We start from the raw sequence: 128,985 nt of genomic DNA, 5'->3' as shown, positions 1-128,985 counted from the left end.
GAATGCTGAAAATGAACTGAGAGTTGAAGGGGAAGGGGGAGGGGGGAAAAGGGGTGGTGGTGATGGTGGAGGGCACTTATGGGGAAGAGCACGGGGTGTTGTATGGAAAACAACTTGACAATAAAATATTGAAAAAAAAAACAATGCTCATGCTTGAAACTTATGTCTTTCCTACCTGTTTAACTTGTTTTCTAAAATACAGCATATTTATTTCAAAAGTCAAACCATAGCAAAGTGAAAAGGAACACGACAGCTGTGATAGAATGAAAATATGCAGTGGAATAAGGGGTCAAAGGCTGGCCTGAAAATAGACACGGTGTCATCAGGTGGTGGACTGACCACTACGTTCTCTCTGTTCCACAATTAAATGAAGTTTCATGTAGTTATTTTGCCAAAAGTCATAAAAGGATATCATTTCTGTGAGATGTGATCTCTAGATCATGGTCGCTTTACGCTAGCTCTATCAACATTTGGGCCTGGATAGTTCTTCAGTGAGGGCAGTGTGGATTAGGCACTGGGCGCTGGGAGATGTTTAACAATATCCTTGGCCTTGGCCCACTAGATGCCATTAGCAACCCTATTCCCAAAAATGATTCCAGACGTGGCTAAGTGCTCCCCCCGCTCCCGGGGGGATGAAATTCTCTCTCCTCACCACTCCTTCACCTAACTTGAGAAGCACTGCTTCAGATCAACCATTTTGATATTTAGGATACATTTCTGACAATATGTTACAGAAGGTTTACGTCATGTCATTTATTATTCATGTTCGTTTAGTGTTTTCCTATAAGTAGCTTGGGGTCAAGAAAATGCATCCTAATCCGTATAATAAAAATTCTCATCAACTATGTTCCTGTGTTCTTAAAGTTCTTTTGAAACTGTGAACCTGCGTTTAAACCTATGTTTCTGCAGTTCACACAAAGAAGAAAAGTGCACTGTGTCTAGGCCATAAAAAGTGTAATATGGCCAAATACAGCATACACTAGCATTATAAAGCGTATCTCAAATATTTGCAGCATTTCATGGCAACAAAAGCTGCTGTAGAGTAAGTGGGTCAGAATTACCGTCAGGGAAGCGAACCCAAAATACTTTTGGATTATTATAGGCCAGGCCAGCGGAAGCAAAGCTCGTTAGATTTGAGAGGCAGTCCTTGGAGACAGTTAAAATATCCCCAGTCAGACTGCATTTGCAACCAACATAGCCCTGAGTTAACCAAGTGGGCACCTGGGAAGACTGAGATACTCTGAGAACAAACCTGATTGTGTAGGTGATGCTAGCAGAAGCTGCAGGTCTGTTCTTGCCCAGCTCCACGAGTTTAGTAGGCAAGCAACAAAAGAAACAAGCAAACAAACAAACAAAGACAAACTTCAAATTTCAGTCCAAAAAGTATCAGGCTTTATTGAACATAAAAGTAACTCAGGGGAATGTAAACCTTGAATAATGGACAGACTGTGATAGCAAGTGAATTAAGGAGCCCAGAGTGGCCTTCCAGTTACCTTGGCAACCAGAGAAGCAAGCAGAAGGCCTCAATGAGTTTTAAAACCCACACACACTACACCTGAAACTAATATTGCTCTGTATATTAACCAACGGGAATTAAAACAAAAACCAAGAACAAAACAAAACAAAAACAAGAGAAAGGACAAAAACCATATAACTATGTCAATAGATGCAGTCAAGGCATTTGGCAAAGTACAACATCCGTTCATGATAAAAATCCTCAACCATGAAGCAGTGAAAAGAGAAATTAAGAAAACAATCCCACTTACAATTGCACCAGAAAGAATAAAATACCGAGGAATAAAGTTAACCAAGAAAGTGAAAGATGTGTACTCTGAAAACTATAAAACACTAAGGACAGAAGTTGAAGGTGACTCAGAGAGTTTTTTTCATGAATCAAAATTTTGGAGATCAAAGTACACTTTGAGCTATGGAAATACATGGTGCCATTTTACTAATAAAATGGAATAATAAAAGTAAACAAATAAATAGATAAATAAAATGCCCATACATGCACACTTGAGGCTCACAAATACCTGAATAATAATGATAATAGTCCTCCCGAGTGATAAAGTGCAGATAACTCCCTTCAGTTTTGCAACTCCAAAACCAGTTATTTTACCCTTGATGCTTTGATAAGAACTTCCCATGTGTAGCAAAGGCCGGAGTGCACTGTGGGAAAGTTTGCAGTGCAGGGGAGGGGAGAACTGGCCTCATTCCAGAGTCATCTAAATGTTCCACCACGGTCACATTCCAAGCTCCTGAGAAGATGGCAGAGGGAAGGTTACTTTACCAAAGATCAGAAACATGGGCACGCGGTGCGTGTGAATTCAAGCTATGTGACACACGTGTTGCTCTTACATTCCGGCTGCCTCCAAAGCTGGCTGGGAGAGGCGGGTCACCGTGAGCTGGAGCAGCACTGGAGAACCTGAGCTGTTCTGATCCCCACATCCTTACGGTGTTGACTCTCTTCCACCTGAATCACGATCACATCTCATTTGCGATGGAGGCCTGGAAACGCTTCTTTTCTAAATGACATTTGTTTTCATGCTGCGTTACTCTTTTTTACTAATTGCTTTTGGGCACAGCCTATTTTGTAACCATTTACTCCAAAGCCAAACATTACAAATGGTTATAATCATGCACATCAAAAGGTCGGAAGAGTGAGTTGAGAAACATACAGGAGTTAGAGAGAGGAAGAGAGAGAGAGAGAAGAGATCAGATAAAACCATCAAATAATTTCTGTGTATCAAAGAGGAGAGAAAAGCTACTTCCTAAAGGTTTGGGGGAGGGGAGTTCCCACACTAAAGAGAACCCTGTACGCATCGTTCTTACTTCTTAAAAGAGATTCTGAAAGTACAGGCATTAAACGTAGCGTTAAAACTACGTACAGGTTCTTTTCCTCAGAAGTAAATTACATTGTTTTATTACTACAATATGCAGTTCTAGAGGCAAGTAATTATTTTTAGTGGCTGGGAAGAAATTAGCTCCACAAATGAGGAGCAGTTTAAAAAAAATAAGAATCATAATACAGCCAAGAGAACTGTTTCTCTGGGCGTCCATGTAGAATTAAATTCTAAAACATGCCTAAGCCCGCAGAACCAGAGGGCAAAGTTTGCCCTCCTGTCCGTTCTTACCAAAATTACCCTTCACACACAACATTTCCCCCTTCCTCCTGCTCCAAGCACTTCAGGTATCTCCAGGATAAAACACTGTAAACAGATGCCTGTGGCCAAAAGCACAAAGTTTTCCAGATAAATTTTTCTGCGCTCACACAAATGGACCCAAAAGGGTGCAGGAATGTACACTTTTAATCTAACAGCTACCGTCTTTGAAATCTCAGATTATGCATAACCTATTTTGTGATAAAATCCTAATCTGGTCACTTAAAAAAAACAGAGACATATACCATCACCATTCTACCTTAAATATGTAATATCTCGGAGTGCCTGGGTGGCTCAGTCGCTTGGGCATCCATCTGACTTCAGCTCAGGTCATGACTTTGCAGTTTGTGAGTTCGAGCCCCACATCAAGCACTGTGCAGACAACTCAGAGCCTGGAGCCTGTATCAGTTTCTGTCTTTTTCTCTCTCTGCCCCTTCCCTGCTCATACTCTCTCTCTCTCTGTCTCTCTCTGTCTCTCTCTGTCTCTCTCTGTCTCTCTCTCTCTCTCTCTCTCTCTCTCTTCCTGTGTCTCACAAAAATAAATAAAATGTATAAAAAATTACTTAAAAAATATTAACCCTACCTGAAGGTCTTCAAGTACTAATTTGTCTCCTTTCTGAAAATTCTTCTTCATGTTGTTATTTCTCTGACATTTCATATATTATTGTTAGAATTCCTATTGTGGGTAAACGGTATCTGTAAATAATATGTGCAGGATTTCTTAATAAGTTTTCACAACTATTTATATGGATACTTATTTTAAGACACTGTTTGAAAGTTTGGGTGATAATTTGATGAATCACAACTATTAGATAACTGAAGAGAATAAATACATATAAGTCTTCCCTTTGTGTTTGATTAAAAAATATTAAGATTTCATTCATGCTGTCTTCTTATATTAAATTTCTTGGGGGTCATCAGATCTCGATGCTAACAGGGCAGAGGAAAGAGATAGAGAAGAACCAGATACTGAAAACATATGGTGTCCATCTTGCAAGCATAAGGCTCCCTGGTATTATTGTGACACTCTGTGTGCGCAGGAAAGCTGGAGCAAGCCAGTAGGCAATCTGCTGTCTAGTCAGAGGAGTGCCAGAAGCAGGTGGTGCCGACCTAACCTTTTCCTTCCACCTTAGCAAATACTCTTAGCAAACCCTGCGCTCGTCACCCTCGTGTGGCTTTAAAACATTGACTAGATGAAAAACAAGCATTTGAAAAATGACAGTTCATAGGGAGTCATGAGGCCAGAAACTGCTGTTGTTTTTTCCCTGTTTTACAGTTTTATAATTTATGTAATTTAAAAAATTTTTAAATGCACATATTTTGAATGTTTACTTGTCTGAGTTCTGATAACTGATGTATACACCAACATAACACCACCGCCACAAGATATAACAAACAGTCCAGTTCCTCCAGAAATTGTCTTCCTGACCCTTTTCCAGTCAAACCCCACTGGACTGATTTCTGTCACCATAGGTCATTTTTGCCCATCCTTGAAGTAATACGCCATATTCATTCTTTTGTATCTGGCTTTTCTGCTCAATGTTATGTTTTTGAGATTCATTCCTGCTGTTGCAGATCTCACTAGACCATTCTTTTTCATTGCTGAATAATATTTCATTATATGAATGTACTACAATTTGTTCATCGATTTATCTGAATATAGATACTCAACTTCCAGGTTTTCACAGATCATTCTTACATAAGAATGTGATATATATTTTTAGGCACATATATTTTTATACCACTTGGATAAATACCTAGGAATGGAATCCTAGTATATAAATGTTTAAACTTTAACAAACTGGCAAGCCATACTCCAAAAAAGCTATAATGTTTTATGCTACTGACAAGAATGTGTATCTAAATTGCTCCACATTCTTGTTAATATTTGGTGCTGTCAGTCATCTAATCATTCCCATGGGTATGAAGTGCTGTCTCATTATATTTGAATTGCATCTTCCCCATGACTTATGATGCTGAGTATCTTCTCGTGTGCTCATTGGCTTCGTTCTTACGTGGGATGGCTCATTCTTACACTTTCTTTTGCCAAGTGTGTGTTCAAGTTTCTTCCCATGTTTTATTAGGCTGTTTAACTTTTTACTGGTGACTTGCAAAAGCTCTTTATACAGTCTTGATATTGTTTATTCATGAAATAAAAATGATAAGACTATTTTTCCCAGTCTGTTGCTTGCCTACTCCTTTTGTGTTCATGAACAGAAATTTTTAAGTTTGATGAGCTCCAAATATTCTTTTATAGGTTATATCTTTTAAAGTCTGTCTAATAAATTTTTGTATGCCCTAGGATGGCAAAGATATTCTTACTTGTTTTCTTCTAGGACATTTTTTATTATAGTTTTTATATTTAAGTTCATGTAAAGGAGGCAAAACTTTACCTCTACCCTCTGAGGTCTCTAGCTAGTTCTGAGAGTTACATTGACATGAGACAGATTAATAGGACCAAAGCAGCATACAGATTTTTACATATATGTGGGAGCCCCATAGAAAAAATGAAGACCCAGAGAAGTGGTCAAGCCTAAGTATTTATACACAAGGTTGAACAAAGAGAGACAATGCATGTAATAAAAAGTAAAAATATAAGAAGAAAGGAAGATAAGAATGATTTTAACAAGGTGTTTCTACAGATTTCTCTTGGCCTCAAGCCCTTGTATCTGGTGATAAGAATACTTCTTTCCTCCTGGTATAGAATTCACATGGGAATTTCACTTCTTACTTTCAGAAAGAAGAGGGAAGGTTGGATATGGCCCTTCTTGCACCTGCTGTTTTTCCAGTGATGTTAGCTCAAAATAATCCGTATGCCAACATGGCATATTTTGAGGTGGCATAGTCTGCTATCCTTGGTTTATGATCCATCATCAAATAATATTTTGTATTGAGTGAGGTTAGATCAACAAACATTTTTGAAATGGATATCCAGTTGTTTCTGCATCATGTTTAAAAGAATTTTCTCTCCCTCATTATGGACCTGATTTGCCACTTTGGTCAGGTAACAAATATTTGTGTATATATATATATCATATATTTGTGTGTGTATATGTGTACCACATGTTTGTATACATATGTGTATGTATATATGTGACACATTTATATATATCACATATATGTGATATAATTTGTGTATATATCACATATTTGTGTATGTTCCTAGTCTGGATTTTTAAATTCTGTTCCTTCAATCCATTTGTCTACTATTATGCCAATACCACATTGACTTGATCATGGTGACATTGTATTAAGTCCTGAAATCAAGTAGTGTAAACTCATCAACTTTGTTCTTCTTTATCAATATTGTTTTGGCTTCTCCAAGTCCTTTGCATTTTTAGACTAACTTGTAATTTCTTCAAAAAAGGCTGCTTATATTTTTATTGAAATTGTGTCATATCTATAAATAACCTGGGGGATGATGGACGTCTTAGCAATATTGAGCTTTCCAATTCATGAATATGGTATTTATTTAGGTTCATTATAATTTTATTCAGTAATTTTTTTAAGTTTATCTATTTGAGAGAGAGAGAGCTCCTGCATGCACAGGGGAGGGGCAGAGAGAACCTCAAGTGGGTCTCATCCTGTCAGCACAGAGCCCAGACACAGGGTTCAGTCTCATGATTGAGATTGTGGTCTGAGTTAGTTGCTTGGGGTGCCTAGTGGCAGTCGATTAAGTGTCTGACTCTTGGTTTTGCTCTAGGTCATGATCTCAAGATTTCATGAGTTCAAGTTCAGCATCAGACTCTATATTGGCAGTGTGGAGCCTACTTGGGATTCTCTCTCTCTCTCTCTCTCTGCCCCTTCCCTATTCATGCTGTCTCTGTCTCTCTCAAAAATAAATAAACTTTAAAAAAATTAAAAAGTTAGTTGCTCAACTGACTGACTGAGACACCCAGGCTCCCTGAAATTTCTTTCACTGATCTTTTGTAATTTGCTTATCTTTTGTTAGATGTGTTTCTAGATACATAAGGTATTTTGAGATTATTTAAATAATATTTGAAAATTTTATTTTGTAGCTTTTAATAGTACAATGTGATAATAATACAGTACAATTGATTTTTGAATATGGAGCCTATGTCTTAAGACTTTGTGAAATTCTCCTATTAGTTTTAATTATTATTATTATGTATGTGTGGATTCCATGGAGCTTTATACACATACAATTATGTCATCAGTGAAATATGACAGTTTCACTTGTTCCTTTTTAATATTTATGTCTCTCTGTCTCTCCTTTCTGGGTTTGTTGCAGTAACTAGGACCTCTAGTACAATGTGGAATAGAAGTGGTGACAGCCATTCAAATATTCATCAATGTATTTTTCTTTCTGGTGCTCTTTCTTCTTTCCTGCATATCCTGGTTTTCACATGGCATAATTTCTCTTCATTTCAAAAAATTTCTTTAAATATTTTTTGTGGTCCAGATCTGCTGCAGACAAATTCAACCAGGTTTCTCTCTGAAACTACCTTAATTTCATCTTCATTTTTGAAGAATATGAATTACAGGTAAATAACTTTTTATTTTAGCATCAGATGTTGTTCTTTTTTTCTTCTAGCCATCATTGTGATGAGAAGGCAGCCATTATGCTCATCATTGCTCTTCTCACTGTTTGTTGCTATCTCTTTTATTTTTCTATTTTAAAAACTTGTAAACATATGACTTAGGTGGATATTTCTTTGTATATAGTCCACTTAGAGTTTTTGTACTTCTTTGATGTCTTTCACTAACTTTGGAAAATTCTCATTATATTCTCAGATACTGCTTTTGGCTCACTCCTTCTCCCCTCACCTAGGACAGCAATAACACAGATGTTAAATCATCAAATCACAGATCTCTGGTACTCAACTTCATTATTTTCATCATTGGGTTTCTTTTCTCTGTGTTTCATTTTGGATAATTTCTACTGACCCATTTTTAAACTCTGCAGTTCTAAATCAAGAGACTATAGATGCTGGTGAGGTGTGGAGAGACGGGCACCCTCCTACACTGTTGGTGGGAATGTAAACTGGTGCAGCTGCTCTGGAAAACAGTGTGGAGGTTCCTCAAAAAACTATCCATAGAACTCCCCTATAACCCAGCAATAGCACTGCTAGGGATTTACCCAAGCAATACAGAAGTGCTGATGCATAGGAGCACATGTACCCCAATGTTCATAGCAGCAATGTCAACAACAGCCAAAACATGGAAAGAGCCTAAATATCCATCACCTGATGAATGAATCAAGAAGATTTGGTATATATATACACTATATGGCAATGAGAAAGAATGAAATCTGGCCATTTGTAGAAAAGTGGATGGACCTTGAGGGTGTCATGCTAAGCAAAATAAGTCAGGCGGAGAATGACAGATACCATATGTTTGCACTCATAGGTCTAACAGGAGAACAGGAGAAACCTAATGGAGGACCAGGGGGAGGGGAAGAGGGAAAGAGGGTTGGAGAGAGAGAGGGACGCAAAACTTGAGAGACTACTGAATGCTGAAAATGAACTGAAGGTTGAAGGGGAAGGGGGAGGTGGGAAAAGAGGTGGTGGTGATGGAGGAGGGCACTTGTGGGGAAGAGCACTGGGTGTTGTATGGAAACCAATTTGACAATACACTATTTTTAAAAAAATAAACTCTGCAGTTCTTTTCTATGCCCTCTCTAGTTGTCAATAAACTCATTGTATACATTCTTTACTTCTATTATATATTTGATTTCTAACATTTCAATTTGATTTTTTTTAATGTCCATATCTCTAATAAAAATTTCCATCTGTTCACACATGTCATCCATCCTTTCCACCTATTGATCATAGTTTCCTTAAAGTCCCTGTCTGGTAATTTCAACACCTGAAACATCTCAGTATTTGTTTCTATTGACTGTGTCCTCTCTTTAACATGTATTGTATCTTCTTCTTTTACCACTTGAATCAAAACGTATTTATTGTATTCTGTACACAATGTGTAAAAGAACAGTAAATATTAACGTACAGCATTATTTTCCCACAGAAGAATCATACCCTTTCTTTTGTCAGAGCATAAATTTGGTGTGATGAGTCAATCTAATCTATAATCAAGCTATGCTTGAACATTTTTATAGGTTTGGTTAGACTGACTTCAAATTATTTGAGACTGGGACCAGGAATTTCCCTTCAGCTGTGCTTGGGAATCTCAGCACCAGAGATACTCTGGAGATTTCTTTGTAATTTTCATCCAGCCTCCAGCTATCTGAACCATGGGCCATCTTTTCTTTGATTTATAGCCTTATTACTAGACTTTTGAGTCATTGGAAAATTCTCTTGCATTTGTGCCAGAATTTCTGAATTTTAACCTTGGACCTACCAATGACTGATTGTATGACTTGGGTGAACTTACTGAAATTTTCCATCTCATTGCTAAAATAGAATAAGAATCATTATTCCCATGTATATTAAGGAGTGCTTTAACATTGAAGAGCTAGTATGCATATAAAAGAAGCCCAATGAGTTCTGGTTGAATGAATGTGAAAGTCAAAATCAAATCTGCTGTAGAAAAACAAATAACTATTCTTTTTAGATTGATTTCTATCATTAATATCCTGAATCCAATAGTGTTGAATCAATTGCTAAATCAGCAAGTATGTTCATTTTTCTACTATGGGCCTATCTCCTTGCAAACAAGAAAGTATTAAGTCAGTCTGAGTTACTAGAAGGGATGGTGGGACCATGTGATCCAACTAAAGACTATCTGGATTCCTGAAATTATGTTATTATTTGTGATTTTTTTGTGATCTCCAAAACTTTAGAAAATACATTGCAGAAACATGCTGAAAAACACACAACATGGATATTCACAGCCCTGCAAGAAAGACATAAATAAGAAGAGAAGAAAGAGAGATTACTATAGAGTTAATAGTCAGCATTATTTTATCAACCATCTGCAATGCCTTCCCATTCATTACTCTAGGGCTTGAGCTATATGGAGAAGCACAGAGAGTTTCTGCAGTCTCTATCTGTAACTGCACTTTAAATAAGAAGTTTGCATTGTTGAAATTAGCCCATATCCACTGCCAAAAGTACATGATCTAGTGGCTAACATGTAATGATACTATTTCTGAAAACTGTGTTGTAATTAAATGTCACAGTCTTGCATATATTTTAGACAACTCAGCACGGAAGTCAAGTCAGGTCACTGATAGAAAGTTATTGGTCAATGATCCCATTAAGCAAGTTAAAGGATGCTCTATATTCAAAATGACTTCATCTTCTCTAAGGATAAAACCACCACATGATCCCAAAGGATATCTCCTTGTCCTCATGAGAACTCCATTAAAAATTAATATCTCAACCAATTACAATAAACTGTAAGGAGATTTCACATTTATTGTGGTGAAACTTTATTGTAATGAGAACATTGCTAGGAAAAAATATCCCCAAATAGCAGGGTATAAGGTCAAAAAAATAATTGAAAGAACCTTCTCTTCACCTTATTGTCTCACAATAAGACCTAAGAAAATATTTTTGATCTAAGATTGCTTGTGGCATGTAATTTACCATGCCCATATTTGTAAAAGCTTGAAGGGCAAATAAACTCTCGATTTGAAGTAGTTCCTCTGAACTTGAGGAAAATAATTTTACCTTCATAAGCTCTTCTTATAAGAATGATTTGTTATTTAGGATAGACATAGTATGCCTTTATTGTCACTCCCTTATTCCAAAACACACAAAGTAAGAACAAAAAAGTAAAAGTATAGAAAATATTTTCTAAAGTATTAAAAATAGAATCAATGAACCACAAGGTTTTGGAACTTCTGAGACATAGCATATACAATCAGATCTTCAGCAGAAGAACAACCGGAGGAAATGATAGGCTGTAACACAGGTAAGAGAAGCCTCCTGTGGAAGTTTGAAAGTCTCTAAGCCCAGTGTCAATGTCGCAAGAAGTAGGGGAAAACCCTGGGCATTTAAAAGGGGGTTTAATTGGAGAGCTGATTTGGAGCAGCAGACTGGCGAATTTCTCCCCTTCTCCTTCTTTTGTGCTCTATTGGCTTTAACAACTGGCTGAAAAAGGGTATTGGGGTTGGAAAAGTCTTGCAGCGGTCAAGTAGTCACTCACTTCTGGGAGTGAGGGAAAGTCACAATTCGAAGACAAGCTTCCATGCCACATGCTTCCTCCTCATACATTAGAGGCAGGTTGTAGAAATACAAAGGGCATGTGAGTGGCGATTCTCAAAATCAAAGCTACAGGAAGCCAAGAAACACTAAACATTTTAAGAAAGTCAATAATATAGAAACTAAGCCATAACAAAAAGACCTCCCACTCCCTCAGGAAAGAGTTAACAGAAAGATTCAGAATAAGTATAAATATACTTAGAAAGATTTGAAAGAACATTGCATCTGTGAAATATATTTCCTGGAGCTCTTAGAATAAAAACAAGACAGACATGAATATCTAAATAGGTATGCAACAATAGCGGTATAATACATACTATATAGTGAAATATTATACTGGGTGGAAAAACTGGGCTGAAACATTCTCACACAGAGCAGAACATACGGATAAAAGGAGGGGGAGAATAAGTGCAGAAGTAAGTAATATGGAAAATTCCAAAATCCCCAAATGTAGATTATAGGAATTACAGGATGAGCGAAAAGACAAAATGCAGAGAATATGATCAAATAAATACAAAGCAGAAAATTCTCAGATCTGAACAAAGGATGAATCTTCAAATGAAAAGTGCTAAACTAGACTTTAAAAGAGCCAATGGCATAATGCCTCATTGTGACATTTCAGAATTTCAAGGATTAACAAAATCCTAAATATTCTTAAAGAAAAAAAGAGCAAAACAGGACACTTAAAAAATCAGCCATTGAGCATACCTTCTCATGAGCATAATTCAATACTGGGAGACAGGGGGGCACCTGGGTGCCTCAGGTGGTTAAGCATCTGACTTCAGGTCTGGACATGATCTCTCAGTTTGTGAGTTGAGCCCTGCATTGGGCTTTCTGCTGTCAGTGCAGAGCCCGCTCCAGAAACTCTGCCTTCTCCTTATACTCTCTCTCTCAAAAATAAATAAGCATTTTTAAAACATTACTGGAAGATAAGGATTACTATTTTCCAAATTAAAGGGAAGAATCGTTTCAAACCTATAATCCTATATTTGGCCAAACTGGCATAAAGTGAAATAATAGAAATAAATACTCAGAAAATCAAAGCCTCAGAGTGTTTATCAAGGTAAGCAATCCCTGAAAAAATTAATTGAGGATACACACGAACAAATAAGGAATGAATACCAAAAGACAGCATGGTGTAGTCCCAAATATACAAGAGTAAAGCACATTCCTAGTAATACCTAAATAATTGTTGATAAGCAGTGCAAAATCCAAAGCATGATAAACACTTGGAGCAAACAGTTCAGTTAAATTGAATGTAAAAGGTGCTGGAGTTAGTGAGGAAAAAAATGGAAATGAAGTTTCTCACTCTTTTAGGGGGTAGATACAGGTACTTTTAGTCCTGAATATCAAATACAAAAATATAACTTGAAAAAGTGTGTTCAAGTTGTAAGAGAGTATCGGAGGAATAGACGTTATAGCTTCTAAATCATAGTGTAAAAATAAATGGATCTTGGAAAAAAGACTAATTTATAAGTATCATGCTTTCAATCTTCCTCTTGTACCTTTGAGGTTAATGCCAAATGTAGTCATTTCTGCCAAGAATGCACTACCTATGCTGAAATGTGTTCTAGTTATTTGTCTATTAGTACATCATTTTACAATAAATGCTACATCATGTCACGATGCCAAAAACTCCCTGACAACTAACAACTCTGCGAAACGGAAAGGGGATTATTCAATGTACCCAGGACTGGCTGGCATCTTCAACTTTCTTCAAACCGACTACGTTTAATCCACTTCACTGCCATCCCCTCGAGAAATATCTTTTAAAAACCTCCTATTCCAGGGGCACCTGGGTGGCTCAGTTGGTTAATCATCTGACTTAGGCTCAGGTCACCATCTCACGATTCATGGGTTCGAGCCCCGCATCGGGTTCTGTGCTGACAGCTCAGAGCCTGAAGTCTGTTCCAGATTCTGTGTCTCCCTCTCTCTCTCTTTGCTCATCCCCTGCTCGATCTCTGCTCTCTCTGTCCCAAAAATAAGTAAACTAGGGGCGCCTGGGTGGCTCAGTCAGTTAAGCGTCTGGCTTCGGCTCAGGTCAGATCTCACGGTTTGTGGGTTCGAGCCCCAAGTCAGGCTCTGTGCTGACAGCTAGTTCAGAGCCTGGAGCCTGTTTCAGATTCTGTATCTCCCTCTCTCTGACCCTCCCCTGCTCGTGCTGTCTCTCTCTGTCTCTCAAAAATAAATAAAAAGCACTATAAAAAAAATAAGTAAACTATTAAAAAAAAAAAACCAACTCCTGTTCCAGTCATTGTTAGAGTATTGGGCTCTAGCACCTCAGCTTGACTTTGCAAAGGTCGGGTTCATGCATTCTGGTGTAAACGCCAATCGTAGATACGAGCAAAAGAAATTCAGAAATGGAAAATCACAGATAATTGCATCACATCATAAAATGCAGCCACTTTCAAAACTAGCCTGTCTCTTCCTACTTGGTCCAAAGAAGGATCCTGAGAAAGATGGGGTAAAGGTGGATTTGAAGGAAAAACCAAATCCCTGGCGTAGCCAGAGATATTTTTCATTTAAGCACATCATACCTGGGTCTCTTTTTTTTGACACAGTGACACACTTGAAGGTCATGTTTTTAAAGTTTTGAGAGGTGGTTGCTACTGCACAGATGTGTATTTTGAAGTTATCATTAGACTATTATTTGATATTTTAGTAAATTTAACTTATTGGCTACGTGTTCACAGATATCATTCATTCATACACTGTGCATAGTAAAATTAAATTAAAACATTATAATTTTTGTATAATTTGCATCATGTTTTATCTAATCTGTGTGGGGTAAACACAAAAGCTCCCAGTGGACTTAATCTCATAACTCTCAGGAATCAGTAGCCGACTGCTAGACTCTAATGTGTTGATGAAATCTGCCTAATATTTAGTTCTAGCTATTCCCTTATAGGGCTTGAAATTAAATAAAGCAGACGATACAGACTTTGTAAGACTGAGCACATACTCAGCTTAGTCAAACAGCACAGAAGATAGAAATCCTCTCTCATAGAAGATTCCTCAGCTATCGAATCCTGTCGTAACCCACTTCTTGGAGATGAAGAGGGAAGATTAGAAATGCCATTATTGACCCTTCAGCAGAGCCCCGCTCATATGCCCAAGCACTCCTCTGCAATAGTAACAAACAATTTCTTCAGAGAGTAAAAGCGTCTATGTGGGTGGGAACGACTAAGTGAATGTGGGGACTTGGGTGAGCACTTCCCACTTGAAAGCCATGGCGGCTGGGGGTGCAGCATGATACCTTTCATGGTACCAAACTTGGAGACCTCTTGCTGTGTGAGGAAGTAAAACAGAAACTCTACACTTAATAGCACTGCAAAAATGCTTGAAACACCTTGCTATTTTGGTTTTTAGGGGGTTTGTTGGTTTGGTTTGGGGTGTGGATATTTTAATAAAGCAGAAAAATTATGTAAGGCCCACAAACGTGTCAAAGTAGACCAGCAGTACACAGTCAACATTTGCTTTTTAACAGTTCTCTGACAGAGACATGATCAGTTTACTTTGAGAAAAAAATAAATACTTTTGGAAGTCTTTACATTGGAGAGTCTTTTGTCTTAACCACTGGCTCTGCCATGTATACACACACACACACATGCGCGCACACACACACAAAACACAATATTGCTTCGCTGACATCTATTTGTACCTCCAATCCATATCGCACAAATGGTGATGGTTACTCTAAAAATAGCAATTATTTAGATCTTCCTTGTGCAAGATACTATTCTAAGGGCTTTCAGCATATCCCCTCAATCTTCAGAACAGCTGTATTATGATCCCTATTTTTTATACAATAAAACTAAGGCACAGAAAGGTTATGTCGCTTATTCAAGTTCACACAACTAGTAAGTGGAAAGCCAAACCTTCAACTCCAAAGACAGGTCTACAATCTTCTACTCTACTATCTCACTGAGCTAAACTGCTTCTCAGCAAGAGCATGAGAAGACGGAAAGACATACTCCATAATCTAGTCCTTAAGTAGTAGACAAGAATTAAGACCACCATTTTGGGAGACAGTTCAATGCCACAAAAACAGCCATAATGTGGATTTTTACCTTGTGTCTTGACAGACTATGAATTCCACAGTACTGAAACATATCTGGACGGGATTCACATTATTTTTGCTGAGTTGCACCATTAAAACAGGTCCTCAGAATAAGGTGGGTCAGTTCCAAGATCCATTTAAATTCTGATATATTCATTTGATTAAATCCATAAAATTGTATTTTTCCTGATGGAAAATTAGCTGATTAATTTAAAAGATCTCTTCTATCTCCCCCATCATCTTCTCTTCATAACCAACTGTACCTTGGTGATGGAGTATGGAGCATGGACATTTAAAGAACCCGGATCCTTTCCCTGGCTCTTCTACTTCATAATGTGGGCTGAGTCACATAACCATTTTCCGCCTTGGCTTTATCATCTGTAAGTCATAAGGATTCCTTCCAGATCTAAAACCCTGATATTCCAGCTCACTGCATACTGTGTGGACATTTCCATAAATGTCACAGGCATTTGAATAGAATAAAAAAATTTTCTTGAGAATAAGGATCATGCCCGTCTTAGTCACCATTGCATAATGCAGAACTTAGCACCCAGTAGGTGGTCTTTAAATATGTGTTGAATATTTGGAAATGTAAAAATATTTCACATATATTAGAAACAAAAACAAAAATAAAAACCAAGGGTTTAAAAAAAAAGGCTTTGTATTTAGAACACTAAATGGGGAAGAGCCAGAAATATTTAGTTTATAATTTATACATTTTCTGAGAAAGATCTGATAGGGTTCATGACATGCTATCTCCAAATTTGGCACCTTTATATGTTGGATATCTTAAGTGACAGTGTTGGAGAAAATGCTAGGAGGAAGTTCACTCTTACCTGTCCCCTTCCTCTGACCCTTCTTCCTTGAAAGAGGTCATAAAACTACCATGTGAAAAGTACCAAGTATCAGGGTGCTGGGTGGCTCAGTTGGTTGAGCGTCTGACTTCAGCTCAGGTCATGATCTCATGGTTCATGAGTTCGAGTCCTGCATCAGGCTCTGTGCCTACAGCTAGCTCAGAGCCTGGAGACTGTCTTCAGATTCTGTGTCTCCCTCTTTCTCTGACCCTCCCCTGCTCACACTGTCTCTCTCTTTCTCAAAAATAAATACATTATTTTTAAAAATTAAAAAAAAAAGAAAGTTACCTTCCATGTACCAGGAAGAAGGAAGACATTCTTATCACCAAAGACACCAAAGAATCTGTACAAACTTGTTAGACTAACCCCTAACTTCTTAGTTACTTCTTCACCATTTACTACTCCAAGCCCCCTCTGTTTTATTGGTTGTTCACAAATTTAGTGTTCCTTTGTCTAAAACGTTTAAAAGTTTTCTGCTCCAGTCACTTCCTTGGCTTTTCAATATTTTGTGAAGGTGCCGTGTACATGCAAATTTTAGTAAAATGCTTATGCTTTTCATGTTCATCTTACCTCTGTGAATTTAATTTTCAGACAGTCAGGGACTCTGAGATGGTTGAGAAAAACTTTTTCTCCCCAACAGGTTTAAGAATGAGTCTTTCCTCAGAGGTTTAACTTTAAAAAGCTTGTGAATACCTTTCTTCTCCTGTAGTTTTAATTTACTTCATTATAGCCTGAGAGTTGCCAATAAATGCATCCCATACACATAAGAAAATTGTTGTTACATCACCATCGCTCCGCTTCCAACCCAGGTTCCCACAATACAAGAGAAAACTAGAATGTTCTCTAGACATAGGCATTGTCTTTTCAACAAGCTTCATGTCTCACCACTACCTATGTTTTACAGACAGGTCACCCAATTTGATTTGTCAACATTAAACTTGGACACACACAGACACACACACACACACACACACACACACACACACACACTTAACATTGTCTTGAAGATCCAAGATGACCACTGATAGGCTGCTAAGAAATCTTCAAAGGTGTTCCACAAAGTTTCTAGGTCAAATCTGAACAACCACCACTTAGTGTCAGGTATTTTGCATTTGAAATTGTGAAATTGAGTGCTTCCACTTTTCTCCACATTTTGTCTAATAAAATTGCTGTTGCCAGTAAAAGTTCATTCAAGTTCAGTCAAATTAGTTTTAGGAAAATAGAAAAAGAGGACTGTATGTTTATTTTATGCTGTTGTATTTATGAATTGTTCCTTAATAAATGAAAACTTATGTTTGTGAAGTTCTATCTACTGATGAGGTAATTCTGATAGGATTAAGAGAGAATAATGGGATAACTTCTTTAAAATCAATAAACATTGTTTGGCTATAAGGTATTGCCTGCTATGTTACATTTCCATGTTAGATGAAAACTTTTTCATTAAATTATTGTTAAAGTTCCATTCAGTTGACTTGGGTTAAAAACTAGAATTTGGAGAGGGGCTGGGTGGCTCAGTCAGTTGAGCATTCAACTTCAGCTCAGGTCATGATCTCACAATTCATGAGTTCGAGCCCAACAATGGGCTTTGTGCTGACAGCTCAGAGCTTGAAACCTGCTTCAGATTCTGTCTTTCTCTCTCTCTGCCAACCCCCTCACCTCGCTCATGCTTTCTCTCTCTCTCTCTCAAAAATAAACATTAAAAAAATAAAAATTAGAATTTTCTATATCGTGATGTTTATTTTACTGTTATCGTGTACTTATTATCCTAAAATAACAAAGCTTGATAATTTTCCCTCAAATTCATTAGGAAATCTTGTTTCTACTTTTATAATATATTTAGAAGAGGAAAGCTTCTTCCACTTGCACTTCTGACTATCTTAATCCAAGTAAGAACCATTTCTCTTCTGGATTACTGTATTAATCTCCTAGACCTTCTCCCTGCTTCTACTCTTGATTTCTCCTATATTTATTTTCACCAGAGCAGATCAGGTAATCTTGTTAAATATAAGCCAGGCCGGATTATAATTCTGCTCAAACCCTTCAAGTGATTACTTATTTCACCCAGGAAAAAAAGACAAAGTCTGTACAATAACCGTATGATTCTGTATGATCAACCACACACACACACACACACACATGTACACATGCACTTGTCCACCTTACTCACTTCCCTCTAGTCACATTGGTCTCCTGGCAGTTCTTTGATCAGATTGGACTTACCCTTGCCTTCTAATTTTTGTGCTAATGACACTCAATGTCTGAATTGCTTTTCCCCCAGACCATATGATTAAATCTCTCACCTCCTTCAGTTTGTGCTCAAATGGAACGTTCTTAAGTTCTTTCTATCCTATTTGCAACGATATCTGACCCTGAAACATGGACTTCCTAGTCCACATATCCTGCTCTTTCTTTTCTCTATAGCACTAGGATTTTCCAAATTGTAAATATGGAAAGACATGAGGGTATTTATTATGGCTTTTGCTAATTTCCTGTCTCTTCTCCCCTACTAGAATGTAACCTCAGTGAGGGTCGGATCTGTTTATATTTTGTTTATTAATGTGTTTCATGCCTATGTTTGGAAAATTATAGTTACATCATAAATATTTGTTGAATGGATGAATGAATTTCAAATTCTAACTATTAATTAAATAAAATTTCCTCAAAAAACAAAACTCCAGAGGTACATTGATGTCATTGGTTTTGTCATTTAACAAGGTCTCAGGGACCTACGTCTCTGAGATTTCCTTGGTCTTTCCCTCATTTTGGTTGCTTCATAGTTGCAGTATGGCTGTTGCTATTCCAGGCATTTATCTGTGGTCAAGGCAGGAAGAATGAGAGAGCAAAACAAATAGTTCTCCCTAAGAGAACAAAAGCTTTCTTTCCCTTAATCTCTCCTATAGATTTCTACTAGCTTAAATCTCACTAGGGCACAGGCTGAAGTTCAGTGGTAGAGAACTTGAGAAAAGGGAACAGGATTTCTAGAATTGATTTAGACTAATCATGAATCTCCAACTTTAGATAAGAACATAGCCAGAGGATTCATTACGATGTGCTTAAGGGGAAGAGATACTGGGGAGGTCACTAAGAGGTTGTTACAGCCCAGCTCACTTGAAATCTGCAATCTACTTGCTGAGTCTGAAATTAACACAGAGGATAACAGTATATAAAAGAAGACACAAGTGTTTATTTCATTGAAGTTCAGAGAAACAAAACAATTTATATGAGTTGAAAATGAATAAAGGTATCATAAGAAGGAGTTCTCAGGGTTTGTCCTTGGATTGGAGAAGCCATATCAGAAAGATATGAGGTTGACAGTAGGGATGGAGTTGGGGCATGAAGTCAGAACATCAACTCCATTGTAAACAGTGACAATAAATATATAATTATATATATTTAAATAAATAAAATGCAGTAAAACCTTGGATTGTAACTTGTTCCATGAGTGTTTTGCAAGATGAGCAAACATTTCTAATAAATTTTAACTTGATAAATGAGCAATGTCTTACAATACAAGTAGTATGTGACGCCAAATGTCTCTCTCTCTCTCTCTCTCTCTCTCTCTCTGGAATTGTGGGTGATCACCTCCCATGCTCAGGTGCTCCATCTCAGGCTGCAGTGTTGGGCAGAAATCAGTGATTTTTCAGAATGTTGCATGGTGCCCACAACTGGCACTTGTGTACTTTTTGTCACTTCAAAGCACCTATAGACTGTCCTTTGCTTTTCCATACAAGAGTAAGCTTTGGAATGCCTTGCTTCACTCTGATTATGCTGCCTGCAGTTAAAGACCCTTTCCTCTGCTGCCTTATTGTCAATTACATTAAATATAGTATATGACAAGGGTTTATTAATACTGTATTATAGGCAATATCTGTGCAAGTGTATACAATGGCTCCCATGTAGAAAAAGATTCCATTGGGGCGCCTGGGTGACTCAGTTGGTTGAGCGTCCGGCTTCGGCTCAGGTCTTGATCTCATGGTTCATGGGTTCGAGCCCCACGTTGGGCTCTGTGCTGACAGCTAGCTCAGAGCCTGGAACCTGTCTTCAGATTCTGTGTCTCCCTCTCTCTCTGACCCTTCCCTGCTCACATTGTCTCTCTGTGTCTCAAAAATAAATAAAACATTAAAAAAATTTAAAAAAAACAAGAAAAATTCCATTGAACCAATAGAGAGCGATAATGCTATTAGTGACAGTGAAAGTCGTCCTTCCCAATAACCTTCCTCTCTCTTGTCTCCCTCACACTAGCCATGAAGGTTTTCAAAGGCAAGTGCAGGTTAATTTGCTTATTATTATCTATATTTTGTTTATTTTATTATTTTATATCATTTTACAGTGTTGTAATCATTTTTATATCAATATTTTTGGGTTGTGGAATGAATCATCTGAGTTTCCATTATTTCTTACGGGGTAATTAGCTTTGGTATACAAGTGCTTTGGATTACAAACATGTTTCCAGAATGAATCATACTCCCAAACCAAGGTTTTGCTGTATGAATATTAAATACTAAAGTAGTTAAATTTTCGAAATCAATAAAAATTAAATTAAATATTTAAAATAAACAATTTATATTTACCCATATAATAAATATAAGTATATAAATAAAATATATAAATATATAAAATATGTAAGTATTTATTTAAAAATAAATAGATACAATTATGGCAAAGTGTATGCTCATTTTTATAAAAACATGCTGTAAAACAAAAACAAAAACAAACAACAACAAAAAAATCACACCTCAAAGGAAACAAACCATATGGCACTCACTTAATATTGCCTGAAAGGCTTCGGGGCTTTTAGAAACATAGTTGATCACCAGTGATCTAATCAAATGATTTCATTTTAATCATGAAGATACTGAAGCCCAGAATATTTCTGGATTTTCTCTAAGATCACATGGTAGCCTTTATGGCCAAAACAGGACTGCAACAAGATCTTTCTATTACATCATTACATTTCCTGAATTTAATTTTAGCATGAATATCCTCTCTTGGAAAACATCACCAAATAGCCATTTGTTATCAACAAATAACAAGATCTTATTATTCACATCCTGGTATTACTGTGTCCAACTCTAGCTGAGTTGCTAGTAAATAACAAAAATTTGTTCGAGATTTAGATAGGTCGTTGTAAAGAGTGCTTAGGTGTGTATCAACAAACTCAGGGGGAAAATTGGATAAGAAAAGGTCAGCGTTTACACCACTGAGTGTTGCTTTCACTGTTGACTGGACATCTGTTAAATCTAGAGCCTTGTATTCCAGAAAAATGTTCAATTATCAAAAGGGCATTCACTCACCAGCTACACGTTGTTAAGATTTTCTAATATTTAAAAGTCATAAAGGTTACCATACTTAAAAAGATATTATTGAATGTTACTGTTCCTTCACAGAAATTGATCCTTTTACTATTTATTCAACTATTTTTTCAATTGAAGTCACTGAGGAGAACTGTACTGCAAATATTTAAATGGCTTTTGTGAGAGACAGAGTGTTTCTGCCCAACAGGATGGGGAGCCCCACTGGCATAGTCTGAAAACAAATATTCAGAATAAAGAGCCCGATTTTACATCCAGAACACCAGCCTCAAGCAGTTCCATGGTCAAGTCTCTCTAAGTTCACATTGTGAACTCAAGACATCGAAAAGGCCCATTTTAAACTTAACAACGAGAAAAAGCACTAAGACATTGGTGAGGAGAAAGCAGGGGAAAACCCAAAGTCTGAAGCATTAGGAAATGAAGTCACAACCCAGTTTTCCTCCCCTACATCAGGCAAACGGTTGACTTTGGAGCCAACAATGACCCACTTACAGTTATTTAGAGTGTCAAGTGCCACCTGGTTTCATGTCACTGAACACTTAACAAAGCACAGGAAGAGAGAGGCTAACATATTGGGGGAAAGGTACATATCAAATTACTTTCTCAAATCTCAATCTTTCCCAAACAAATGTAAATACTTAGATGCACCTGAATCATTCATTTTGCAAACCCAACAGAGCCTTTCCTGGGCAAGTCGGACACATTAAGGCAACAATAACTCCTGCTTTGCTCAACTGATCTTTAAGATTGAGCTCACAAAACTGCTCTTGCAGAAATCTCCCTTGCCTCCTTTCACCTGCAGAATTAAAAAGTTTCTCTTCGTGACAGTGCCAGAGAATGACAGCAGATTTTCTAGGCCAGAGAAAATCCAGGAGAGGGAAGAGCTACAAGGTCTGAGGTAGGACTGCATATCAGTGTCCTTAAGTATGATGATAATTTTCAGATTGAGCTAATCGTCCACCAATGACCAAGTTTGCCTGTGACTGTGGCTCGTCATCACATCCCCCCTGCCCATTTAGCCTTCATGAGGTTACACATGTACAGCTAAAGGATTTGGGTCTTCTTCAATTGTATTTACACATTCACTTGTTCACTCGTTTAATTTCTTACTCACTCTTCCTTCCCTCATTTATCCACCCCACAAACTCTTATGAGTAAAACAGGCTGGCATGATGTTAACTGATGTTGGAAATGCAAAAGACGAAATAGTTTACACACCTAGGCAGTACGTATGTGAAAACAGAGATGGTGGTGCAGACTGAAATTTTGTCTAGGGGACTTGAGAAGTTTCCACTGGGTCACTGACTTTGAGAAGTGGTGGTGAGAAAAGAAGGAATTAACCAGGAGGAAAAGGCATTCCAAGCAGGAGGAATGATAATTGTAAGGACAAGTTAGCACAGGTCTTGCTCATGCTCGGGGAAGGGTGGTAAATTTCAGTATGCCAGGTTAGTAGGACACACAGGCAGGGATGAAAGGGAAGATATAAAAAGTGACCAGGAAGTTGAAAGAAATAAACCAGTAAGGTAAGTCACTGTCCAAACTGCTTCTCCACCTCGTATTTTCTCAGCCCAATGTGAAATGGCTTCACTTCACTACTCTTGTGACACTGTTTGTCAAGGTCACTGATGACCTTCTTATAACTGAATACATGTGTAATTTTCTAGTCTCATTTTTCTTATCACCTAGGCTACTGATGTACCAAAGGCTGGGCAGTGAGAATAGAGACCATCTTGGGTATAGGCAATAAAGGGGTATATTTTCTATAAGGAATTTAGAAAGAGTAAGACCTTAAGAGTTTGTCATTTCTTATTATCACAATGCACGAGCAATTCCAAACAATGTAAGTATAAAATACTCTTTCCCAAAACTCTTTTGGTGATTCAAGATCTGTGTAATTGCTATTGTTGTAACTTTAAGAATATATATTATTAATATACATGTGTATTATATTTTTAAAATTTATTTATTTAAGAGAAAGTGTGCTCAGTGCATGAGAGCAAGGCAGGGGCAGAAGGGTGAGAGAGAGAGAACCCCAAGCAGGTTCTGCCCTGCCAGTGTGGAGCCCAATGTAGGGCTCCATTCCATGAATTGTGAGATCAAGACGTGAGCAGAAATCAAGAGCCAAATGTTTAACCTACTGAGCCACCCAGCCGCCCCATTACACATGTATATTATAATATGGTGTAGATATGCAAAATTAAAATAAGCACACTTTTATTAATTATCCTTTAACAAATATCATATTCTACCTGAAAGTTAATTTCAGGAGTCTGCAGTTATCCAGTTTACCTCAGACACATAGGAACTCAGCTACATATATTTATTTCAAGAATAAATCCATAATGATTCCAAATCATTTAGGCTTGCTTTGGGCATGGTTTGTGTCTCCAAACATACGGTGTACATATTCCCATGTTTAATTAGTAGTTTCAAAATAAGCCATCACAAAAGAGACATTGTAAAAACAAAGACACAGAAATGGAGTTATTTTAATTCTGTCATTTTATGTCACCACATCTTAGGAGTTTTTACCCGGCTGGCTCAGTTGGTAGAACATGCACTCTGGATCTCAATATTGTGAATTCAAGCCCCACATTGGGTGTAGAGGTAACTTTTAAAAAAGGAAATCTTTAAAATAAAATAAAATTGAAAACAGAAGCACAGAGTTATGAACTTTGAGGTACTATTTGCTTGGTAAGTACAAATTTTAATCCATCTATGAAATACTTTAGTGAGACTGAATAGTACATTTAAATTACAATCTATTCTTTTAAAATTGTGCTCATTTTAAACTTAAAGAACAAATCAATAAAATAAAGATGATTACAATCTTATGTGATGATGACTAAAAATGAGTTCACCATATGAAACAGGGACTCTGCCCTAGTATTAAATACACTGGGTACTGATCAAGGCGACATTCAGCACTTGTGACCGTGACATCCTCCTTCAAAGACTCCTCTCTTTTGGCCTCTCCCAGTTTTTCTCCTACCTAGTAGTTTCTTTTGCAGAATTCTCTTCTGCTCATTGCTTAAAACATCACATTTCTCAGGTTCTTCCCAGCTGCTCATCTCTTCTTAACCTGCAAGTTTCCCTGAGCATTCTCTTTTACTCCAGTAGCTTTAGTTACCAACTGCATGCTGACAACTCCCAAATCTATAACCTCTGGCCTGAATCTCCCTCCTGAAATAATTCATTCATCCAACCCTTTGCTGAACACATTTCCTTGAACATAGCTATATAATGCATTTGTCCAAAACTGAGTCCATGAACTTCACCTGCTGCTCGGTTTAGCCTTTTCCCATTTAAGCCCACATCTACTCAATCACCAAGGCTAACAAACGTCTCTCCTAAGAATCTGTTGGATCAGCCCCTTATCTGCTTCCTCACTGTCACCACCATTACCTAGGTCTCTATCACCTCTCCCTGGAATAGCTCGGACAGCCATCTTGCACCTTGTCGACACAGAGCTCTTAAGGGTAAGTTGGATCATGTCATTAACCTGCTTAAGGTCATTTAATGACCTTCAGAGTGTTTATTTACAAGATCCATCTGAAGGGGTCTCATTGGCCCTTAAGAGTTTCATCTCTCAGCACTGTGATCCCATTTTAGTATTCTAATATATTTCAAGTTATCTCCTACCTCCAAGCTACTACTCCTGGTGTTTCCATCTTCCAAGCTCCAAGGAAAATATTATTTCCTCTGCAAAACCTGATGACCAGTCAAGTGTGAGTTAGATGCTTTTCTCTTGTGCCATATCAGGGCACCAAGCGGTAACTGCAGTTTCTCTCTCCTGTTAGTTTTTAAGATAAGTAGACTTCAGATTCCTTAAGAGCAGACACAAGATCTGTCTCATTGCTCATTGTTTTCCTAGCAGCTTACACAGTGATGTTAGAGAGTGGGCACTAATAAATGTTTTGTTAAATGAATAAATATATGTACGAACCATTTTTCCTCAAGAATTTCTCTACACCATAGATCATGGTTGCTTTGTCTATGGCTTACAGCATCAAATGTTCCCTTTTGACTTATTTCATTCCTAGAAAATGTTTCCTATGCTTTATTATTTATAATCACATTAATGATTTATTCCAGAATATATTGTAGTATAAAAAATGATACATGCTAAATGAAATCTGGCAGCGTCCCCCCCACCTCAGGACGGAAATGTGGACAAGTAAATACATTTAAAATCCACCATGTGGGGATGGACAACAAAGCTTCTGGCCAACGTGAGAACTGTCCTTTCAATTTTAAATCCACGTACCAACAGAGATGGTCTCTTGGTTCTGAGCTTCTAGGGGGAATGTGTAGAAAGAATCTTTTCTGATTTCAAGTTAAGAGATACACAGACACTACTGAAGTCAAGGCACTCATAAAGAAAAAGACGATGCTTTCATCACTGAAGAGGCCCAACTGAAGTCTAATGCCAAGGAAGAGGAAGAGAGGGGCGCCATCCTGTTCCCCAGCTGGCACAACCTTCCCTTCATGTTTGTATCAAAAGCAGCGGCTGCCTCCTGGTCTGGTGTTTACATAAAGATGAGAGGCAACTGGGTAGTCTGGCTCCATGCTGGCCCAAGGCAGGGCTGACAGCAGCAGGTAACCGGCACCTGGACGGGGCTCCCCACGGGCCATCAGGGGTTCTAATCAGCTTCTCTTAGCCGGCAGATTTTGAACAGTGGGTATGTTCCAAATGTGTCAGGGCATATTTTTCAAACATCACTGCGGATTCATTTGTTATGTCTTGCCTTTTTTTAGACCTTGACAATAAAGGGACATTTTTAACCAAGGAAGGGAAAGAGAAGCTAGTGCACACTGATGTTTTATGACATGCTAGGATCCACAGTGAGATTAACCTATTTCTTTGAGATCTTTGGGGCCCTATTATCTGTGACTCCTTGTTATTTTCCTTTCCACGACTACAATTATATCTCCAAAGGGGGAGGATTCAAACTATGCTTTCAGGTTTATGTGCTCTGAAATCTGATATATTTCAAAGTGTGTCCCTCAAGGTGGACTTTGAGAAAACACAGGGCTCTGTACTCTGCTCCAGGTGTGTGTGTGTGTGTGTGTGTGTGTGTGTGTGTAACCTAGAATATATATACCTCAAACACAAGAATCTTATCTTTGCTTTATTACTCTCCACAGGACAGTAAATACTTAACAAATTTTCACACACACATGAAAAAGACAAAGATCTCGAATGTATTTTGGGCATGTTTCCTGGAGCCTGCACCTACTCTAGGAAGATATTTGGGGAACATTAAAATGGATTTCTTTGTATGTCATTTATTTCCTATGCAGCAGTAGGTGATACATAAATCTTGTAGGGCTGTTGTTACAAATCACCACAAACTTGGTGACTTCAAACAACAGTAACTTATTTCCTCACTGTTCTGGAGATCAGAAGTTCAAAATCAGTTTCACTTGGCCAAAATGAAGGTGTTATCAAGGCTACAGTCCCTTCAGAGACTCTAGGGAAGAATCTGTTCCTTGTTTCTTCCAGCTTCTGGGGGCTGCTTGCACGCATTGATCTGTGGCTGCATCATGCCAGTCTTTGCCTCCATGGTCATATTGCCTTCTCTTCTTCTGTGTCAGATGTCACCTATAGGTACTCTTTCTTGGGTGGCTCAGTCAGTTAAGCGTCCACTTCAGCTCAGATCATGAACTCCTGGTTTGTGGTTTTGAGTCCCACTACTGGCTCTGAGCTTCCAACTTGGGGCCTGCTTGGGATTCTTTCTCTCCTCTCTTCCTCCTCCCCTACTCAAGCTTGGTCTCTCAAAATCAATCAATCAATCAATTAATAAAGGATTCATTAAAAAAAAGGAACTCAGGATTATATTTAATGCCCATCTGGATGATTTGTGGTAATCTTTTCATCTCCAAATCATAAATCTAGTCACAAGGAGCTTCTGTAAGGAAGAGAAGTTTCTGGGGATGGAGTGGTAAAGGAGTATCCAGTTCAGGGTGCTTTTCATAAATAAAGGATATCTAGAAGGTGGGTGCTAGTAAGTCAGAAATTGTCAGCAAATCTTGTAAACAAACAAACAAAAAAGGCATCTATTTAATTTAAGGATTCAAGAACAAGTAAATGAATTTGTAATGGCCTAAACCAAAACTGTCTTTTGAATTAAGATTGCTTTAATATGTGTTTCGAGTCAAATGGAATATACCATTTTGGAAAGAGAAGAAAAGCTTTAATCATATAAACAAACTGAAATAATAAGATCAGAAAGTGTGTATGAATATACAGTCATGTGACACCATAAATGAGCGTCTCTCTGTTGTTACACTGAGCCCAGGTGAAAAGAACTTACCCTCCATCATTCTGAGTCACGTTCAAACTCCTGCTGCTTTCCATACAGTTACCCTGTAGAAGCTTGTGTTGCCACCTGAACCCTGCCTTTTGAATTAATAAATATCGTGTGATCCCTTAAGTCTAGTTAGTGGTCGCTTCTTATCTATTGTCTGGAATCTGGGGAGGGGAGGTAAACATTAACATATAATCAAATTAAATTTAGTGATCAAAAGATAATTGTTCTATGATCTCACAAATTGAAAAAAGCTGGTATTACTGAATGCTCATCAATATTTCTGATTCATTTTCTTCTAGGTACATGATGTAATACATTTCCTACACCCATGAAGTTAAGCTGACCAAACTTTTGTTTAATTTAGTGGGAGGTGTTAGATCTTTTAAAAGTCAGTACTCAGCTCACCTTGTTCTTTAGCACAGCAACTACTGAAGGCGCCACCAGCCTCTGTCCCACAAAAAGAGCCTTGTGCCAACTCAAGTCAGACATGTAGCAAGAATATGAAATAAACTTTTGTGTTTTTCAGTCACTGAGAGTTTAGGTTGTGTGATACTGCAACGTAACTTAGCCTACCCAACTGATATATCCAGTGAAATTGGTGGACTTGGAATTGATGGGGAAGCACTTCTGGAGCACAAGAATGGTGGGAAATTTGAATTATCAGATGGTAAGCTCTACCTCTGAAAACACATACCAAAAACAAAAGATAGAAAACATGTGCACACAAAAACCTGTGCACTGGTGTTTATAGCAGCTTTATTCATAATTATTAAAACTTTGGAAGCAACCAAGACGCCCTTCAATAGGTGAATGGATAAACAAGTGGAAACACATACATACAATGGAATGTTATTTAGCAATAAAAGGAAAAGAGCTATTAAGCTGCAAAAAGACACAAAAAAACTTAAATGCATATTGCTAAGTGAAAGAGCCAATCCAAAAAGGCTATATACTCCATGATTCCAACTTTATGACATTCTGGAGAAGGCAAATTTATGAAGACAATAAAGTAGTCATTGGTTGCCAGGGGTTGGGGAGAAATGGGGATGGAAACCAAGGTGGATGAGAGGGGTGAACAGGTGAAGCATAGGGAATTTTTAAGGCAGTGAAACTATTCTGTGTGACATTATAGTGGGTACATGTCATTACACATTTGTTAATTCCACAGAAGGTGTAATACAAAGAGTGGACCCCAATGCAAACTATGAACTTTAGTGAATAATGCATCAATATTATTTGATCAGTTATAAAAGTGTGCCACACTAATGCAAGGTATTAATAATAAGGGAAATTGAGTGAAGGAGTGGTGGTATGGTTGTATGTGGTATAGGGAATGTTTGTACTTTCTGCTCAATTCTGTAAACCTGAAACTGCTCAAAAAACCAACTAAAAAAAGAAGAAACAAGAAAAACTAAGAATAATTTTACTGATTTAAATTCCAAAGAGGCACTTAAACTATTATAAACTGAATATGTAAGTGATGGCAGGTTATTGCCTTGAGTTTGGTCCTGGGTTCAACTATGGAACATTTGCTGGCCAAGAAGCGATGAATCTGAATATTATCCTGTCAGGACATGAAAAAAAGTCATTCTTGAAGTGTGAATAGATTTAGGTAAACTATGTCAATGAGAATGAGGAAGAGAGTCTTTCAAAATAGTATGTGCCAGAAATGTGCCATCTTAGGGATAGAAATAATGCTGCAGCACAATGTTGCTTAAGCAGGTGACCATGGAGGACTTTGACTTTGAAAACATTTATTTGGTCACTAGACAGAATATACGTAGGAAGGATCCACTTTGAAAGTGGAAGCACAAGGAGCTCTGCAAACCCACGCCCCCGCAAAACAGCATAACAGAAGAATTTTTTTTTTAATTGCTCTGAAAATTTTCCTAAGGGCCTAGAACAAATGAAGAAGACATTTATGAAAGAAAATCTCTGTTATATCTTGGTAAGAACAGTGAGAGTCTATGACACATGAGCCAGGAGTGAGAGTCTAAGACATGTGAGCCATGAACAATGACAGTCTAATGACATTTGAGCTATCACCTGCTCCTTTTCCTCTTCCACAGTTTAATGGAAACTCCATTCAAGGTGGGTGTGGCTGAGAAGGTGAGGGCCCCTCTCCCCAGCTCCAAGTTAAAGGTTTATTTCGTTGGAAGGGCCGGGTCACCAGCATTTCTCGCCTTCTGCAAAGCTCTGGGTTACAGAAGCGAAATTTCAGGTCATTATCAAAAGTCAAGGGCTGTCTTCCTCTACCCAGCTTCCACTATAAGGGCAGACAAGTCTACCCTTAGTGTGGCAGGCCAAGAATAGTTGGCTTTGGTTGCCCCAAACCTGGCTCTATCGTAGGGTTAGAGGTGAACTGAGAAGGCAAGAGACTATCACCTCCACCCAGCACCCTGCTTGTAAATCTGGAGTGGTAACAGAGAAGCAAGCCACTATCTCTGTTCTAGCAATGGAACAATGGATCAGAAATTTTGCCTAGGGGAGGAGGCAAGCCAAAAGGACAGAGAGTTCTGAAAGTCTCCCTTCATTTAGAACAGAGTTGAGGAAGTTCAAGCCTAATGTGCTCTTGAAAATAATGAGGATCTTGGTGGTATGCAATTGATTGGAGGCTGGTAGCTTCATGAGAACAGGAAGCTAAACCATAGGCCAGCTATTTACCAGAACCAGGGAAAAGACTGCTAGAAGAGCCCTCCTGGGAACAGAACAAATCTCAAAGACTGGCCTCAAAAACTACTCTTGCAAAAGGACCCAAATTTAATTAGATCAGACAATGGAACTATTTATGCCCCAGGACATTGTCAAAAACAATAGAGCAAGGATCAGGCAATTAGTGGAGCCTAACAGCTGGGTGTGACACCAAAAGAAGTAGACAGTTTAACAGATCAGGAAAGAGGCAGCCAGAGAGCCTTGCTACAGCCATCATCCTAGGGTGCCCATGTTGAAAGAAATTAAAGACCAGCAATATATGAAAACAATCCATGTTCCATGGATTGAATGAATTAATCTTGTTAAAATAAGAATACTCCCCAAACTAATCTATACATTCAATACAATCCCCATTAAAATCCACCAATCAGTTTTGCAGAAATTGATAGTCTTATTCTAAAATTTGAATACATAAATTCACAAAGCCAACAATAACCAAAACAATCTTGAAAAAGAACAAATTTGGAGAACTCACACTTTCTGGTTTCAAAACTGACTACAAAGCTACAGTAATCAAGATGGTGTGGCACAGGCATAGAATAATCATATAAATCAGTGGAACAGAATTTAGAGTCCAGAAATAAACTCACGCATTTACAGCCAATAAACTTTATACTGTCAGGGTGCATGTGTGGCAATATCAAAACCAAATTTTTGCTGGTTGTGCATTTTCTTTTTGAAGAATGACTAAAACAACAGAACAGAGCAGTTATTCATAACAGCTAAAATTGAAAACTCAAATTATTGTTAACTGATGAGTTGGTAAGTAAAATGTAGCATACATACAATGGGAAATTATCCAGTCATAAAAAATATTGAAGCACTGATACCCTACAACATGGACATAAACCTTGGAAATATTAAGCTAAGTGAAAGAAGCCATTTACAAAAGATTATAGATGATTCCATTTATATGAAATGTCCAGAATATATAAATATACAGAGACAGAAACTAAATCAGTGGTTATCAAATAGGAAAAAGTGGAGTTTATTTTGGGAGTGAGGAAAATGTTCCCAGAGATCATAGTGACTCAATTAATATATTAAAAATCATTGAATTATATATGTGGGTAAATTGTATCACCACAAACCTATTGTAATTTAAGGAGAGAGGGAAGAGAATCCTGCTTGAGTGAGTTCACTTGGTGATGATCAGAAGTACTGTACAATCATATTCACCTACTGGGATCAATGTCATTATTATTTTAGAAAGTTGCTCTTTGACTATTCCAAGACCCTTGGCTTCTCAGAACCTTCCTCAGATTATTATCATTTACAATTTGGAGCAAAAGAGAGTAATGGACTATAACTTTAGTGTGACCACTTCATCTTTAATTCTAGTTTGCTAATCCTTAAGGTCATTTGGACATATAACAAACATAAATTCAACTAAGACCTTATTTCTCTTCTTGGGGCCGGGGACAGGAAATGTAGCTTTTCTGAAAAAGATGTGATAACTAAAAATTAAAATGTTTATTACATTAATTTTATATATAAGAAATATTAATTTATATATAAGAAAATAAGGAAATTAAATCATCCTGCTCAATTCCACATGTATAAAATGAGCTTCTGCTTTCATATCAATTTAACACAACTTTACTCAGAACCTAACTAATTACCGAATGTGTTTTACTCTTCTAATACTCTTAAAACTTGGCTATTGGGTCTTGTAGCAAAGTTGCTGCCATCAGAGCCCTCTGATGAATGAATATTCATTCTAGTGGACCAGTTCATATGTGGCACTGATTTCTTGCATTTCCACACCACAGGGGCCCAGATTTCCTTGAGAATCTAGAACAGCCTAATGTAATTCCATCTCCTACTCTGGGGAAGGTCTTCTCATCAAGGAGTTAGTTGTGGCACACTCATCAAGACAGCATGTTCTGCTTGAGTTTGATTTTGGAAAGTTCAGACAAAGTAGCCCTCTGAAACATAAACATGTTCATGATTGTCAGGAGAGGCCATGAATTCTTGCCCAAGGCCTGTCTCAGCACAGTGGTGTTTGGAAGAGTTGATAGTTTCTTTGCTAAAAGACCAGACTTCTAATATGCTCACGCCAATTGTAGGAAAATATGGTACAACAGGTAATTAGACTTTTACTGGCAAAACCTCCAAAGTTTCCATCCTTTCAAGAACCAGGAACTTCGCAGCCCATTAAATTTCTGTAGATTAGAGAAGGCAGGAGGAGGCGGCCTGGATTGGACTACAGAGATCACTAGCTCTAGAGCTAGAGGAGGCTGGCCAATGTCTCAGGGAAATGGATGTGCCCCTGCCACATAAATGAGTTTGTTCATGTCCCAGACCAGAGAGGTGAGGCAGCCTTTCATTTTTTGTGTGTGAAGAGATCACCTTCTGTTCATTTTCTGACTGGGCATAATTTATTGAGTAACTGCCTTCTATTAGGATTTGGACTTGCTACTGAATGTAAAATTTAGAAGACACATTTCTTGCCTTTAGGAGGAATACAAGGTAAGCTGTTAACTACTCTAATGAGTGCAGTAAGGGAGGTTTACACAAAGCATTATGGGATTATGGAGGGCTCAACATGTTCAGCCCTAGAGGAATCCCAGAGGGCTTCTTTGAGGCAATTATTTGTTGTTTTTAAAACAAAAGTTTACAAGGCTGGGATTGGGAATCAGAGGGAAAAGGAGGGAAGTATTTTAGGCAGACAATATTATATGACTGAAGGCACTGAGGCCAAGAAGGCAGATGTGCTCAGGAAATAGTGAATTCTTCTTGGGAAGGTATGAACATTGTAAAGTTTGGTGATGCACAGGAAGGTGTTAGATGGTGGGAGAAATGAGCAAAAAAATGTGAAAATCCAGGCAGAGACAGAAGTCAAAGAGCACACTACTAGATGTAGCAAGGCTAGCTGGCATATCCGAGGTGCTAACAGTCTTACAAGGATTTGCAGCTTGCTTAACGAAAAGATTAGCTATACTGGCTGCCACAGGCAACCCATTCAGTTGCAAGAGAAAGCGGTGGTTTTCTAATTATAGAAAATCATCTAACTATTGTATCCTTAAATTACCATTTCATATTAATTAGCTAAGGGAAAATGCAATCTCAGACAGTGTACTGGCACTTCGGCTTGCCTTTGTGGTCCTGTTGGTGGTTTTCAGAAAATACAGGCTATGACATCCACACGTGTTAGGCCATTTCCTTCCCAGAAGGGATTCCACAGGTGAATGCTGTTATCAGCAAAAATGAGTGAAACACAGTCCAAAATGATTATAAACTCTTCTCAAAGTTTAGAGCACCTACCGGGGAAGCTTGGTAAAAGCAAAAATTGGAAAACAGGATTTGTCTAGGTATTTGTGTCAACAAAATGTTATAAAGACTGCTTGGAATGCTTCAAAAATCCTCTTCCTCTGACTGCAGAAGTACACAATTTTTTAGAAGCACACTTTTAAAATTAGAGTTTTTAAAATATTTTCCATTAGACACTCAAAGAGGACATCTTACGTGCAGCACCATTTCCCCAGGGCGGACATTTATAAGATTTGAATTTTATTTCCAATTGTTCTGCTACAACTCAAGAGTACACTTTTTTTTTTTTTTTTTGAGCAGGAGTTTTTGACTTACCCATGACGATGGCATCTTTAAAATGTTGTAAATAGTACTGGACCAGTTAGAGAAATGTAGAAATAAGATAATGCTAAATAATACCAACTGATTTCTCCACCAACCCTCACAAGGTGCCCAGTGTCAGAAGGCACTGATGCCAAGAAGGCAGATGCCTTCTATACTCCTCTATGATTCATGGAATAAACAAGTGACATGCTTAATAACAAACATTTAAAACCCATTTTTAGTAACCAACTAAGTCACAGTTTAGTGATACCAGTAGTAGAAAAAAAGTTTATTAAAGACTCTCCACATTTAAATCACGGGCAGTGTCTTGTAGTCAAGACCTAACTGGTTCTCTTTTTAAAAATCCTTTGGGGCTCCTGGCTGGTTCAGTCAGAAGAATATGCGACCCTTGATCTCAGGGTCATGAACTCAAGCCTCACGTTGGATTTAGAGACAACTTAAATAAATAAATAGGTAAACTTGAAAAAATAATCCCTTACTAGGCAATTACTCTATGCACCTGTTGTGTTTTCACAATGTAAATCAATAGATAAAATATGGTCGTGCACGTATGACTCTAAAGATGGTGTCTAAGAATGTTACAGCAAGTGTTAACTTCAAATATTTTAATAATGTAGGATAGTTGAATGTATTTCTGCTACTGGGTTGTGTTTTAGATAAGGTTTATAAACCTGTTAGGAGAGTAGCTGCAAAATTTTCACCATTGTAATAGACTTATTTTAGTGCCAGGAAATAGAAACTCACTTTGGGAAAATGCCCTCTTCCTAAATTATCATTAATAACATATTTGTAAAATAAAAGTTCTCAAGCAATCAGTTCAAAAGTTTTTTTCCTAAAAAAAAAAAACAATGGTCTCTATCACTTATTACATATGTATTTCACTTATCATTGCCAACCACTCATTACCTATACACATATATTTATATATGGATGCATGTGTACCCACATTATATACACACTCATTTTTGAAATGTGATTAAAGACCTTTTTAAATTTAAAATAAACATAACACTCATTGAAAATTGGATAAAAACCTCTAATAAAATCTTATTTTAAAACAAATATTCATCAAGTCTTTATGTTTGAACATTGTACAAATTCTTTCCCACTTTTAAAATCTACAGTGATCATTCGGTTACACACCAAGTAACAGAGCTGAGGCTAGGTAGGCTGACTGACTATCTTTTTGAGCAATGCTTTAATTGCTCTGCTTCTAGATACAGTAACTTGCTGGCCACCTTCTTTTTTCTCCCCCCTTACTTTTTCTGAGAAGGGCAAGGCATCCACGAAGACTTTTATTTTCATGCCCAGAGACTTTTATATTTATGGAAAATCTAAAACCAGACAAAGCCCACAAAATAACAGTCATTTCAAACGGAAGACAATGCATTTTTTCTCATTTATTCAAATTCACTGCAGGAAGTAAACACTAAAAGATTAAAAAACAAAACAAAAAAATTCACACTGCAGTATGTACAGTTTCATGACATCACATGAAGAAATTAAATTTTTAATAAAAATGACAAATTATATTACTAAGCAGATTGCATCAAAATTGGTTGTGTAAACCCCAGAATTCGTATCATGAGTGGTGATGTGCCTGCATTCCAGTATACTGGAACACTCCTGGTATAATGTGACATTTCCAACGGGATTAAAAAATTCATGAAAGTAGTTGTGTGAACTTTTTATGTTGAAAAGTGGTTGACTTGATTTTTAAAAGTTTTAAGACCCTTGGATTCAGAGCACATTCTTTCACAAAGCTTAAACCACAGAAGTCATGTCCAGAAATGGAATACTGTCCTGTTGGGACGGACATCTGATCTGACTCGTTAAGACATTTTGCCAAATGCACAGACGCACAGGGTCCCCCATGCACTTTTCATGCAGCAGGTAATCACAACTTAAATAAAAGGTTTATTTTATACATTTGTCCAGACTTGCAACTGTATACACACATGCACAATTTTTAAACCTGTCTGATTATATTTACACTTATACATGGAATATACAGAAACCAAAGAGATTAAAAGGCTTTTCTGTTGCATTAGAACAATACAAAATATGTATTTTTCATTAAGGAAATCACTATTTACATCACCTTTAAAAACTGATTTTAACATCTTCATGTAACAAGTCAATATATATATATACATATTATATATATATATATATATATAAAATATATATTCTCACCAGTTTACTCTTCTGTAAGATGTACCAGAGAATAAACAGGTAATGCTACCTTACTGATGTCAATGAGAGCTGTAGTACCCTTTCACAAATGACTTCATTAGGAAGAAATTGTCTAGATATCTAAAATAGTCCTTGAAAATGTGTGTATGTTCATCCTTGTATCTACATATGCATAAACAAAGTGAAGATGGATGTATGCCCTTTCTCACTGCTCTTCTTTAAAATCACCCTAAACTCAAATTGGGGACATTCTCCAGTAAACCAGAACACCATCCTTGTGGTCATGTTTAGCTACGTATTACATATCCTCATTCCTTTAACTGTTAATAACGATAACAACAAAACAACCAACCAACCAAAGAAAGAAACAAAAATGTAGCGACGCTGGCCCTGGATGTTGTTTTCCCTGACCTAAATTTTGCTCCTTTGTAAAAGCCTCTTTTCCCCTAATCAAAGGAGAATACCAACAAGTTTTCTAACATACCTTTAAGGCTCCCGACTTCTCATAATGGCAGGAAAAAAAAAAAACCCCGACTTGCTTAAAAGCTCATGTATATAGTGTAGACAATAAGATTGTCACAGAGTAAATACGGGATGGAGTAGAATATATTCACTGGCCAGTGGGACTTCCATTTCAGAATAAGCACATGCCTTCATCTCTCCGTGACGTAGCATACTATTCACTCCTGACTATTGTTTTATAATATATCCAGTAACTATTTACAAATCATTTTGAGAAAAAATAATCATTTAAGGTTTTAGATCATATTAGGAAATAACACCCATTTTTAATATAAAAATCTTAGAAACAACTTCAAGTAGAACAGCTTCAAATAGATTTCCTTCTAATTAATAGTTGATCATATAACGATTTTTTGATAGGTCAGTAGCAAACCCGGTTCACTTTTAAAAACAAAAATATCTGGTGAATGAATTGTGGACTGTAAAAACTGCACTTAAACACATATGGACTCATTTCAAGATCAAAACCCCATGTGGCTCAATAATAAGTTCTTCCAAGATAACATCCGTGTTAACGTGCAATTACTTTTCTAAAATAACAGATCCAATGGAGTGATTGTGTATGACTCTGTCATGTCAATGACTTTTCTACTTTTCTGTTTAGTCAATCTGAGTTTAGCGCTTTTCTTGGGCTTGAAATAAGTATTTTCACCTTCGTCAGCAATGTTCTTAGGACATGATTTTAATAGAAATAATGGATGTATTCAGGAGAAGTGTCCAAACCATCCTGGAATCACCTGAGTTTGGGAAGTGGCCTGTTACTCCATCCCTAAGGCTAATTAAGTAGATGTTACTTATTAGAACATGTAATCACAGATTTTCCTGAGATGTTGAGCCAGATATGAAAGTTGTCCCCTCCACCCAATTTTTTTTATCATAAAAAGTATTCTGAACCCGATTTCCAAAGACATACGGTTATATATGAACTACAATACTGCAAATTTTGGGTTTAGATATAACTGTACTGGGGAAAATATAGGCATCAAATAGTTGCTTTTCTTGTGGTTTTTTTTGTTTTTTGTTTTTTTTACAATCCTGTGTTCTGAGAAAAGTCGTAAGCAATGGTTCTCAAACGTGAGCGTGCAGAAGAAACATCTAGGGAGTGTGTTAAGATGCAGAGGGAAGGTTCCCAGGTCCACCTAGCAGAGGGTCACGCTCTGTAGATCTGAGATGCTGTATAGGAATCTGCATTTTAAAACAAATGCTCCAGATGATTCTAATGCAGGTGGTCTGAGTCCATCTTTTAAGAAACCCCGGTCATAAGACTCACAGGTACCACAGAAATGGTGAGAAGTTAGTTTTACAAGAGATGGTGAAAATTGTCCAAAGAAAAGCCATTTCGCTTCTGTTAAAAACAACTTCTTAAGTATTCAACTATTCAGGAAACCACCTGAAGATAAATGTTAACTTCCTAATTCTGTAAAAGGAGGAATATTAATTTAGTAAAGTAGTTAAAATACAAAAATGGAAATCTGCCTTTTTTTTTTAAGGATCTATCAAACTTCCATCAATTGTAATCAATTTTTACTAAGTAGCACAAGGTTTAAAGAAATAGATATTGAAAAGGACTGGGCTGGGGCAGACACATTAGGAACCACAAAACCCCTTCCAAGAGTTAAAAATAAATTTTTTTTAGCAAAAGTGAAAAATGTAAGCATTTTTTTTCTAATTTATTTTTGAATCGAATAATGAGAAGTGAATTAGTTTAATTCAATAATTAACATTAAAGAGTTATTTAACAATTTGGACTTAAAAACACATGTGTTATGTAGACTGACTTCTGCAAAGCAAAGTAAAGTACCCTAATAAAGGCAGTAAAATGCATTAATCCACCATGGATGGAGAGTTACATTTTCCTTTATGCCTATCATCTGTGATTATAAAAGAATTTCATTCAGAGGCTACTCACAGTTGGTGTCCGATGCATACAGAGTGTTAAACAACCGATTACTAGCTCAGTAGTTTCCTCAGGACATCTAACATAAAGCAAAAAAGTAGTATGCATATTTAAACATCATCAGTAACCAATACTTTTCAAAATGAAAAAAGTTTCAATTATACCATGCTTTTCTCAAATCATGCTCTTATTTATACAGATCTCAAGTTCATACTAATTAATTTTAAAAAGACCCAAAGCTGGATGGCAGGTACATTTTATTCTGATTCTTTTTTTATTGTTAGCACGTTTCCCAGAAGTCCATAAACTTCTCCATTTGCGCTGTGTGGGCGAGAGGCATTACTTCCCATATGGCTATTGTAAGGGCTTCTGAGATTGAAGAAAGAAGCTTTAGTTTCTGCAGCAGGAAGTAACTCTTCTTTGATTGTAACCTGTGAGACGCTTTCAGCAGATGAGGGCTCCCTCCAAATGTCCTTGTCCTGTGTTTCTCGACTGGTAACCGAACTGCCTCCCTTCTGAAGCATGTAATACAGTATCGGGTTAGTTTTGGTCAGTCTGGGACAGTCCTTTTCATACTCATTCTTTTCCGCATCTGTGATTACCCACTTAATGGGTCCCTTCTCACTGGTCACGGAACACCCATTCGAAAGCCCAGATTCTGGTCTAGACCCTGCACAGCCCAAGTGCTCAGGAAAAGGAGGACTTATGGGAGTTTTTACTCCCCCTGGGTATGGAAATGTCCTGCTGTCCATGCAGCTGCTGGGCTGGGTGGGGCTGTACATCAGTCCATTTAAAGAAGAAAGGCTGAATTCAGGCTTGCTGTTGGTCACATTATTTTTGTGTCCTTTCTTTTTACTCTCGACGACAGAGTTACTCCTGTGCTGGGACAAATCTCTTACGCAGTTTTCTGAGAGAAGCAGCTGCTTGAGAACATTGAAGCTTTTGCTCTCTCTGGCCCAACTCCTGTGCTCACCGTCGCTGGCTGAACCATGACTGGTAGGATATTTAAATTCAAGATCATTTTTGTGAAATTTCAGCTCTTGCTGGTTTAGCAAGGACCCATACAACACTTCTGGAGCACTGTGACTGTTTGCGGCATCGACTACGTTATTTTTCATCTTTTTAAACGGATTTTCTAAAGGCTCAGTATAAAGCTTCCTTTTCTTAGGAACCATGCAAAGATTCTTTGATTCTAGAAGTGTCAGTTCACTATTTCTGTGACTATTGTCCAGGTTGTCTGTCAGGTAACTCTCTTGATTCTGTCTTAGCAGTCGACTTAACAGACCATTCTTTGAGAAAGAAAAACCCTGAGGTGAAACGGGCTCCGATTTAAAGTCCTCGGACACTGGTAAGGCAGCTGCGCTTCTCTGCGCCGGAGGAGCCGTACCTAAGAACGGGGCACCCTTGGCGTCGTGGCTCAAGTGCACATTTGTATTATGAATGTGTAAGTCATCACAAGGCTCAGATTTTATTTTTACCATCAGTATTTGTTCATTTAAAGCTCTATCTGTGTGTTCCTGAGTGCTTTCATCTCTTAAAGGAACTTTCTCTTTCTTTTCACTCTTCCCTTTGTTGGGGTTTCCAAGGAGCAACTGGAGGACTGTGCGCCTTTCAAGCAGATTTTCTATTTCAGAACCAGAAAGTCCTGATTCAGGACCTGTTGCTGGACTGCTGAATGCCTTATTTTCTTCAACCGCATTTGTTTTATTTGAGAGCAGAGGACTATTTAATCTATCAACCATGCCCATAGGTTTATCTGTGTTTACACTTAGCAGCTGTTTACTAGGCCTCTGCTCTTCCCCTGTGGAAGACTGTATCCCACACTGAGCCAAATTTTGTAACAGTTTACTGGCACTGAAAGTTGCAGAGTTTTGTGTACCTTCATTTTGGACTGGTTTCTCTCCTTGCGATTCTTTGCTTTTTGTAAGGTCCATCAAGTGGTTAGATGCAGTATTTGCTGGCCTTTCAGGTTGAGAGCCGCAGGCATATGGTGGGGAATTCCACTTGATGACCAGAGAGTGCTGGGAAAGGTTGATGGGAGACTCTGCTTTGGATGATCCCAGTAATGGAGGAGTGCTCACTGGGGTAGTCCTGTGTGTACTGGGGCTTTCTATCACAGAAGTCCTCGTGTAATTCTGTGATCCGAACTTTGCCACATCACTGTGTACTTCCTGAGGGCTGTTGTTTCTTTCTACGTTTTCCTCATTCTTATGGCCAAGTAGCAACTGAAGAAGGGTTACTTTCTGGTGTGAATTTAGCTTAGAATTCTTTGAGGTATCTTGATCTTCTTTGAGATCGACACTGGGGACTTTGGGGTCCCAAGTGTTTAGCAAAGACTGAGTTAAATTATCAAGAGAAACAGGCTGGTCAGGTTCTGGTTTCTCAATTCGATGTTTGCAAGACAAGTCTATGGGAACACAGTTGGAATAAGAACTTTCATCGCCACTGCTATCATCTGTAAAACTAGGATTGTTATCTGAGTACTCGTCAATGGTTGTAGGTGTACTGCTTTCCTCAAAAATGCTTCCTCTTTCACTGTGACTGTGTCCGTTCATTGGCTTTGGTATGGTCTGGCTTTTAAGAAGATGTAAAAGCAAACTATTATTAGCAGCTTGTTTTATACTGTTTCTTTCCAGTGAGTTCTTATAGCCCACATTTTTTGGGGAAGAGGGAACCCCCATTGGATTCTGAAATGTTGTATTCTTGCCAGCCATTAGTTTGCTTGATGATGTTCTTGCCTGACCATTGAGATGGCTTGACATTCCTTTCGAGAGCTGGAAGCTGCCAACATCCTTCTGGCCATTTTCCTGCAATCTGGCCATAGCAGCAAGCCTTTCACTTGCCGCTTGATTTGCATTTTGTGTTTTTAAAGCGTGTTCTCGAGAGTACTGCTGCAAATGGGCTTCACTTGAGAGCAGTAATGCTAACTGGCTACAAGCAACACTAGGTTTGGGGGACGTGGCAGGACTAGCCCTTTTTTCCACCATGCTTGCAACTGCCTGCAATCTTGCAGCACATGACAAGGGTTCACTCATGACCTTTGTCCCACTTTGTCCAACATGATGCGGTGACTCTGCGAACCGATCTCTGATGAGGTTTTTAGTTACATCAGGAAGATTGGTATCAGGCTTTTGATCTTTAGCTTTACTTTTCTTCAACAAAGTTTTTAAGTGACTTGATGCAACACCGTAGCACCTTAAATCTTTTTCCACTTTTAAGGAATCATGACTGAGGGCATAGCCTTGCTCCTTGAGGCTCTGCCTAATTTGTTGCGACAGAGCAACAGTCTGCAGCCTAGAGCTGAATGACTGAAGCAAAGAGGCCAGTAATGTGCTATCTTGTTTGCCTTTAGGCACACTGTCAACCATGCCAGCTAGCAAAGCTTCCTTCTTCACGTTTAAATTTACGATGGAATCAGACAGCCTCTTCCGCTTCGCTGCATTCCAGTCCTCAGATGACTGCAAGAGTCTGGCTTTTTTGAGATGCAGCATGCCAGATCCCTGATATGAATGTGTATTGAGAACGGGCCCATTACTTTGACAGGTGGGAAATGCATTGCCAGAAATGTTAAAGTTCTGATCTTCTTCATTATGCCCAGCAGACTTTTTGTCAATGGCAGTACCTGAACCCTCTGCTGCCTGATGCATTAGTAATCCTTCTAGGTAAGTTAGAACAATAGAATCCTGGTGCACATCAGAGCCAAGCTCTTCTCCATGAGTCATGTTCAATAGAAGTGTTCACAAGGGCTTGGTTTCTAGTCACGTTGAAGAATGGTTTTCTGTGGGGGAGTGAGATGTAACTTTAATAAGTGAGCGTCAGTTTATCACCTTCCATAGTAATCAGACAGAGATGCACTGTTTCATTCCAACCAGGATTTCTTCTGGCAAAGACAAGATAAATGGTGGGCAAACTCCACAGCGGTACGACCGCAGAGCAGATCAACTCCTAAGCAAGAAGAACTCCTTAATACGTAGATCTACAGAAGCAAGCAGACAGAATCCTTAGCGAACGTATGCTCCTTCTTCATCTTGTGTCCAATTAAATGCAAATATCAGTGTTCTAAAAAAATAAATAGATAAAAAAAGTTAGGAAGGGACAGAGCTAGAATTATGCTTTGATACATATAAGCAAAAGAATCGAATATGTGTAACTTTCTATATATGTGTATCTGTGTATAAACATAATACGTATACATATATATGCATTACAGTCAATTCTTTAGTAATAAAGAAATGGCACTTCTTTGCCATTCCTATCAAACTGCAAATCTCCACTGGAAAGCCTATAAATTAACCCATATTATTAAAATAATCAAATCCTTTAAAGAAAACACTTTGATGGTTTCTGAATTTTCACGAGCACTTTCTACAAAGAAATATGAATGCTAAGTCTCTTATAGTAATATAGCTCTGTAACGGAGCTAGAATTTGCTCTCTGGCATGACTGGGAGCTTATGAAGGAACAAAAGCACAAGTCAAGGAGGAAAAATGAAAAAAAAAAAAGATGAACATGACATGACCTCTCTGATGAGCTGGATGTGGGGTTGAGGGCTGCAGAAGATTCACTTCTGACATCCTCGAAATGTCACACACTCCACAAGTGATCTGCAGAATTGCTGTTTTCAAAGAAATGGAAGCACTAACGCATACAAGTATTTTGTGGGCCTGTGCAAAGTGTGACAGTCTTAGTCATATTCATAAACATGTAAGTATAATCTTTGCAAACTTATTCACCCATAATTACCATGACTTATTAAAACCAGAAGAGATGGATTCTCTAGATGCTCATCAAATCCATCAGAGGTTTAATATATTTGTTTTGAAATCTCTGCTCATTTGCTTTATGTAGAAATTTCAACGTGAGGTCCATTCCAAGCAGAACACAGGTTGTGGGTAAACTTGTAACTCCCACATGTCTAGGGTGTTCCTAATATGAGGTACTTTTCTCCCCACCCACGCTTTTTGTTTTTGTGTGGCTTCGCTATTACTAAGTATAAATTAAAATATTATATATGATTTGAAACAATTCTGTAAGATTTTAAACTAAAAATCATTAATTTAGAAAAAAATGTGAAGGCACTTGTACCTATTTTTTAAGTTTAGAAACTGTGGTTACTATAATATGTATAAATGTAACATGGGTATACAATAGGCTATCACATCATCCTGTTGAAAAGTGGGCAGGAAACAAATTTAGAATAGATTTGAAGGGAAGATGACTAACTTCTTCGAGAAAATTCTAAGTCAATGTGGTTATTTTTCATTAATTTCTTTGAAAAGAAATTCTATAAACAGCACCATTACATGAAACAGCGAGGAAAGAACTTCTTATCCTGCTTTTTAATAAGATGAATCTATAAATGAGACTATATTTCCTGTGACACTGCTCTAGGCGACACTTAGCCACAACACCTACCAGCCTTCTAGCAAAAAATAAAATGCCAAAGATATTAGGAATTCTGAGACTACTTAGGCCTGAATTCACTTATACCCTATTAAAAACTCTTCTGGGAATCAAGTGAGCCAAAGTTCTTCAGAAAACTTCCTTCTCCTTCCTTTAAATAACTGAAGCAGGAGAAACTGCTGCATTTTGTTAATATTTTAAGTCAATTTATAAATAACAAAGAATGAAGAAATAATGTAAACCAACTTCATTAAAAATTTAAATAAGAATTTGCACATAGTTAACCCATTCTGAATTCCGTATCTTCCTGGTTTTGAAAGACAACATATCCATAATGGGCAACTGACAGCTTGTCGACTGTCATTCATACATGGATTTGGAAATATCTTCTAAATATCAATTGCAGATTTCAAATACATGTCTAAGAAGTGGGCATTATCACTTCTGGGTCTTCTTTTTGTACCTGTATAAATCAAAGAGTGTTACTTTGGAAAACTTCGATAGCTCATAATTATGCTGAAGAGAGGAAAGAATTTTCCTTACTGCATAAACTGCAAAATATATATTTTTTATTCTTAGATTTACTAACACCAATTATAATGATTAATCAATGGATTATCTCATTTCTATGCCATCTATTTTCTTTCAATCTCTTTTATTATATACCAGCCTTCAATATCTGTCCACTTATGAACCATTTTCATATAAATTTAAATGTGCCAACATGATAAAAGAAGAAAGAATACTGCCATACATCCTTTGAGCAAAACAGGGCAGTTGAGGTTCTTGTCACAAAATAGTGAGTGATGAAGTCCTTCTTACTGAGTAGCTGACTAGATGAAATCCCGTATTTCCTTTTTGTCCTTAGAATACATTGTTATGGGAACAATGTGAGACGACGGATGTATTAAGTAACTTTACAATGAAAATCATTTTGTAACATATGTGCAAATCATCACATTGCACACCTTAAACTTTCACAATGTTATATGTCAATTACATTTCAATAAACCTGGGAAAATAAGAACTATATTGTTCACTCATTGATTCTTGCGTTTGAGAAAATTCATTTCGGATGTTGTCATCTGAAGAAAACAGTGTTACTTCTACAATCAATGTCACCATAATCATTCGTGTCTAGAGTACAACTATCGTTCTCTTTGCAGTCATCCTCGGATTCACCTAATTGAAGTATCTTCCTATGCCAACTTTCTTCTCTTTGACATTACAGATGGGAAAGGAAAATACTGAATTCTCTATTATATTTCCTAAAAACTTAGGATAGGAAGACTACAAAGATAGTGTCTCCAGACTTTTCTTTTAAAACATTCATGAGAAATGATATAGAATTAATGGGCTATGGAATAAGGAAACTGAAGATGATACAGTGATGGCTTATTTCATTATTGCATCATTCTTCCAGGCACTTCCATTATTTTCCCTTGGCTTATTATTTTAGTCTTTATTTGGCACAGCTGGAAATAATGAATTAATTCTCCAGATCAGAAAATGGAAAAATATACATAGATATATGAAAATTAAGATCACTAAGGTTCCATAATGTATCTCTGATTTATCTTGACCATATGCATATTTGGGTCAAGATAAATCATTTCTCCAAATGATCTAAGTTTTAATACACAGACTAGTTTAGTTAAATATCTAGTAAAATGCTTTAATTCAGAAAGTATTTTTTAAAAAGCTATTATTTTTAAGTACCTAAAAATATGAAATTATGTTGAAGTCTAACGTTTTTATTTAAGATTTTAATCAATAGGACAGTTGTAACTAACGTGCACATTAACCATTCCCAAATGGGTGTTATACTGATTCTCTGAAGTAAACTATTTTCATTGCAATGTGTTTTGCACTATTTGCACTTTCTATTTCTACCAATCAAAAGAAAATATGAATTTTTAAACACTTTTTAAAATGGCAAAATAAAATTTTACTTGGATAAAAAGAAGGATGAATCTAATAGAATTCTTATATGTGGGACTACTTTTAGTTGACAATAAATAAATAGTAAGAAAGGTCTTCCCTCAACTATTTTTAAGGAAAGGGTTCAGTATCTTACTTGTCATCAAACTCTCCATTAAAAACATATTTCAATGACTAAACATCTATGAAGTTACTTTGTATGGTGTTTAAATTATGTCTAGTGAACACCTCATGACTTCCAATTGTTTCCATGAAATCTCTTCTAATTTATTTTCCATTAGCAAGTAATACCAGTTTGAGTGTTGTTTAATTTAAAAGTATTTCTCCAATGCCACTCTAATGAGCATTTTAATTTCTGGCTCTGGTTCCTCAAAATGTAAAATTAACTGAAAGGCTACTTACTTGTGATGTTTAGGAATAACTTATCCTACTGGATGACATTACCTAAATTCTACTGTAGATTATTTTAAGGATGCTTTTTGCACAAAAGGCTATGAAAAATACTATGTTTCATTAGAATTAGAAGAAAAATATCAAAGTATTAAGAAACTTCCAAAGTCTTAATTATTGAACCTTGTATTAAAACAATATAAATTGACGTAAATAATTCAGAAAAGTCTTGGTGTTCTCTAAGGTAAGACTTTGAAAAAGAGTTTTAAAAGTTGAAAGGAAACAAAAATCCAAGAAAAATTTATCAAGGGGATGTAACACCAAACATTTCATCCAAATGTATGAGATTAAGCTTTTTAAACCAATGGCCAATGAAAAGTTGTAATACATAACACCCAACACTTAATTTCACAGAACAAGAAAAAGAAAAGGTAACATTTCAGATAAGGGTTATGAGGCTTCCTTAAAAAGTCAAGATTACAGTGAATCCCCTATTTTGAATAAAAAGTTATTTTTAACCAAGTCAACAAAACTGTAACTGAAAAAGGAAACATTACCAATACTGATGCCACAGAAATGAAAACAATCATAAGAGGTTACTATGAACAACTATACTCCCAACAAACTAGAAAACTTATAGAAATGGAAAAATTCCTAGAAACATATAACTTCCCAAGACTGAATCAGGAAAAAATAGAAAATCTGAATAGACCAATTACTAGTATGGAGATAGAATTAATTAGTGCTAAAAGATCTCCCAATGAAGAAAAGCCCAGGACCAGAATTTCACTGAACATTTGAAAAATTAACACCAATCCTTATCAAACCTTTCCAAAAAAATCAAGGATGAGGGAAGACTACCAAACTCATTTTATGAGGTCAGCATCACCCTGATACCAAAGCCAGAAAAAGGATACTACTAGAAAAACAAAAACAAAAAAATCCTACAATGATGAATTATATATGATGAATATAGATACAAAATTTTCCCATAAGATACCAGTAAACCAAATTCAGCAGCATATTAGAAGAATCATTTACCATGATCGAGTGGGACTAATCCCAGACGTGCTTGGATGATTCAACACCAGGAAATCAATCAATGTGATACATCACATTAATGGAATGAAATTGTCATGACCATCTCACTGGATGCAGAAAAAGCATTTGACAAAATTCAACATCTACTCATGATTAAAATTCTTAACAAATTAGGCATAGAAAGAAACATCTCAACATAGTGAAGGCCATTAAATGACAAGCCCACAGCTAACAGCAGTTCAATGGTGAAAACTTAAAAGATTTTGCATTAAAATCAGGAACAAGACAAGGGTGTCTAATTTTGACACTCCTGCTTAACTGGTGTTAGTCCTAGGTAGAGCAATTGGGCAAGAAAAAGAAATGAAAAGTATCAAAATTAAAAAGAAGTAAAAATTGTCTCTATTTGCAGGTGAAATGATTATCCTGAAAACTCAACCACGCAAAAAACTGTTAGATGTAATCAATGAAAGTTTTGTAAAAATTGGAAGATATAATATTAACAAAAATCAGTAGCATTTCTATACACTAGCAATGAGTTTTCTGTAAAAGAAACTGATCGTACTTACAATAGCATCAAAAAAAATACTTAGAAATAAGTTTAATGAAGGAAGTAAGTGATCTCTCTGAAAACTACAAGACACTCATGAAAGAATAAAAAGAAGACACAAATGAATGGAAAGGTATCCTGTGTTCACGGACTGGAACAATTAATACTGCTAAAATGTCAATGCTACCCAAACACCATCAATTCAACGCAATTCCTATCAAGATTCCAATGGCATCTTTTATTCTTTAAATTGAAGAATAAAAAATACTTCTAAAATATTATATGAAACCACAAAAGACAACAAGTAGCCAAAAAAAAAAAAAAATCCTAGGAAAGAACAAAGCAGGAGGCATCACACTTTCTGAGTTCAAGCTATACTATAACGCTATAGTCATCAACATAGCATTTATTAGTATAAAAATGAACAGACCAATGAGACAGATCAAAGAGCCTGGAAATAAACTCAAGCACATACAATCAACTAATATTTTGACAAAGGAGCCAAGAATACTGAATGGAGAAAAAGACAGCCTTTCCAATTAATGGTATGGGGATAATTGGATATTCACATGTAAAAGAATAAAACTGGACTCCTATTTTACCACTCCCCAAATTAACTCAAAATGGGTTAAAGGCTTAACTATATGGTCTGAAATCATGAACTTCCTAGAAGAAAACAGGAATAAAGCTCCTGACTTGGGTCATGGTAATGATTTTTAGGATATGACACCTAGCAATAAGATAAAGCACAAGCAATAGAATAAAAAATAAACAAGGGCAACTGGGGGGTTCAGTCTGTTAAGTGTCTGACTTCGGCTCAAGTCATGATCTCACGGTTTGTGGGTTCGAGCCCCACGTCAGGCCCTGTGCTGACCACATGGAGTCTGGAGCCTGCTTTGGGTTCTGTGTCTCCCTCTCTCTGCCCCTCCTCTGGCCACACTCTGTCTCTCTCTCTCAAAAATAAACCAACATTAAAAAAATTTTTTTAAATAAATAAAATGGGAAAAAGAAAAGCTGGGTTTTGAAAATAATTAAGAAAAAAAAAAGAAACATTCAATTGTTGCCATTTCAAGCCAGGAACAATAGGGCATGGCAAGAAAGGCAGACTGAAATTTCATTTATTATATTTCTGATTGATTAAAAAAAAGGGAATAAATATTAATGTCCTTTGATAGAATTTGAATTCTGAGATAATTTTCTTTGTAGTATTAACTTCGTGAAAAGATGGATGTGTGGTTGTACATTTGATGGATGCCAAGAAAATAAAATTATCTCAAGCCATTTTGCTCAATGGAAGGGTATAGGTTCTCCTAACCTTTTTCAATAGGTCTTCAAAGTCTTCAAACATACGAGCATCTTGCCCTCTCCCAGGGGTTCTCAATTTAGAGGTAAACAGTCTTCAATGATTGGTAACAGAAGTCACTGACACTGTCGAGTAAAAACAGCCGCCCCAGATTGCGCTCCATTGCAACCTGAGGGACTTACATATTTTTGCCCAAGGCCAAATTTGCTCCTAACTTCCAGGTCCATCAGCTTTAACTTGCTGTCAGCTGCTTCCATAGGAGTAAAACAGTGTCATTCAACATTCCCTATTAAAAGAGACTCACTAGGACACGCTGGTGCTTGACTGACTCAAGTGTTCAATACAAAGACATAGGTATCTGAGAATCTCTTCAACCCTAACATTTTATTTCTAGGATTCCAAGTAATTTATCAAATTGTAATTGATAAAAAGGATAAGCATGTTAACCAGAAAGATGATAACCATAAACTTGTGGAAGCAGTCCTGACCAATATGTGTCATAGTCTTTTCAGTGAATTCTAGGGGAAGGAAATGATTTTGAAACAGCTATACAGCCAGCCTATCCAATGGCCCCAAATTATTTTATTACTTTCTTTAAGGGGACCACAGAATTTCAAACAGATGTGTACTTGAAAGCTAAATACGAGCTTATATCCCAACTGGAGCTTTTGCATATCTCATAAGGACTACATACTGAATAAAACACAATAGTAAAGACTTAGGATCCTTGGTAACAGATAAATGCATATGAGAGAGAGGACAATTATTGTCCTGGTGACAGAAACAAATATCCCCTATAACTGATATAGCAAAGGAAAAAAGAGCTTCTTTGTTCTGAATTATGAGGTTTATATTTATAAATCAGATTCGATAAAAGCCACTATTTTACTCTGCCTCTACAGTTCATTAAGAAAATTAATTTTAAGTCAAAATTAAGATGAAAGAGTTGGAGATTTTAAGTGAAAAAAGGCTCACAGAATCACAGGACAAAGAGCTTAACTGTCAATTTCTATTCCAAAAATGTAGTATTTTCCTGGATGCTATGTCACATTTTCTTAAAAACACAGAAAACTAGATTATGGTTACCTAAAATCGACTCTAACTACAACTATTAAAAATCCAGAAGATAAATATTATATGATAAATACATATTTACTTAACATTAATATTAATGTCTGTCACTGACTCCTACTATTTCTTGAAGAAACACAAGTTTCTTGAAGAAACACAAAATAATCACTAACAAATTATTTTGGTAGCACATAAATATGAAAATAAAAAGAGTTTAAGTATAAAGCAAAGAGAGGGTATAGGTTCTCCTAACCTTTTTCAATAGGTCTTCAAAGTAACTGGTTCTATCAGTTTCCAAAAGCGTATTTTCCAATCCATATCAAAATATAAAATACAACGGAAAATGGTGGTTTCTTCTGGAATTGAGTGTTTACAGTATGTGTGTGTGTGTGTATGTGTATGTGTGTGAACACATACATACATACATACATAATGTACATAGATACGGGAACATTCTTTAAGATTGGAGTATAAATTCTATTAAATTCAACTACAGTCTCCTCATCCCTGAAATACATCTGACATACAGATACAAACACAAGGTCAAGGTCACAGATCAGTAAGAAAGATTACCAACAGAACTGATATAACAGCTGGCAATTGATCAAAGCTCCTGGGGTTTTTAGTACACTTACTAGATACTGCATTTACTCACAGGGTACACTCTGTTTTAAAAATGTTTCCCATCTTTGAAGATTAGATCTTCATGTACCTTTTGTTATAAAGTGTCTTCTGCTAAAATGTTGCACTGATCACAGAAGAAACTTGTGTGTGTGTGTTTCAGGATCATAAGTGTTCATGTGTGTGTATGTACATGTATATGTATGCTTGCATATTAATTTGATACTACTGATGTTTGCCATGTGACAATTTGAAATTAATTTAACTTGCAGTTTTCTGAATCTGCCCATGTTCCCCCACACCTCCATGTCTTTGTACCAGCTGAAGGAAATTAACTGTATATTCCTCAATATCTTCGGTCACTTCTTCCTAAATATAGAGATTTAACTGCTAAAAACTGGTTCAACCAGGAAAATCTTACAATTTAACCATAGTCATCCATGATAGTTTAAATTATACATATAAGAAGAAAGTTTTGTTATCAACAATAGCAACAAAAGTGATTCTTAATGAAATTATATTATTGAACAGTGCAATTATCTAACAAAACCATACCTTTTGGTTTAGCTGTTCAAATAAGGTACTGAATTGAACTTAAATTATATTTATGAACCAAAAATTATGTGATAAATGTTCTTACTAAAAGTGTTCCAGTCAAAAAAATCATCATTTTTAAGGACACATCCGGCTGTTGGGGTAAATTTATAATAAAGCTTTCTTTGTTAAATCAAGCATCACCTGCTATGGCTTTATATAATTTGCCAATCAAAATATATGCACATGTAAATGTTCTCAATCATCAGATTTTCATTCTGCAAAATATTTTTGATAATTAAATAGGCTTAAATGAAACTACCAGAATTGTACTATACTAAGGAAGACTGGGGTTTCTAGGTAACAAAGTAAGAAGAAAGAAATATGTGTCAAATTAAATACCAAAAAAGTGGACCTTCCCCTACCAGGCAGAAACAGAGCCTGGCTATAGAAAAACTACTCATAGTGGATACTAATTTGTATATCAAAATTTGATCACAAAATCTATTGACATTTTCTTTTAAAAGAAAGAATTCCTTATAAAATACACTATTAAATCTATTTGCAGGAACCACTTTTTAATCAATTAATCAGTTAATCAATTAACATTCTTCTTTGTGTGCTGCCTGGTAAAAGTGCTACTTTGCTATAAATGGTCCATGAACTCTGACTTGATTTTCCAGAAATGGAAAACATCATGATATCATTCTTGCTTGTATTGGCCCAGAACACAAAGCTTTCCAGACTGAAGGTTTTAGTCAGCTTGAGGCAGAAAAACATCACTACAGACACAACCTATGGGCAGACAGACATAATGACGGTATCTGTAAAGAGAAGAAGTCAATAAACTTGATAGGGTCCCACCCCAGGGGATTAATACACAAAAGACAAGAACATGTACAATGCACCCGGAGAATTTCTATGTCTTTAAATATTAAAGGGTAACATTAAAATATGTTCTTCAACTAGGAAGACAAAGCTACTGGCATACCATCATCCATCAATAGGCTATTTATTTTAAGTGGTTTCATTTTTATTGAAGAAACTGCCACCCATAGTGTCCCCTGACCTCTCTTTTGCTCATCTGTACACATAAGCAAATGTTGGCAGGAATAATCTCAGTAACTATAGGCAGTAGCTGCCAATTTGAGCCCCAGCGTTGCTGCTGTCCAAGTCTCTGGTGTGTTCAGTCCACACAGCCGGGACAGCCCAGCCCTTGCCAGGGCACCTGACAGTCAGACACAGACACAGACTGAGGTGAGGGTGTGGGTAGTAAAGATGCTTTAGCAGAGGCTCCTATGAGCCAAGAAGAACAGCAGTAACATAAGTCAGGGCTTTTCTGACCTCACTTACTGAACAGAAACATTTCAGAATAACTTTCACTTGAGCGGTTAAGATCATTAAAAACAACCACTACTATCTACCATTAGCTTTACTCAATAAAATTAAAACAGTTTTACAATAAAAAAATAATTACATACTCTAGCTTTATGAGGGCCTCAATCTACCATGTGTATACTTTTTTTTTAGAGAGAAATATGTGGAATGACATATACTATATCCATCACTTCTATGCTTAGTAGTTTGTTCAACTCGAACATCAATTACTGAAATCCTTAGATCAATATTTCCTACTGTTTATATTTTGCTTTGTTGTTTTGGTCCTTAATATACTTTTGATTATAGCATTTCTATAAAATGAATAATTTGTTTTACATTTAAATTCTTATCATTGCATTTGATTAAGACCTATGAGTGGGAGCAATAATGTACAAAAAGTAAAGAACATTCTGCTCAGTGCCCTTTTCCCCATTCACCCACACAGTCCCTATAATCATCATTTGGTGGAACATATCAGACAGAAAAATGCATCATATAACGCATTTCTGAATCGAATAAGTCCCAATTGTCTACAACCAAGCTAGAGGATTAAGACATGCTTTTACTCTTCCCCGGACAGCCGCCCCTCAACTCCACAGGCGGACAACGGTGTGTCATCTCCAGAACTCCACGGTGCTCAGGAGATCTTCCAATCATCTCATCAGAACACTGTATTGAGGTTTGGTTATGCCTAGCCCTCAACGGGAGGGTAAGCTCCTGACAGACAAGGACTATGTCTTTTCACCCTTGTGTGTCAGTACCTGGCAGCGGTAGCATTCCCAATGGAACATGCAACAAGTCAACCTCTTAGAGTCTGAGTATGTAAAGTGAGGGATATGCAATCATAATTCTACAGGATCTTAAGATTTAAGATGAAATGAGAAAGCTATTTATAAATGTTTGATTTTGAATTCAAGATATCCTTTTTTTTTGCCTTCTACTCTGAATATAAACTAACAAAAAATCATAAAATTAAAGAGCAATAAAATATTTTTCTGTGTTTGGAAGACAGTGTGACCAGCATTCTGTTAGAAAAACACAACATTTAAACATTTTAGAGATAAATACATATCTAGAGGATTTTAGTTTTCATAAGTTCTTCATTTTCAACATCTGTTGACATAAAAAAATTGATTATAATCATTGAATTTCCTTTAATTAGTGTCTCCCCAGTCAAGGTTTATAAGATCTAATATGTTCACAGACTATATCTAGAATGGGTAAATGTTTCAGAATACTGATATCATACAACTTTTTACCATTTTTCCTTCTCAAACTACTCATCCTATAGAAAATTGAATCTAACCTATTTAACATTACAACATAACTTTGTTAAATTTTCCTGTGATGGACATGCTTAAGAAATGAAGTTCATACACAGAAAGATTTATTTCCCCAAACCAGACAAATCAAATTTATCCTAAAAAATAGTTACGGTAATATGGGGAAAGAAAAGCCTTATGAAATAACTTTGTACTGTATCGACCACAATTGAGAAACTGTTTCTCTACACCCATTTTAAAAACCAATCACTGCGCCAAATATCATCATAAAGAACTTGAACCCTTTAAATTATGTGATAAAGATTAAAGCAAAGTGGTCAAAATGATTCTCAGGATAATCTTTTTCATGGGAACATGAAGCGCTTTAAGTGTGTGCTTTCACTGTGTCTGGCTAAATAAAACCAATATCCTATCATGAAGTAACTCAATTAGAGTATGTAAAAGTAACCAAGTAGCTTTTTAAGGACTTGAATCTGAAAAACTAAAAGCCAGTCAATAAAAACTAATATTATCCAAGTAGGTCTTGAACACTAATGTAGGAATAGTCAGTTTCATTGCTATGCTTTTTCCTTCCTTTCTCCCCACCTCCATTCCTTCCTTCCTCCCTTCCTCTCTCCCCCTCTCTCTCTTTTATGTTGATTTATTTTGAGAGAAAAAGGGATAGAGAGTGAGAAGAAGAGGGGTAGAGAGAGAGGGAGAGAGAATCCCAAGCAGGCTCTGCAATGTCAGCACAGAGCCTAATGCGGCGCTCGAACTCATGAACTGTGAGATCATGACCTTAGCCGAAACCAAGAGTTGGATGCTTAACCAACTGAGCCACCCAGGTGCCCCTGCTGTGCCTTTTCTACTCTTCACTCTATCTGCAATGTTTCTGTTAGTAGCAATAGGAAATTAAGACATTTGCCCCTGTGAATAATGCTGAAGAAGGGGTCGCTTCTCACCACGGGGCATGGTGTTAAACCTAAATGTTTCTCAGGTTTGAGGAGACAAAGAAGTCATGAAGGTACAAAAAATATCTAACTTTGACATATATGGGTAAGATTTTGAAAACCAGAGTTTTCTAAAATGTATAGTAAGTCACTCTTTAATCTATATTAAAAACAAAACATATCATAAGCTATTTAGTCATTTCTTTTAACGATACTGAACCTTGTAATCAAATTTCCTTGACATTCATTATAATTTTTTTTTCCTGGCACTTTATTCACTTGGACCAAGCTTAACTGACAAACATCATAGGAAAACAAATTTATAGAACTTGCATAAAATTGGCAGAGGAGCTAATGCTTAGAAAGAGAAAGCTATTTTCCTATAATGATCCTACCACCGGCTATCAGACTCCTAACAGTATGTCTTGCAAACTGCTTCTACAAACACAACCGGATCATAGAATTTAAAGGTTAAAAGAGAGGTGAAAGGTCATCTGCCTAACCGACCATTCCCACAGAATGCAGAAACCCCTTTATAACCTATTTGCTAACTCTGGTTGTCTAGTTGGTATGTTTTGTTTTGTTTGGTGTGTTTTATCCTGAAAACCTCAAGTGACCATGGACTGCCATCCAACATGGTATCTTTTGGAATCAGAATGCTCTGGGTTCAATTTCTGATTCTTCCAACTGTTCTTAACCAAATAGTTGGCAAACTGTTTGACCTTTAGCAAGTAAGTTAACTACTCTTCAAAGTTTTACTTATAAATATATAAAAACCAATACCTCTGTCACAGAGCCTCTGTGAGGGAAAACTGTGGCAATGTTCATACGGTGCTCAGCACAGCGCCTGGGCACAAAGCAGGCACTCAGTAAAGGTTATCCATTATTCAGAGAACTCCCTCCCCATTTGCACAATGTGCTCCCATCAAATGCCTCCCTGCGCTGGGCTATAATCTGTCTCCTTTTAGTCTGATGGCTGGGCCTTGAGAGGCCTCAGAAAACCAGGCTAATCCTTCAATTATCCTTCAGACACTAGAACATAGCTGCCATATTCCACTGACTAAGTCTATCACCTTGTTAAGGTCTAGATAAGATAGTTAAATTCCGTTGTTGACAGGGGGCTAACAAAGGGCAAACAAGAGAAGACAAATGTGCCAGGCCTCCAGGCTGCGGCGGATGATGCAAAGATGCGATTCTTCACAAATTCCTGACTGGCCAGAGCAGGGTATGAAAAGCTCCTGGGAGATACCTGCCACCAACTGTTGACTCCTACCGAGTGTACTGTACACTAAAAAGGCCCTGCTTTCCCCACTGCTCTAAGCCATACGTCCTCCTTGAATGAAATACCAAGATGTATTTTCTTTGTTTCTCCTCATGGGGTTGGTTAATATTATATTATACTCACTCACATTTTAACAAAAAAAGGTAGTAAAGCTAAGAGGAATTGAATGATTGGTTCAACTGCCCGTTAAGTAGCCCATTCAAACCCAGCAGTAGCTCTTTTCAGGTCGTGCCTTGCCCAGTACTGAGTTAAAGTGCCACAGAGAAAAGGACAAAGGAGAATTTGGAAACATCTGGGAAGGCGAATGCTCTTACTGCACTCTTCGAACTTTGGGTTACTTTTTCTACTTCAAAATCTTACCTCGGTTGTCCTAAGTCTCTTGTTTTTCTTAGAAAGGCCACAGAGCACACTGGTTCAGAGAGCAGTCTGTGGACTCCTGACTGTAATTCATCAGGAAGTGACTCTGGTCTGGTGATTCTGGGGCTCAGTTTCTTTAGCTCTAAAATAGGAATCATAGTATCTACCTCATAAAGCTGTTGTCTTAAATGAAATATGTATGTAAAACTTAGTAAAACATCTGGTATTTTCCAAGCATGTGATTAATGTTAACTATTCTACTAGTCATGGCCATGGCACCAGACTTTTGCAAATAGGGGGGAAAAAAACTCCCCAGCTCATTTGCCAGTCACTATACATAAAGCTCTTTGAGAATTGCAGCTCTCTTTTCCAGTTGTAATCCCAGACCCGATAGTTTAGAGGCACTCAAAATTATCTACTGAATGCTTTAATATTTTCTCCAAATGTCCCAGAAAACTAAAAAAACAAAAAACTTTGTATCTGTAAAATACTTAATAACATAGTTAATTAATTCTCTAATTTTGTAATTTTATAATACACTTTCCATAAACTAAAGAGTAATTTTAGGTACAAAAGATGCCTATCATTTCTTTCTTCCATAGACCTTTTTTCTTAAGGAATCTGTTCCCGGTCCACTAGCCACAGGGAAGTGTGGGAATGTCGGGAACCTGACTACACTGCATCAATTCCTTTCTTCCTTTGGGATCTAAAATTCAACGAGATGGAAAACCCTCATTTTGGGTTGCTTAATGAGGCCACATTGCAGAGATTAGAATACCGAGGACTCAGTATGCTGAAAGGAAAGAATGAAGTAGGCACATACAGAGAAGCAAAGATGAAGAGGGAAGAGGCAGTAAGGAGCTGCTGAATGTTTTCCAGTTTCAAAGAGGTGCAAGGCACCCATCCCTGGGTTCCTGAGGAGCCTCCTGGTGGCTCTAGGAATGAATACCCCGTGCCTGAGCTGTGCTAAGTGGACTTCTGTTCTGCTCCATCACAGCATCCTTAAGATAATATAGTAATACTATGTAACACAAACCAACTCTTTAACCAGAGTCTTAAAGACCTCTACAAATATCAACACTCACCCTTGCTTTTCCTACAGTGCCTCCACTTCATGAATGGTCTCAGGGAAACACGGATCTCCAGTTTTCAAATGGGGAAATCTAATGACACAGGGAGGCAAGTAAGTTGTCCAAGGTCATACTTAGAGTTTGTAGGGGCAGCGCTGATTAGAGAATTTCAAATTTCTTATTCCCATGAGCTTGAACTAACCAATAAACCAGCTGCCTCCCTTGACGGAACTAAAGTATGCCAATTATCCAAACTGTGTAGGAAACATTGACCAAAACAGGGGTTAATTAGACATTGGTTGTTTTAATTCCATAATCAGCTCTTTCCCTGAGCTACCCTGGGAGTGAATAACGTATCTTTTGCAGGAATGGGAAGGAGGCCAGCACAGGCCATCTGGCTGAACATGTCCTTTCGTCAAGTTATCCCTGCAGCTGTGTGAAACTTACCGATGTTAAAGAACTTTACGGTTTAATTTGCTTTATCATTTCCCCTCTACTCTATGAAATTTAAAAGTAGATAAATCTTTAGTTTCCTATTAGCCAAGCAGTTTAACTGGCTTTGAAGTCACTGAATTTACATGAACATATATGTTATGTGTGGGAGGGTGGGGGCGAAGGGGACAGAAATATTCTGATGTTAAAAATGATTTCTTGTATTCAAAATGAGAGCAGTTCATTTACACCACCAGCACTAGAAAAGAAATAAACTCGTTCTTTTCACATGAAAAGTAAAACAGAATATTGGTTTCCTTTCAATCAAGAAAAAAAGGCACCATGAAAGAGTACAGGTGTCCTATTTCCTTGTCCAAGCCCCTCCCTTCTTCTACTTTGTAATTTTGCTAAGAAGACAAAAAAATCTGGACTACTGAGTTCAAGAGCAGTTCCTAAGACCTCCGAGTCAGACTCACATCCACCAAGTGGGCTCAAATAATGACTGCACCACCACCAGCCTGAGGCACTAGTCAAGAGGTGCTCCAGTTCTTGAGCATGTATTTTTCCCCTCACATTCCTTCTTTCTTCCTGAATCCTTCCACCCTTCCTTTCCTCGCAAAACGTTTACTCTCTCTCTTTTTTAATTCTCATTAATTCTACCTGTTTTACTTATGAATACTGCTGGTATTCGGAACTACAAAGGCTCCTGGTATTGATTGGAAAACCACAATCTCTATGCTGGGAATTGTCTCTGAGTGGGAGAGGGCGATTATTAATATTAATAATGCATGTATTAATGCCTAAGTGTGGCTCAGACTAAGGTTGTCCAATTCCTAGATGATGAACCTTGAGCAGGGTTTCAGGCCTTGAGAATACATGTTAGAAAGAAAGGCAAGCTTAGAGGGAATGTCTTTATCCAGTATACAATCCAGGTACTTTCTCTTAATTTGAAGGGTAAGGGTCCATGCCATGAAGCTACATTAGGAATCAGACAAGAAGGGAAAAATCTTAAGGGAGACACTTGTAATCAAGCTGTATGTGCGAGAGCATGTGGAAAATAAATTCTTAAAGTAGAACCAAGCAGTAAGGATGGGTAGATGGGTTATACTGAAGTTTGCAAGCAAATAAGGACCAGAAGGTTCTTGCTCAGAGGGCTAGACACAAAATATTAGAAAAAGCGATCTAGATTTAGCTAACCTCTACCAGCTCTAGAAAAATATGCCCCTATTTCTAAAAGGAAATGGTATGGCATCGAACAGCGAGCCGAGTCAGACTATTAAAGTGCCTGCAGCAAACTTCATTAGTGAAGCTGAGAAGGAAGTAGGGTTACCCTGGGTCAGGCAAGGCCAGGTTGTACCACAGGGCTCTAACTGTTTCTCCTGTTTCGTTTGCTGCTGTCAACTACCTGTCTCTAATTCTTCACTAAACTTTGGTGGCTCCTGATCCTAGATGATAGCCTTGGCCCAAAATGTCCTGACAATAATTGCCCAAAGGACGAGTCAGGAATTACGACCACTCCACGGTGAGATAAACAAAGAAAGAATCTTAAGGTTCCGCTGCAATAGTTCTCCAACTACTTCTCGCTCCCTTCCTTCCTGCATATCATGTATAATGCCTCTTCCTACTACCAGAACCTGGGCAGAATCGACAGAGGGAAGATATAGAAGTTGGCCATCTGGACCGCCTCCTGGAACTCTGTGGCTTCAACAAATACTGAAGGGAAAAAAAAGTGACCTTGTGTTATATTATCTCTTTGTGCCTCACTTTACTCACTCAAAAGCAGAAGGATCTACAAGTTCCTCTTTAAGATTCTATCGCATCTCCCCAGGCTCTAGTTATTTTAGCTCCTTAAAGTCTTTCTTGAGAATGTTCTTAGTGCAGGTAAGCCAAATCACTCTGCCTTTCTTTCTCTTCTCCACCTTTTAGAACCGAAGCGCGTTTCAGGGGTTAAGTGTGTATTCCCACTATAGATGGAATAAAACGCCTTCTTCGTCTTCCTTCCTACTCACACAAGGGGCACTTGTATAAGTGCCACTCCAGTTTGTTTGCACTTGATCGTTAGAGGTAAGTATCATGGACAGCAAAAGGAAATAAAAATACTTGCATAAATGATAACGAATGTTCAAAAAGTGACTAGAATAAAAAATCAATATACTTCTCTTGGACAAGGAAGAAATCAGAGAAAACGTGGTATCAATTGCTCCATTTACTTTCCCCACAACATACTCAATCCCGGCATGTGACAAAGATTTGCCAAAATATTCCCAATACTGGGGCACCTAGATGGCTCAGTCGATTAAGCATTTGACTTGATACTGACTCAGGTTGTGATCTCAGGGTCCTGAGATTGAGCCTCGCATGGGATTCCATGCTGGGCATGGAGCCTGCCTGGGCTCTCTCTCAATCTTTCTCTGCCTCTCCTCCATTCTTGCTCTCTCTCTCAAAATAAATAAATAAACTTTAAAAATATTCCCACCACTAAAGTGGGAGAAACTTTATATAAATATTGTCCATTTACATTTGAGATGGTAAAAAACCTCATCCACGATTAAAAGGTAGCTTTTCCTTTAAGAAGTTTTCCTCCGTCTCTATACTCTCTGTTTCTCTGACCAGTTTTCTCCCCTATTCTGAATATCTTATAGTGTCTAAAGAAATTCAGTCTATGTTTGAAATAAATTCTGGAGGCAAGGGTATCACTTAAACAATTTAACTTACAAACTCAGCTTGAGTGAGTTTGTGGTTTATGATACAGTCATAGAAATGGTTGGTAAGTTTCTGTATCGATTTATGTAAGAGATTACCAATACCATTCAACCTTTTAAAATACAAGCTTAGAATCCACAACTCCCCCCCGCACCCCGAAAAAGAAAAGTCTAAACACGAACAAGGGTTTGCTATAAAATAGTTACCAAAATTGACTTACTGATTACAGTGTCCCCTCACCCCTCTCAAAAGGTATGTACACCACTGGAGGACTCTCAGGAAGAGGGACACGCAGAGGGGTAAAAACTCCTTCCATATCTAAAAACATCTACACTGGGGCGCCTGGGTGGCTTAGTCAGTTGAGCATCTGACTTTGGCTCAAGTCATGATCTCACGGTTTGTGAGTTGGAGCCCCGCATCTGGCTCCGTGCCGACAGCTCAGAGCCTAGAGCCTGCTTCAGTCTGTGTGTGTGTCTCTCTCTGCCCTCCCCCATCATGCTCTTTCTCTCAAAATAAATAAATAAATAAATAAATAAATAAATAAATAAAAGAAATAATAATAAAAAAAATAAAAACATCTACAGTGTACTAAAGAAAGTCCCCGGATTTAACAATATTTTTGATTCTAAATATATTATTTAGTAGCATAAACACTGTGAAATAAAACTGGTAGGAACACGTATTCAGAATTAAAAGGGCCAGGTACCTACAAAGTGAAAGAATAAAATTATACATTAAAATCTGCATATTGGAACAAAACTAAGTAAGAATGTGCCCTGAGTTTTACTTTTAACTACATAATCATTGGGTGGTTGATACTACACAATTACGACTGAGAATTGTGAAATGAAACCTCCTTAAAGTCTGTTCAATAACTAGTTTTTAGTTATTAAAAACAAAACAGAAAACCAACACCAACAAAAAAAAACCCTCACTTCTACAGTTGCAGAAGATAATCTTTGTGTTTTGCAATGTTAAGTGTTTATACCTTCATGTGATCAAGGGATGGGCCTGGGGACAAAAGAAGATTGGAAGGAACTAACAAAGACGGAGACTGGTAACAAGCAAACCATCGGTGCCTAAGAAACTAGACTCCATAAACTATTTTACTGCATTGGCTACTCACAGGACAAGACATCACTCTACTCTTACCAGCTTTCTAGGTCAATAATTTAAAATGAAGAAAATCTAAAAGTCAGATTTTCCACAGTTCCCTTTGAAAAGAGATTCTTTTACACCTTCAAACATTTGTAGAATCAAAAACTCCCTCCAGTTTTCATTTATAAAACATACTGTGAGCTTCAAATGCAGGAGCGCTGGGCTCATCCACCAGCTCTGCAACTCTGGGTAAATCTGTCTGAGCCTCAGTTTTGTATGTATGGTATCAACTTACACAAAGGGACAGTTGTGAAGATCTAAATAACAGATATAAAACATCCAACACAGCAAGTCCTTAAGAAATGGTAATGTACCCTCCCCTTCTCTGCACTGCTTATATCTGCAGTAGATATTGATGACTATTTACATAATTGTTTTAATATAATTTTACATTAATAAAGCAAAACCTATGCCTTCCAAAATCAAATATTGCAATGGAAACTAGAGTAAGGAGTACTATGTTGCAAATGTTTTGGATGGTTAAGTGTTTTATTAATTTTTTTAATGTTTATTTTTGAGAGAGAGAGAAAGAGTGCGTGCGCACAAGTTGGGGAGGGGAAGAAAGAGAGGGAAACACAGAAGCAAAAGCAGGGTCAAGGCTCTGGGCTCTCAGCACAGAGCCATACAGTGGGGCTTGAAACCATGCATCATGAGATAATGACCTGAACCAAAGTCAGGTCTTTAACTGACTTAGCCACCCAGGCACCCCAGATAGTCAAGTATTTAAAACAACCTTTTATATAATACCACATACTTCACAGAATACCTAACAAATAGAATCTGAAATCTAAAGTAGAACCATATAAGGTGTATTTTACTAGGACTTGGTACGTTAAGTTATAGGACATTCCGTAGCCACAGTATTGGGCTAATTGATTCCACTTTCCAATTGTTTATAAGATCATCCATTAAAAGCAAACTGCTAGATTTTTACGCTGGTATAGTGGGAACCTGATCTTCCCTCCCTTATTTTTATTTAATTAAAGGACATAAAACTATCAGTTTACTGAAAAGTATCAGTCTTGTCAGTGATAACACTTGGACCAACTTAAATTTTGCTAAGGAAATGTGATTTTTAAAAACTTTATGTTTAAACAACCTTTGCTTCAAACAATGGAAAAAAAGAGTCGACAGTGTAAATGCTTGATTACAGATACTGAGAAGATAATTGTTTCAAATATAACTAAAAAGTGAATAACATGTTGAAGCTGAGAATTTAGGCTTCAAATCTTAATTCAGATACTAACTTTTCTGAGATTCTAGCAATGATGTTACTATTTAATAAGGCTGTAAAAAGGACTTAATGAAATAAAACACGCAAAGTAAAAGTATTGTGGCTGATAGCGTCTAAGTATCATAAGTGGAAGCAGATTCTATAGTAAATAAACTGCTTTTCCCTCTAAAGCAAAATATCAAAAACAATTAAAAAAAACAAAACTGGATTGACATATTGAGCATTTTTCCAATACTATGAAAACTAATCCAAAACCTGTACCATCACAGAATAGTACAATAGTAAAAAGTCAAAGTTATGAATCATTCCAATTTTATATAAATTAAACAGTGGTACTACAAATATGGCTTCTGAGCCAAATAAAACGAACGACAAATCTAATTCACATTATGTGCACAAATGCACACATACATAACATAAAAGGAACAATTTAGATAAGAGGAAACCACAGCACATATCTGAAAGATCTGAGTTTTAGCTTCATGTTTGTCACTTACTACCCTAGAACCCTGGCAGCTTGCTTAACTACTTTAAGTCTCAAGTTTCCTCACGTCCAAAAGAGGGAGGACAAACTCTACCAAGAGAATAGTTGTTGGGAGATCACCAAGAAAGTAGTTGTGGTATGATGATGCTTCTTAAATCTGAGAGCCAAGGAGCCGGGAGAGGTGGCTGCACACTCCATGTCCATAACTTCCATCAAATCATCAAATACTTATTTGAAACCCAAAGTATTAAGAAATATTTCAGCTTTGTTAAAACTCTTACAAATCTTTAAAGCTACACAGGATTTTCAGGTATTACTATTTCCATGAACTAGTGTTCTGGGAGGCTGGTCGATATTTAAATTTGTAAGAATTTTAATATTCCATGAACATGGAGGAAAGAAGATTCTTAAACACGTAAACCTAATCCATGTTTGCTTCGATGAGTTTCTTAGTCTTATTTTGACTAAGAAACTCATCAATGATTACAGAGATTACTTTTTGTATAACATTATCTGACAGCTGTTGTGATTACCGGTTTATGCGTGTGTGTACTACTGTACTAGCTTCCTAACTGGCCCCCCTCCAATACATTCTCCACATAGTAGCCAATGTTCTTTGTAAAAGGTAAATCCCTTTGGCTAAAAACCCGTAACGGTTTCCTATTTCACTTCAAATAAAGTCTGAATTTCTCTCCACAGGTCCGCAAGGCCCTGTAAGCTGGCTCCAGTGAACCTACCCAATCTTATCGCAAGTCATTTAGTGCCTGGCTCATTACATCCTACTAAGGTGCTATCCGACAGAAATAAAATGAGAATCAAAAACAATTAAAAATTTACTAGTAGCCATGTTTTTAAAAAGCTAAAAAAAACCTAATTTGAACAGATTTTATTTAACCCGATAGATATATCCAAAATATCATGATATCAATATAAAATTCTTAAGATATTTTACATTCTTTTCATCATGTCAAGTCTTCTGAGTTGTGTACTTTATCCTTAGAGCACATCTCCATTCAGACAAACTGTGGCTCATGGCTTCTACACTGGACAGCAGCACTCACGCTACACAAACGTCCTGTCCTTTGGTGCCAGAACAGACCATTCTTTCCTGCCTTCTAGCCTCTGCATGTGAGGTTCCCTCTTCCTGGAAGGCTCTCCCTGGGCTTCTGTGCCTCCTTTCCAGCTGAGCCTGCATGCCCACCTCCTCTCCACAAGCCTTTCCCGATGGCTTGATGCCCCAGCAAAGCACCAGGAGAACACAGCTGTCTTAGGAGTTCTCTGTATTTTTATATTTTTGCTTACTTGCTTTTCCTTGCTTTCAAAATACTTGTTTAACGCCTGTCTTCTACTAGCGTGCTGTAATCATTGCTCCGCGAGGACCAGGATTAGTTTTATTCTGTTTGCCACAGGCACGTCTGAGACACGGAATTTTTGTTGAATAAGTGGGTGTCTATATGTATTCTTACTTTCTCTCTGACCACATAATTTTCATACTGAAAAGCAACTTACAGCATAAGCAATACATACATATCATTTAAATTTATCATGTAAGCCAAGGAAAGATGCTTAAAAGGTAAAACTTTAAGAAACCCTTTAAGATTTTCAAGTAATGTGCTTTTATAAAGAAAAAAGAAATAATCATTTCTTTTAAAATTACAAGGACTATCCAATGAAAAAGTTTAACTTTAAACTCAGATCAGTCATAAAGCATTTCTAATATTCCTCTCTTCTTCGCCTTCCAGAGAATGTATTGTATTAATTGCTATTTATGTGGCATTCACATTTCTAAACTTAGATCATTCCAGTCTCCTAAAGATCTACAAAAGTCTGAAATTGCTAAGAAACTTCTACAATTTAAGGGAGAAAAGAAGAGTCTGGAAACTTCAAGTGGCACTTGAAGACAGCTAAACTTCTAGATTCTAAAGTGAGAGCCATGATGTACTTAGGCATTTTACATTGTTACATGGAAAGGTGGTCACTGAAACCATGCAAGTGTTTTTACACGTATTTAAATATGGTCAATACAAATAAAAATTAGATAACTGATCAAATATGTACTTTTGACAGGGAACCATATTATTAAAATTACAGACATTTTTTAATGTTAAAATCTGAAACTAATTGATAGGTAAAAACTAGGAATAAGAGTTTATAAATAGCTTTACCATGTTGCATATAAAAGATGTAAAGGCTGTATCACTCATTTTGAAATACCCAAACAGTTCTACTGCATCATATTATGGTTAACTAGTCAAGCCCTCTGTTATCAATAGTAGCATAACGAATACATCTGCACAGGGCATGGCTGTCTTACACTGAGGACCCCACCCCCACAAACTACCAAATATACATAATGGTCCAGGTACTATACATGTGTCTTTTCATTTAATCTTCATAATAAGCTCAAAAGGTAGATATATAGAATGATCCCATTTTGAAGATGGGCAAACTGAGGTTTAGAGATGTTACATAGTTTGCCTATAAACAGCTCTGCCTAACTGTTGAATCAAAGAGACACTTATGGAAATTCCCCCCCATTAATGTGAAGGAAAGGCTTAAAAACAGTTTACTGCCACTCCTATGACTTATAACTTCATATAAAGTTGAATTTTGAGCCTGAGAGAGCCAAGTCCCCAAACCATGCGTCCAATGCTCCCTAAGTTCCCCACTGCCTCGTGTGTGGTCAGTTTGGTTTTTGGTCAGTTCTCTAGTTCCCTGTTCATTTCTCTGCTAGAAATAAAATTAGGTTATGAATCTCAGCCCAGCTGGATGAAGGCAATTCTACTCTTGTCAGGCACTGATTTTTGGACAGACCGTCTTTAACTTGGACACCCAAGTACTGCTGGGACCTATCTGCAAACCCCGACTCACCCCCAGGAGTCTCATCTCTCTGAGGACCATCTGAATCAGAATACTTCTCCAATGTGGCAATTCAGCATTTCATTATTCTTTAAGGAGGCCATGCCTGGCTAGTATCCCCTCTTGGAGGTTCCTTCCCAGTAAGATTCTGTGTTAGTTGTCCTCTTTCTCTGCTCAGCAATTATCACACTACTAAAGAAAACACTGCCATAAAATATTAAATATCAACACACCATGATGTGTTTATTTGTGATTGCACCATTCACATATTTACTCTAACACAGACACTGTAATTTTATATGCAGATTTTCCCTTAGTTTTCAATATCTTTCCTCGGGATACTCAATATTTTGTCATTCTATATCTATAAAGATACACTGGGTCCACATTCATGGGGACTAATCCATAATTGGATGTATATAAAATGATGTAATATCAGTTTGCTTCAATTTATATCCTATTTGGGAATAAATTAAATTTTATTCTGGCTGTAAGATTTCTCATTTGTTAAACATATTCTTTATATGAACTGCTTTCTGAGGTTCCTACCACACAAACAACTCTGGTCCAAGTCCAGCTAATGTTAGATACCAAATAAAAACATTTGCTCATTAACTGAGCTTAGAGTATTATCACCCATATATTTCAAGTTGTTCTCATGAATGACTTTAATTTCATGGCCTAAATTAGTATCATGATAATATGCCAAACATTGTTTTTGTCATACATTTAGTGCTTAGATATCTCTGACTAAAGTTAACATGAAGTTTTCTTGGATATACATGAAGTAATTTGTTGATATTGGTTGGTAAGCATAATGTACCTAGATTTGCAAAATAAATCTAAATAAGCAACAGATTTCATATCTGTAGCAAATTCCTCATCATGGATTAGTATAGGAGGGAGAGAGATGAGTCAGTGTGAAGTGAGGAACTCTTATGCTTGTCCATGCTCATCTCCTGTTCAGAGGGGAACAATGGGAGGTACAGCCACCTGAATTACTCTGACTGTAAAAGAATTCTATAAACATGGTCCCTAGTTGGTTCTAAAGCTAAAAATCCCTATTCCTTCACCACACAGAATATTTTCAGAAGAAAAGCGGATGCTAAAAACTCACTACCATCAGCATAGCAAAAACTGAAACTGTAAATAGACAAGAGAGAAAAAACAAATGGGGGTGGGGGTATTGGGTGAGCAGTTTATTCATTTGACTAGGAAATATTTACAGAGCAGTTATTATGTGCCAGGTACAGTAAGAACTGTGGGTATTTTGGTAAACAAAAAACAACCTCCCTCTCCACCAAAAAAAAAAAAAGACAACTACAAGAAAACATAAATATCAGTTTTCTTTACTTGGTAGTCTCTCCTCTAAGTTCCCATCCTGCGTTGCCTGAAGATTATATATATGCATACTGTGCATTTCTTTTCAAAAGGTGAAAGATTCCAAAATTTTCGAAGTTTGAAGACCAATGACAAAACTAAAAACTAAAGTTAAAAATAGAAAAAGTTTAAAACATGTTTTATTCTAGAAATGAAAATATTCCGGTTCTTAGTTCTATAGTTTACTTTTCCTCTACATTACCTCAATTTACATTTTTTCAATAAGAAAAAAACTCACAAAACTAAGTGTTTAAGAATATAGTACTAATCATTTTGATGGCTTATACTCAACTGAAAACCTATCTAATAGACTTCATTTTGCCATCAAGTTTAAAAGTTCTTTGAAAACATCCCTTCCCTTTATAGACAATATAAGCTTAAATTTTAATCATATCAGGATTGTATATATTTGCCATGTGTTACTTAACAGATGCTTAAAATAAATGTTTCTCAATTCCCTCATTTTATATAAAAGTATCAGGGAGCAAGTCTAAACCAATGTCTGACTACACTGATCTTCTGTGTCAGGATGTTTTTGTGATACAAAGTTAGTATATACAGAACAATCACTCACACATTTAAATGGAAGTGAAATGTAATCTAAAACCCATAAAGCTATATACTAATTTCATTGTTAAAGTAAACAATGGAAAACAACTTTAGTTCCATCAGGGAGCTATTCTGCTTCCTCTCTTTCCTAAATCTAGTGTTCTGATGATAATCAAAGATCAGGACGGGGACAGAGGAGGCAAAGGGCACGTGCAGTTCAATGTGGCCAGGGGCTTGGACAGGGGACTGCCTCCCTTCCACAGCACATATTTATATGTCGCCTCCAAAGTGCAGCTGCAACACGTAAGAATGCCTGAAAATGGCAAGGGGTCAAATCTTAAACACAGATATTTCAACCATTTTGTGAAATATTAAAACATTTATCTAATTCACACTAAAGAATCCTGAATTTTACACTGTGTCTACCTGAAAAACATTTGCAGTATTAAGAAAAAAAAAGTAGATAAAATGTTTCAGATTCCCACAACAGAATCAAACAATACAATGTTTACACAAATGAATGAAACTAGTAAAAGAATAAACACATTTCTTAATTTCCTTAATATAGTTTTATGTGGTATAGAGGCTGCCTCTTTTTCTTTTCTTTTCTTTTTTATTGAAAGTCTCTTTTCTTGTTCTCTGCACCACATTAGGTAGGACCTTTAACAATGTAATACACTGAAACATAATTAAAAATCATTTCCTAAACCAACTAGGTCCTCCATGACTTCTCCCACTCATTTTGTGGTTAAAATCCTTACAATATTAGCTTGAATTTCATCTCTGTCTGACACTTTTCAAGCAGTGAAGCAGATTAGTGCCTCAGAACACTTTATAGGGTTTCATTATCAATCAGGTTATGTTCCTGGTGACGCTTTCAGCAAAATTATCTTATTCGAATGAACTCTCCTGGATTGAAATAAACAAAGCTGTAGCCCACTGCTCTTGCATACTTTCCATTCATTTATTTCCTTTTCCTTTACTCAGACTTAAAGCACGTGCCATAGAAAGAGCGCATGTTAAATATTCCTGGAGTGTCACAATATGTAATACAATAAAACAGATTACAGCCCTACCTTTCTTTCACAGCAGTGGTGCCAAGCACAGGTACACCGGAGCAATCAATTTGTTCTGCAGACAGTAAGGCTTTCATAGAATACTAATGTAAAATCTCTTTTCTTTCTCCTTTGCCTTGACTCCCCAATGCCCGGGTCCCGACCAATACTAGGAGGAGGCGGTATGTCTTCTGCTGAGATAACCACAACTACTAATCAAGTCTACGTGTACAAGGGCACAGGATTAAACCTCCACCAAGCTCGAGTCAGGGTTTGAGAGCAGCTCACACACGCACAGCACGGTCAAAATTAAACACACACACACACACACACACCATGCACATGCCATGGAAATACAGATGTGTCTACTTCACTGAACTAAATCATCACACTTTACCACTAATAGTTTTTTGTTCTGTTTTTTTCTTTTGTATTTAAAGAACATAAAATTACTTCCTGTTGGACTGGGGGCTTATTTCCAACAGTACCCAACAATAATTACATTTTTCCAGAAATGAGGATCATGATCAGTGTTCTCTGCATGACACTGTTCAGTTTTTTACATATGGCATTTTTCTAAATTGGACTACCCGATACAGTGTACATGGATTTGCACTTTCAGGTATTAGCACAGGGTAACAGACACAGCAAAGATTTGTTAGATTTTAAACTTAAAAAGGTAATAAGATAGCTCAAGTCCACTTCTTCAAGAAAATCGTGTGCATTACCAATAATGAAAACATGTCCAAAAGATTTTCATTTATCTTAAAGTTTTATACTAGGTATTACCCCAACCTATGTAAAAAATATTTTCAGGTCTTAAAATGTTACTTAAAAAAACATTGTAAACACTTTATAATTCTGGTAAGCACAGTAGTAATTTTGGTCTCATAAATCCACAATGCTGAGGTTCCTCTCTATGAAGGATTTTCACTTGGCTTCTTCTTCCTTTATCCAAAATATGAAAAGCCATGCCAGTCACTGAGAAGGGTGACGACAGAAGTTGTTAGATATGTTTTAACAACACATACTACCTCACTTTAATTTGCCTGCCTTAATTTTCAAGTAACTCCTGAAAAGTATTAATAGTCAAGGGTCTGCAAACTAAGCCATAATTAAGAACAAAACACTCTAGATAATCAAAGAAACTTAAAAGGAGGTTTCCTAAACCAGCTCTATTTTCCTGTACGCAAATGCTTTAACGCTGCTAGAAAAACATGTGTCTTATTCTGCACTCTTCCCTTTACTTAAAAAAAAAAAAAATGCAGCAGGAACAATTAGGAAATACTGGGGCCTTCAATGAAGTATTGCAATAATGTTTAATCGATACTGATGCATTTGTCCTTGACACACTGACCATGTCATCAGGCTACTGTCATGTGATATCATGTCATTCCCCACCTGGCTCATGACCTTGTCCTCTAAATGACCTAAAGCTTCCCTCAAGTAGCAGGAGGCCCCTCCCCGCTGTCTCAGCAAGGTCGAATGGGTCAGCGTGTCCTCATCTATAATCCACCACCATTTGTCAGCAGGGAGGCTGGAGGAGGCAGGCTTGCTACAAGGGGAGAATGCCCAATTAGGCAGCTGTCACACAAAGCATAGGCTGCAAAATTATCCCCTGTCAAAAGAAAGAGCAGCTGCGGGTGCCAATTACAGCAACCTTTCAACCCTTTAGGTACTGGAAACTACACAGAAGTAAATGAAGAACAATTAGTGATAACAAATCGATGAATTAGGACAGTGAATTAGAAATTACTAGCAGGTGAGCCTGGGTCATACATGACATAGGGCACACCAGACCCCAGGCAAGGGCAGGGATGCACAGAGGCACTCTAACTGTCTTCTTGCACGTAGATCTTCCCTCTGGCATTTTCTTTTTTATAAACCTCAAATCCTTTAAAATACTCATTACCTAATAGTATACATACCTTTTTACTTTTCATGGAAGACCCAAATAAACTGTTTCTTGACTAGAAGAAAATCCTTCAGAGCAGTCAGTCTTGTTAACTCTAACTTGCTCTCCTCATACAATCTATCACACTACCCTCCTCACACTTAAATTTAAGTGTGGCCCACGGAATCTAAAACATCGTTCAAATAGTCACATCTCAAAGATTATCCATCTTCGTAAAGTACTTGCCCCTATGCTACTTTAATCACACTTATAGGGAAACAGCTCTAAGAAAGCAACTGGGTATGAATTCTGGGAAAACTGTTAGTCTGATATCGTTATGTTGATGTTCAATTTCTCTGCACAGTGAGATTCTGTGTATAAATACATAACTGCAACGTATGCTTCTCTATATGATATATATTTTAAAAAATCAACTACATTAAACTACTCTGATTATTCTGCTCCTGCAGAGGTGATATGTATTGAGTCTCAAGCATTGAAAGCCATTCCACTTAGACTCTATCCAAGGAATGTCTGGTAGGTACCACTGGGAGACAACAGAAAAGGCAAGAAAATAGGCAAAGACGCCCTATAAAGGAGAGGGAGTCCACATGGCTTGGTGTTTATGGACATGGTCTCCTCTGCCTTAAAAATGTTACATATGTTCAGAAACAACTGTCTTAAAGTTCACTTTAAACTAATGCTACTTTTTCTCCCTGGAAAAAAGTCATGCATCTTCCTATGCTGATTCTCTGGAAGTTGAGAAAGCTGAATGATAGGTGCTGTAATTTGTAAAGAGCAGGGATAAATTCCTCAACTAGAATTCTAAATCAAAAATGGGTAAAAGTGAGGAAGACAAGGCGAGGCAATAAAAAGAACTTCACTCATCCCCCTCCAACACATTATAAATAAATCACAGTTGCCAGAGGGAAAAGTTCATAATTCCTAGCTCCTAAATCAAGTCATCTGATAAAGTTTCCAGGAGAGAATTGTCTTGGGAAGAAAACTTCTCCATTAAAAGTTGATCCAAGAATTTGATTCATAAATTATGTTTCACTCTGTGAAAAAAATGGGCATTTGTAAATTTTCTTTGCTTTAGAATGCAACCTTCTAAAATCAGACATAAGAATTCAAAGAAAGAAATGGCAAGTAGACGGAAAGAAGGAGTTAATGCCTTTAGAATTCAGCTTCCATCATACATGGGTGACTATCTCTTTAAATAATTTAAATCCTCTCCATCAACTACAAAGCTGTTTTGAAGCCATTTAGCTTTGTTCTTTACATGTGTTCTAATTAAGAAATGACCTTGTCATCACACACACCATAAATCCGGGATTATTTCCTACAGCAAAAAATTCAGAGTCCCCCCAAAAAAAGAAAGAGAGGGGGGAAAAAGACTTCTTCCTCAGTTCCTCACTAAAGGAAGTTGTTGGCTGGCTAAATGCTGAAGCAGTTTCACTGCATAATTTTTTGTTGTTGTTGAATGTCACAGGGCGGGTTAGTGTGACCTTGAGCTGCATCAGCAGCACAGCAAGGGTCGAGATGCCTGCAGGCGCCCTTGTACTGGATTTGCAAGACAAAAACCTTCAAACTAGCTGAAGGACATCTTAAATCTCTTCAAAGGTTTTCCGAACTAATCTGGGCTGCTCTTAGCAGGATCTGTGCCAGTGTGAGAGGCAAAATTAAAAACAAGGTCTTTGACAGGATGTTGTCTCCTCTTAACCCTTCCTGAGCAGAACAGAACAAATCACAAGCTTTCTGGTGAGATAGTTTACCTAGCAGCATTCTTTCATAACAAATGACGTAAGCAAGCGGTCACAAAGGATGGGACAGCCATTGGTTCTCCAAATCAAACCCCCGTGGCACTTATTAAAGAATTTGGGTCAATTTTTTTTTCTTGACCATTTTTTTAATGTACTGAATGTAAAATCCAGAGCTCAAACTGTTATCTTTTCAGTTTGTAGCACAGTGAGAGGTTACGAATAAGGAGACATTTCCATCCACATGAATCTCTAGAGTTCTTTTTTTTTCCTAAGAAATAAGCCACAGCTGATTAAGTCACAAACTTCATGCATATTACAAAGAGCTTAGGAAAATTACAACAGGTAAATAAAATGACATCATATGTTCACAAATTCCTTATATCTAACATGATGGATACACTGCTAAGAGGGGGGAAAATCAGAATAGCAAAACTGAACATAAGTAAAACAGAGCAATGTCAGTCTTGTTAGGGAAAAAAATCAGTGTGACACGTTGTCACTGTGCTGTACTATATCCAACGCATGACCCAGGAGGACAGCGCCTAGCCAGCGGACGGCGGGAGTCCTCCAAGGCAATGCTCTCTAAGTTTACTGAGTAGCTATGTTCCCAAGAAGTAGGGAACAAACAGCTACATCACTGAGTTTAGGATACTGCATTTTAAGTATCTTTCCATCTATAATGTGTTAGTTTGTCATCATCCGATAAAAGTTATGTCATGACTAGTTGGAAGGAATTATTTAGTAAAAGATACAGGATATATTAAGGTTTGGTAGGTTGCAAATTATGCCCTTCAAAAAATTCAAGATTATGCTGAGTAACAACCACACTTTCACTTACTTGAATTCAGACACAGTTTTCTGAATAGGACAGGAAAAGGGTAAAGTAACACCTAGTAAATAGATAATATATGACAGTGAACCATACATGTGAATTTCCTCTTTAGTCCCTGTGCAAAAGGATACAAGAGCATACACTGTGCTGAATGCTATGACTGAAGGCTGTAAAACAAAACCAAAAACAAAACAAAACAAAACAAAACAAAAAAGGACTCCAGAGATCCAGAGTGAGAAGTAACTGGGTTTTCAGTTCATAGGTACATGTGCTCTAGGTGGTGGCCAGGGAGGTTAAAAAACAAGGAAGGGCTGGCCAAGGAGAGGAGAATGGAGCCACTCTAGGTTACAGAAATAGCACTCAAAGGCAGGGAAGAGCTGAGTGTGATACAGGAAGGAGGTGGTCCAATGTGACCAGAGATTAGGATGAAAACGCAATTGGAACCAAGGACGTTGAATCAAGGCCATGCCAAGGAGCTGGCCTTTATCTGGTGGGCAGTGGAAGGTTTATAGGCAATAGTATGATTAAATGCATGTCAAAAACAAAAACAGAAGTTGTAGAGTTGTTGATGGCTTGGAGGAGAGAAACTGAGATGAACTAGTGCAGAAAACATGGTCACAATAAGGCAGGGGCAAGAGTGTTGAAGGAAAAGATAACTCTGAAAAACAATAAAGGCTAGTCTGAATATTTAGAAAGCAATTTGTACAACATAAATAGGGCTACAAAATAGGATATTATTAATAGCAAATTCATTAAGTCAAAAATTATGAGAATAATTACTGTATCTCAAGCCCAGATTTGTAAATCACCTTGCTGACATGATTTGTACAAAGGTTCAAGAAAAGTAAGAAATCCTGTAGAGGTATTTAACAAAAAGTCAGAATCAGATTCTGTTGGAGATTTGGATTTTCTACATTTCAAATAACAATCTTCATTAAATATCAAGTAAGGATTTTTGCCTATTAAGGCAGCAACATGTAACTTTCCAGAACAGGGTGAGGGTATATTTCCCTTGGCCATAAGAGAAAGATGTCTGGCTTAAACCATAATGTGGCTGCAGGAGATCCCACATTACGAAGTTTCATCAACACTAATGAGAATAAAATTAATTCAGCAAACATTTACTCTGTGTGTACTATGTTTAGAACTCAGAACTAAAAAAAATATAAAGTCCCCAACACTCTATCGGCTTTGTACTTCTAGTGTATCACTTATAATGATAAGTCCCTAAATTACAGTTCACACCATGACACCATTAGACACACGAGTAAAAGAAATATTAAGCTGTTAGTGAATTAAGTCCCCACAAGCAGCCATCTTGGGATCCCCACGCAGCTGACACGGTACACAATGAAAGCCCAGAACTCTTCGGGAAGACCCAGCACCCATGCAATTTGAAGAGTGTCGTCAAATACTCCAGAGACTGACTGTCCTGCTAAGACCTCAGAAAGAATTTAACAGAGTATCAGCCAAGGTAGGAGGGGAGGCAGAGAAAAAGAACAGAAGTCACTAGAGCCAAGAAACTATCTGCCAGAGAGCAGACTGTACTCTCAGGAAAGGAAAGCCAGCATCAGGGATCAGGTTGAGGCAAGTAGAGGGGAAGGTCAAGCAAAGGAGACAAGAAGAGAGATTCTGACGGGAGTATTCCTCACTTCACTGAAGAAGAAGTCAACTTGACTCTGTGAAACCATAGAGAAAAGACCAAATCTCCAAATCCTCTAGAGTAAGAAGAATCGTCATAGAGGTATTTGGAAGTTTACAATTCATAAGAAGGTGTAGCACTTGAAAGCCAGGGTTCTGAGAGGGCACAACCAGCAATGACCTTCCCAAGTATCTACAAATAAAATGTTTTTTCCTTGAGTAAGCATTTCTATCCTATCGGTAATACTTTGCACCACATCTTATGTCTAGACATTAATATAAAGATGGGTAATATGATAAGCCTTGCAGATAAAAAAAAATTTCTAATCTGCAAACACTAAAACTAGGACACAACATTATTTAAATAAAAATACAGAATACTCTGTTGGTAATTAGACAAGTTATTTCCTGTAAAGAAAAAGTTCTTAAAGTGTGGTCCGGGGACCTTAAGAGTCTCCATGATCCATTTAGGAGGTGCATGAAGTCAAACTTATTTTCATAATACTAACCTGTTATCAGCTTTTTTGTCTTTTTCTCTCATGAATGTACAATGTAGTTGGTCAGAGGCTACGTGATGTGCATTATTGCTAATGTGTTAATGACTAAAAGAATGCAGCCTTGTGTATGCTTACATTTTAAAAATTTTTCTCAGTTTTAATCTCTTTAAAAACGTGTCTTCTTTTTTAATTTGAGAGAGAGAGCAATGCGAGCAAGGGAGAGGGGCAGAGAGAGAGAGAATCTCAAGCAAGCCCCATGTTCAGCATAGAACGCTACATGACCCTGGAATCATGACCTGAGTTGAAATCAAGAGTTGGACATCCAACTGGATGAGCCACCTAGGTGCCCCTCTCAGTTTTAATTTCTAAAACGGTAAATATTGGTTGATATGGCCCTCAGAAAGAAAAGCTCTCTCGGGTCCTCAATAATTTAAAAGCCTAAAGGGGTCCTGAGACTGAAAAGTTCAAGAACTGCTGCTAGTCTACTAAAATAGAGTCAAGAACTTCACTCTTGGTTTCAATCTTCTAACAAAATCTCTACTTCCTAATTTTCAAGAATTCATACTATAACAATGCCAGATAAATACTGTTCTCCATGCAGACAGTCTCAAAGGCCCAGGTAGGGAAAGGGGGGAAAAATCTTTTAAAAGAGAAAATCAGTAGACTAAAGAGGATAAAAAATTTCTATCTTTGTGCTGTCACTCTTCTTCTCAATTTACCATACAACTAACAAATCCACAAATATTTATAAAGAGGCTATGTATTTGAGAGGAGAAGACAGAAGGATAATTAAGTGACAAACTATTAGGCTCACAATCCTGTCTTAAAAAACATAATCTACAACGTGGTGAGATACTCGTAATCAGAAAAGGCATGAACAAAGTTAAAAAAAAAAAAAGCATGAAAGGGCAAATTACTGGGAAGACGACAGGCAGGGAACATGTTTGTTAGTGAAGGCATATCACCCAGGTGGGAGGTGGTGTATGTACTGACTGGCAATAATCAAGGCTTTGCCAAATGGAAAAGTTAAAAGGCTCTCTTTAAGCAGTGGGAGGAGCATCAATCCCAGCAGGAAGACCAACAGCACATAGTATGTTTTAGAAATGTTAAGTAACCTACTCAAATAACAGAAACTGTGAGTAATTAGGAGGTTTCATAGAATTTGATAAAGTAACTTGAGGTAGTCAGTTGAATTCAATGATGAAAAATTTGGATTTATAATTTGTATGTCTTTTTCTTAATTTCCAACCTGTCATAGAGAGAAACTTTTAAAAAATACAATAAAAGTAATTTGTTAAAAAAAAAATGAAGTGAAAACAAAAGCTGATCCTTCTCCACAGATGGTTTGAGAACTTTGGAGAACGAGCTGCAAGATGGTGGAAAGGAGGAGGGGCAGCAACTAGAGAGAAAAGCTTCAAGCTAGAGCTTGCATAAACAGTACTGTCAATAATCTTTCCAGAAGTAAATGCAGGAAAAAAAAAATGGGGTTTGAAAATTACTGGTATATCTCTAATCCAGAATGGGGGAATTCTAGTTATCTACGTGAAGTGCATAAACCTTATTGTTAGAACCACACTAATTTCAGATGTGCCAACTGCACGCCATGTAGTTGAAGGGCAAACATAGCAGAGAACCAAGGAGAATATCGGGTTCACTACAGTTATTTTAAGTGAAAACGACCAGGGTCTGTGTAAGAAGAGATAGTGAACTGACACTCTGATCAACACATTTTAAAATTATTTCAATTATTTCATTTGACACCTTTCATGAGACAGAAAAAACCTGAGTTGACATGGAGTCTTGGTAAAGTGGAGAATTTTCCTCTCAAAATGATGTTAGTTAATATCATTAACTTACTAAAGGTATTAAGTAAAGCTTACTAAAGGTATTAACTAAAAGACTTAAATAAGTCAATTCTTTAAAGATACCAAGTTCAAAAAATGTTAATTTTACTACCGTTTCCCATTGTAACAGTGTATTAGGATTAAGGAAGGCTTGTTACTTTCTTATGGTCATTATGCTGTTGGGATTGCTGAACTACTTTATCAGACAAGTAATACAAGTGAACTGGAAATTTTAGGAAAATGTAGTGGCTGTGGAGGCAAAGGCCTAAGTAAGGAGGCTTCCGGCACAAACACTCCAGATGAGATATGCACTCTGAGACAAGATGCTGGCTGTGGGAAAGGGAATTAAAGAGGGAGTGGAAGCAATGTTGGTAATTAATGCTTCATTTGAGCCTAGCATCCACATTTTCTTGCCCGGGTTGTCCACAAAACCAGGGAAACATCAGTTGAGAAAGCCAACTTAATTAATGGGAATTAATTCCAACGAAAATAACTCCCTTAGGTCCTGGATTGGTCTTGGTTTCACCAGTACCATGTTCTCAACTGAAAACCTTGTGTAGGAGTTTAAACCCTTTTTTGAAGTGTTATTTCTTAAATTAAAAACCTTACAATGTTTTATAAAGTTTGCAGAAGGCATTCCATGTAGACAACTAGACTTGCTTTACCAACCTGGTAACCCAATCTGTTAGAACCAGCTGAATCACTGGCCATTTTTGTGTCTTCATACGATATGTCTACATCTGACAAAAAAGTTTTAGCACTTAAAACACCTACTGAAATTGTTATCAATAATTTAACTGAATCAGAAAAAAAACCATACCTTAAAAAACTCTTCCCAGTAAGAAATCATAAGATATGACAATAAAAACTCCACTTAGTGAGAAAATGAGTATATTAAAGTGTTTAAGCTAATCTGATTTATGATCAATTATCTAAGTCTACCCAAGATGGTCAGTATTTTGTATTACCAATATTTACTAAAATTAGCTAATAAATGTTGCACTCTGAAATAAACAGGGCACAGAAAGTATATGGAGTCCTATAAAACATTAGGAAGGGTGATTTTATTTTGTAAGTTATATGGGATGGCCATTTTCTTTTTTCAAAGAAGAAGTTGACAAGTGAACAAAGAAAAGGCACTGAGAAGCTTTATAAACACTTCATACTTTATATGGTTTGCAATATTCATTTAATCACATTCTTTTTCTTTTTCCTAATCACCCTCTTTGGCCTTTCATTCACAAGAGCATTACTCTACTTAAAAACAGGACATACCTGTTTCTGGAAGTTAGCTGTATGATGGACAAATTACAGTAAAACCTCATGGAATATATTAATTCACACTCTTCAACTGTATCCTATCAAATCCAGTCTTCTGAGATATACAAAGGACCCGATGGCTGACTAATCGAATGTCTACTGAAAAGATACAGTATGACAACTTCTCCAAATATATTTGACTATGGACTTCTCGTTCAAAATGAATTGTTTAACAAAACATTTTAGAAAACATATTTAACATATATTCATTTTTAAATCTTGAAAAAATTTAAATATACATAAGTGACAATCACTAATAGCTCATTTTTATATGGTTTACAGCTTTTCATTGTACATTTAAAAAATTTTTTAATGTTTTATTTATTTTTGATACAGAGAGAGACAGAGCATGAGAGGGGGAGGCGCAGAGAGAGAAGGAGACACAGAACCGGAAACAGGCTCCAGGTTCTGAGCTAACTGTTAGCACAGAGCCTGATGCGGGGCTCGAACCCACGAACGTGAGATCTGACCTGAGCCGAAGTCGGAGGCTTAACCGACTGAGCCACCCAGGCGCCCCTCATTGTACATTTTAAATAATCTGTCTTTTCTATCTGGGAAAAGATCTGAATTTGATAATTTTTCAAGGACAGCTTTTTGGCTATGTAAATTTGCCAGCTGGCTATCTATGATTTATTTATCCGTCATAAGTGGTTGTTGGTTACTTGGTAAAACAAGGGCACTGACAAATTAAGAACAACAACAAACTAATTATATCTTGTGGGTCACAAGAATATGCATGATTATAATTTTCATTTTGACAAAATTAAAAGTTGGGAATTAGGGTGCAGTAACAACCATGTTTATCATATAATAAAAGCAGATTTCAGACTATCAGTCATTAACACATAATTATACCTGAATGAAAGCACTCTTAGCATTTAACAAATAAAAGTCTGGTTGATTTAAAAATCTCAATTTAGTGGAAAAAACAATATAAGAATATGTGAAGAATGACTAGCAACCAAATAATCCTTAGTAACTATATAATCTTTTTATTTGATAAATACAATGTTTCAAAGATTTTCTTGCTTAAATTACCAGAAAGGATAAAGAGAATGATTAAAACAAAGAATAAGTAGGATGATCAAATAACTTAATCACTAGGTTTTCTGAATATAATCAGAATCAGTCAAGAAAAGAGGAATTTGTATGAGCGCTGTGCCCACCATCTTACACCTAAAATAAGGGAAAACTTTGGCTCAAAGTTGCCTTCCTCCTTTAGAAATATCAAGGTCCATTAAAATACAATGAATTTTAGGATTTCCTATCTGCTTTCTTCTATCAAGAGATTTCTTCTAGGTAACTGAAAGTGAACTCTTCACAACTAATTATGAGCACAATAATTCATCACTGCGTCCTTTCCCAGTTTGCTTGGAGTGCCCCCGCCCAGGCGTAAGCAGCGCAAAGTGCAAGAGCTTAAGACATGACAAATTCATTTAGGCTGTAGCTATACTAGATAACAGGAGTGCTAATCCAAGTAGAATTAACCACTTGCCCATCTCTTTCTGTGGTACTGCCCACCTACTTGTGGTAACTTAATCAGCTTATTTGATTGCATCTCAGAAATGCTAATACACTTTTGCCTTGTAAGAGGTAACCATTTTATATAATTCAAAAAGTAATCATTGACTTAGACCATAATAAAACCACAATAACCAAACATGCTTCTATTTTTCCTCAAAACAATAATTAACTTTTTATCTAGAATCAGATTGCTATTTCAGGTTTTATATTAACTGTCCATTTTCTCTGGTTTTTGGTAAAAACACATTAAGTCTCATCAGCACAACTACTATGTCTGATTTGAAGCTTCTCAATCCTCCTCTCCAGGAGTAATCTACACCTCTGAGTTCTGAAGAATATCTTTCGTGTCATACTTATGGCATTTAACCTCTTTCTACTGCTTGACACAATTTATTATCTCCTTTCCCTGTAAGCTCCTTAAGATTGCATCTTATTCACAGTTTTGTTTTAAACCTCACAGTGCCCAATGAAATAATTTGCACAGATATAACACAAAATATAAACTGGGTGATTACAAGCTAATTTCTAACTGAGAAAGTATTCTCCAAAATCTATTAAAATACAATGATTAAGCCTTAAGAGCGCAGGAGGAATAGTCTCACCATCTGGCTCCAAGGTTTGTATCTACTTTCTGAGCAAGGAAATCGAGAAGGCTGTTGAAAACCAGCTCCCGTGTCATCTGGAGTCTTCAGATTCCCTGTTCCTCCTTCAGGCTCCCGTGCATCTGAGGAAAAGGAAAAAGACAGGTTTGTATCTATTCCAAACCAGATTCTGGAATATCTTGTGTGAAGTTCTGTAAACTTTTCCCAGTATCTTTTCTTGCTCAAGTTCCATGCAGACGCAGGCGCTTAACAGAGAAATATGGTTCTGTGAAATATGAATCATTCGTTAAACGAGAACAACAGATCTTTGCTCTCAAGACAAGGCATCTGATTAAAGCAGATGCTTCAAGAAAGTGAACTGTGGAGAAGGTTTACAATTGCTCAGGATGTACTTATAACCTCTGTTAATTTTAAATTTCAGTCAAATCAATTCAATTAAGTTAGGACTAAAAATTCTAAATCCTTCCTAAGGTATATTTTCAAAAACGAAAAATATAAAGAAAAAAATACATATAGTTTCTTCATATTAAGCTTTTTTCTGTTATAAAATACTATTTATGTAACCTTCTTAGCACAAAATTTGTAACAAATATCAAATGACTTATGTTCATAGACAGACTTGTACAATAATCTTCAAAGCAGCTTTATTTTAAGTAGCCAAAAACTGGAAACAATTCAAATGCCTATCAGTAGATAAATGAATTAGGGTATGCCTATACAATGAAATATTTACCACTCAGCAACAAAAAAGGATGCACTATTGATATAAGCAACAGCATGGATGAGTTTCAAAATAATTATGCTGAGTGCAAGAAGCCAGACAAAAAGGGATCCATAGGGTATAATTCCATTTGCACAAAACTGTAGAAAATGCAAAGTAATCCCGAGGGAGAGAAAACATTTCAGTGGCTGCCTGGGGATACACAGGTGGGACAGGACAGGAGGGAGGGATTATAAAAGGACATTACCCTAACTGTGGAGATGGTGTCATGGGTGTATACATGTCAAAATGGGTGAAACTGTAAACCTTAAATATGTGCAGTTTATTAGATGTCAAGTACAACTCCATAAAGCTATAAAAAATTAAATTTCTCTACAATGTTTTATGCTCCTTGATGTAGCAATTCCAAGTCGAGGATTTATCCTAATGAGGTATATATAAGTATTTAGCCATAAGGAGGTCATAATATACATTATTTATAATAGTAGAAACCATTGAAAACAGCCATTAAATCTCAAAATAAAAAGTTGGGGACTGGGTTAATAAATACAATGCTCACACTAAAGTATTATATTAAAAATTATAGTATATCATCTTATATAACTCATTATATATTAAGTGATAAAAATTGTAACCACAGCATTATGTTCAGTATAACTGATTTGTTTCAAAAGTATATGAAAATAAATGTAGCAATTATTTATTCATTTAGAGATAATTTTTAATTTTCCTTTTTTGCTGATTTGTATTTCCTACTTTCTTATAATAAACATGTATTACTTTGGTAATCAATAAAACAAATTAAAGGATGAAAATAGCAATGGTCTACAAGTGTCCACTCCTTAGTACAAGTAAAACCTGCACAAGTAAAATACTCCTCAGAGAGGGTGTATATTACAGAGTTTTGAGCCATGACGTCACCTCCCCCAGTGACCTACCTAACAGTAGTGAGAAAAGGGCAGGTCTGACAGGATGAACTGGAGGAATAATTAGTAAGCTAGTGCTTTACCAGTTACAAAGCACTTTTATGCGCATGACTTCATTTGATCTTAGTAACTCAGTGAAATGAGCAGAGAAGGCATCACCCCATTTTATAGAAAGGAAAACAGACAACGAGCAGGACTAGTTAAAGGTCATGTCCCAGTATCACAGATCTTGGATTTAAATGCAGTCTTAACTATCAATTCTGATAAAAATTCTAAGAGGAATAGTGGACAATCACTTCTGATTACGTATAACTAGAAGGCAGTGATTTATTTGCACATGAATTTAAAAAATACCCGTATTTGCTACTGTATTAGTATTCCCATCTGACTATGCCAGCGGCCTTAGGGACTTCCTAAATTCCCAGGCCCACCCTCACAAGCTATATCCAGGCAATCCCATCTTGCCCCTGGTCAACATTACCCACTAAACCACTGGAATTCACGAAGAATTTAATTGTTCAGGTTTCAATCATATTTCTTTCCTTCTTGGGAAAAAAAAATAGAGCCCATAACTACATCTATGAATGCTGCAAATAGTGACTTACAAGTCTGATGTCAAAACATGTAACTTAATGGTACTTTAAAATACCACCTTTTGGGCCAAATCTCTTTTGGTACATGTGCCGATAAGAAAAGTCTCCAAACAACTCCAAGTATATTCAGTGCTGAAAATGACCAACTCCTCACAAAAGTATCAGTAAACATCTTCAGAGGCACTTATGAACAAGCTGGTCAGCATCTGCTGATGAGGCCTTGAAGCCTAAAAAACCCTTATAGTTACTACTCCAACCATCACCCCCAAGACCACGGGAGACCAAAAAGGTCTTGTTTTCTGGACACTTACTGTGTATCAAACACTGCATCATCCTCTACACCATCCTGAAAACAACCTTATGAGAGGACGACTATCAAGCCCACTTTATAGGTGAGGAAACTAAGGTTCAGTTACCCCAAATCATAAAATCAGTAAAAGCTTAAAGTGGAATTCAAACTCTCATATATTTTATTTGGAACAAACATGGGGCCTTGGCAGTTCCCTGGAACATAAATCTGACTCTTTTCTAGCATAACCCACCTACAATGGTTTCAATTCAGGTAGTGCAAAACACTGGAGAACGGTGTGTGAAGTTCATGAGTCTACATTTTCCAGGAAAAAAGTAAAAAACATCCAGAGCTCGCAATCGTGTCTGATATTTTGCCACATTCTAGAATAGTGTGTTTTCATGTTTAATGGCTGATTTCTATTAAAGGATTGTTTTAACCCCTTTGAACTAAGATGATCATGTGAAAGACGAATCAAAAATATTTAAATAAAAATTAGCAAAAGAATATAAAAGAAACTACTCTCACAGATTAATATTTTAAAACTGTCATATTAATAAATGCGTAATTCAGTTTTAAATCTAAGTCAGTGAAACTGAATGTGCCAAATGTTTTGAATTATTAAGATAGGAAGCATTTCCATGAGTAAGGAAACATTTAGTAACTCTGTTATAATTATAGAAAAGAAATACTTCTGTAGAATCATCAAAATACATTATTTCAAATAATATTTAATGATAGATATGGTAAAAGGAATGTGATGCTAAGAAAGCAAGGTTCTAAACTATATTTGTTAAGTTGAACACATTTTAGGGGCTTGGCACTGTGCTAGGTGTCGGGATTACAAAGTCAACAAGACAAGTAAGATCATTCCAAGTGCTAACCTACTCTTCACTATATTTTTTGCATGATTAGGACCTTCAGGTTGTTTAGATATCAGTTTAAATGTCATTTCCTCAGAGAAGTTTCTCCTTATCACTTTATGGAAAGTAGCTTCCTCTCTACCTCCTACTTTGTTTGAACTCTATTTTGTTTTCTGTTTCCTTGTTTTCTTTTAGCTGCATCTATTGAGATACTTAATGAGGTTCTTATTCTTTATTCTCTCATTAATTGATTGCTACATTACATTAAGCTATATTACACTAATTGATTGTTTCAGTGTGAAAACAACCCTTCCTTTTTGAGACAAGCATCTACAACTAACATCGTAATTAATGGTGAAAGACTGAATGTTTTGCCCTGTAACGCTGGTAAAGAGGCAAGACATATGCTCTAGATGCCACTATTCAACATGGTACCAGAGACTACTCACTGCAATCAAGCCAAAAATTTAAAGACACAGAGTTAGGAAAAGAAAAAGTTAAAAGTCTCTATTTGCAGGCAACATTATCTTGTATGTAGATAATTCTAAGAAATCTACAAAAGAAACTACTAAGAAAATGTAGAAAGTTTGCAGAGTATAAGATCCAAATGTAAAAATTAATTGCATTTCTATATACTAGAATAATCCAAAAATTAAAATTTTAAGGTTCCACTCACAATAGCAGCAAAAAGAGCAAAAAGAGACTTATGAGCAAATCTGACCAAAGAAGTACAAACCTGTGCGCTGAGAAACTACAAACCATTGTTAAGAGAAATTAGAGATCTAAGTAAAAAGGACATGGATTTGAAGAATCAATGTTGTTAAGATGGCAATTCTATAAATCAACACCAAAAAACTCCAAATAATCCAATTAGTAAACGGGCAGAAGAAATGAACAGCCATTTCTCCAAACAAGACATGCAGCTGGCCAACAGACACATGAAAAGATGCTCAACATCACTCATCATTAGGGAAATACGAATCAAGATATCCCCATCACACCTGTCAGCATGGCCAAAATAAAAAACATAAGAGGGGAGCCTGGGTGCCTGAGTTGGTTAAGTGGCCGACTTTGGCTGAGGTCATGAGCTCGCAGTTGTGGGTTAGAGCCCCACATCTGGCTTGCTATAGCTCGGAACCCACTTTAGATCATCTGTCCCCCTCTCTGCCTCTGTTCTGCTCGTGCTTTCTCTCTCAATAAATAAATAAGAAACATTAAAACACACAAATACACACACACACACACACACACACACACACACACACACACAAGAAACAAGTGTTGGGGAGGCTGTGGAGAAAAAGGAACCTCTCTTTCACTGTTCATGGGAATCAAACTGGTGCAGCCACTCTGGAACACAGTATGGAGGTTCCTCAAAAATTTAAAAATAGAACCACCTTATAATCCAGTAATCATGCTACTGGGTTTAACCCCCAAAATACAAAAGAACTAATTCGTAGGGATACATGCACCTCTACGTTCATAGCAGCATTATTTACAATAGCCAAATTACGGAAGCAGTCCAAGTGTCCATCAATAAATGAACGGTTAAAAAAGATGTGTTGTATATGTACAATGGAATATCATTCAGCAATAAAAAAGAATGAAATCTTGTCATTTGCAACGACATGGATGGAGCCAGAGAATATAATGCTAAGTGAAATAAGTCAGTGAGAGAAAAACAAATACCATATGATTTCACTCATGTGGAATTTAAGAAACAAAACAAATGAGCAAGGGGATAAAAGAGAGAGAGAGAGAGAGAGAGAGAGAGAGAGAGAGAGAGAGAGAGGCAAATCAAGAAACAAACTCTTAACTATTGAAAACAAACTGATGGTTACCAGAGGGGAAGTTGGGTAGTTATGAAACCGGTGATGGGGATTAAGGAGCATACATGTGATAAACATGGGGTTATGTACAGAATTGTTGAATCACTACATTGTACACTGTAAACTACTATGACACTGTATGTTAACTAGACTGGAATTAAAATAAAAACATTCTTAGAAAAAAAAAAGATGGCAAGTTCCCCAAACTGATCTATTGAAACACTACTATGCTTTCTTTTTTGTAGAAACTGATTCTAAGATATAAACATGAAAGTATAAAGGATTGAGAATATCCAAAACAATTTTGAAAAAGATTAAAGTTTTGAAACTTAATACTACCTAATTTCAAAATTTACTATAAAGCTGTAATAATCAATACAGTGTGACACTGGCTTGAAGTCAGACACACAGATAATAAAATAGGATAGGGCCCAGAAGAAACACTCACATTCATAGTCATTTGAATTTCAACAAATGTGCCATAGTGTTTCAATGAGGAAAGAATAGTCTTTTTAACATATGATGCTGGAACAGTTGAAAAAATCACACACAATAAAAAGACAAATAAGTGTAAATCTTTCACAACACACAAAAATAACTTGAAATGGAGCATAACTCAAATTATAAGAACTAGAACCACAAAACTTGTAGGAAGCATAGAAAAAATCTTGTGATTTTAGGTTAGGGAAACAATCTTTTATCATGACAACAAAGGGCAAAATCCATTAAAAAACAAACAAAAAATGGACACTTGGGACTTGATCAAATTTTTCAAAAGACAATTTAGATAAAAGACAAAGCACATAATAATAGAAAGTATTTCAAATCATATACATGAATAAAAAATGGTATCTAATAAATAAAACACTCAGACCTGAAGAATAAGAAGATAAAACAATTTTTTAAATGGGCTAAATATCTGAAGACATCTCACCAAAGATACATAAATGTGTAGCAAACATACAAAAAGATGTTCCATATCATTACCTAATAGAGAAATGCAAATAAATCCACAATGAGTTTCTGCTACCCAACTCATTAAAATAGCTGTAATTTTTTTTTTAAATTGAAAAATCTAAAGGTTGGGTAGTTAGGGAGAAAGTGAGAGGCTCATACATTGCTGATGAGAATATAAAATGACATAGCCACTTTGGAAAACAGCTTGGCCATTTCTTAAAAAGTGACACATACTCATATACTTAAACATATGACCCAGCAATTTCACTCCTGGATACCCAACCAAGAGAAATGAAAACATATGTCATTTGTATGCAAATGATCATAGCAGCATCAATTATAATAGCCAAAAACTGTAAACAACCCAAATATCCATCAACTGGTGAAAGGATGAGCATAAAGTAGTAACCAAAAACAAGAAATAAATTAGTAATTCATGCAATGAGCATAAACCTAAGAAACATAATGCCTACTGAAGGAAGCCTGATATAAAAGTTGTTTTCTGTATGATTCCATTTATATGTAAAATGTCTAGAAAAGCCAAAATTACAGAGAAAGAAAGCAGATCTCCTGGGACAAGAGAACAGACCATAAATTGACTGCAACAAGCATGAAGGAACCCTCTGGAATGATGAAACGGTTCTAAAACTAGACTGTGGTGATGGCTGCACATCTAAATAAACTGATTCAAAATCATCAAACTGAACGATTAGAATGGGTAAACTGTATGGTATGTAAACTGTTCTTCAATACGGCTGTAAAAAATAAAAAGGATATATTCTACACAGAACCATAAATTGCTTTAAAATGAATCTGATGTTAAAATAAATTGCCATTTCTCTCATATATTTAAAATAATAATCATAATTAAAGATAAACCTAAAATCCAACAAATACTCTTTGGAGAATGCAAAAGTAGTTTTAAGAGGACTATTCACCTCTCATCCTGCTGGTGGAAATGTAAAATGGTACAACTGCTAAGGGGAACAGTTTGGCAGTTCCTTAAAAGTTAAACATAGAATTACCATATGACCCAGAAATTCTAACCCCGAGGTATAAATAGAAGAGAAATGAAAACTTATGTCCATATAACTATCTGTATCTGCATGTTCATAACAACATTATTCATAATAGCCCCAAACTGGAAACCATCTAAGTGTCTATCAACTAATGAATGGGTAAACAACATGTGATATATCCAATACAACAGAATATTATTCAGACAAAAAAAAAAGAATGAAGTATTGATACATGCTACAACAGATGAACCTTGAAAATACTATCCTAAGTAAAAAAAAAAAAAAAAAAAAAAGCCAGTCACGAAAAAGAACAGGTATGATTCCACTCATGTGAAATATCCAGAAACAGGAAACAGAGTCATACTAGTTGCCTAGGTCTGGGAGTGAGGAGGAACGGGAATGGGTAGGGGTCGCCAGCAGGTATGGAGTTTCCTGCTAGGGTCATGGAAATGTTCATAAATTAGATGGACGGTGGTGTTGGCTGCAGACCTGCATGACTATGAAGAACACTTGAAATGGGTAAATTTTATTGTTTGCAAACTGTATTTCAATAAATCTATTTAAAAGAGGACGATTAACCTAGGGTTAAAACATCAAAAATAATTTCATAGTAAAAATCTAGACTTCTAACCTTATTTGCTTTTGACCATGTCTAACATTTATTTTAACAGGTATGTTAGTGTTCAGTTCATGGTGGCGAAATACAAATCATTTTTTAAAAATCAACTGTATTTTTACAAACTAGTAACAAGCAGAAAACAACATTTTCAAAACATCCAACAACAAAATGTATCTAAGAATAAAAGTAACTTGAAAATATATTGGGAGACATTAAATATAAAGTAAATAAATAGGAGAACATACCATGCTCATGATAGAAAGACTGTATCATAAAATGACGATTTTTCCCAAATTGAACCGATATATTTAATGCAATGCCAACGGAAATCCAAAATGTTTTTATAAGTTGATTCTAAAATTTACAGTGGAGCAGCCTGAGCCCAAATGGACAAGCCACCCACAGAAATAGAATGCCTGCCTCTACTGAGATCTATTATAAAGCTGTCCTAATGAAGTTCGTGTGTTTCTAGAAAGAGACTCTCACATATAAGAAAAACAATATTTGACAAAAGTCACATCGTAAGTCATTGAAGAAAGGAGGAATCATTCAGCAGTGCTGACAGAATTGGTTATTCATTTGGGGTAAAAAGAAATTAGACTCCGCTTGTAATAAATAAATTCCAGAGACATTAAAACTTTAGGTAGAGAAGACAAGTCTTTAATATTTTTTAAATATTACATAAGCTACTATCGTTATGAACTGAGAGTATGAAAACAGTTTAAAACTTAAGCCACAGAAAGGGCTGACCATAAAGCATATGATTAATAAATTCAACTACATTAAAATTAAAAACTCCCTTACATCTACAAATAAGGAAAAATGAGATTACAATACCACAAAGCACACTGACAAAGAATGTATGTATGTGTGTGTGCCTATGTGTTTGCTGTGTGTACCCTACAGCATTCTAATTAAAAATAGGCAAAATGTAAAAAAAAAAAAAAAAAGTCCCCCTAACGAAGGGTGTGAGGCCCTGAACAGGATGAGGCAGGTGCCTGTGGGGGAGTGGAGAGAACCGTGTGGCGTGAGAGTCAGAGTCCAAGCTTTGGCAGAGTAGTGGGGGTTGAGCAGGACCCTGCATGGCCGTGCTCTCACAGCAGATGTCAATGCCTGATCAGGGGTAGAAGGATGCCCATAAAAAGATGCAGTGTGCTGGATACTATAGGAATCCAAACCTGGTGAGGAAGGCTTCCACGTGAAGGGTCTTCAAAGCTCAAACAGACTTTGAGGAGAAGGGTACAAGGGATATGGCAGGTTGATTACATACTGTGGGACTGATCTAATAAGTAAATAAATTTAGGTTAATCTCACTGTTATAGAAAGAGATACCAAAAAGGAGATCTATAGCCTAGGAATGAAATTGGAAGTAGCAGCATGACTGACAAATGACATTTCAAAAAGACAGAGAAGTTGGGTGCCTGAGTGGCTCAGTCGGTTAAGCGTCCAGCTTCGGCTCAGGTCATGATATCAGGGTGTGTCAGTTCGAGCCCCAGTTGGGCTCTGTGCTAACAGCTAGCTCAGAGCCTGGAGCCTGCTTCAGATTCTGAATCTCCCGCTCTCTCTCTGACTCTCCCCTGCGGACGCTGTCTCACCCTGTCTCTCAAAAATAAATACATTAAAAAAATCTTTTTTCTAAAAAGACACAGAAACCAACTTTAATGGGATCCCACTGGCTAAATCAGGACAAGATGAGCATCAAAATAAGTAATAGTAACTGATTATAGCTCATTGAAATAATATACAGAATCATGAACTCATACTGATATAAATTATTAAAGTTTGATCATGAAGGAGATACATAGTTTCACAGTATCTCCACACAAAACAATTATTAAACACAAAGAGAAAATGAGGAATTTCACAGTAAAGAAATGTGGCAGACACCATCTTAATCAAGTTAATATAAATAGAAAGGGTCAAAATGAAAATCATGTGCCACTTGACAAGATACAAAGAGAAGACACAGCATAACGTCTGTGATATCCCTGCCAAATATTCATAACTTGCATGTAATCCTTAGGAAACAGCAGACAAACATGGAGAAGGGACATTCTACAAAATAAGTGGCCAATACAGTATAGTCTTGAAAAGTGCCAAGGTCTTGAAAGTCAAACAAAGACTGAAGAACTGTTCCAGATTGAATGAGACTAAAAAGATGTGGCAAGTAAAATGCAAGGAGTGCTTCTAAACTAGATCCTTTTGCTATAAGGGACATTATTGGGACTACTTGTGAAAATTGAATGAGATCTGAAGATTAGATAGTAGTAATGCATCAATGTTAATTTCCTGATTTTGATGGCTTTATTGTGGCTTATAGCACAATGTCCTTGTTTGTAGGAAATACATACTCATTGTTTCAGGGGTGATGAGGTATCAAATCAAATCTTCAGGGAAGGGGCACCTGGATGGCTCAGTCGGTTAAATGGCTGACTTTGGCTCACGTCATGATCTCGCGGTTCATGAGCTCGAGTCTCACATTGGGCTCTGTGCTGACAGCTCAGAACCTGCTTTGGATTCTATGTCTCCTCCCCTCTCTCTGCCCCTCCCCTGTTCACACTCTTTCTCTCTGTCTCTCAAAACTAAATAAATGTTAAAAAAATTTTTTAAACTTAAAAAAAGTCTTCAAGGGAAAAATTTTCCCCTTTATTGTAGTTAAAACTTCTCCAAAAAAAAAAAAAAAAACCAAACACAAAACTTCTCCATGTGGTTATTTAAAAACTTTTTAATATAAAAATAAATATATTTAATGCATATATTTAAGTATATAATGGACAGAAGACATAAGCAACCAATTCATGAAAGAAAAATACCAATGGTGAGTAATAACATGAAAAGATGTTCAACCATATTAGCAATCACAGAAAGACAAATTAAAATCACAATAAGATGCCATTTTGTAGCTACTGTATCAGGAAAAGTTATGCAGCCTGAGAATTCCAAGTTTCACCAACAATTTGATTCACTGGGAGCTTCTGTGATATTATTAGTGGTAGGTAAACTGGCCCAATGACTTTGGAAAACAATTGGCATTAACTCATATAATTCTCTACACTTCTACTCTTAGCTATATATTCCAGAGTCTTACACATGTGCACCAGAACACATACAAAAGAATACAGACATTAGCAATGCTTGCAAAAGCTGTATATATATATATACATATATACATGAGACATTGGCAAACTAAAGTAATATACTTCATTCTGAACAAACAGTATTTCCCCATTAATTATAAACCTTTCTCCTTATGGGTCATATAGGCTAGTAGTCACATATTCACCTGATTGGCCAAAAGTGTGAAAAGAAAGACTAATCCTTCTTAAAGAGCAGAATTTCTTTGCCCAATAAATAATTCATTATATATATAAATATCTATCTAGATAGATAGGTGTAAATGTACAGATGTATATCAACCTCAATATAGATATACCAAAAACAAACAAAACAAGCAAACAAAAATACCAAACAGCAACAATCTAGATGTCTATCGATAGGACAATAAATAAATTCATACAATGAAATATTACTCAGCAGTAAAATAAATGAACTGCAACTACACAAAACAATAAATTTTTTAAAACCATAATGAGCAGCAAAAGCAAATCTCGGGCTATATATGCCACCGTTTTTATAAATATTAACAAAAAGTAAAATTAAACAGCATATTAAAGATATGTGATAAAACCAATATTATTAAAAAGTAAATGATACAACAATTGAAGTGACTGAGGGAGGTCAGGGAGAACAGTAAAGGCAGAGGCACAGGCAAGAGGCATATGCCAACAGATGCACCTTTTTAGTAAAGTTCTGGTTCTATGTTGGTTGGTAGATCATTTTAATATTATGCTTTATAATATTAATATATTCCTGTTTGCATAATAAAAAATAAGCTGCCACATCATGGCAAATCAGAGTTACTTTGACAAGAATATTGTTTAGGTATGCATCTGAAGTTGTACCCATGAACAAATGCTACCTGGTAGGCAACAGATTTTTCTAACTCTCCTTTTTAAAAAAAGCAAAGGAGTACATAAAGAGATACACTCCAAAGAACTGGAAAGCAGACTTAAAATAAAAACTTAGAGCTTGGTCAACCAAAGAATGAGCCTAATTCATATCTACCATCAATCTGGTCTCAAAACTAGCATAAGTGCTTGCTTAATTACTGCAAATTTGCAGAACTCTCTCATGGGAGATGGTCATTTTGCAAAAATTACTTAACATGAGAAATAGGCAAACTGAAGTAATTGAATATACTTCATTCTAAACAAACAGTATTTCCCCTTTAATTATAAACATCTCCCCTATTGGTCATATAAACTAGTGGTCATATATTCACCTCACTGGCCAAAAGTGTGATAAGAAAAGTCTAATAAATCTTAAAGAGCAAACTTACTTTGCCCCAAAAATAATTCCTTATATTTACTATGTAGTACTTTTATCTGACAAAAGCCATGATAATTCAATTTTCTCCACACCCTTGCATTAAAGGCAGGGCACATATTATCAAGAAACACCTACCTCATGCAGTAAAATATTTTTTTTAATGTTTTCATTTTTATTTTTGAGACAGAGAGAGACAGAGTGCGAGCAGGGAGGGGCAGAGAGAGAGAGGGAGACATAGAATCTGAAGCAGGCGCCAGGCTCTGAGCTGTCAGCACAGAGTCTGATGAGGGGCTTGAAGTCACACACCCAAGTTCATGACCTGAGCCGAAGTCAGAAATAAACTGACTGAGCCACCCAGGTGCCCTTAAAATATTTTTAAAAGTTTAAAAATAAGTTAGAAATGTTAATGATGTTCTAAATCAAATTTTCTATCTATTTATTTGAGTGCCCCTAATATAAAAGGTACTTTATAAGATGCTTCTCAACATTTTATGTGATACACACAGATTGAAAATCTTAGCTATGTGCTGCATTCTTGTTAAATGCAAACAAATACAATAATCTGGTTAAAAGGCCTCTTGGATTAATTCTTTTTCAAAAGAAAAGTCACTCATCCAGGTACAAATACAGTGTACGTGTGTGTGCGCGTGTGTGTTTCTGTGTATCATAACAATTATTTTTCTTGGCTTTGATCACTATTAAATGATATGCCTGGACCTCAGTAACAGGCTGCACAATACTTGACAGACTGAGGACGCAGGGCTGGGGACGACAACCTTGCTCATGTTACAGAGGGAACAGACAAAAACGAAACCCACACTATCAGTCCTTGCAGTGTATTTCATTTTTTACATATATTTTTGACAAAGGTTAGAGCTTCAGGAACGAGGTATTGATAGAAAGAATAAACATATTTCTTATGTAATTTCTGAAACTAGAATATAGTGGGCACTAAATAAGTGTTCAGTGTATAAATTCTTCTTTGAATACTTGTATTTCAATGAAATATAAAGTATCTGTCCCCATATACACTTTATCTATTTCCTATTTTCTCCTTATTGTTTTTTAAAGTTTATATTCTTTTAAAAACCATTCCCTATTATTAATGGCCAATGTCATACTTTTAAAAAATACATATGGATCCATCTTCAAGAAATATGTATATATCTTTTTTAATTGATATCTAGAATTGTTTGACATTTCAGATTTAACATGTCAATAACTGAGTCCCTGTTCTTCCCGATCTCAGATAGTATCAACTCCATTATTTTAACTGTTCAGGACAAAAACCTGGCTGCCATCCTAAATGCCTCTCCTCTTCCCGTGGGCCCCACCCAACTTATCAGCAAATTCTGTTGGCTTTGCCTTAGAAATATCTAGAATCCAACTACTCACTGCCCTAATTCAAGTCACCATCATCTCTCCTAGATTATTACAATAGCTTCCTAACTGGCTTCCATGTTTCTGTTTTTAATGCCCTTTGGCCTATTCAACCCAACTGCCAAAGTGATTCTGTGACAATGTTTTACTGAGCTCCTTTGTTCATAAGTATGTAGTGGCTCCCCACTCTGACCTCACTTCCTGTGACTCTCCCTCGTTCACCCACAGAGGCTTTGACTCGAATACTCTTTTTTTCCCCACAGAGAGCTCTAACACTGGCTCTCACATCAACTCCGCCTTTACACAGAAGTCGTCTTCTAGGTGAGACCTTCTCTGGACATAATCTAAAATTTCATACACCTCTGCCCCAGACCTTCCATGCCCCCTTTTCTGGTTCAGTTTTTACTTAGTACTGCTCCCAAGATATCCTGAAGTTGAATTGCTTTATACTGTTTATCTCATCAATTAAATGAAGCTTCAAGAGGACAGCAATTTTTCCCTTTTTTGCTCACTGCCCTATCCTTAGGACAGTGAATAAATAGAATGGAATACAGTGGATACTCAATAAACATGTATCGAAGGAATGAAGGCACGACTGTCCATATTGTGTGATCTGATAAGGCTGCAGAAATTAACATGACTGCGGTCTCCATGGCTGTGTCATCCACTGCAATAGCCCTCTCAAAGACACACCTCCCCCTACCTTACTTGCTGGCAGAACACTCACCCTCTTCCTCTTAGGAGGTGAATCCTGATTAGGCCAAGCCACTAAGATAAGTAATGTTTACTATGCCAATCAGGGGTTTAAGCACAAGCATATGATGCAAGTTTACTAGGAAATGTTTTTCTCAAAAAAAAAAAAAAAAGTAGCATGGAAAAATGTCCATCTTGTAGCCAAAGTTTACAATACACTCAAGGCAACAGTGTAGAAAAATGGAAAATACCACATGGGTCCCTGATAACACCACTATGACAATTAATAACCCACCTGTTCATGTTCAGTAGGATGATATATTCCCCTATTGTTTATTTTGGTAATGTCTTCTATTACCTATATTTTAATTAACATCACTATGACAAATAGTCATACGGTTTCCTGCAAAAAGTCAAACAAAAACGAAGATGCATGTCAGGTGTTCCCCCTCTCCTCACCTTTTTATTAAGCTGCATGCCTATAGAACATGTTCTATGACAATAAAACAAGATCTCTCAATATGAGTCATATTTTCTCACAGGAATTAATTTATAAACAATGTGTTCTTAATTAAGAGTTGAAAATAAACATATGACCAAAGGAAAGATAATCCAAATATAGAGCTTGAGAATAATTTAAATAGTAAAATGTGCTCTAAACCACCATATGCCTTCCTAACCAGGTTCTGCAGAACTATCAGTACTTTATCCAAAGGAAGGAAGAAAGGGAAGGAGGGAGAGAGGATGTTAGGTGGTAAGAGGTGGGTGGAAGGTCCCAAGGCCAAACAAAATCAGGACATGATGAATTAAACATAAATAACTACACATCCTTTGTGTGTGTATACACACTCGAAATTTAGCTTTCTGGTTGATCTCAGCTGTTCCCCTTCATCTTTGAAGTAATCCTAGATTGGAAGGGAAGGGACGTTGTGGGTCAGTAATAATTTGAATAAAAGGGCTAATAGTCATCAGATTTTGATTTTTAACTCAAAGCCAAACTACTAGTCAGTAACAAAGCCAAAGCTTTATCTATCCAAAGTCTAACTTCAAGTTCTCACAATAAGAATCTATCAAAGTGCAGAGTTTCCTCATAAAAGACTTATAAACTTAGAAAATTCCTACACATGTAAAATCCCTATGCCATTAAATAACTTACTTTAGCCATAATGGGCCACAAATAGAATATATAAAAACTTAACTTTACAGAGGATAAACTTAATTCTATCTTTAATATAATACTTATAATATATGGTAGGTATTTAGTTACCAATCTTTTATTAGCTGTCACCCTGAAAAATTACTGGATGATTTATGGATCTTAAAAAAATTAGTGAAAAATAATAGCAAAAGTAGAGATTTCCTTTAAAATCTTCTCAGCGTATTCCAATAGTAAAAAAGCAATAAAAATTATTCTGTTGGTAAAACTTCAAAAGTATCCATGAATTAATTTAACTGAGGACTTTAGTCCCAACAGTAGATCTGATCATGGTAAGGTTATTGACAATCTTGCCTCCTTCTGTTCTACCCTGCTTCTCCTTGGGTTACTCTCTGGCAGTCAAAGGAAGGAAATCAGAAACATGAATAAAGACTGGATTAAAAGTATAGAGCCATGGACTTATCAAAAAAAAAAAAAAAAAAGAGTGATGCTATCTTAGTCCAGTCAGGCTGCTAAAGTGGAGTACCATGGACTGGGTGGCTTATAAATGACAAAAATTTATTTCTCACACTTTCGGAGACTGTTAAGTCTAGGATCCCCTGGTGAGAATCTAGCTTTCTAACTCATAGACGGCCGGGCGTCTTTTTACTATACCTAAAAGGGATCTCTCTCAGGCCTTTTTCATATGGGCCTTCACGCCACTGTGAGGGCTCCACCCTCATGCCCTAATCACCTCCTAAAGGCGCCACCTCCTAATACCATCCCTTTGGGAGTTAGGATTTCAGCATATGAATTTTGAGAAGAAAATAAGCATTTAGACCATAGCAGATGATATTTAAAAATCTGTTTTTCCAAATATAAATCCAGTGCTATTTTGACTATAGGAGATTCAAAACATTTTAGTATTTTATCTTAAGTCAACTAGATAAGTCTTACACAAATAAAAAATAATATATATATATAATTCCAAAATTCCAACATTAACTATTATATCAAATAAAATTAGAACATTATTTCTCACAAGTACTCAAGGCCATGTGGGTATCTATGGACTAACAAGAATAACTAAAACTTACTGTGCACAGTATGTGCCAAGAATGACATTAAGTGCTTTCTATTGTTTAATTCTTTCAATTCTCAAAGCAACTCCATAATGTTATCCCCATTTTACAGATGAGAACACTGAGCCTTAGGAGGTAAGACAATTAGTTAGTCCAAAGCCAACAAAGTAAGTGGCAGACTTAGGATTCACACATGTTCAAAACCACCACACCATAGTGTCTCAGTCTTTGTCAAATTCAATCTATTACCTATAAATACTGCTTTGAGTCTAATATGGTTTCCTTAAGATTTTAAAGAAACCTTAAATATACTTGTATACTTTAATGCCTCTCAATATGGAATGCAATTTTTTATGAAGTTTTTACTTTAACTCCAGTATAGTTAACATACAGTGTTATAGTTTCAGGCATACAATTCTATGCACTTCTCAGTGCTGGTCCTGGTAAGCATACTTTAAGGAATGTAAGTCTTCTAAACAACTACTTGGAGGGTTAATTCTCAGCCATTATAATTAGCTTTTATTAACTGGATGGCAAGTAAATGCCAGTTTCTGACAATTATACTAAGTCATATATTAACTCACAATCATTATCTATAAAATACACACTATTCAACTTTATAGATGAAGAAGGTAAGGCTCAAAGGAATGACTTGTCCAAAGTCATACAACAGCAAAGGAGTAGACCCAGGATTCAAATCCAGGTCAATGTGCTTTCATAAAGCATTTCACAAACCACCAGTGAATAAAGCCTCCACGGTGGCAGACCAATCACCTTGGCTAACCCCTCTCCTGACCATTTCATGAAAGACGAACAGTCTGTTTTTAAATCATTGGTCAAATTTTCTGTACCTAGAGCTGTACAAATATAATGACTAGTCCTTACTGCCCCCATGAGCCTCCTTAAATAAAAATACATCTCCAGGGTAGTCTAGCTTCTGGCAAGTTATGTAAACAAATTCACCAAATACATTGCTTGTGTTACTACCATGGCATAAGCACTCTAAATTTTCCTAACTGGAATATAGCCTATTAAGTCTTTTTGCAGGAAAATCTCTAGGACGTTTGTAAATACCAAAAAGCTGAAGAAATGTTGATCCTTTAAAATAAATCTTGGCCCAGTAAGAACTGGCACTAAGCCTTTTATTTTCTTGCAGTCAGCAAAACTGCAAACATATAAAATTCAAAGAGTAGTTCAGGGCATGCATTTTGAAGCACCAGCATATGTAGGGAGTCACTTTACAAACTCATACTTTATACTGAAAACTTTCTTAACCTGAATATGTACATAGAAATCACTTTTAAGACCTAGAACTGCTGTACAATGAAAGAAAAAGCAAGTCCATTTGGGGTTTTACTACTTGTTTCCTCTGACAACTGTCTTCCCTAGAGGAAAAAAAAAAAGAGTATTACTGGCTCCTATGCACCTTGCTTTATAGTTCAAACACATTTGTAAGCTGCTGTTTCTAATCCTGTATTAATTCAGATCTTTGGTAAAATCAAATGAAGGCCATCTTAATCACCCAACAAAAAATAAGCAAGTGTGTTTGGGGAGAGCAGGGTTGAAGGAAGTAGAGAGAACTAGGTCAGTAGGTGGCAGATGGTAACTGGTTCAAACTTGAAAGGAGTTCAAAAGCGTGGAGCAGGGTTTGTGAATACTCTTCAAGTGGAATAGAAGCAAAGAAAGAAAAATGCAAAAGAGGTCTTTATTTAGAAGAGTGTGCTATTGAGTAAAACAGCAGTCAACAGTCATCACCTATTTTACTTCTTCTGGAACATACAGAATTAACAATATTGTCAATACAACATTATCTTTCTAGAACATCGGTGACAACAAACTTTATTTCCTCATTTACTCTGCCTAATATTTGTCTGATGTAGATTATAGCCTCAGTTTACAGATAGATTAGGAAAGTGAGCCTCGAGTGAAATGATTTGCTAATGGTCTGTTTAGTGAACTACGGTTCAAATATAAATCTTACGACTCTAAGACCAGCATTTTTCATGTTGCTGTATTAAACTGTGGTTATTCTTAATATCTGCATAACAGGTAAAAGAGAAATACAGCTGATCCTTGAACAGCATGGGTTTGAACTGCACAGGTACACTATCTTTCAACAAATATACTGGAAATTATTTTTGGAGATTTGTAGCAATTTGAAAAAACAGATGAACCATATAGCCTAGAAATACCAAAAAAAATAAGAAAAAGGTATTATTTTAAAACTATAGTACATAATACATATGACATAAAATACGTGTCAATAAACTGTTTATGTTTTCAGTAAGGCTTCCAGTAAACAGCAGGCTATTAGAAGTTAAGTTTGGGGGGAGTCAAAAGTTAGATTTTCGACTGCGGCAGAGATAGGTCCCTATATTGTTCAAAGGTCAACTGTATATCCTCTGGGTTTTAAATACATAGATATAAAAATATATTTATATATTTATAAATATAAGTAAACATAAATATATAATATATAAATATACATATTTTATGTAGTATATATAGATAGATAAACAGATAAAAGAAGCAAAACAACTACTGCTGCTTTCTCTCAGGTTACACTATTGCAAAAGACTTAAAAGCTAAGAAAATAGCATTCTCTGATCACCAGACTAGGTTTAAATTGCATGTTAACTTTCCTAGAAATACTGTTCACCCTTAACAGAAATTCATGGGAGTACTTAAATGAAATGAAAGTGTTATTTATCCATTTGCTATTTACAGAAATTACTGTGAAAATAGCAAATTAGTACAAATTCAGTATTAATACAAACTTTGGCACATATTTTTAATACACTTGTCAAAGTAACATTAATAACATTCACGGTCAGGTTATATCCATTTCTATTAGGATAAACACTTAGACTTTCTTTCAGCATTTTTATAACATAAAATAAAAACAAAGGGTCAAATGTTTAATCACTATTAACAAAAAAAAGCCCAAATATTTTCTATTAGGACCTAGGTAATAAAACAAGGGCCCTGTGTACTGACCACCTAAAATATACCTTGGTGTCCTATAAGGTGAACTTCCCAAACCTACTTTGTTGCCAAAAGCAGAGTTTCCAGATCGAATGGAATTCTTTGTGATGAGTAAGGAAGACTTAGGAACTCCAATCATTGCTTCCCCCTTACAAATTCAGTCTTTGTTACCAACTCGTGTCTCCAACATCTGAGCACTTAAACACAAAAGGACATACAGACCCATATTTTCAGGGTCTACATCCGATGACAGTAGTCATGATTCAAGATGCTGGTTCTATAAACTTGGTTCCCCCCTCAGCCTCAACCTATCTCCTTCTTTGAACTAATTTACAGTTATAACCCAGATTTTGTTTTTCAGAAAAAAAAATCTTCAAAAATCAGAAAGTTACTCTAATCCTAGATACGTGTTCTTAAATACCAGAACTATACCCCAATTACATTTTAAAAAATTCATCATCCCAAATTCAGTCTCATTTAGAACCTACACCAGCCAGGTAACCTATTTAATTTTAAATACTCCTAGGAAATACAATTGACAGGGATGGGGTCACCTTTGAGAAATTTATGGAAATCTATGAGATGATGCCCTTCAAAAAATGTATTTTACTCCATGTAATTCAAATATACGATGAATTAAGGATCAATTTTGGAGAGTTGTTAACAAAACTTTTAAATTCATTCATCTTTGAAACTGTTGCATTCCACACCAGTTATTTATCACGTTCACCATAGGCCTCTCTATTTTCTTTCTTGTTTCAGATGAATAGTAGAGAGCCTTATTATAGTAAACATTCAGCTAACACATTAAGTCAATCTTGCCATTATTCAGGTAAGGAACATTAAAATGACATTTTGTATATTTTACATTAAGACAAAACTTATATAGTCAAATACAGTTTGACTGTATTTCAGTCAAAATAACAGTTTGACTGAAAGTTCACAAACACTTAGACCACACTTTGGAACCTACAAATTTCTAACACACACACCACCATGTCATCTTCACACAAAAACTATTGCACAGTAAGTTTAAGTGACTTGTTAACATAATATGGGATGAATTTTTATCCTTTTCTTAATTCTTTCTAAAGCTCCAGGATACACCCTGGAGAAGTTATTTCAACATTTTGATTGATCACCCTATATATATAAGGCGTAAAGCTGAATGCTTTACCAATCATAGATTTATAAAAGACATGGTCCATTCCTCTTAGAATTTTACAATCTTTCAGAAGAGATGAATAAAATAAATGCAGTGAGAATGGTACTCAACTACTAAGGAAAGTAGAAGAGGGCACTCTGGTGATGATTACTCAAATCACAGAATGGACAGTGTTTTGGTAAAAGAAAATGAGTGGGGATCACAAGATACTCAAGATGAAAACAACAAAACCAGTGCGGCCATCTAAGAAATGTGCAGTTAACGTCTTTAAGGATGAGGTAAATGGAACATGAATCTGGGAAGTAGGAGCCAGATAAAAATAGGACTTGGCCTTTATCTTGCAGGCAAAGGTCTTTGTTTAGAGTTACTATACTTTCTTCAGAAAGATTTACAGTCCTTGTGAATAATAAAAACTGAAAGGCAAAAAAGACCAGTTAGAAAGCTACTGCAGTAACTAACAATCCTTTAGTACGAATGTTTGAATTTGGAAGATGACAGTGGAAAGAGAAAAAAATAAACCCAAACTCTTAATTCTTCCTGTTGTAATAAAAATGATTACTGAAGTAGTCATGTATATCATGTGCTGATATATAAAGGCATAAAATAAAACCAAACACTTGTAAACAGACTTGCAGGAAAACTTGGGTTAAACCATCACATAAAGTTACCTATTCTACAAAGGGAAGAATATTTATAACATCTGCTTTCAATATATTCTAAGGTAGCATATACCATTTCTTAACGTAAGACTTTGATTACATTTTTGTCTTATTTTTAAAACATTTATTGCAGAGGCCTAAAAATAAGACTTTCGAAAACTATAATTAGAAAATACCTATGTACAATAAAGACAATCTATACTACACAGAAATCACTTCTTAAAAACTATCAAAATCTGGTTCATGCTCATTTTAAGATACTATATTTTACAAAAATGAAACAAGTATCTCATAAATACCCTTCTCTGATAACTAATATTATTTTTATGATCCAAATGGGAAAATATACATGTAAATACCCAAAAGATAAATTACCTGACTATAATTATAAGCCCTATTTTTTGAAACCACATATTTACATGCTACTTTTCATAGGTATATACATATCAGTTTGATAAATAAACTACTTTCAACTAATTCAAATTATCAAAATGTATTATTATAAAAATTGTTTTTAATGTTTATTTGAGGGAGAGAGAGACAGAGTATAAGCAGGGGAGGAGCAGGGAGAGAGGGAGACACAGATTCTGAAGCAGGGTCCAGGCTCTGAGATGTCAGCACAGAGCCTGAAGCAGGGCTCAAACTCACAAACCATGAAATCATGACTTGAGCCAAAGTCAGACGCTTAATCAACTGAGCCACTCAGGCGCCCTAAAATGTATTATTATATATACAACTGAAGATCTTTGTTTTCTCTTGCTTTAAGTATTCCCTATCCCTAAAAAATTCCTAAGGCAAATTTTCAGGATTGGAAAAAAGTGTATCTTCTCCATGCATTCAAGAAATACTTAGTCAAAAAATATATATGAGCTCCTTCTAGTGCCTATCATTAAAAAACAATAATTTTCAGAGGTATAATTGATATATAAAAAGCTGTACAACTCAATGAGTTTGGAGGTAAGCACACACTCATGAAATCACTACCAGTCAAAGCCATAAATATATCTAACACCTTCAAAAGTTTCCTCCTGCCCTCTTTATTTTTTGTGTTAAGAACACTTAACATAAGATCTACCTCTTTGCAATTTTTTAAACATAAAATACAGTATTATTAACCATAGATACTATGCTGTACAGTAGATCTCTAGGATTTATTCCTTTTGTGTAATTTAAAGTTTATACTTTTGACCAAAACCTCAGTTTCTTCCTCCTAATTCTTGGTAATCACCATTCTACTCCCTGCTTCTAGGAGTCTCACTATTTTGGATTCCTAATTTAAATAAGATCATGTTCTTCTGTCTAGCTTATGTCACTTAGGATAATGTCCGATAGGTTCATCCATGGTGCACAAATGACAGGATTTCCTTCCTTTTTAAGGTTGAACAATTCAATTATATGGAAATACCACATTTTCTTTATCCACGTCTTGGCTATGGTCAATAGTGCTGCAAAGAGGCACAGAAGTCCAGATATCTCTTTGAGATCCTGATTTCAATTTGTTCCATTATATACCCAGAAGTTGGACTACTGGGTCATATGGTTGCATAATCACTGTCTGTAGCAGTAGCTGTACCAACTGATGCCCAGCATGACTCTTGGTTCTTTCAGATATATTAGTGATGAACACAAAAAGATTGCTGCCCTCGTGGAGCTTCCACTTTAGAAGAGGAAAACAATCAATAAACAGTAATTTTTTAAAAATTAATTTCATGGTAGTTTTAAAGGAGATAGGTGTGGTGGAAAAAGAAAAGAGGTAAAAAGAAAGGGGAGGGGCTTCTACTTTGAGTGGTCACCAGGCTAGGCCTCATCAAGAGGCCACAGCTAATACAAGAACTTTAATTTTACTACAACTGAGATGAAGGCTTAAAAGCAGAGGAATGATTTTCTTTGTAAAAAGTGGCCAGCAGAGCCTGGGTGGCTCGGTCAGTGAAGTGTTTGACTCTTGGTTTGAGCTCAGGTCATGATCTCATAGTTGGGGAGTTCAAGCCCCCACGTAGGGTTTTGTGCTGCCAGTACAGAGCCTGCCTGGGATTCTGTCTCTCTGCCCCTCCCCTACTCACGCTCTCTCTCTCTCAAAATATATAAATAATTTTTTTAAAGTAGCCAATAATATGTACTGTTACAACTGGTGTCAAAAAAGTAGATTTCATTTAAAAAGGATGAAGTAGTACCATATATATCTACATATATAGATATATATGTATAGAACTATAAAACAACTACCACAGAACCCAAAATAACAGTTAATATACAGTTATCATAAGCATTACTCCAGGAGCTTTATCCCCCATGACTACTCCACGTGTGACCATTTTCAAAGGTCAATAGCTTTGAAACTTTGAAACAGCTTGAATGTGGAGCTTATCCACATTCTGAATTACATTCTGAGTTCTGAACACTAAAAAAGCTTCAAGCCAAATTGGTAGTAAAATCTGATTTAAGTTCATATGAAATAGCATATAGTTCTTGATTTATCCTACTTGGCAAATATATATATGAAGAAACATTACCCCCCAATCTAGGTAACCTTTAAATATCCTAATTAATGAAAAGTCATAGGTACATCTTTATGTATACATGTAACCTTTTTTCTTAACTGCCCTATTTTGTGCAGGAGATAGTGGAGTTATATCATTCAGTTTATCACAAAAACCACCCATGCTTTTCAAAAAAAGGAAAAAAGGAACATACAATAGGAATAAAAATTCTATTCAGCATATAACCTAGAGTAAGGTGGAAAATGTGAATATGCTGTTACAGATTTTGAATTGTACCGTTTAAAGATAATATATTTTTCATACATGTGCCCTAAACATCGACTAACTGCTTTATCTGATGTTCAGCCAATGGAAATGTTATTTATTCCACCACTGAAGGAAAAACAGGCTGTTTGTGACCCTCTAAAAGATGGTATATTAGCTTTCAACATGGCATCTTTCTACTGGATTTTAAAGAATAATTTTAATTAGATATGAATTTGGTGAACACATTGTCCTTAAAAACCCCAAGATCGAAGCACCTGGGTGGCTCAGTCCGTTAAGCTTCCAGCTTTGGCTCAGGTCATGATCTCAGGGTTCTCATGGGTTGGAGCCCCACGTCAGGCTCAGTGCTGACAGCTAGCTCAGAGCCTAGAGCCTGCTTCAGATGCTGTGTCTCCCTCTCTCTCTGACTCTTCCCTGCTCACACTGTCTGTCTCTCTCTCTCTCAAAAATAAATAAAACATTAAAAAAAAAAAAAACAAGATGTAACTATAGCTATGATGCCCAATATGGTAAAAATGTGGCTACTGGGCACTTGAAAAGTGACTAGTTTGCCTTTTTAAAACTTTTGTATTTGTATTTCATTTTTAAAACTTTTTATTTATTGAGATGCTTGGGTGGCTCAGTTGGTTAAGTGTCCAACTTTGGCTCAGGTCATGATCTTACGATTTGTGAGTTCAAGCTCCGCGTCAGGCTCTGTGCTGATAGCTCAGAACGCGGAGCCTGCTTCAGATGCTGTGTCTCCCCTCTCTCTGCCCCTCCTCTGCTTGTACTCTGTCTCTTTCAAAAATAAATAAACATTATTTATTTACTTACTTACTTATTTATATGCTTGTAGCCACAATTACTATCAAATTCCATTCATTGAGCCAGAGACCCTCTCAGTGTTAGCAAAGAGCCTCCCCCCCTGTAGCACATTACATACACCTGTAAGTTCACTGGCCACCAGCAGCCTCAAATTCAAGCTCTAACAATGTACAGGAAACGTGACTAGTTTGAGATGTGCTATGATTGAAAATATACTTAGAATTTCAAAAACCTATGAGAAAATGAATGTAAAGTAACTCGGAATTTTATATATGCAATGAAATGATAATATTTTGCTGATATGGGGCTAAATAAAATATTTTACTGATTGGTAAGTTCTGTTTTCCTCTTTTAACATGCCTACATAAAAATTTCAAATTACATGTGTAGTTTACATTATACTTCTACTGAACGAATAGCGCTGCTCTATAGTAAGATTGAGAAAAAGATGGACATAAAATTTCTCAAGTACTTATGTTCCAGAATAAATAATTTCACTTTAGATATCCAAAAAGAGTAACACAACATGGATAAAGTTAGCAAGATATATTTATCAGAAATGTTAAAGCAATTTTTTTGTAACTCAAGGGTATATGATTTTAGATATTAAAGAGGTATCCAAAAATTCAAGAATAAAAGCCTCATGTATGAAATGTCTAATTTACTTTAAAATCAATTTTCAGTATTTCTACAGTAGTAAGTACATATAAGGGTTCTGTGTCTTACTTTCCTTCTCCAGGGTTAGGACAAATCTCAGTTTCACAGACCATAATAGCATTAGAACACAGGTAACTTATTTTTAAAAGATAGGAAAACCTCATACCTCCTAAAAAACAACTTTGGAGTTTATTTAAAATTGGAAAATATTACAGTAAGATCTAACATTAAAAAAAGATACACTGATAGACATTTCCCAAATATCCTTAAAAGCACTCCGAGCATATATCATACTAAAGTTAGATATATCCATATTCCACAATTCACCAGTTCCAGTCCTGTGAATATATGCATCAGAAATGAATGCTTATTTCTACCAAGAAATACAAAATAAATTCACAGAAGCCTTTCTTGTACCCCCCAATTGGAAAGATATTCAAAATCCATTTACAATGGAAAAGATAAATAGTGGTCTATTCATAAAACGGAATACAGACAATTTGAAAGGGAGAGACAAATAAAACACACACGGAAGACTCTCACAGACATAATGTTGATCAAAAACCTCAGACATAAACCAGTTCGTATTACATGGTTCCAAAGGTGTAAAGTTCAAAAACAGGAAAAAATTAACACAGAACCAAAAAAACCAAAGATCAGTTTCTGTTGGGTAGAGGTAGTAATGACTAGGAGAGACAGCCTTCTGGGTATGCTTATGTAAAAGAATAGAAAAATCACGGAACTGGCATGTAAGAGTGTCTATTTCACTTCATGAAATTATACCTTGATAAAATGCTTTTTTAAGTAACCTTTTTTAAAAAAGGGCCTTAAGTATCATGAGTTTCAAAAAAAAAAATACTTAAAACTAATTCCTATTTTGAATTTATATAAGATTTGTCTACTCAATCCTACAAGTTTATTTGCAGTTTTTTAATAAAAAATAGTAGCCAGTTTAATTTTATTCGAGCATATTTTGAAATTACATGATGAACTTTCATAAACGGATAACTCATAATGACTTTTAAAGTGTAACAGTCCTCTTTATAACTAATAGATATATACTGAAAGTTTATATCTATAAAAATGTAATTGTAATAGTTAATTCTTATCTTCAATTTAAAAAGATAACTTTCCATGCTCATGGATCAGAAGAATAAATATTGTTAAAATGTCTACACTACCTTAAACAATCTACACTTTTAAGGCAATCCCTATCAAAATACCAATGACATTTTTCACAGAACTAGAACAAAAAAATCCTAAAATTTATATGGCACCATGAAAGACCCTGAATAGCCAGAGCAATTTTGAAAAAGAAAATTGGGGCACCTGATTGGCTCAGCTGATTGGGTGTCTAACTCTCGTTTTTGGCTCAGGTCATGATCTCACTGTTCTTGAGTCCAAGCCTTGAGTAGAGCTTTGCACTGACAGCATGGAGCATGCTTCGGAATCTCTCTCCCTCTCTCACTGCACTCCCTCCCCCCAAAATAAATAAATATATATTTTCTTAAAAAGCAAAAAGCAAAACAAAGCTGGAGGTATCACAATTTCAGACCTCAAGTACAAAGCTGTGCTAATCAAAACAGTATGGTACTGGTGCAAAAATAGATACAAAGATCAATGTAACAGAATAGAGAGCCCAGAAATAAACCCACAAGTATATGGTCAATTAACCTCAACACAGGACTCAATACACAATGGGAAAAAGACAGTCTCTTCAATGAATGGTGCTGGGAAAACTGGACAGCTATACACAAAAACAGTGAAACTAGCTCACTTTCCTATACCACATACACAAATACACTCAAAAGACCTACATGTGAGACCTGCAACTGTAAAAATCCTGGAGAAGAATACAAGCAAAAAGGTCTCTGACATTGGCTGTGGCAACATTTTTCTAGCTATGTCTCCTGAGGCAAGAGAAAAGCAACAACAAATTATTTAAATATCAAAATAAAAGAACTTCTGCACAGTGAAAAAAACCATCAACAAAACTAAAAGGGAATCTACTGAATGGGAGAAGATATTTGCAAATAACACATCTGATAAAGGGTTAGTATACAAAATATATAAAGAACTATACAATTTAACACCCAAAAAAACAGTCCAGTTAAAAAATGGGCAAAAGAAAAGGACATTTTCCCAAACAAGATAACCAGATGGCCAAGAGACACACGAAAAGATGTTCAACATGACTCATCATCATGGAAATGCACATCAGAACTACAATGAGAAATCACCTCACACCTGTCAGAATGGCTAAAGTTAAAAAACACAAGACATAAGTGTTGAGGAGGATATGGAGAGAAAGGAATCTTCTTTCACTGCTGGTGAAACTCAAACTAGGGTAGCCATTCTGGAAAACAGTAGGGAGTTTCCTCAAAAAATTAAAAATAGAACTACACTATGATCCAGTAATTGTGCTACTGGGTATATATCCCCAAAATGCAAAAACACATAATTCAAAGGGTACATACGCTCCTATGTTTATACCAGCTTTATTAACAATAGCCAAATTGTGAAAGCAGCCCAAGTGTCCATCAATTGACGAACAGATAAAAAGACATGGTATATATATACATACATATATACATATATAACTAGAATACTATTAAGCCATAAAAAAGAATGAAATCTTGCCATTTGCAATGACATGGATGGAAACAGAGAGTATAATGCTAAACGAAGTAACCCAGAGAACGACAAATGCCATATGATTTGGACAGAGAGAGGGACAAGCCAAGAAATAGACTCTTAACTACTGAGAACTGACAATTACCAGAAATAGATGAGGGGGTGCATGAAATAGGTGATAGGGATTGAGGAGGGCACTTGTCCTGATGAGCATGGGGTTATGTATGGAAATGTTGAATCACCACATTGTACATGTGACACTAATATAACACAGTATGATAACTACACTGGAATTAAAATTAAGTTAAATTTAAAAATAATTAATAAATAATTAATAAATAAGTAACCAATAACCCACCCTCCAAAAAAATAAAAAGATAACTTTGAATTTCAAAAAATCCAGAGTTTCTTCTGATCATATCATTTCTTTCAGTGATAAAGTATGCATAGTGAAAATTAAAGTTAATATTTAGGGGGTTGATTACATCTTCTTTCACAGTCTTAATGTGCTTATTTAAATTTCTTATTGCTTTCACCCTCCCTCTCATAACTGACAAGAAAAAAGAGACGATGCCACTTTGCCAATGGTGAATAATCTTGAACACAGACAGCTACCACTTTAAAAGTTCAATACACTGTTCGATGGAAACATAGAAGGCTATAAATGTATCCAATCCTAGAAATTCATATGGCTTGACAAGTGATTATGAAAATCTATAAAACTGATTTTTGTGTTATTTCATATGAATATAAATAATGAATATCCAATTAATAAAGAAAATACGTATTCAAAGAAGTTGACTTATTCACTATAACTTTAACAAATCCATTATTTTATTAAATACTTCTATTCCAAGCAAGACAGCTGGCAAGTTTTTTAGGAAAAACACAAAACTTAGAGGAGGTATAGAGGTGGATACTAAGAAGGAAACTCTGGATCGGGCTGAAGGGGGCTGTGTTCACCACTGACTTTTTAGTCAAGTCATCTGGTACATTCCCATGGGGTCCTGGGATTGCAAAGGACAAAAACACAAAGCAGGCAAGTTTCTTCCTTCCTAGTAGTATGTCATATGTCCTGAGACTCAGGCTCTGCAAGTAGATGAATTATTATGCTACAACAGTGTAACCAAAAGTGATAATGCAAATAGGGAACTTAGTAGATGGACACAGGCAGAGTCAGGTGTCCATGGATCAAGACGAAAGACTGGTAGAAATATAGACGGTAGCTGACCCCTATACCGGAAGGCAAAGTTGTCACAGGCAGGGAGGACTTTAAACCTGCCTGATTATTTAAGGTATATTTCATACTGTTTTAGATAATAAAACAAGAGGCTTTTATATCTCATTTTCAAATCAAAACATTCTTTATAGTCAGTCTACACTGGAAAGGTAAAATGTAAATACTTCAAATGTTTAAAATAGGCAAAACTGGTCCCTCCTAAACTAGACTTCTTTTACTCACACAAAATTCAGAATTACTGACACTGAAATTTCCCTCTCCTGTGTTACAGATGTCAAACAACCAGTTAATCAACATCTGAACTTAAAAATAAATAACAAAATACAACATTTTATTTCTTCTATAAATGGAAAGGCTTAACTACATCTAAAAAAAATTGAATAGACAAAATACAATACCTTCTGCATGTATTTCTCCTGGCTGTTAAAATAATGGGTCCTGAGAACAGAGTTCTGAAATAGCTTCACAGTCCAACACTCCCTGAAAATTAAGAAAAATAAATATTACTTCAAGTGCATTTTATCAAAAAGAATTTCAATGGCAGTTTTACAATGGAATCTTAACTACGGGCTAAAATAAAGTATCTAAAAAATAACAAGAAAGGTGTAAGATAAAAAAAATATTCTTCATTATACATGCTTTCCTTGGGCATAGCTACTGACCATATCTGATGAACAACCTGCATTATAAAATTATTTACCAGAATACACTGTCTTTAGGCTACATAAACACTATCACCTAGTCTCAAGGTGAGAAGTTAATGGTGATGAAGAGGAATTCTGATCAAGAATTCTGGGAGAAAAAATATTAGGATTATTTGGTTTTCAACACAGAGTTTGAAACATCTTCTTTTCTTTTTCTTTCTTTTTTTTTTTCTTTTTCTGTAGACCACTAGGAGGAAAAAATGTTGAACTGAGAATTAGAAGCCTTCTGGATACAGAATGACATCAACATGTGGCAAAGTTTATACCTTCAGGAATAAAACACTGGGTGAAAAGTTTTTGAGCAGCAAGAGACACAGCCTACACTTTATACTGTAGTGGCTGATGGAGCTTCATATGGATCAACAGGCTAATGGACAGCGCAGCCGGCTGGAGATAAGGAAGGCGTGACACAGACTCCCTGTTTCCACTATAGGAACTTTAACTTCCCAAAATAAAGTACCTAATTTTGATCATCACTTCATTCCCCAGTGCCTGTCAGTTTCCCCAAGACCATACAGAGGTACCAAATTTCTTTTGAGCAAGGCTTTCTCAACACACTGCCGAAGCAGACTCCTTGACATCTGCTTCCAGATCACTTTCTCTGTGTCATGATTACTCTCCTTGTGACTGTGAGCCCCTCATTCACCTCTGAATCCTCCAATACCTAACATTTTGCAGGGCACAGAGCTAGGTGCAGTAAACGTCTGCTCAACCTGTATCTCTTAGAGACGTTATCAATTACTATACCATGCCGAAGTAAAAATGATACCATAGAAGGAAAGATGGTAGTTAAATGGGTCAACTACAATAAAGAATACTTGTGTCAATGCTCTCCCAACCCTTAAAATCATCCTGGTAGGGTAGCAGATCTCCTTTCTGCCCAGGTGGACTGGGACTCCAACTGCTGTCCGAGGTCCTGTACCAACTGGCATGACGAGTGGATACTAACACAAATCCTCTAAGCACATACATGAGCTGCTCCTAATAAGCAAACTCCATCAGCCGCAGGAAATGCAACCTACATGTAGGAGTCACAGATACCCGGAATCAAATAGGAGGAGAATGGTCCCAAAATTTTAGAAGTAGACAGAAGGCATCATCCTAAAACAGAATCAAAGCTACTAGAGAGAAATAACAAACAAACACCCTGAGAAGACCTCCTAGTGATTTAAAGGGGAAAAAAGCATTATCATTTCCTTTTAGGACATTTCTTTTTCAGCAGCTAAATAAAAACATTACCAAATCATTTTATGTAATAAAATTTAACCTTATTTTGACCTTCCTCATAAAGCAAACAAATCTCTCTATCTAATAAGGTTCCATCTGAACTATGTAAGATGATAAGCAATACCTTAATTGCATTCATTTACATGACTTTGAAACTATTCTGGGCTGAAGTCACTGACTGCAAGGTCACAGAATACAAAAAAGTAAAATGTACTCAATTTACTGTGGAAGAATGATCCACTTAAGAGTGGTAGCACCTTCTCCTTCCTCATTAGAAGACACCAAATGTTTTAATGGAATCAACAAGTGCAGAGGTCTCTCTTTGAAACATATCACACATATGCACACTGATTTTATAACTATTTATATATAGACATTATATACTACGAATATATATATCTGAATAAGTTCATCATATATAATGGCTTGCTTATTAAAATCAATCTGCCCGAAAAGAGGTAGAGGACAATTCTATGCCCTAATAGCACTTAAAATCAAAAGATGAAATAGGGCCATTGTTTTTCCATTATCTCATAAAATTTCTAACAACTAAAAATCAGGCTACAGAGCTATAACAGTTTTTAGGACAAGAACTGCAAACATCGGATCTTAAGTATATTAAGTTACTGCTTTCACTTTTTATAACCTGAATGAGCATATGTTCAACTATTTTGCTTAGAGAAGCAGACTTTACATGCCTCAAAGTCAGTAATACAACATTAGTAAAAAGGAAGGAAATACAACAGAAATTGACTACTACAGATTACAAGAGACAATGCGTGCTCTTTGTAAAACTCAGAATATATCAAAACACACAAAAACAAGTTAACCCAACAAAATATTTCCCTTTAGTTTTATAAAATTCTAAGACTACTGGCACTTGAATTTACTGGAGAAAAAAGAAACTAAAATAGGATCCAGGATACTTTAAAATGTTTCTAATATTAGTAGAAATGTAGAGCATCAAATATTTTAGGTTTAATATAACATCACCTGAAGATTTGCTTAAGAAGATCTTGCTCCCCTCCCCCACAAAAAGTTTCTGTGCATTATTAGATAAATCTCCCACATTTAATTCACTAATCAAGTGCTTTTATATTACTCAAGCCAATCTTTCAGAATTTAAACATGACTTAGTGAAAGAGAAGCACTGGTATTATAAAATGTATGTTTCTTCCCCTTCTCTCCCTTCATAGATGGGAAAGACAGTTTTTCATGTTAACTCTGTATTAGCCAAAAAGTTTCAACTGACGCTACCCCACAAAGAACACAATGATGAATATGTATTTATTGAAGTCCTATGTTCCTAAATAAGCTCCATTATCATAATGTCACTTTGTCTTTCTTAAATGAGAAATAAAATATCTTGATCTCTCTCTCTAAGTTAAGCCAATTCACTCTGGAAAAGCTTAGTAGTAAAATACATGTGGACATACATTTTTAAAAGCACTAGTTACTATTATAATCCACATATTACCTTCAGTGACCGTATCTTCTTTAGATATTTAAACTTCCTTTCTATAAGAAGTAATTCAGAGTCTAACATGATATACATCCATGTACACACACATATATAAAATTTGTATAACCACATAACAGGCAATTCATGGTTCATATCCTTTGATGAGAATAAAAACATAGGGGGGCCAATCAGAATCTTCTAATATGGTTTCTGTGTTCACCTTTTTTACTTTAAAATCTCAGATTGTCAATAATTTTCTGATAAAGATGATAACTTTTCATTATTTCTAAAATACTTGCCTCTGTGCACCCAAAAGACTGAATGCCTATGGGCCTACAGCTCCTTGATTATGATCACAGTATCTAAAGTTCTATTTCATCCACATAAATTTAGGATTTTCCTCTCTGTGGATATCAGAACATGGTAAAGCCAATCTTTATAGCCACAATCTAGCCTTTGTGTGTCTTTAAATGGTCTACAACCTTGAACTGAAAATGAACTATATTAGTGGCATCACTCCTACACCTCTTAAAGGAAGAAAGAAGTCCGAGTCCAGTGCAGACACACTTCATTTTAACAGCATGCATCAAACTCAGGTGAGCCCGGTAAATCCTACCCACAAAACAAGCACACACGCTTGCACATGTATGTGTGGGTGCCTCTTTCCATTTTCTCTTTTCTTTTCCCTTTCTTCTTCCCCAGGAGATTAATGAACAAAATATTATACTTTTTAAACAGATATAATGATATGGAGATAAACCACCCATCTGTCAGAAACAGAGTTACCTAAATAAAGAAACTTAACAATTCCATATGTAAAATTAAATCCTGGACTGACAGGGTTGTTCAAATAACACACAGAAAAGAACAACGTGACTCAAACTGTAAGAACAGGCTAAAAACATTCCATCAAATCAAGTGTATCTATAATAGGCCATATCTTCACTTGAAACACCTGCTAAGAATTTGTGAATTCACAGTACCATCTAGGAAATATTCTTCCTCTCTTACCTGTTCCTCCACCCATCTTGCATTCAACTCCATAAACAGCAGTAATCCCCCATTATAAAACAGTTGACGGTTAAAACAATGAGCCAACGAAGAAAGTACAATATTCTGTAACTGACATTTACTGCATTGGCCTTGGACTTCTAATCTTTACCAGACGGGCACACAAATCAATCCATCAGCTCATAAAGGTGTGCTTTTTTAACCTCTAAAACAGATGGGATTGGCCAGAAGTGTCTGGCATGTCAAACTGCTAATCACTGCTGCCCTTTGCACAAAATAACCCACTTAAGTTGAGGCATGGTTGCACTGTAACCGACATTAGTCTGTGGGAAACCCATTTAACTGTCACACACTCCTGCCACTCCTGCTCTCCCTTAATTAAGCCTAATGCCTTATGCTTTGACCTTTTGTTCTAGCCTATTAACCCTATCTAGTACAAGTTCAATTATGTTAAACTAAAAACTTTGCTGTAAAATATGAAATGCCAAGCTCAAAAAATCATAAGGGACATCCTCTCAGCCCTTAGTTCTATGCACCCTGTTACTCAACACATGCAACAGTAAAACCTCATTTGTGAAGTGATACTGATTCTTACGGAGTTGAGAGGAACCAAATTATCATTCTAGTCCGCCCTCCTTATTTTACAAACTGAGGGCCAGAAAACATTCAATGAAGCCCATTTCACAGCTTCAGCTGAGCCATGCTGAAACCTATGTAATCTCTACCTCTAATCCTTTATTCTCTGTGATATCTCCGATTAATAGTTAAACCACTCAACAGTGTATTAAGGATACTAATATGTTCACCACAAATTATTATCTTTCACCACCCTTAGAACGCACCACCACACAAACTGAGCTAAAGCAAAACAAACAGACGTGTGAAAAGGCCTCAGAAGTAATTTCCCTATACACACAAAACTTTCTATCCCCTCGCTATTTTTTTCCTTTTAAAAGTAACAGTGGTCATCAAGAACTGCTAAATTCCGCAACACTCACATATAAGGCAATATGTATGAATACAATTTATTTTTCTTTCCTGATGCTTCATTTAAGTATTCAACAGAGCAAATAACTTAAGCTACAGAAAGCAATTTCAGCTCACAACTTATTCACAGTGGACAAATTCACAGCTGGATACCTCTAAAAATACCATTTTTTACACCTATATGTACACGGATTGCTGTTTGCACCTACCAGAACTCCAAAATATAAAAACAAACAAAAAACTTTTAAATTCACTATAAAATAAAATCAAATATAGTCAAACAAACATGCTGTTATCACAGGGTATTTTCATTTTAACATACAGAAATGTGTTATCAGTCCTCTTCCATTTTCCTCACACAGCTAGAAAAACTTTTTGCTACGTTCACTGTAACACATGAAAACAATGTAAAGATCAATAACATAGAATACATTTGGATTTCCATCTGTGAATCTTGCAAGAAGATTCAAATTGATTTCAGATTTTTCAAGATTAAAAGTCAGATTTTAATTTTATCCTTATTGTTGACTGTCCAAAGGCCCACTTTACCCATTTTCAATAATCAGTATTGTCATTTTACAGGAACCTTATAAGTTAAAGTAATATGCCACTAATTAGAACATACAATGATTTTTAAAAGCTCTTTCATAGTTGTGCTAAAATGAATAAATCCAATGATGGAACTTATTATATTTTAACGAGTAAGAAAACATGGTACAAGAGTTTAAAACTCAAAGTGAATTTGTTCACGCTAATAGAATGTCATCTTCAAAGGAAAGCAAGGCTTGGTATTATCAGGAGGAATATACAAAAGGAGGTATAAAATGTAAAACACATGGGGGCTGAGTGGCCAGAGCTAAAACAAACACTTGTAGCAGGCACAACTGCCAGCAAAATAAGGATTGAGAATCTTATTTGCCATTTTTTTACTGCGACAGAAAATGCTGTCAATTTAAATGAGACATTATGCTTTACTTACAAGAGTCAGTTCATGAATATAGAAATTAAGTTTGGGTCTCTGTTGAGGAATCTAACGTTGGAAAATTTAAGTAATTTGCAGAATTCACACATACTATAACATACTGACTGACATTAAGGAACAATGAAAAGCAGAGGCATCTCAGTTAATGAAGACACACAATTTTGAAAGCACCAAGTCGAATCTATCACATAATTAGTCAATGTGCTATTTTTTCTACGCTTTTACTTTGGACAATAGTCCACTGGCCTGCAGATCTTCTTTTGCTATGATTTATAAGCACATGACATAAAAAATATGAGCCATGAGAGCTGTTTTTCTGTTTACAAAAGATATCCACTTACAAGCAGCGATGAAGTTTAGTAAAACACTTTGTCTTCACAAAGCAAGAAACTGGATTAAAGTTATTTTAAGAGCATTTGTGAAATCTCAATGTTGTCAATAATATACATTTTGTTTTAGCATTTGAAAATTAACTGCTAGTGAAGAAATTTCTGAGCTCTATTTTAAAATGCTTCCTTTCCTTCTTAGAATTCTTAATCTAGTTGAACATAATAGTGTTGTGACAGTCAAAAAATTCACCTCCAGAAAGCAGCTATTACTAATTTTAAAAATAATAACAAAGGGGTTCAAATACTGTATAAGCCCTGTAACTTAGCAGGGTTTGAATCATCAAGTCATTCTTGATGGTCTCTAACTTTGAGATTTCTGAACATCAAAATTAACTCTATACATGAGATTCTGAAATGCCTCCATCTTCCCAACCAGTCAAATCTAATGTGATGAAATGTGTCCAGCTGGTGTTTCTTTACCACTACCATAAGCTAGGTGTCCTGAGCTTAGGAAATGAAACTAAGGAAACTGTCTCTACCTCTACAAAAATGTTGTTTCCTTAAAAACTTATTAAGTGTTGCCCCCAAACATGGTGCTAAATGTGTTTCCGAACATATTGTAGTTTGTGTATTTTTGAAGAAACCTAGCATTACAAAACAATTTCAAGCGCCAAGGAATTATAATGTCACCAATAGTTTCACTTCTTCCTTCATAATTGATATGCCTGGAAGATAAGGATAAATTTCAAGGAAGAAATAGTATTCCTTTTAGACGTCCTAATTTAAATAGACTAAAGAAAAAAAATGTAGGACAGAAGCTACTACGAATTAGCTGTACAGAATAAGAGGCAATTGTTACATATAAATACACAAAGGCGCTATCCCTGACCTCAAAAAGCCAGAGTTTACCAATAACTGGATTGGCACAGTTCAAGTCAACGAATGTTTGTGCCAGCCTTCTATGTGCCAGGCATCTATGGCACCACCAGCACACTGATGAATGAGCTCCTATTCATGGAGTGGACAGTCTACTGAGAAACACAAACATCAAACAAGTGTGACCACTGCAATCAGGGTACAGAGAATTGTGAAGGACAAACCTGATCTCATTGGAGGCTTGGGGACCATCATGAGCACCTACCCTCTCTTGCCTACTGTCCCATGAGTGAGCATGTTCCTTTCCGGTTTGCTTCATCAAGGCCAGCCTGCGGCCCATACAAATGGCTACCATTAGGCTGCTTCTCTCCTGTTCTCATTCGACAGGGCTGGATGTAGATGCCTTTGGTTCAGGGCACATTCTCACCACTAGTCCACACAGTGCCCTCTCATTATGTTACCTTTTCACAGGCGAGTCCTGTAATGGAATCCAAAACCTTTGCATTATATTCCCAGTTGAAGAGACACACCCAACTGCCTGCGCTAGTAATTTAAAAATATTACTCTTCAGTAATAAGGAGAGCTAACCTACGAGTATTCTGTTCCCACTAGTTAACGAAACGTACCTGGCTCTGGTAAGCTACAAATAGAAGTTTCCCTACTGATTTTTAAATAGAACTCAAAATGTATATAACATGTAGAAACAAGGCTGCCACGTGAATAAATGCGCACCTGTACTGTAAAACTTGTTTTTAAATTGTCAGCCTAGAAAGTACATTCCAAGTACTAGAATATCAAATGAATCACAAGACTTTTCTGAAGACCGTATTCAGTAGCAGGAGAAGAAAATATGCTCAAAACAAGGGGGATGTAGCCGGCCCTTTCTCGCTCCACTTCCCGAGACTGTCTTTCTGGCCAGCGTGGACTGTCCTGCTGGATCCATCACCAAAGGTTATTAACTATTTTGTAACATCTGGTACATAAGCCTTCTTTCTAAGACAGCCTTTACAAAAACTAACAAACTCTGAGATAAATTAAGGCCTGGTTTCTTATCCTGGGTTTACCCAAGTGCTGGCTATATAAATTTTCAGATTTACTTAACATTCTCAGAAGTACAATTTCCTCCTCTGTAAAATGCAAATAATAAAAGTTTTGGAAATATTATTTCTTTTTTTTAAAGTTTTTATTTAAAGTCCAGTTAGTTAACATACAGTATAATAGTTTCAGGTATACAATATATACAACATCCTCATTTCAGCATTAACAACGACGACAAAGATAAGCAAGTCATTTACCCCATTGCATCATATGTATACCTTGGCAAAAAAAAAAAAAAAAAAAAAAAAAGACAAGTGAGAACTTGAGACAGCAAAAGGGAAACAGGGAAAAGAGGAAACAAAAATAGAGAAAGGAGGAGGATCAAAGGAAAAAGGTGTATCAATGCTTAATGGTAGCATTTAACACGATTTGATTTACAGTTCATACCAACTACTCTTCTGTATTCTCTTCCATTAAGCAAGATGCCTTTATAACTCAACTTGCTTGAAATGGGGAAGACAAGATAACCTGTTGGACAAATACACTTAAATCTGGAGCATCCATAGCTGTTACCACATTCTCTTCCACTCTGAAAAATCTAAGGATTCTATGAAAGTACATGAAAGCCAAAGCAAAAAAAAAAAGAAAAGAAAAGAAAAAGAAAAAGGTTTCAAGAAAGAAAGAAGAGAAAGGGAAGAAGAAAATATGACATTGACTTAGGTCAGTCCAGGATTACTAGGATAGGTAAGCACAGTGTTTTACTAAGAAAGTAAACAACGTACTACTTTGCATTTTGCCTCAGTAACACCAAATTATCTCGATATTGGGAAAGAACCAGATGGTGAATAAAAAGTTTCTATCTTCAATACCTGGCCTCATGTAGATTCGGTCTATTTCAATTAAATTTCTTAAAAAGGCATGGAAGGGTTAGGGAGATAATATAAACATGGATCTGAACTCCAGAAAGATTCCCACCCCTCCCCAAGTTGTTTACTTATATATACAGTTTCTTATTTGACCAGATAAAATATATTCTCTTAATAAAACACTTTAGTAAAACATTCCTTTGCAGCTTTATATAACCACTTTTGTTTATCCAACATTTACTTGGCAATTCAAAATCCAAAGCATGCTAGAAATATTATGTATATGAGCCTATTACTCATCCCTGTGTCTCCAATATAGTTTTAATTCGACTGTATCTTTTAGGGCAGAGGGAACCACTCAGCTTGATTCTTTTGAGTTTGGAATTCCATAAATTTTAAATGAAGCAAGTAAGAAGAGGTGGAGAGGTTTATAAGTACATTTCTCATGGCCTCAACAATAAAAAAGCATGTCTGATGTGTACTTAAAAACATACTATATACCACAAACCTGCCTAACTCAAAAATCTCTTTCCTGACCATAGATTACTCCCTAAATGAAGCCAAATACTCATCTATCTCTGCTTCCTCCTGATGAATTCACAAATGCATTATCAATTTCCTCCTACTAACAAAGAGCCCAGTTTATTGGCATAGCGTAGTCTTTACAATAAAATTATGGTGGGTGAAGATAGGGCAATGAAACAAAATTCATGTCAAGAACCATTACAGTCAAGAATTTTAACTTTTCCACCAGAAAGAGCTATGGGCCTGAATTTGCTGCAAATGCTCCTTCAAGTAGACAAACGTAATTAGCCTTGGGAATACCTGGATTAAGACCATGACAAGGTATTTTAATGAATTATATCAAGAAGCATAGTTGCTTTCTCCGCCTCAAAGAACACTACAGTAATTATGCGGAACACTTCACAAGGGGTAGCATCTGAGGAGGGAAAGGAGCCCGCAGGGTTACCTTGGGTGACTACATTTCTCGGGTAGGCACGGAGAGCACAGGACAGTTCTCTTGAGAATTAATATCAACTGCTGCTGAATTATCAGTTGGAAACAGAATGCCTTCCTTATAAGACTGGTCTTTGGGAAGCCAGGCTGGGCAGACTGGACGTGCTGTACGAGTCCCATGACTATTTTATGCTCTATTCGGGAGCAAGCTTTTTGGAGCATTTTCTAAAAATCAAATAGAGACTGGCTTTCTTTTAAAAAGGCATTCTCATGAAAAAGCAAATTATTATGAACAAATTAGCTGTGTGACCTCATGCATTTCTCAGACTAGGTTTCTTTCTCTGTAAATCAAGAAAACAATACCTATATGTTACATACAACTGTAAAGAAGCCAGCCAAGTGCCTGGCTCAAAGCAGATGCCCCCAAATCCTCTTCCCTTTCCTGCTCTTTCTCCCAACAAAACAGGAAAGGGCAAAAAATGGCAGCTTTTTTATAGTTCCATTTTTTACCCTATCATGTCTACTCCCTTTAAAACCACAGGCTTCAAATCTTTACTGCTTACTGACAGTACACGTTGATGTACAGAATCAGAATTTCAGAATTTAGAAATCAAATCTAACCCCCTTGTTCTACAGTCTACAGGTACTGCCCAGAAAGATAAAAGGATGTTCCCATTATCTGTATTTATACACTGTTTTACCAGCAGATCCTAAGCTAGAGAAGTGGATGTGGGATAACAGAACAAAGACTTTTTTATTTTTTTTACTGTTTATTTTTGAGAGAGAGAGAGAGAGAGAATGGGAGAGGGGGCAGAGAGAGAGGGAAACAGAATCAGAAGCAGGCTCTAGGCTCTGAGCTGTTAGCACAGAGCCTGACGTGGGGCTCAAACCCACAAACCGTGAGATCATGACCTGAGCCAAAGTCGTACACTTAACCCACTGAGCCACCCAGGCGCCCCGAGAACAAAGATTTTTTAAAAATTTGTTTTTCAAAAATCAAAGTTGAGTCTACATGACCCATTGTGCAAATATTCCCTTTAAAGGGAAAAAAAAAAACCTAACTACGATTAATTCATTTTGAGGATGTTTCTTATTCTCTCCTATTTGAGAGGTAGTCCCAAATCCTATTTGAGAGTTTTTCTTGGTGTTCTCCACCTTCTTCTATCCTCCTTCCTTCCCTTAATTTGTTTCTTTTCAGGTGTATACATCTACCACTCTGTTGTAGATTACTATAAATGCATAAATTCAAGAATAAAAAAAATCTAAAAAAGTATGCATTCTCCAAACCAGCTACAATCCCTTAAACATTTTCCATCCCTCAAATCCTGGAGAGATCCCTCAAGAGGGATAACTCTTTTTTCTATTTTGAACTTCTAATTCTCAAATTTTGATTATGCTCTGCCACCCCTCAGCTCTCTTATCTACATTATATTATTAAATCAACACAATTATAAGACTATTTGCGTCTTAAGATTGCATATAAACATAATTTCCTATCTAACTACTGCAATGCTAAATTATCATCTGACTTTTTGTAATGCAGTAACGTATTTTTAATGCAGTCACATGTTATATGCAGTATAGACAAATTCAATAAGCCAAAGCCCACAACTACAAGGAGAAGCAGCTTAGCAACTATGTGGCTTGAGCTTTCTCTCACCTACCTAAACCTAGTCACCTGATTCTTATCCTGTACCCTTACATAGCTGGTGAAGAAGGTAGAAGCAAAATAAAGCACCCCAGTGACAGAGGCTCCTAACTCCTTAGTTCCTCATTTGTCCTCAATTCATTAGCAGATTACAGATTTAAAAATAAGAAAGAGTAGCCCTATCATTTAACATGTGACTGAAAAAGGACTTTCTTAATTAGAAGTCCAAGGGTAGGAGACTTCACTCCACCAAAGCTCTGAATAAACACCAACATCAGGTCAATCAGAGTTGTCCTGGTCCTCGGGGTATCTTAAGCTGATGACTCAAGTTCCCAGCAGGCTTGCTAGTTTAATATTTCTTGAAACACCAGGCTTAGTCACAGAGTGACCTGGAATTTAAGGCAAATAAGGGTCTCTTCCTTCCATCCTTGATATATTTTTGCTAAATGACACAAAGTTAAAGAGGCAAGATGGGTTTTAATTTAGAGCTTTTATTCCCTGAGGTATATACCAAGTCAAAAAATTTCCTGGGAAGAGGGAAGCATGCTAGCTTTGAATTTCAAACACAACGATTAACTCTGTCAGAGAAACAATTCTATGTCCAAATTTCTTAACAAAATGATTTTTCCCCCAACCCTATTTACTGAAAGAGGAAGGAAGGAAGAAGGAAAGAAAGAAGGAAGAAAAAAAGAAAGGGTAGATGAAGGAAGAAAAGGTGGGGAGGGAGGATGGATGGATGGACGGACAGACCAATGGATGTCACAAGAATCCTCCTAGACATGATTTCAACATATTCTGGAGTTATTCTTGTATTTTGATTAAAAAACAAACCAGATGAATTATCCAAATTAGGTAATTATCCATAATATTATCTTCAAAACAATCTGTCTTAAATCTAGTATGATAAGTATACTTTATAAGATAAAAAGTATCTTAATACTGCTAGGTAAATACAGTGGAGTCCTTTTTTTCATAGCTACATTTTTGAATTGCCAGTCTCCTAATAAATTCTTTAAATCTGTTTCTCATCATATTACCCCTACAGTTCTAGGCCAAATATTATCCCTAGCATGGTTTAGGGTATTAATTTTAACAAAATCCTAATACAGTGGTAAAAATGTATCATATTTTCCCCTCTTTCTTGTTCTTCTCAATGTTTTAAGAACTTAAATAAAATTACTTTATTTCAGGTGTATGGATATGCTAAAATACCATAAGTTTTATAATGCTTTGTTTGTAATATGTACAAGAGAGTGCAGGAATCCATTTGGGTTTTAAGGTTCATAATGCAGAGTATGTACTATGATAGTGACAACAATTAGTATAACATCCTATTATCTCAATAGCTGTATTTTTATGAAAAATTAAAACTACCCTTCATACCTGTAGTAAAGAAAAAGGAAAAGTCTGTTCTAAATGACCTCTAATTTTTATAATTTTGAATATTCAATATCTATCAAATTGAACACTAAATTTCAAGGAACAACAACAACAAAAAAAAACCCCAAATGGGCATCTATACCATAGTTTGTGAAGAAACCCTAAGACTTCAGAGAACTTAGTCCCAACTTCCCCCAATCCAAAAAGTGCTTAAAGGAAACATTATTTCTGTAGTTATCTGCATCAAGTTATCAGAAATCCTCTGAAAAAATTCTCTATTTTACTATCCAAACCTCGGCACTCTGTTTCCTGTGCTCAGACCCCTGGAAAACACAAGATCTTAAAAGAATAAAGAAAAGTGATCTAATATGAATCCGTTTTCTTCCAAACAAACCATAACTCCTGGTTCTATTCTGGTACCCAATTTTGGTCTTCCACCTTAGATATATTTGAGACATTCAAGAGCAAAGTGTGCAGAGGCACAAATGTGGAATTTGTTGTTTTTCCCTCTCCAAACAAACCACTATTTATATAATATTGCGGCCCTCATAAAAGGGAATCCATTACCATCAGCAATTCATGTCCCTGCTTCAGCATCAGATGCAAACAGGATACGGAAACAAGATCTCTCTCCTCCATTTACTTTTTGTTCATTCCAGCCTCGGGACATAATCCTCAGCTCCATTCCACTGGGCTGCTTCATTACCTGACACTCCTGATTTTTACCTTCTCAAGTCATAGTGACCATCCTGGTGTTACATTTCCATGATTGTTGTGGTATCTAAATACTACAGATGAGTCTATTCATCCCACCCCCCCCACCCCCTGAAAGCAACTTAAGGAAATGTGTCTTGAACAATTCAATTCCCAGATTCAAACTTATTCTCCTGAAGCCCCTCCCCCTGCCATATTCTGCTGAGAACAGCTGACTTTTCAATGGTCATCAACAATGGCTTTTCATAAAAATATCCCCTTGGTTTGAAGACATGTGTACAAGGAGCTTTGTTAAAATAGCAAATGCTTCTTTCCCCAGGCTTCATCCACATAACAGTAAGTCAGGATTAAAACAAAACAACATGCACAATGATCGTGTACTAGCCACGTTAAGAGGCATATGGAAAAAGCTCAAGAGTAAAAGAACTTTTACCCCACCACAGTCATGAGACGGGAAGCTGCAAATGAAGGCAATTTTCAAGAAAGAACGCATCTAAACATGTAGAAGCTATTTATTTTAGAAAAGAGGGTGAGAGGAGGCAGAGATAGACAGAGGGGTGTACCACTGAAAGATAAACTAGAATTCTTCTTCTCTATCAAACTACTCTTTAAAAACCAACTGCATCAGGCAATCTAAAGTTTGAAAAACAAAACTGTACCCATCACAATTTAACTGAATCATTCGGTTTAGATGAAAATTAGATGTTTTGAACTTATTTTTTGCAGAATTATCTTCCAACCTAACACACAAAACTCTTCCTGCTTTTCCAAAACAACACTTAAAATATGAGCTTTCAAGTTTCCTACAGTCTTCAAGTTTTAAAATTAAAAACCTGATCCCTTTAACATCATGTATGATACCCTAAGCCACTCTGATTCAAAATCACCTTCTAGTATCACTGCCTTCTAGTATCGGTTTGCAATGGAATCTGTACAATTAATAATAACCTTCCTCCCTCTCATCGTTCTAGAGAGCCAAAGATGACATATCTTCTGATCTCCTTACTTGTTCCATTAGATTGACATATTTTGCCTCATCTGTCACCTTCCATAAGACTCTGCTTTCAGATATGAGTTAATTCATTTTTAGTTGTCCTCAATGTTCTAAAATAGTGATGTTTGACAGAATTAATACAGTGCTCCAGTTCTCTCTGTTCAACTGGTACTTAATTAAAGATCTTGGAGGCCATCTTTCTCTCAGGTTACACCATTTAAAGAAGGAACATTACTTCCTCCAGACAATGTGATAAGCCACATGGCACTAAAGCTGCCATCCCCAAGTCTCCCATTTAACAGATTGCTTTACTATGTATAAACTACCAGCAAGACAGATTACCACTTTCCCACTTTATTTCACATTGATTTACTTTTCACATCTCTGAACCCTACGTCTACTACAGCCTACATTCTCTACCTTTTGAATTTCCAAAAATTTCTGGAGTTGTAACACTCCCTTACACTTTTATCATTGCTTTTGTTTGATGTGGACCTCAGAAGTCCTAATGACATTTAATCTGTAAGATTCCTTCAACCTCTGGCACAATGCAGAAAGTCTTCAAGCAATCAGAGCTACCCTAGAGCGCAAACTGAAAATTCCAGGGTTTAAATTCTTTTGAATCAATTTCTTTTGGAGAATAGCCACTCAACTTGGTATGTCATAATTTTCAATGCTAAAGGTAGCATGGATAATTTGAGTTGGCACTTGCTATTTATTACACAAATAATTGTTCTCTTGGATGGCCTTTTGAAAGCTAGCACTTCTTAATCATTTTTTGGCTATACTTGAACCACAAGAGACGTGTCAATTTAAGCAAACTTCAGGAGCAATAAACTAACAAACAGACTCTAGGTGGTGGTATAGGTTATTTTTTATCATGATGTTTTGCTCTTAAAACTGCAAGAGTCAGGAAAGCCTTTAGCTTCTTTTACAGACACTTCTTTATTGCAAACTTGCAATATATTAGGGTGTTTAAATTAGTAAAATCCAAGTTCTACAGAGTTGTGGAGATAAATGCAAGAAGTGGTTTAAGTCGAGTCTTCCCGCAGGCATTAAACCTGGTCTTCAACTGCTTCAAAAGCACTGTACAGACGTCACTGGAGTAAAACTAACAATGAGCAGTCCTCTTTTGTTTTTTTATTTTTTTTTCCAAAATATACATTTGACTCACACTCTTAGGGCACCTGCAGGGTTAAGCATGGAAAGAGGTGTTTCCCCAGCAGAGTGAGTGAAACAGACTAGACAGAGTAACAATACCCCAGCCTGCAGAGGAGTGGCTGTTTCACGGACTGATTCTTCTTTGTCTCTGGGAACTAACTCCAGACAGGGAAAAGTTACTACTGGTGAGGAAGGCACCACCTTCTGAACCAACCAAACCCAATCCACACTACCACCAAACCACTAGGCAAAACCAAAGCAACTTGTATCTAAGTTGAACAACATTTCAACACAACTCCAGGCAGCAACCCACACTCGGCTGCCAGGCAATTGAAGCTTTATTTGTTTTAAAGGTCCATTTATTTCAGTGTCTCTTCAACAAAGGTGACAAACTGGTAGTTGAACAAACATCCGGAAGATGCGCCCACTTGCTAAACCTATGATTCACTAATAAGCAGGTTCAAGACAATTCATAACTTGAAAGAATGAATTACCAAAGCCCTCTGCTTCACAAATCCCCCCCAAAACGTAAAGAGCATTCATCGTATATTACACGACAATCATATTTACTTTGGACACTTACAGACAGGCTTTCTTCCTCTGAAGACAGTTTCTCTCTCTCTCTCTCACACACACACACACACACACACACACACACACACACCCGCACAGTCTCACCATTTAATCATTTACATTACCGGAGACAAACTTCAACTTAGTTCCACGGCCTGAGTGAAAAGTCCTTGTAGTTAGGAACGTCTTAATTTTTTTTTCCAAAATAAAATGCCCTATTTAAAAAATACTTAACGCAAACGTACTTATTCTGTTTTTCTTTTACTATCTTCAGAAACCAAACAAACCACTAACGAGATAGAAGGTAGAACCGCCTGTAATGCTTCAGAGATCAACATGTGTCACAGACGCCCAGCTAGCTCGCCGGAGACACAGTTGATTCCTTTGTTCCTCCACACTGAACACCAACTCTTGGTTAAAATTTGGAAACTACTTTGGAAAGGATGGGAGGGATCGTAGAATATTTCCAGGGAAACCGTTCATAAAACAACAATATCCAGTAGTAGTAAGGAGGACGCAGCTACACAAGAGGGAGAAAGGCAGCCTCCCAGGACGTCCACAGGGCGCACCCCAAATGAGAGCCCTGTTTTTGGCTCATCGGGGGGTAAAGTGATGATAGAGGCCTCGGGTGCAAAGAGCCTCGCTCTCGGAAGGGGGAAGGACAAGGACCGACCGGCCAGGCCTGGGGGTCCGGTGGCGGCCGGGAGAGTTGTCCCTTTTTTTTTTTTTCCTGTTCGCTTTTCCAGACCCGGAATCCGGCGAGCCCTGAGCAGACAGGAACCGGGCGAGAGGCGGGCAGCAGCGCCCGGCGCCGCCCAGGTCGCCCAGGGCGGCAGGACCGAAGGCTGCGCGGCGAAAAGCGCCCGGGACTCCAGGCCGAGGGGGCAGTGGAGCGGGGCACGACCCGGGCCCGGCCACCCGTACCCGGTCCGCCTCGGGGAGCACACGGCGGCCGCCCCTCGGCCCAGGGCAGCCACTGAACGGCCAGTGAGCCCGGG

General features: G+C 36.5%; 1 protein-coding gene and 1 non-coding gene across 7 annotated transcripts; both read right to left on the bottom strand.

Annotated features, from left to right (window-relative positions):
• Window positions 1-35,519: 35,519 nt before the first annotated feature.
• NRIP1 (nuclear receptor interacting protein 1) lies at window positions 35,520-119,122 on the bottom strand. Of its 6 annotated transcripts, none has more exons than XR_003908578.1 (5): window positions 118,922-119,122; window positions 111,477-111,558; window positions 81,678-81,799; window positions 42,582-42,813; window positions 35,520-38,833 (listed from the first exon to the last, which is right to left on the bottom strand). XR_003908578.1 is itself a non-coding variant. In XM_029939131.1 (5 exons), exon 5 carries the CDS (start codon window positions 42,474-42,476, stop codon window positions 39,012-39,014), a length of 3,465 nt encoding a protein of 1,154 aa, XP_029794991.1. In that variant the 5' UTR covers window positions 42,477-42,813; window positions 57,922-57,999; window positions 81,678-81,799; window positions 111,477-111,558; window positions 118,922-119,107; the 3' UTR covers window positions 35,520-39,011. The 6 variants fall into 6 exon arrangements, 4 of the variants coding, with proteins under 4 accessions (XP_029794991.1, XP_029794989.1, XP_029794992.1 ...); XR_003908577.1 differs by having other exon boundaries at window positions 35,520-38,274; window positions 38,767-42,813; window positions 118,922-119,107; XM_029939131.1 differs by adding an exon at window positions 57,922-57,999 and having other exon boundaries at window positions 35,520-42,813; window positions 118,922-119,107.
• On the bottom strand, window positions 106,571-106,722 carry LOC115293077. The gene has a single exon (XR_003909338.1). It is a non-coding gene; the product is annotated as a small nucleolar RNA SNORA62/SNORA6 family (small nucleolar RNA).
• Window positions 119,123-128,985: the final 9,863 nt, after the last annotated feature.

Source organism: Suricata suricatta, chromosome 5 (assembly GCF_006229205.1).
Source record: "Suricata suricatta isolate VVHF042 chromosome 5, meerkat_22Aug2017_6uvM2_HiC, whole genome shotgun sequence".
Lineage (NCBI taxonomy): Eukaryota > Metazoa > Chordata > Mammalia > Carnivora > Herpestidae > Suricata > Suricata suricatta.
The sequence above is the reverse complement of the archived record's forward strand: the minus strand, read 5'-3'. Positions and strand labels throughout refer to the sequence as shown.

What these genes read in the sequence shown, in the direction of transcription:
- NRIP1 (XM_029939131.1), bottom strand. Translation starts at nt 42,476, where the DNA reads ATGACTCATGGAGAAGAGCTTGGCTCTGATGTGCACCAGGATTCTATT.